We start from the raw sequence: 144,179 nt of genomic DNA, 5'->3' as shown, positions 1-144,179 counted from the left end.
TTCAAGTTCTGCGACTTCTGTCACCTCCGATACGTCGCTTCCCTCAGGAAGTGACGACACCTTATTTTCGGATCAAACTGTCTTGGGTACCACCAGGTACAACCTTCGACGAAGAAAATAGAACTACAGCACGGGTCTTTCCGTGCATTTGGAAAAGAGAAGTGATTGAAAGTTTTCTTTTGTATAAGAAAGTTTCTGTTGAACAAAAGGAGAAAAAAAAAGAGGGATTCTGCTGGCTAGGGTTGGGAAGGACTAAGAAGTCGCGTGACTGTAGTGTCGCCAGCAACGAACATTGGGGTCATCTATTGAGAAACTGCAATGCCTGCCACCTCCACCGCTGCTCCCCGCACTGGACTTGTGAATAGGGGGGTGACCAACTCGGACAACGAACAATGTGCCTGGGCCCCGAAAACGTATTGCTGTGTTTTGATAATGATAATTGGTATTTGTGCAATTACTACTGTAGGACTTTGGTACTTTGAAGAAATTTACCCTCTAAAACCTCTACTGCCAATTGAGATTGTACCTACTGCTTTGACCCCCTCTGTACACCTTCACACTCTGTCCCCTAGAGACTCCCAGCATAGACGAAAATATCATAACAACACTTTAATGATAGTAATGAATGCAACGCATGCCATTTTTAATAAGAGTAATTGTTGGATTTGCACTCATTTACCGCAACATGGGAACAAGGGGCTAGGATGGTATATTCACCCTTTACCTTTAATGACTGTTTGCTATGCCTCTCTTAGAGCACTATTCTTTGGCCGTTGGAATGATAGCATCTCAGGGAACTTTGATGGAACTAATTTGAATGATTTTGAGAAACATGAATTAACTCCCCTGGGATGCTCGCTTTTTGCAAATAGAAGTAAACCTTATGTTGCTTCTATTAGGCCGTCTGATAAACTATCTCTTCCCTTTCAAACTCTAATTTCCTTTAAAATGGCTCCGATAGGCAATAAGGACGCCATGCCTTCTTCCTACTCTATAAATCATAGCCCCGATTCAGTCCCCTTTTGTGTACAAAGAAATGGTACTCGGCCAATGGGAGATTTTGAAGGTTGTATGAACATTGTAAATTTGACTGGAGAAAACAGGCCTCTGTATGTAGGGGGGCCTGTTTATTTTGTTTGTGGTAGTTTAGCATTTCCCTGGTTGCCCAAGGATTGGCAGGGAACCTGTTATTTAGGAATCCTGTTACCTGGGGTATTTGTAGCTAGTACATTGGAGGTTTCTAAGGCTCGCCCACGGCGGGACGAGAACGGAGATACCCCTGGGCAAGTATTGGGAGATATAGCAAAATCAGTTGTGCCTTTTTGGGGACAGATAACAAACTCTGAGAACATTAGGGGATTAGCAAGGGTACTGGAGAGAACGATCAACCGGACCACGGACATAATCTACAATATGACACTAGAACAAAAAGCAATAAGATTGGTAGCACTCCAAAATCGGATGGCATTAGATGTCATTCTGGCAGAACGAGGTGGAGTATGCAAATTGGTGGTGTCCGCTTGCTGTGTTTTCGTACCAGATTCCTTGCCGACAATTTTTAAAGCAATACAGAACTTGCATATCCTTAGTTCTGAAGTGCATATCCCTGTAGGAGATTGGAATCTTAGCACCTGGTTCTGGGATTCTTTACGATCTTGGTGCTGGAAGGTGCTTTCTGTCATTCTGGTTATTTTGGGGATCCTACTATTCCTTTGTTGCTGTTTTCAATGTCTACCGAGTATATGTGTAATGCTAGGGGGATGTTGTGCTCAAGCAGTGAGCACAGTAGGGCACAGAATATATGCCCCAGATACAGCATCTAAAGAGTTTGTGTTACAAGAGGTTCTGATGAACGACCTAATGGCTATAGACATTACAGACAATAATTTGGGATGCATGGATAACAATGCATGGAGTTATTTGCAAAAGTATTAGAAATTATATTAGCACTTGGCATAGGCCAAAAGGATTGGCATAGGTCTTTTGGAATTGAAATAATATTATGCCTCCTATCGCAGTAATTGAATGTGTATTGGCCTACGCCAAGTTGTCTAAAATATCATGTGAATAGACTCCGCGGCAAGGTCTTGACCTTAACAAAAGTAATGTAAGTAGCCATCTTGGATTTAGCCGCCATTTTAGGTTCTCTTGTAATGTGGAAGTCACCCTGAACATCAAAATGGAGGCTGAATGTCATTCTGAGTGAGATTCTGGCCGTTGTGACCTCCGCACACACAAATAATTAATATGCCTGCAGGCCACTTGTCGGGGTCGCGAACTGAGACCTTGTCCTATTGCTGACCTATGTGTAAATGTACAACTATATCAGCGAAACTGATCAAAATGCATAAATTATAGGATTGACCTGGCAAGGAACCCTAGGCCTGATCCCAAGAATGGTTAACCCGCGAGAGGGTTGGCCAAGGGCTGGACAAACCATATAAAAGACCCAAGTATTCCAATGTACGGTCTCTCTACTAATGCATCGAACCCTTGTTGAAGTTTGTTACGTTACTCTGAGAGCCGAATAGCTATCCGTTTGTCAATTGACTTTGGTAACTGTTGTAGCTTTTAAATAAAGCACTTGTATGTCCTTTGTAACCTGTGTCGGTGTGTTTCTTTTGGACTTCCCAGCCTCATATCAATTTTTATGTTTTCACAGGATGGGAACATTTGGAAACAAATATTAATTCTGCCTCAAAGTTTAGCCATTTATTCTCTGAGGTATGAGTTAGGTTTGCAATTTGTCTCCTTTTATAGGTGAATTATATGTCTCAGATTAAATCATTAAATGAGGATATAAAGTGGGTGCTGCACAACACTGATGATGTTTTACTGACTAAAGTAAGGTGTGATGTTGTGAAGATCGTGAAAACATCTGAATGCTCTGAAAATGATTTGATTATAAATCAAGGTAAAAGAAATGTGGAAAAGACAGGATTGGATCCACACAATACACACTATGTGTAGGTTACAAACTGCAAAATCATTATCAGTGAGGGATAAACCCAAAGGCTATCTTCCAATATATCTTAGACGCTTTCCAAATGAATTTCTAAGATTTTGCTTAAATATTTTTACCAACCAGAGAGATAAAATTCATATGACATAGTGAATCGGAACGCAATGATTTTTGAACTCTCTGTGCCAAGCCTGAACAACAAACATTAAGGCATATAATGCTTGAATGTGAAGGCACTTTGGTGCTAAGAACAAGATACCTTTCTCCCTTCTTGGACAACATATGGTGGTTGCCAACTGATATATTCTGGGAGAGACTGGTATCAGGCCGTGAAGTTCCTTCAACTATGGAAGTTTTAAGGATTTTGAAAGAAGTTGGTTTAATATTTTGTAATATGTAAATGTTGCTTTAATTGTTCATTTGGCAATGTGATTTATTTATGTTAAATTGATTGTGGAATTACGAGTATTGTTGTTGGAGTGACCGTTTGGTAGAACAGGGCTCTTCAGCTCATCTGTCACTCTAGCTGCTGTGAGGCCCACTCAGGGAAACTCAAGACTAGGGTGGTCATGTACAAGGTGTGCCCGCCCAGCTTTAGGAAATTCTGGTGCAGAGTGGTAGATCCACAGCAAAGGTTCACCCCTAATGTGACCTGGGAGTGGATAAGGAGCAGAGATTGTGTCTTACTTCTACCTTGCAAAAGCGGAAAGATGCAGGAAAACTCTATCCTCTGGACCAGTGTATTATCGTAAAACGAGAAACTGAAGAGATATCCAGAGAGCAAAACACTATTACTTACAAAAGTATCAAATTATTTTATTTATCATGATACAAAAATTTGAACAAGTCAATTAATGGCATTCTACTTTGTAGAGCATCAATAAATCACGTAACACACCAGCATAGATGAACAAATAACTGTGACTAAAATACATCCATCTCAACAAACATTCATAGTGCAGCATCCAAACCATACATCATACATAGTGACATTCAACCAACCAACAATGGCTAAAAAGATAACTAAATTAATTAACATTATTTGCCAATTGGGAGTGGGACAAACATTCATCACATCCCATTTGATTATTTTAATGTTTACAAATATATTAAACAAACAGCAATAGAATTCATTAAAAACAATCTATCACAAGGGCGGATCTGTGAGGAGAAGTGTTATGTAGATCACATCCCTAAAAGAATGAACTCAACCGGTTTCGCCGTAGAGTGTGTAGTAAACAACGTCTTCATCAGGAGATTTACTTCTACCTTGGACAGCGCCTTCTTCACTTCAGGCTGAGGGCTAAGGAAAACATTCCTGGTACAACATTTCCAAAGGAAATCCAGTGAGTTCTTCTCGGTTACTTCAGAGCAAAACCTCCATGTATTGAGAGGATCTGAAGAAAGTGTGAAAGACTCCTTCTTTTAAAGGCACAAGTCCTCAGGTGATTGAACTAAAGCTAGCCTGCCGTAGTGGTTTTAACACTGATCTTGAATGGAGTGGACTTTGCCCTTCTGATGTCACACTCAAAGTGATTTACTCCAGAGGAAGTGGAGGGGACAGGAAAGAGAGAGAGTGACAGTGACAATCAAGATGGGGGAATCCTCCTTCCGTTGACCAGAGCCCTCCTTTCTATCATAATTCCACCCCCACTTTACCCTCTCACTGAGAACAAAGGCACTTAGAGATGCACTACCATGGTGTAAGGCTACTCCTTTTGTATATGTGAGGCCCAGGACAGCAGCCTGCTCTTTGGATGTCTCAGCTGGAGGCTGTTACGACCCCTCACAAAGCTATCATAGTGGAGGCTCAGCCTTCCAGGTTGCTGACCTGCTATTTGGCTGGCTTCACCCTGCTGACCAGAATACAAATCACATTCCACAGAAGAGCTGACTCATGGGTGCTGACACATGTGCAAAATCAATTGGAGTGTTGAGATTGTGATCATAAGTAGTACCATGCACTATACCTAAACTCAGGCATAGCTTTTATTTAGAATGTATCCTGCCACAAGCATGGGTTACTTACGATCCTAGTAGTTTTGGGTATATAGGGGCATATCTCAAATACCGTTGGAGCGCCACAGGGACTTGGCTGTCTTAGAGGCTGTCAAGTGAGCATCATGTGACCTTTAAACCTACTCTGTGCCATGACTAGAACAGGCGCTGTGATGCGGCAGGCCATGAGTGCACTATTCTTTTAGCATGGAGTTGACAGAAAAGGGGAATCTGTTTGGCAGATTACCCCTTTTGGAGATGGAATTACCCTCATCATTCTATTTGTTAATAAAAATCAAAAAAGCCAAGGCTTTGCACCCTTGCCAGATAACAATTCCTTACAAAATAGAAGAAATGTAATCTTGATCCTTGATAAGCGATGCTTGATGAAATGCATACACGCCATCATGTCCTATTTCAGCCATGACATGATCATCCAGTGTATTATCCTGCCTTGTATATCTGCGTTCCGAAACTTGTGGTCTTCCATTTCATAACAGGGATGCAAAACAACAAAGGAGTACTGGATGATCATCTCCCTGTGACGACATAGTGAATCTTTCGAGTTCTATTGATTAAAGAGTCTGTGACCCAAACATTTTATCAAGATAAAGATTTGCTTCTTTGACACACATGGGCCTCATTACAAAGCAGATACTCCCGTAATGAAGGGTGCTGGTACAGGACCGGCACCATTCATTACGGGATGCCTAATTACGAGGTCCCCTAGCAGGGCGCGGAACAGATGTCTGGTAAAACCAGACGTCCTTTCCGACACCTGCGAGTGGACCAAGGAGCTAATAACGGGCTCGTTGTTAACGGGCTCGTTATTAGCTCCATCCCCATTCCGATTGAGCCCTATGGGGGCTCAAATGGGAATGGGGAATGGTTCTGTGCATGAGGAATTACAAGGTCGGAATGACCCGGTAATTACTCATTCACAGAACCTGGTACTGGAACCCGGTAGGAGGCAGCCAAGCCCTTATTAAGGGCATGGCTACCTCCATACTCGTAATGAGGCCCATAGTATCCAGGAAAGAAAAACACATCAGACCTACACGCTTCCCTTACAAAACTTCCTCACAAGTGAACAACAACGTGCAGAAACAGGCAGGTTGCTTAAATCGGTTTATAATCAATGAAAAAACGGAGCTATTATGGCTTTATAATTATGACAGAAATAGGAAAAAGTCTATGCAAAGTCTATGCAAACGTTATTTGCCATTTCTATTTGACCATTTTTGTAATTTCTTTTTTAATAACAGGAATGGCTCAGGTTCTCTACGTACCCTATTCCTCAGGTAAAAAAGCCTTTAGCATTGCGGATGTTATGGAGCAATATTAATGTCTATAATCAGCTCTACAGCACACCATAAAGAGTGGTAATAAGCTTTAGCCCTGATAAAAGGCCCTCACTTCACTCACGCTTGTTGAAATAGGCTGCATGCCGTTACTCCCTAGTTTTGCCCATTGCAGAGCTGATTATTGCACAAAATAAACTGTTCATCTTTATTCAGTTTTAACAGGCAGTGGCACACAATGGTTTACTCTGCTATAAGGGAGTTTGGCACTCTCCCTCTACTCTCCCTCTACTTACTTACAGTGTTTGCATTCATTGCAATGGAAATTTGCTGGGAGATGTGTTATATCAAATACTAAATGCATTCCGAGGACCACCAACATTAGCACTTACTTGCTGCCAGGTGCCCTGTTTGCAATTTTCAACTTTTGTAAAACATTTCAAATCCCCTTTACTTTTTCCTTTAATGCTGTGTCACCTGCAAATTACACTTTGCAGACAGCATTTACTAATGGAGTCCTATGGAATCTGCCTCCTTTTATTTGGTGCTAAATGGAGGCAGATTACATAGGAATCCATTCATGTTAGCCAATGTAACAATATACTTTCAAGATAGAGGATGTTAACGCAACTGTGTGCTCCCTTTCCAGCTTGAAAGCATTTGAAATTGGGGTTGAGTGGTAAATTAAGCAGTAAAAACATTATCTTGTGTTTTTACTCCTTCATTTACCACTTTACCTCATATAAAATGCCGCCTCTGTATGTTAATGCGGGCCTGACTCGTTGACTCGAAAAATTGTACACTTGGTGCCATTTCCAGAGCAAGTAACTAAAATGTACTTATACAATTTCTGCATTATATTACCTTGGCCCCTAGCTTCCACTACCGTTAATGCAAGCTTCACTACAATAGTCTTTACATATTCCACATGATGACACAGCCATTTCAAGCTTGTTTGAAATTTGCCTCCCGGGATTTTCAAGATTCCATCCTGTAAAACATACTTTTGGAGTCTAAAAGATTTGGGGTCTCCAGCATATTCTGACGTGGCACCTTCTCTGAAACACAATGCAGCTCAAAGCGATACCATATTCCAGCTGCTGTTCTTGGACTGTGGTCCTAGCTACTGGAAGGTCATCTGCTATCCCCAATCAGAGTTTTAGGTAGGACATCCTCTGTTAGGACAGCATATCAGAAATGTTTTCAAGGTTATTCAAATATTTTTGGGATTCGTTTCTATTGCTGCCTGTTCCAGAAGGCAAGCGGTCTCTGTCCAGGACAAGGAACAAAACAATGGTTATCTGCTAGTTACTAAGCCTCCCCCGAAGGCTCCATGAGTTTGGCGTTCCAGGAATACCTGAAAACCATGGCTGGGAACGTATGTAAAGGAAACACAAAGAGGCAAGGCTCTTACAAAAACGAACGCTGTGATTACACTGCACAACAATTATACATCTAGCTGAAACCAACAAACAATACTCGGGGTATGTGTATACGTCACGTGCTTCAGTTATCACATAAATGAAAACACAACACCAAACAATACGATCGGATAACTAAATGACTCTCAAGTTCAGTGTATCCCCCCAGAGAGACAATCAAGCAGTCTTCAAGTATGGATTCTCAATTGACATGGCTGGGAAAATGGACGAGAGGTGTATGGCAACACTCATATTCTTTCCATCAATCCAACAAGAAAGAGAGGGAGGCATTTAACACTGTAGGGGCTGATATGCCACAAAATATCTCACCCTCCAACCTTCAGTGCACACCCTTCATGGAGGGATTGTACCCTCAGGGGTTGTGGAGTAAGGTATTGGTCATGGAACAGTCCAGTCACCTGATATCTTGAGTGCTCGTCTGAGCTTCAGGGGGCGTCTCAATATTGACCATCCATATAACTCCTCAGATGAGGCCTTTGTGGCCTGGCATCCAGTTTGGCAAATCACGACACTGCTGGAGTGCAAGAGGTTGTACTGCTAACATCATGGCCATCAAATAGAGAATAATTAACAGATAACCTGCCCATTTGTGAGGCTTTTGGATGGATAGGGGCAACTAGATATTTTCAAATTAGTTGCCTAAACGTAACACTTTTCATTAAACAAGGTGCATTTAGAGTGTCTTTGTGTTTAAGTACCATGTAAAATACTGTTCAAGTATCATGTAAAATACTGTTCAACACAACAAGAACAAGTGTTTTATTTAAAAATGAAATTAGCAAACTGCTGTTATGTAACCAATGAAAATGAAGAACATTTATACTTATACACATAGTATTTCAGTATTCTGCAAGGGGATGATAGAAACAATATATTGTAAGTTATCTGATAGAGTTACATTTGTTAATATGTCTGCACTTGATTACATTGTCAAAATTACAAAATAGTAAGAATTACACAACGAGACGATTTTTCCATTTGCATGCAATCTCGAAATAATCAACAAAGTTTGAAATACATTCAATTTTCAGGATTCCAAGGTCCTGTTATTTTATGTTTAGCTGGATGGTCACACTTTAATGTCATTGATAAATGCATGGCCAGCCATTTACGGAAACTTCAAGTAGCAGAGCCCTCGAAAATACCCTGAGCCCTGACCTGGTAGAATAACACAGATCCATTATGTGTCTGTGTCATGAAATCAGCCTGAACAAATGATTGTATAGTTTCAAGGGATCTCTGTCACCGCAGATGATTTCTGTTGATAGAACGACTACAACGAAGCATGAAATTATGTGCCGCCAGTCAAAAAAATTACTGGCTCTAATTTTTAAGCCATTTGTCAAATTTAAAAATGGAGATTAGATTTGAATTGACCAGAGTGGCCCCAGTCACATGCTTATAAAACAGACATATTAAAATGTATGAATTATTAATATTTATTTTATTTTAATTGTATTTATTGTACCGTTGTATGGTGCCTATGCAGCAGAAAATGTTTCCAGGAACCACAAAAGGAAGGGGGAATAGAGGACAATAACCAACAATGAATGGTCCTACTATGCCTTGTGACATTCGGATCGTGCAAGTGCAGCAAACAGGAAGTGCAGGGACAGATCAGCGCAAAGGGGAGGTAAGGGGAGGGAGATGCAAGAGGGAAGGGGCTACAGGGGCTGGGTAAGTGCTAGGGGGAGCCTGGAGGGCAAGTGCACAGGGGCACAGGATAAGGGTAAACTAATGTGAGGAGGGGTTGGAGCAGACTCAGTAGTCTACTCAGGGAAGGGTGCCAGAGGCAAGTGCTGTTAGGGGGGTGCTGAAACAGAATGGTCGAGGGAGGGCCTGGCCCCTGTATGACTAAAAAAGGGACCAGGCAGCCAGTCACAGCAGCAGGGGAGCATTAGCAATGGAGGGGAGGAGGAGGAGAAAAGATAGGTCTTGAGAAGCTTCCAGAACTTAAAAAGATCTGACTCAAGACTGAGAGGGGTGGGGAGGTCATTCCACTAGGAGGCTCCTGCAAAGAAAGAGATCAATCCCCCGGTCCCCCACTCTCTGCTTGGAGAAACGTCTGACCTGCAGAGAGTTAGAGCAAGAGGACCGAACGACTCTAGTAGGGTGGTATTTAGGGAAAGAAATTTGACTGGAGCGTGGTCCCAGGCCCCAGAAATCCTTGTGTGTAATGCAGAGGGTCTTGAACTTGACCCTTGCAGCCACTGGGAGCAAGTGGAGAGATTTTTGGCCAGGAGAGATGCGGTCCCTGGGCTTGAGACCAAGGATATGTCTTCCAGATCTATTATGGATTAGTTGAAGAGGGCAGAGGGAGAGAAGAGGCAGTCTGAGGAAGAGGCTGTTGCAGTAGTCCAGCCTGGAGAGAATCAGAGATCTAGACACATGTTTCTGGGGGACGGTGAGGAAAGGGAGAATGCCTCTGAGGAGGTAAAGCTGAAAGTGAGCCTTCTTGACAAGGTCAGTGATATGAGGTGTGAAGGAGAAAGAGGAGTCGAAGATGACACTCAGGTATTTTGCCTCACAAGAGGTTGAGGGGAGGGGACTCAAGAAGGGCAGCCAGAGAGTAGGGGGAAAAATGGCGGGAGTTGCATTGAGATGGATCTCAGTCTTCCTGGCATTAAGAAAAAAAGAACATTAGCAGCACATCATGCCTGAATAGCAGTCAGACAATCAGGAATGAGAGAGGCAGGAGAAGAGGTAGAGTAGGGAAGCTGAATACATTCACACATTGTAAACACTCTGTTAGGCATACAACTACATAAACATTATGGATGTCTCTGTATTCAGACATAGACATTGTGAGGACAAAACATATTTATGTCCAATTAGATCATAATTCCTGAGAGGAGGGCTATCTCAAAGCTAAACAGATACACATATGACATGTTCAAATACATGGGGCCAATCAAAGCAAAGAGAATAATCCTTGTGGGTGTAAGTGAAGGGAAACTATCACTGGCTCTGTCCAACCCAAAGTTGCCACATCAAATGATACTGCAGGATGGGAGTTTGTGGGGTATTTAGCATCAAACACACAGGAAGAGAGGCAGGGATTTTCAGGAAAGCAGCAATGGAGGAGACCCTGAGCATCAGATCATCAGAGAACAAAACTGATTGGGGCACTACTTGGATTTAGCTGATAGAAACCTCCCTAACAACACCTTTTCCATAGCAAACTAAATACAGAGGCCTTTTCCAAGACAAAACTATAATACCAGAGAAGGGGGTGGGAACAGACATACAGACTGATAGGGAGAGCCTGCCGTGTGGTCTTCCTTCAGCTGATGACCTCTCTGTCTGTCATAGGGCATTGAAAGACAAAAAGGGAGTACAATAATCCACGAACATTTAGGTAAATATCACATTAATTAATAAAATCCCAGATTGAAAATGGACGTATTTTGGAAGACCCCTGTCTGCAAGCTTTGTCACTAAAAGAAAGTCTATCTCAAATAGATCATCCTGAAGTCCAAAATTGTGCAGGGCGTATTAGTATGTGTCAGTTACCAATGTTTTCATTGATTTCCTGGATTTTCACCAGAACCAGTTAAATCTGGGTTTGCGAGTTAGCTGTATAGGGTGTCTCAATAAGAGAAGGAGTTGGTTTTGCTTCTTCATTCTCAAGAATAATGTCAATTTAAATAAGCAACATCATTTTCTCAAGCGGCATTTGGAGGAAATAGAAGGAATATGCCACAAGTAGACTCCTAATGTCAATTAAAACTAAATTGTTGATTCCTTTTCCATGTAAATGTTATAATCTCATGCTTGAGAGGACCGTAAATACTTTAAGACATTTTGTTTTGCAAAATTAAAGCTTCGGCCCTGAACTTAAGCCTTGAGAATATGTGTCAGCATGTCAACTCTATCAGACACTTTTTAATCTATGTCCTGAGTGAGAAATCAATAGTGTCCAACATTTAAGAGTTGAATCAGTCCTATCTTAAGCCAATATTCTTCTCTGGTACAAACACTAGTTGGTGGTTTTAGAGAAAACTAATTTAATTATTTTGTTTTAAAGTGCATTCTAAGAATGCTTTTGTCTTTTTGAATCCAATAACCAATGTCAATGTATATGTGTGTATTGGAGAGGCTTTTACTTGTTTGTCCAGAGTAGTCATTCAGATATTTATATGTATGGATGTTTGTGAGTATAGTGAATGTAAACATTAGCAAGATACTAGCTGGCTGATTGTGTTTCTTTTCTGTAGACAGTCTCCCTTTGTTTATGGGTTATATTGTGTCTGTATCACCTATTGCAGGCATTGTCCAGTGTTCAAATCCAAACTTTTACAAGGATTGAAGGGGGGAGGGTGGCCAACAAATATACAGTAACACATTTATTATCTCAGGCAATACAAATCTATTTCTGCCAGGGCCATTAACTTTTAGAAAATAAGATGTGTTAAGTCACACAATGAATACTAACACTATTAATTGATTAGGCACAGTAGGAATTATGATGTCCAAAGCAATGTGCATATCAGGATGGTCAGTGCCCACTGTGAGGAATTCAACCATCCACATGGTGGGGGTGCGCTTGCCTGGGTTTTTTGAAACTTTAAATGAAAATGAATGATGGTAGATCATCCACCGACAAATGTGTGGGGGTAACCCGCACACATTTTCTTATGCTCCCTGCATGACATGCACATAACCCTGTGTACTCTGGGTGGACACAGCCTACAGGCGACGTCCCTCCTGTCATATTTAGTTGGGATATGACAGCTAGGAGTACACCATGTCATCTCAGAAGGGGGAGGGTCAAATCTTCCCCCTACCATAGCCATACTAATTAACTAACAAAGGCTTCATGGATCCATCCTGTCCTTTTGTTGGGCCCTGCAGCTGGTGGAAGTGATTAAATTAATTAACATACTAATAGAGTGCACCTCAAACAGGGCCAGATGGGGTCTGACTGCAGAAGTTATAAAAGAAGACAGGAAACCCCAACCACCTTTCATATGCACTGTGTCAACCTGAGGCCAGCTCCCACTCTTAGTTTCAAATGACAGTGAAATGTCATGTCTAGGACTGCATGTATTACAGTAGTCATCCCCCGCAGTGGGACCCCATTCAGAAGGTACAAGTATGTGGATTGACGGTGCCAGAAATGCTGGTCTCGCCGCAGCTTTAAGGGAGATCTGCCGCTTTAATCAGGAACCACAAAGAGCTCCATTGACCAGAGGACCCTTTGATCCACAACAGACAGGAAGATGGGTGGGACATGGTATCACATGTTTTCACCCCTTTACCGTTGATGTTGCATAGCATTGTGGTTATGACCTCATGCATACAGGAGATTGTTGGTGGGGACCTAGTATTGGTTCATTAATGTAGGCTTAACCTACACCAATCCCCATGGCCCATTTGGTTTTAAAAGAGTGTTGAGTCCCTCTTTTGAGCAGATCATCTGAAGACTTTGCAAGGAGTAGCAAGTAGAACTCAGAAATCAACGCTAGCTGAATGTACTGTCTGCCTTATATCTTACACCAGTTAAGGAATGTCAGGACCTTCATGAGGGAAGCATGATCCCTCCCCTACACATCTCCCAGGGAACAGAGGGAGACACTGAATCCAGAGGACCCTCCAAGCAGCTCAAGCACCAGACCCAGCAAGCACACAGTTTGCCCTGCTTTGAATATGAATAAAGCTTCCTAGGTGGGAAATGCCAGAGAGCCACCAAGGAAAAGACTGCTAGCTGCAACACTCTCCTCAGCTTTGGACTGTCTGCCTTAAAGGACGACACAAGCCCAGTGAAGAAACTAGGAGAAGTGCATCAACAAGCTTCTACCTATGTCTGCCTTAAAGGATAGTTTTGAGCCAGTTGAGCCCCTCGAGCTGCAACCGATTGCACTGCTGACTGTTATGCCACAGTCGCTAATGCTATCCGATACACCTCGACCATTTCTTCACAACCTCCGACCAGAACTCAGACAATGATTCCTGACCCCAAGCTGCCATCTAGGCCAGCCTTCAGCCGTCCGTCCAGCCTTGCTCACTAAACTGCCTGCCACCTGATACCTGCAGCTGTCTTCCATCTTGAACTCTGTCGCAGAACCTGCAAAGCGTTGTTAAACCGACTCGAACCTGTTGAGCACCAAGAATCCCTACAGCACAAGGTACATTGTGGTTCTGTCCCCCTGGCACTTCTCTGAAGGCCCTTAGTGATATTTATTGACCCATTGCTCCCTTTGCATTGAAACCAAGTATCCTTGGACTATTCTGATGAATTACTATACTGGCTACTCTCCTGTCAGTATGCAGAGTGCCTCCCTTTTCCTGCTTTTAAACTGTCTGTCCTTTGCATTCCTTTAGGGGGTGGGTTGTAATTTGTAGTGTGCTAGAACTGTCTGTTGTGATAATAATAAAGTAAATATTTGTATACAACCTTCACTGGACAGTCCCTTTTATCATTGGGTAATATTTGTATTTTTGCTGTGCTGCAACTAACCAACGATCCACGACCTTTCAGAGATAAGCCTGCCGTTCCATCCATGTTACCAAAATTGGACAAGGAGGTTTATAATTTGCTTCTGTTTCGAATCTGTTTGGATCCCTTCTGTTGTACTAGAGGTGTGGGGCTGATTGATGGTTTAGAAATGGATATTCATCCCTGGACCACTGGTGCCCCAGTGGTTGATTTGTTACACCCACTCAGTTGAAGTTCTCTATGCTGCCATAACTATCAGAGCAACAGGCCGGTTTACGATAACGTATGACCTGTGGTATGTGGTGGACAGGCCAACAGGTCATTACATTCAAAGGACGTTGTTAAGGGCAACAAGCTGCTATTCTGATCACTACTGATGGCCGTTCATGGCCCATGGAACCAGATGCATGTGTTGGGACCCGAATGAGCATTAGATCCTGCCAATCAATGTCTTCAGGCATGGTGGCTGTTGCATGTGATGTCAGTTTCAGGGCTTCAGAATTGAATACTTGGCACAGGGGAGAAGGGACAGCACCGCCTGGTTGTCCATCCATTGCTCAGCCTTACCTTATGGATAATGTTCCTTGTCTCAGCTCTGACTGAAGCTTCTACCTGAAGGTGGGATCTTGTTTCTTAGACTGTCAAGTCACATCTGCAGAATTGGTTTTTAAAGTATGTGTCTATAAATGCATATCAAGGAGTAGATGCGTGTCATGCCAGTTACCTCATTATGCTTCTAGTTCTGGAAAATATCCTCAAGTTCCTTCAGAAACTTTCCTTCAGAGTCTCCTCTAACTACATTTGAAAAATATTTTGTAATGCTTTGCCTCATCAACAGCTCAATTACAGGCCTTCTTCTGCATTGTTTCAGCCCAAGACTTCTCCAATAAATGGGTGGAAATCCCCTACTATATTTGGTAAATCTAGGTAGAGATGGGGTTTGCAGTCCCCAATCTGAGGGGTACATTCATTTAAACTCCCGTGAGGTGGACACGCATTGCCAGGTGTTATCGTTCATACTATGCATGGTTTTTTGCTTAGTGATATCCATACACTCATGGATGTGGGGTCCAGATAAATATTCAGACAATAAAACCATTCACCATATCAGGTCATGACAAGTTCTGCAACTGACATGACTGCACAATGGCCATGAATGGCAACTCCGATATCTACCTCCCACACCAAGATGATTTCAATAGTAGTAGCATTACTGGAGCTGGAGGACATGCTTGCATTGCCACAACAGCAGCAACAACAACAACAGCCGGCACCACAGTGGAGATGCAGGAGAAGGAGGGTGAGACAGGCCCAGCATGCCCCACCAGTGCAGCCACCGTTACCACGCCGCCAGCCCCCAATTCCTCACATCAGAGCCAGTCCTTTCAACATAACCCCTGAGCAGATCCACACCATGTACAGTCTGGACTGGGACACCATCATCACCATTGTGGACCTGATACACGACGGCATTGTCAGCCTCATAGAAATACGCACAGCCATCCCCCCTCTACTGAAGGTGTCTGTTCTCCACTTCATTGACACAGGCACCTACCAGCACACAGTGGGACACATGCATGGCATATCACAACCCTTATTTTATCAGATACTGAACCAAGTGCTGGATGCCCTCCTCAAGCACACAAGGGACTACATATCCCAACAACGGACTCCCCAGGAGATATTTGATACAAAAGTTGGCTTCCATGCACTGGCAGGCATGCCAAATTGTGTAGGTGCCCTTGACTGCACCCACGTGGAGTTGGTGGTCCCGCATGCCATGGAGGTGGTGCACCGCAAACGCAAGCAATACCACTCCATCAATGTGCAGATGGTATGCAACGCCAGCAAGATCATCACACATTGTGGTACCTGATATCCCGGATCAACTTATGACTCTATGGTCCTGCGGAACTCCACGCTACCACGCTTCATGGAGCGACATGCTGGATGCCGTGTCTGGCTGCTTGGTAAGTTGCATGACTGGCACATGGCATTGAAATGGGGGGAGAGATCCACACACCACCATGCTGCCAAAGTTGATGTGACTGCACGATGTGCACATCACCTAACACTGTACCCCAAAGCATCACAAATGTTACATGACACCCAAATCCCATAGGAATGAAGTAAGGTTGACACTTATCACTACATGACCAACAGGAAACCACCCCACACCCCACAACATGTGCACCACTCATCAGCGGCCCTCACCCTCCGTAACGCCATCCTGCACCATGCAGTGCATATGCACTATGTTGCATATGTTGCTGTCTCCAGCATATCACCACAAAGGACAAGCATCCCTGGGAGTGCATTAAACTGAGCCAACTAGGGAATCCACAATCTGTCACAGGGCCACCACATCCACAGGAGTGCTGCATGTCACCATGGGAAGGATCAGCGCTGATTGCACAATAATGCACAGACTACTGCCAATGCTCCCTCTAAGTAAATCTCACAGAACACAACACATCACAAGTCTGACACGAGCACAGCTGTATGCGTACACGATGCATGTGCAACAAGACGTCAGTGCACACCATGTATCATCTTGAAGATGCAAACCACACCATTAGTCCATGGCACAGGACCCATTGAGGGGCTGGAGATGGCCTAAATACATCCATGAACATGTGCATGTGTACAACTATAAACTGCAGGCATGTGTGACTAGTGCAGCTGTCCATCATGAATTGACTAACATTTAGCTTTTATTGCCTCTCATGCAGGTGATAGTGGCTATCCCTTGAAGCAATGGCTCCTCACCCCTGTCCGAAACCCACAGAACAGGCACGAGGAGGACTACAATCGTTCCCATACCCGTACCCGTGTGGTCATCGCACAGACCTTTGGCCTGTTGAAGGCACGATTTTGCTGCCTCAGCCGGTCGGGTGGGGCACTCCTCTACAGTCGTGAGAAAGTGGCCAAGATCATCATAGAATGTGTCATGCTGCACAATATGTGCTTCCGCCGGAACGTGCCCCTGCCCCCTGACGTTGAACTTCTACCACCTGGTGATGATGAAGGGGAAGAAGAAGATGTGGCTGGACATCATTGCGGGGCCGATGCACAGGAGGGACGTGCTGTGCGCCAGTCAGTGATTGCACAATATTTCTGACACACATGGCAGCAGAGGGTGACGTGATGGTTGGACAGAGGGCAGAGGGTGTGGGGGTACATGTACACTATGCACTGTAAATGAATAAATGACACATGTGCAATGATGAATGTCCACTCAGGTCTTGTTTTCCACACAACAGGTGTATTAAATATAACAATGTAAATGTAAGTGCAAAAACCCTCCACCACCATCACCCACCGCCCCTTCCCCTACAACTCCCCGACCCACCTTCACCCCCTCCAGCTCCCCCCACAACTCCCCCACACACCCTCCCCCCACAACTCCCCCACACACCCTCACCCCTCTCCAAGTCCCCCCACAACTCCCCCACACGCCCTCACCCCCTCCCCATCCCCTCACAACACCCCCACACACCCTCACCCCCTCCTACACCCCCACAACTCCCCCACACATGTCCCATCGAGTCTCCAATGCCTACATGAAGCTGCCCTGACGATCAAATGGCACTCCCTGGTCCAGGTGGCAGCATGTCTTGCCGGCACACGGTACGTGCCGACCTGTGGAGCGGGCTTGTCTGGGTCGAACTGGATGAAGACGGTGTGGCCGCCTGCTGGGATTGTGAAGTGGGATGCCCTGCCTCCATGGCATCCGCTATGTGGCCTAAGACCTGGCGGAGGGCTGAGACCTCCTCGCAGAGGCGGCTGGTGTTGTCTGCAAAGGATTTGGCCATGGAGGCAGTGTTGTCTGTGATGGACCTGCCGAGAGAGGCAAAGCTTTCACGCCACTCCTGTCTGGCCAGTCTGTTGTCCTCAACAAACTCCTGCACAAGGGCAGTAAGCAGGTCAGACGGCTGTGGCCCTGCGGGTGTACCTGTGGAGGTTGTTGGTCCCTGCCTGTCCTGCCCAGCCTGCTCAGCCTCCTTAATTGTGAAAATGGGACTGAAGTGCCCTTCCGACTGCTCCTGACCAGACCGCTCCGGGGTGGTGGCGTGCTCTGTATCGAGTGACAATATTTGTGGGGATGCCGGTGGACTTGGCGTATGGGCCGCTTCCGATACATCGTCCTCAATGGGCACCCATATGTTGTCCTGTGGGTCCTCCACAGCCAGGGGTGCTGTGGCTGCCACCTCCCCAGCCAAACTGGACTCCTCTGACTGTGGTGCCTCGACTGATTTGTCAGGATGGCCGATGGATGGTGGTGGTAGTGGTGTTTCGCCCATTACGGGCCTTGGTGGTACCAGTGTAATGGCTACCTGGGGTCTCTTGCCAGTTGGTGCAGGGCAGCCCCTGGGTTGTCCCCTCGAGGTCAAAGGGCGGTTGGGATGTAAACAAATAATTGTACCCTTACTAACAATATTTCAAACAAACTAAATTAATGAGCGGGACAGATACAGGATTTTAGGTCTGGCCACAGGTTCAAAAAATGGCCTCCTGAATTCGAGATCCAAGAAGTGAATCTAGAGGTAATAACCACTCAGTGTATCCATGTGTTAAATGTCAGAAAACAGCAACATTTTTATTTTCTTGAACACGTAATATTGACTGAACAAAATATGACATAATAAATATCTGAATCAAACAAATGTAGATAACAATTTATAGTGACATCAATAAAAGAAAGAAAAGCATTTTTCAGTAAAAAACATTACATTGTGTGCAAGGACTGTGGCATAACAGTCAGCAGTGCAATCGGTTGCAGCTCGAGGGGCTCAACTGGCTCAAAATTATCCTTTAAGGCAGACATAGGTAGAAGCTTGTGGATGCACTTCTCCTAGTTTCTTCACTGGGCTTGTGTCGTCCTTTAAGGCAGACTGTCCAAAGCTGAGGAGAGTGTTGCAGCTAGCAGCCTTTTCCTTGGGTGGCTCTCTGGCATTTCCCACCTAGGAAGCTTTATTCATATTCAAAGCAGGGCAAACTGTGTGCTTGCTGGGTCTGGTGCTTGAGCTGCTTGGAGGGTCCTCTGGATTCAGTGTCTCCCTCTGTTCCCTGGGAGATGTGTAGGGGAGGGATCATGCTTCCCTCATGAAGGTCCTGACATTCCTTAACTGGTGTAAGATATAAGGCAGACAGTACATTCAGCTAGCGTTGAATTCTGAGTTCTACTTGCTACTCCTTGCAAAGTCTTCAGATGATCTGCTCAAAAGAGGGACTCGTGTATATTTGTGTGTACGTACCGATTATTACTTCATCGACACATATACTAAAATACAAAAGTTCTTTGCATTAAATGGGAGAAAAAGACAAGAATGCCAGTGAATTCACACTATAAATTTGGCAGTTCTAGCTATGGTGCAGGCCAGAGATTTACTAAGACTCCTGCATCAGTACATCAAATGGGTTGCAAAGGCTCCCTTTTACTGGTTTAGTTTACAATTGAACACTGAATGTTCCAGGGTCATAGGGTGAAAGATATCTTTGCCGACAGGACAGAGGCTGACTGAAGAGAAACTGTAAACCAGGAACAGACTTGATCCGGTGCTCTCGGTTTGCTTCACGTTTCGGCGGTATTGGAATTTGTCAAAGCCGCCTTCATCAGGGCTGCAATTGGGGGACCCTGCCGGTGCTGAGTATCCCAAGTACTTGGAACTTGATCACAGAGAGACTTGGTGACGGGCAACAAGGGTCATCATCTGGGTTCCATATGGCTTAGGGGATCCCAGAGGGTTGAATAAGGCACAGGTGATTCTGCTGGTTGGAGAGTTAAGCCTGTTGTGCCATAGAAGTTGTTCAATCCATTTGGTGTTGCCCAAGGAGATTGATTTTGAATCCAGGATGTAGATTCCTGAAAGCGTGTATAAGGAGGCACTCTGGCGCTGGGTAGCAGTGTCGGCGTTTATGTCTCGATTGAGACTGAAGGGCAGTTGGCATCATCCCGGTATGTCTTCCGGGGTTGGGTCTGTGCAGAGGTTGCATCCTGCCCATTGCTGTCATGGTCAGAGCCTGTGGGGGTCGAAGAGAGGGATGGCATGAGTGATGTTTTGATAGGCATCATACATACATTTGGACAATTGATCATCCACAACATTGGGGGTAATAGGCATTTGTGTTTGGATGAGCCCGTTGTTTGATACATGGGTGGGTTATGCAGGCATATGTCGGCGTCACTCATGTTGGCCAAGAGCAATGCTATCTGACATGCATGGTATTTTGGGCCTGCACGATGTGTGACTCATGGCATTTACAACTTTGTGTGGTATGTGTGAGGTACGGCATTGCCTTGCAGCAGGCATCTGCATGTGTCTGTGATGCGTCCGCCTACTTTGCTGGGAGTGTGTGAGTTGGACCATGGCTTGACTCTTTGGACTGACATATTGCTTGATTTTCATCAGACTTGGCATTACAATGTTTTCTTAGGACACTCACCTCCATCGCTCGATGTTGTGGTGCCACACTTCATCTCGCAAACACCTTTGATTCCCTCCATCCCTATCATGCTGGCGCAGATGTCCTCCCATTGGGTGAGCTTGATTGGAGAGCAGGGACCTCCTCCTGTTCCCATTGCCTGGCTCTGGTTCACTGAGAGAATGTTTCACTCTCAGTCGCAGGTCGTCCCAGGGCTTGCAACAGTCTTTGATGGTGCGTGGGGTATTCCCAACAGCACTGACCTTCTGAGCAACAAGTGCTCAGGTCTCCTTCTTCTTCTTTAGTATTGTTTCCCTCTTCATGTTATTGGAGAATACTATGCCAGCATGCTCCTGTAGTGTGTCAACCAGCATCTGCAGCTCATCCTCATTAAATCTTTCTTTCCGCTGACGGGCAGCTCCCTTCTTCAGGGCGTTGGGCATAGTGGTGAAATAGGTGGATCTATTCACGACAACAGCAGTGTCCAAAGGGTCCTGTGTGGTGAGGATGGCAATGGATTGTGTTTTTAAAGATGGCTGCCATGCTCCTTCCCGTTCCTGTGCGATGGCGCTGCTTCCGGTTCCGCTTATTAGCGGTGACTGCTGCCGCATTGGACCTTGTCAGTAGTGGTATCTGCGCTATGCTTGATGCCGCTAAGGGCTTTTAAGGTGCCTTTAATGGCATGGCTGTAATGACCTTACCGCATGGCGTAAAGCTTGCGCCCGCGAAGTCGTAATAGTCCTCTATTAGCGGATTTATGACTGCCCGGAAACGCTATTTACACCATGCCGGTAAGGACCGTTACTTACCTCCAAACTCAGAATCAGGGCCTGTGTCCTTAAGAGCTGTGTGAAGTGACCCAGACAACACAGAAACACAGTCCAAAATAAAGTAAATGTCCAAACATTCTATAAATAACTATATCTACTTTAATTATACACATCCTCTGCAAGGAAGTTAAATGGAAAACACTGTACAAAACCCACCCCTGTAGAAAAGAGAGGGAAGATGGCACAGATACAAGAATGTAGTACTATGAGTATTAGTACAGGGATGATAGGCAAATTAGTAACCACAAAAAGGATATATCTTTGGAAGAAAAAGGTGCACAAGTGACCTAACCAGTGTCTAGGGCCCAAAATGGACCAACAGGGCAGTCATTGCTCAATAGAGCCTTTTTTCAGGTTTTTGACGTGTCGACATCGTCAAACCCAGCTTCGTGCAATGATGAGAGTGGATCGAACTTAATTTGGGTACGTTGGATTGTGTGTGCCCAAGCGGGCATCAAGCAGGTTTGAGTGTGGTAGCTCTGTGCTGTTCGAAGGAGTCTTTTGGGCAAAACAGTTTGGGGCACTGATCAGGATCTGTTTATGATCGAGTTGGGTTGTAAATGCCGGCAAGGGTCAACGAGTGATGCTCCAGTGATCTGAGCCAGGTGGGCCAAGTGCCAAAACAGTGATTCTGTTGCTCCAATGAGCGGTTTGGAAAAGCAGCAGTCTGAGGTCAAGTCAGGTCGAGTTGTGGTTTAACCCCAGGTTTGAGTCGGCAAGTAACTCTCCAGTGTTTCGAGTCGGGTCCTGGTGTTGAGCGGTTCTTTCAAGCCTAGCAGATGATGGGCTCAGCAAGGGCATGTTGAAGTTATGAGAGGGCTCGAGATGCAGGCACTGTAGTTCGAAGATTTGGAGGAGTGCCAGAAAGTAGCACGAGCATGATACTGCAGTGTCAATGGCATCAAACACAGCTTCGCCGGCAGATTGACCAGCTTTAATGCAGAACAGGAAGCCTTGACTGTTCTAGTCCACAAGATGCCCAACTGGGTTGAAAGAGTATGCCAGGCTTCTACACCTTTACCTCACATTCACCAACCTGTTTAATATGAGGATCAACTTGGTGCACGCGATTTTACATGAAGCTATCTGATAAGGAGCTTGTATCAGGGAATGCCTTGTAGCCCAAAGGACCATGCTGCAGTCACTGGTGTACAAATGTAAGTGCGTTGTATGCTTGGATAATAGTTACAGGAAATTAAAATGACAGGTAAGTAGGATGAAGCTCCCACTGTATGCACACTGCCAAACCGCACTAGCACTCAACAGCCCCAATCAGAGCACTCAAACTGTACTCTCAGCCACCATCCATGTCACGTACTAATATCAGTCACAAGCTCACATTGAATATCCCAGGCAGGTCATAGCAGATCTTTAGTGATAGGGGAATCCCTTGATTAACAAAGAACCCTGATTTGAAAAAGTAATGGAAATTACGAAGGTCTTTAGATGCGTGTGGGCTTTCACTTTTTTGTGGCTTTCGATATGTGTCCCTGAAGCAAGTGGGGTAAAAAACAACATTTGAGACTTCAATTTGTTATATTTTGCATAATGTTTTGACTTGGGAAATGTGATGATCCTATTTCTATTGAAAGTGTAAGTGAATCTTGTCAAGCCACAATAGAAGCACATGGGCCTTGTGAATGGAGTTCGAAACTTGATGCAAGAATATGCTGCTCTCCCCACTGGAGTGAATCAGCCTCTGTTATGTAACTGCATTCTTCTAACCAACCGCAAAAACACCTTGCTGGCTGGTGGCTCTGCTGCTGAGAAGGAGATGTAAAGAAAGTCAACAAAGATAATTGAAACTTCAATGCAAACGATTTGCAGGAGCGGTCTGACCTGATGCTCTGGGTTTGACAGCCTCACTTTTTTTCAAACCAGGCACAACACATATGGTGCTCTTTATGCCCTGTGTGATGGAAATAAATATGCACTTCTGTGCACAGTCCTGGAGTAGGACAATACATTAGCAGGGGTGTCAGGTTTAAAGTGTGGGCACAACTCTAAACTAGGATACGAGGTACATGAAAAGGAAGGGCTTGGATGAAATTTGGAGTTCCAGGAGTTAGTTACACGTGTACTCACAAATTATCCTACTAGGGGACCTCAATCTTAGCTTCCAAGACCCAAACAACGATAAAGCTAGGGACCTTGCTGGCACACTAACGGATCTGGGATTTTCCCACTGCCTCCAAGAACCCACACATATTAAAGGTAGAACCCTTGATTGGTTGGCTGATCTGAACTGTAGCATCAACATTGTGTCCAACACACCATGCGCATTGTCAGATCATCGTAAGATAACATTCACTATCAAAGCAAATAACCAATGTTTTAAACAGAACATTGCACCTTCCATCAGCACTAGAAATAAAAGGGATATGACAAGAGAGAAACTGCTCCCCTTAATCCTGCCTTTACTAAACAATGCTTCAGTGTCATGCTCAGACCCTAGAGTCTTAATCGACACTTACAACCAAACCATATTGAAAGCCATGAATACCATTCCCCAACACCTTAACTCGTGGTTCACGCCACACTAGAGATCATTACGAAAGGAAAAGAGAAACACAGAGGCCCACTGGAAAAGTCTCCCCTCAATCACAAATAAGAACAGCCTAATCTTAGCTCCCATCAACTATAAAGAAGCAATATTCCAAGCAAAAAAAGACACCTATAACAAGCGTATTCTACAAGCAGAATCTAACACCAAGAAGCTCTTTAAGATACTTAAAGAACTAGAATCTCCAGTAGCCCCCCACCCCCGACACATGTAGTAGGGACGGCACGTGGTGCTCCAATATACAAAATGCGTTTCTTGATAAAATCTCCAACCTACAAAATGACAAAAAATGCAGTCTAACTACTGCTTCGCTGTACTGCATTCCATCAGATAAAACTGTCCATCCCACACACACCATTAAACCATTTAGCTTCTCACCCCTTTGCATTAAGGAAGTAGAAAACATCATCAGTAGACTTAAACCCTCAAATTGCCAAGGTGACACATGCCCTGCCCCATCATTAAGGAGGCTGTCCATGAATTTGCGCCATTCATCACCACTCTCATAAACTCATCTTTCAACACTGGTATCATCCTGGATAACCCTAAGGATGCCTAGGTCATCCCCCTTATCAAAAAACCATCCTTATACCCAAGCAACCCATCCAACTATAGGCCCATCACCACCGTTCCCTTTTTACTTCAAATCCTGGACCGAGCTGCCTATATACAAATCCAGGAATATCTAGACGCTAATAAACTCCTTGGCCTGAGACAATATGGTTTCTTGCCTAGGCACCGAACAGAAACTGCCCTCATAGATCTAAAAACTCAAATTGATGACCTGAAAGATAATGGCAAACTGGCCCTCTTACTGCTGCTAGACCTATCGTCAACATTTGATTTGGTCAACCATCAAATTCTCTGCCTGCACCTCAAATCTGCAGCCCATTTCTCTGAGGAAGCCACCACATGGATTAGTTCCTTTCTGGCTAACAGATCCATGAGGGTCTTCTCCCCGTCAGCCTCCGTTGAACCATCTCCGGTCTTGTGCGCTCTCATGGTTGCTGTGTTTCTCCGACACTTTATAATTTCTTCACAAAGTCACTCTTTGATATTCTTGACTATCTGGGTGTCTCCTACATTAACTACGCAGATGACACCCAGATACTAATCCACATCACAGGTGACCACTATATTGACTCTAAAGCCTTAAACAATGTCTACCTGGTCATACATGCCTGGATGGCGCAACACAGGCTCTGTCTTAATGATGAGAAGACAAAGCTACTCATCCTAGTCTCCCAGTACAGCCTCAATAGATTGGTTCCAGCATTCAAATCCTTCATCATTGATGGTAATACCATCAACGTAACAGAATGACACGCAAACTCTAGGCATTTATCTTGATTCTACCTTATCTCTCACTAGACAAACACATGCTGTTATTTTGGCTTCACCTTACACATGCAAACTTATTACAGCTTGTCGACCATTCCTCATTATCTCCAACTGCACTATCCTTGCGAGAACCCTCATCATATCAAAACCTGACTATTGCAATGCCCTATATGTAGGTACTAGTGAAAGAAACCTCAACAAGCTACAGGTAACCCAAAACAATGCCATCAGGGCAGTACTAAACATTCCTAGGAACCAGCATATCTCTGACACCAGACGGATTCTACACTGGCTCTCGGTCCCCCAAAGAATCTCCCTCAAAACTCACTCATAAATGTCTGGCTAACAAGGCCCCAGAATACCTGGCGAACTGCTCCACACCACACACTTCCACCCGCCCCCTGAGATCAGCCCAAGCTCACATTCTCACACTTCCAAGATTCAAGCTTCAGAAAGCTGGGGGTTCAGTTTTCCGGTTCTTGCTTCAAAATTGTAGAACTCACTTCCCAACCCACTCAGATCTGAACCATCTTACCACTCATTCAAGAGCAAAGCTAAAATGTGGCTCTTAACACAGGATTCTCAAAGTCCCCCTCTTGCCCATTAATTGCTATATCAAACACTGCTTACCGGCTGCCTGACCTGACGGGTCGGCCTTCTGTTGACTAGATTCTCTGTCTGTTATTACTGTGTAAATATCTTGCAATCTAAATTACAATATGTACCGTTTATGTCACTACTTTCACCTTGTAATGATTTTGTTTTTACCCTGTATATTATTGTAATTTGTAATTTTGTGTGTATATCTTGTATAGTTTACTGTAATCTGTACGGTATTTATCTGCATACCATGTAACCTGTAAGCCCTACGAAATGCCCCCAGATGTCTTTGGGCCAGGCCCGCTATATAAATAAAGAAAATACAAATACAAATACTGCCTGTGATTTTCCTAGCATCACTATAGTCTCCTAAAACGTATATCTCAAAGATAAGGCGTCACTTGACTCTCTAGAACACACAAGAAGGAAATTTGCTGTACTGAGGAATTTACTGGCAAAGAAAATGATCAGGAATCAACATAACCACTCCCATTTTCGTTGGTTTGAGGTGCCACAAACCTCTATAAACGTTGCCAGACAGTCACCTCGAAAATAGGGGCTAGGAATGTCAGGGTGCCACCACCCGCCAAAGATGCCTATAGCACGCCCCACCACCCTACTGGTGGTGGCTCAGTGGACTAATCCATCCGCCACAGGGATCTGTGCTTGTCCTCATGTTTGAGTGCCTGTAGGTCGGCTCAGCCCTTCATCCTTCTGAGATTGATAAAAGGAGTACTGGTGGTTAACAATAAACACCAGTTATAAGTGCAAAGATGCCCCACTGGAGTGAATGAGCACTGTATAACTACATTGGTTATTTCACTGGTGCCCGCCAGCCTCATGAGGGGCATCTTAACATGTTTTGATATGCCCAGCGCTCCTCCACTGGCAATAGAAAAAAGTAGACTATAGCTGGGTTGCAGCTGTGGAGGGAGGCCGTGGGGAGCAGTGAGCGTTGTAGACGGAGAGGGCTGGTTTGTACCCAAAAGGTGACCCACAAATATGAATGTTCAGCAAACCTTCCGAGTAGTGAAATATGCACAGCCAGTGCTGGCTGTTGTGCCGGATTTTCCTGGTAAACTTCAAATATCTACAGGCAGTGCTGGTTATTTGCCCGGATTCGGGAACCCATTTTCCCACCTTTTTTCTTGTGGTCAGGCCGCTTTTAAAGGTGCCACTTCCACCAAAGCCAGGATTCGAAGGGATTTCGGCAGAATCAGGCAATCACTATACCACCTCAGCGGCTGTGGAAGACCTCTGAACTCGCTTGTTAAGACTGCAATCTGCAGAAAAGTTTTGAACCCACTGCACTTGTTATTAGCTCTAGTGCAGGTTCAATGGGCTTGACGAGAATGAATGCACTTATTAGCTCAAGTCGTTTTTCCGCATTGCCCAGATGCGGTTCTATCTTTGCAAGCACCTTTGACGAAATTAACATCTTTGCGCAGTGATATTAATCGAAGGATTTATGTGAGGCATAGGCTAAGGGTTAACATATAACTCTGCCGAAATTAACACCTTTACGCAATGATATTAATCGAATGACTTATGTGAGGCATAGGGTAATGGTTAACATATAACTCTGCCAAAATGAAACACATTTACGCAGTGATATTAATCGAATGACTTATGTGAGGCATAGGGTGAGGGTTAACATATAACTGTGTGGTCAGGCAACCAACAGGCTCAAGGAGAAAATATGGAATTGACTTCCATGACCCATGACTGACATTGGAGTGAGCGGATTCTAACTGGAGTGGTTTATTTTGAGTAGGGAGGCACAGGAGGCGCTTTCTGCTCAGTTAAGGCATTATTTAACATCTAGACTCGACCCGCCCTTGGGTGAAATGTAACAAACGGTGGTAGCCTTGTAGTTGATTGCCGCAGTGGCCAATAGCACAAAGGACGTTTTGGGGTTTGATAACACTAATTCACGAGCACGACCAAACCCACCCTACACTGGATGATCAAAAACAGTTGAAATCTTGCAATGCTCACGCAGTGCTCACGCAATTGTTCAACTGATCAAATTCAAACTGGGAAGGAGAGGTATCAAGCATGTGCTGCACACGTCATTGCGTAGTGCTATGCATATTCCAAGGCAGGTCTCCCCTAAGTGAATTACATGCTATTAGGCATCTTAATATTGGACCCAGCAGGATAACGTGGCACCTTGAATAGGAATATTTGAACGGAAGGACTACAGGGTGAAGAAGTAGATTAAGAAAACAAAACAAAGGGGGTCTGGGAGTCTCTACCAGCACGAACACAGCCCATGGACCTGTTCTTGGGTGGATGGTCCCTGGGAGAGTCTCAACCAAGTTTTTAGCTCACTGTCCCTTTCACAGAGAAGAAATATCCCTGCATATCAGTCTTTGTCCTGTCCAGGGGCAGTCCAGCACCAAAATGCTAGGCAATTCTCTTCTGAACAAGAGTACCAACAGCAACCCCATACACGTGTTTCAGCCTTGTTGGGCATCATCAGGTGGAGCTGTGCCTCTCTGAGAACGGTGAGCAAGGAGTCCACGTCTGGATTCCTCTGGTAACTTAGGGTGAGACCCAAAGTTACTTAATATGCAAAACAAAGGAGGTTCTGGGAGTCTCTCTACCAGCATGAACACAGCCCATTGATCTGTTTTTTCCAGCACCGAAATGCTAGGCAATTCTCCTCTGAACCAGAGTACCAACAGCAACATCATACACGTGTTTCAGTCTTGTTGGGGGTCATCAGTGCGGTGGAGCTGTGTCTCTCTGAGAACAGTGAGCAAGGGGTCCACATCTGGATTCCCCTGGTAACTTAGGGTGACACCCAAAGTTACTTAATATGCAAAACAAAGTGGGTTCTGGGAGTCTTTCTACCAGCACAAACACAGCCCATTGACCTGTTCTTGGGTGGATGGCCCGAGGAGAGTCTCAAACAAGTCTTTAGCTCACTGTCCCTTTCACAGAGAATAAATATCCCTGCATATCAGTCTTTGCCCTGCCCAGGGGCATCCAGCACCAACATACTAGGCAATTCTCCTCTGAACAAGAGTACCAACAGCAACCCCATACACATGTTTCAGCATTGTTGGGCATCATCAGTGAGGTGGAGCTGTGCCTCTCTGAGAACAGTGAGCAAGGGGTCCACGTCCGGATTCCCCTGGTAACTTCGGGTGAGACCCAAAGTTACTAAATATGCAAAACAAAGGGGGTTCAGGGAGTCTCTCTACCAGCACAAACACAGCCCATTGACTTTTTCTTGGGTGGATGGCCCCTGGGAGAGTCTCAACCAAGTCTTTAGTTCACTGGCCCTTTCACAGAGAAGAAATATCCCTGCATATTAGTCTTTGTCCTGCCATGGGGCAGTCCAGCACCGAAATGCTTAGCAATTCTCCTCTGAATAAGAGTACCAACAGTACCTCATCCATGTGTTTCAGCCTTGTTTGGAATAATCAGTGAGGTGGAGCTGTGCCTCTCTGAGAACAGTGAGCAAGGGGTCCATGTCTGGATTCCCCTAGTAACTTAGGGTGAGACCCAAAGTTACTTAATATGCAACAAAAAGGGGGTTGTGGGAGTCTCTCTACCAGCACGAACACAGCCCATTGAACTGTTCTGGGGTGGATGGCCGCTGGGAGAGTCTCAACCAAGATTTTAGCTCACTGTCCTTTTCACACAGAAGAAATATCCCTGCATATCAGTCTTTGTCCTGCCCAGGGGCAGTCCAGCACCCAAATGCTAGGCAATTCTTCTCTGAACAAGAGTACAAACAGCAACCCCATACACATGTTTAAGCCTTTTTGGGCATCAACACTGAGGTGGAGCTGTGCCTCTCTTAGAACAGTGAAAAAGGGTTCCATGTCTGGATTCCCCTGGTAGCTCAGGGTGAGACCCAAAGTTACTTAATATGCAAGTCAAAGGGGGTTCAGGGAGTCTCTCTACCAGCACAAACACAGCCCATTGACCTTTTCTTGGGTGGATGGCCTTTGTTTTGCATATTTAGTAACTTTGGGTCTCACCCTCAGTCACCAGCAGAATCCAGACGTGGACCCCTTGCTCACTGTTCTCAGAGAGGCACAGCTCAACCTCACTGATGGTGCCCAACAAGGCTGAAACACGTGTATGGGGTTGCTGTTGGTAATGTTGTTCAGAGGAGAATTGCCAAGCATTTTGGTGCTGGACTGCCCCTGAGCAGGACAATGACTGATATGCAGAGATATTTCTTCTCTGTGAAAGGAACATTGAGCTAAAGACTTGGTTGAGACTCTCCCAGGGGCCAGCCACCCAAGAACAGGTCATTGGGCCGTGTTTTTTCTGGTAGAGACTCCCAGAACCCCCTTTGTTTTGCATATTTCGTAATTTTGGGTCTCACCCTAAATTACCAGGGGAATCTAGACTTAGATCCCTTGCTCACTGTTCTCAGAGAGGCACAGCTCCACCTCACTGATGATGCCCAACAAGGCTGAAACATGTGTATGGGGTTTCTGTTGGTAATGTTGTTCAGAGGATAATTTTGCCAAGCATTTCAGTGCTGGACTGCCCCTGGGCAGGACAAAGACTGATATGCAGTGATATTTCTTCTCTGTGAAAGGGACAGTGAGCTGAAGACTTGGTTGAGACTCTCCCAGGGGCCATCCTCCCCAGAACAGGTAATTGGGCCATATTTGTGCTGGTAGAGAGACTCCCAGACGCCCCTTTGTTTTTCATATTTAGTAACTTTGGGTCTCATTCTAAGTTACCAGGGGAATCCAGACGTGGACCCCTTACTCACTGTTTTCAGAGAGACACAGCGCCACCTCACTGATGATGCCCAACAAGGCTGAAACACATGCATGGGGTTGCTGTTGGTACTCTTGTTCAGAGGAGAATTGCCAAGCATTTCGGTGCTGGACTGCCCCTGGGCAGGACAAAAACTGATATGCAGGGAAACATCTTCTCTGTGAAAGGGACAGTGAGCTAAAGACCTGGTTGAGACTCTCCCAGGGGCCATCCTCCCCAGAACAGGTAATTGGGACATATTTGTGCTGGTAGAGAGACTCCCAGACCCCCCTTTGTTTTACATATTTAGTAACTTTGGGTCTCACCTTAAGTTACCAGGGGAATCCAGACGTAAACCCCTTGCTCACTGTTCTCAGAGAGGCACAGCTCCACCTCACTGATGATGCCCAACAAGGCTGAAACACATGTATGGGGATGCTGTTGGTACTCTTGTTCAGAGGAGAATTGCCAAGCATTCCGGTGCTGGACTGCCCCTGGGCAGGATAAAGACAAATATGCAGGGATGTTTCTTCTCTGTGAAAGGGACAGTGAACTAAAGACTTGGTTGAGACTCTCCCAGGGGCAATCCACCCAAGAAAAGGCCATTGGGCCGTGTTCATGTTGGTAGAAAGACTCACAGACCCCTCCTTTGTTTTGCATATTCAGTAACTTTGGGTCTCACCCTAAGTCACCAGGAGAATCCAGACGTGGACCCCTTGCGCACTGTTCTCAGAGAGGCACAGCTCCACCTCACTGATGGTGCCCAAAAAGGCTGAAACACGTGTATGGGGTTGCTGTTGGTAATGTTGCTCAGAGGAGAATTGCCAAGCATTTCAGTGCTGGACTGCCACTGAGCAGGACAATGACTGATATGCAGGGATATTTCTTCTCTGTGAAAGGGACAGTGAGCTAAGGACTTGGTTGAGACTCTCCCAGGGGCCATCCACCCAAGAACAGGTCATTGGGCCATGTTCATGCTGTTAGAGAGACTCCCAGACCCTCCTTTGTTTTGCATATTTAGTAACTTTGGGTCTGACCCTAAGTTACCAGGGGAATCCAGACGTGGACCCCTTGCTCACTGTTCTCAGAGAGGCACAGCTCCACCTCACTGGTGATGCCCAACAAGGTTGAAACTCGTGTATTGTGTTGCTGTTGGTACTGTTGTTCAGAGGAGAATTGCCAAGCATTTCGGTGCTGGACTGCACCTGGGCAGGACAAAGACTGGTATGCAGGGATATTTCTTCTCTGTGAAAGGGACAGTGAACTAAAAACTTGGTTGGGACTCTCCCAGGGGCCATCCACCCAAGAACAGACCATTGGCTTGTGTGCGTGCTGGTAGAGAGACTCACAGACCCCCCTTTGTTTTGCATATTTAGTAACTTTGGGTCTCACCCTAAGTCACCAGGAGAATCCAGACGTGGACCCCTTGCTAACTGTTCTCAGAGAGGCACAGCTCCACCTCACTGATGGTGCGCAACAAGGCTGAAACACGTGTATTGGGTTACTGATGGTAATGTTGTTCAAAGGAGAATTTCCAAGCATTTCGGTACTAGACTGCCCCAGGGCAGAGCAAAGACTGCTATGCGGGGATATTTCTACTCTCTGAAAGGGAAAAGGAGTTAAAGACTTGATTGAGACTCTCCCATGGGCCATCCACCCAAGAAAAGGTCATTGGGCCGTGTTCATGCTGGTAGAGAGACTCCCAGACCCTCCTTTGTTTTGCATATTTAGTTACTTTGGGTCTCACCATAAGTTACCAGGGGAATACAGATGTGGGCCCCTTGCTCACTGTTCTCAGAGAGGCACAGCTCCACCTCACTGATGATGTCCAACAAGGTTGAAACACGTGTGTGGGGTTGCTGTTGGTACTGTTGTTCAGAAGGGAATTGCCAAGCATTTTGGTGCTGGACTGCCCCTGGGCAGGACAAAGACTTATATGCAGGGATATTTCTACTCTGTGAAAGGGACAGTGAGCTAAGGACTTGGTTGAGACTCTCCCAGGGGCCATCCACCCAAGAAAGTGTAATTGGGCCGTGTTCGTGCTGGTAGAGAGACTCCCAAACCCCCCCTTTGTTTTGCATAGTTTAAAAATATAGTTGACTCTGAATATGTAAGGTGTTGAAATTTGTTGGAGCTTAGAGCTAGTAGAGGTGAACAAGACATGTGTATTTAAGAGCTGGACGGTGTAGAAATGAGACTTTCAAACTGACAGAGATAAGCCAGAGAGAACATTAAAGGTTGATAGAAAATGTGGAAACAAGGCAGTGTACCCCAGCCGTTACCTAAAGAACAAGGTATGGTGTCTGACAATTTGAGGCAAGATTCAAAGAACACTGTAGAGTTTGTCTCCATATGGAGTTGAACCTAAATTATATAATAAGCCCTGCTGTTTTGTGATAGTATTTAATAGGCACGTGTTTACCTCAAACGAGGGGTCATATCCTAAATGATCAAGAGTTGCTAGGATGTTATGATCTTGGCTATGGTAAATGACATGGCTTTTTTGGACTGCAATTTAATGTGATTTGCAAAAATAAGGTATTTGGAAAGGAGGAAACTGAGTTCTATTGGCAAACAGAACAGCTGTGAGCTGCATTGGGGTTTGGTTTGGCAATATCAAGCTGGTGTGTGCATTCTTGTGTTTGTTTGTAAGTTGTGCGTCTGTCTTTTTGTCTGGGTTGTAGGTGTTGAAATTTGTTCAAGCTTAGAGCTAGTAGAGCTGAACAAGACATGTGTATTTAAGAGCTGGACAGTGTGGAAATGAGACTTTGGAACTGACAGAAATCAGCCAGAGAGAACATTAAAGGTTGATAGAAAATGTGGGAACAAGGCAGTGTATCCCAGCTGTTACCTAAAGAACAAGTTATGGTGTCTTACAATAGTTTAGTTTGTATAGTTTTACATAGTGAACAACCATTTCGCACCCACCTCTTCCACAACAATCCATCCTCCATCCATTGTACCCCACTACGGTACTTGATGGGCGGGAACAGCCAAGGTGCCAAACACCATGTACAATGCAAAGGGATCCTCCAGACTCCCCTCTTGAAGTTTGTGTCCCTTCAGCAGTGTTCCGGGCCTTTTGCGCTCACCTCATGCCCATCCATGCCCCACTCCAGTATCAATGGCAGTTCGCACCTGTGGCCCTGCACTCGCAAGGCGGCTGGGAGGATGTGAATGACCACAGTGCCAAAAACCATGTACACTTCAAAAGGGATCTCCTGCACTTTGACCACTGTTCTCTTGGCCTCCCCAGACCCATTGTGTCCCGACGCGCCTCTTCAAGACCCCACAACAAACGCATCACACATTCACATACACACCCACATTTATAATCCTTTATAAACACCTTGCCATTTAACAGGAGAACATCTCTGAGATATACAAGCTATGTTGTCATTGTGCTACCTGTTCCCCGGCTACTTGATCCCCTGCTTGCTGAATCGGCTCATTTGTTCATACAGGTAAGGGTAGGTCAGCTATTTACTTCTCTATATTCATCGATCGCTGATCTCAAAATTTCTTTCTATTTCCACCTAATGTATGAAGTATTGTAATTTTCATTTATCTCAAATACTTCACCATTGTCTAATGTTTCAAGTATTTTGATCTCAGTAAATAGCACATTGAATCACTGTGCATTGTAATATCATGGAACCTTTTGTGGTCCATGTTTGTAAGCATGTTTCCTGTTGATGCTTGAAAGTTCATTCAATGGACGAGTAACACACTACAATTTGCAGTATACCAATCAATTTTGTAAGAAATTTACTGCTGTGATCATTCGACTAGGTTACACAGGTTTTCGTTCTTTGAGTAAAACAAATACTGCAGACAAAGCTGTGTTATAATTCCATCACTCACATGCATACAGTATTTTTCTTTATTATTTATATTTTTTAATATAGATCTTACAGACTTATAAAGAATGCCTGCATGTATCATTTTCGGTGGCCCTTCTGTGAGCCATGCCAAAAGGCTGGGCACAGTCCTGCAACTTTCCTGAAGGATTTGATTTAATGAGAAGATGGATTAAAAATTGTGGTTTTCCAGTGGATGACATTGAAAGTAGAGCACATGCTGTCTTCAAACGACTTGAGGGCCAATCGATTCTGCATCTGCAGCCTGCACTTTACTGATGATATTTATGAACAATCGAAGTAAACAAAACAGTGTGGACCCAGAATTCTTGGTAAATTGCTTCCAAATGCAATTCCAACTCAATTAATGCACACGCTGCCTCAGGTGAGTCCTGGATGATGAATTAGTTATGTTTGTTGGTATGTAGGATGATGGTCTGCATAAATAAGTATTCTCTATGATCTCTCAATTTAATTAAGGTAGTGTATTAATAAGGTAACTTCATGAATGTATTAGTGTTGTCAGTGTATATTTACTTAAAATGTGTCTTACTAAAGTTTACATAGTTAACAGATTCTATTGAATGTTAAAATGTTTTACTTTACTATACTACATCTGTCCCTGCTTTCTGGAGACTCTGAAACATCAGTGAATTGTGACCATTAGTAAACAATGCCATAGTGCCCTTTCAAAGTCGCATAATGTTTTCGTAATCTGTTGCTTGACATATCCCATTTTTTTTTGTAGAGCACACTGATGGAAGCACAGACCCTCACAAGTGATGAAACCACTGACACGTCCAGTATCCCAATGGTGAGCCCTACCAACATGCACAAAGTGATATTTTCGAGCGTTGGATCTGCCCACATATCTAATACAATTTTAACTTTTTCCTTTTACTACTTCATGACAATGTACTGAAAATGAAGGAGCAAGATTCTGAGTCAATTAATTTTCTAGAGTCAACATCAAGCTCACACGCCTATCAAGCAATTGTATTGTACTTGTCCTTTACGAGAATGTGTTATGCTTGGAATAAAAAAAATAATTAAAATCTTTATGTATAGTATTGTTTATTTACACTAAGTGGCATGTATGGGTGTCTCTCTATATGTACCATTGGTTGCATCTCATTGTCTCAGTTCCATTTGGCTGTTTTCATCCGTACTAAAACAAGTATGGTGTTAGAGGGGGATGCTGGAACTTCGACTACAATCATTTCCTCCTTTGTAACAGGTCCAGAGTATGAGGTAGGCGTACTTACAGTTCCCTTGCAAGAATGGAAGTAAATACTACAAAGGATATTAGTTGACACTGAAATGCATGTAACCTTGCACTGTTTCAGACTTTTCTGATTTTGGTTCTAATGTTACACTTCCTCCCTAATGCTGAATAGATAAAACATCTTTTGAGGGCAGCATTACAATCAGTATGTTTTGCACGATGATCTCAGATCAAGTGCATGTGTCATCTCAGAAGGTTATCAGGTGAAATCTGAATTTATAATATGACTAAATCACGTACAGTGTTTTAGACGGTATGTTCATACGAATATGTTTGTTTGCATGGAAATACAATTTGCTTGATGTAAACCATATAAAAACACTGTTTTTCTTCAGCTTGATGGTGTGGTGGGTAAAGAGAAGCCTACTGTTTCGAAGCACATAAAGAAAACAAGGGTAAAGAACAAACAAGTTTGTTTTGGAGATGTTTTTAGGCAGATGTTTTATTCATATAGGTTTCTAGTTTTAAAATGGTATCTGCTGTGTGTGTGCTATACATTGAGCATGTTTATCTACACATCTTTCAGAGGCCCAGAGAGAACGGAAGTATAAAGTCTCAGACAACAAATGAAACCAAAGATGTCACTTGCCAAACAGATTTCACAATGGAGCAACTACTATTTGGGGCGCAGCGTGGTCCAGTCAATAAGCATACTCATGATGTTTATGTCCAGTGGCCGGAAAAACCGAATGGAATCTCACCGGCGAACCGTACAAAGTGTCCATGGACCATTGCTACCATGTGCCAACTCGACAAGATGACATAGAATACAATGAAGATCATTGCAATTCCTCGCAGACCTCTTGACACAATCTACACCCTCTAAAATTGTTCCACCCAAGAAACATTCAATGTTACCTGTTTCTCCAATTCATGTGCAAATATCTTTTGGAATTAGCTAAAGATCTGGAATTCAGTTTGCCTAGTTTGGGTGATTTGTCCACCACAGTCGAGCCACAAAACACATTCATGCCGGACGATTGGCTATTAAAGGAGCACAAATACATTGTATTTGAAAGCTGCCTGCTAGAGATTGTACATATGCTGAAATGTTACCATACATTGAGGGGGAACATATGCAGGGAGCCATTGGTGAATGTGTCTTGTGCATTACAAAGCACTTACCTGAAAATCCATGCCAGCTGTGTCCACCTTTATAATACATTTTCATGGCCCGCTCAACCGATGCTGGACAAAGTGCCTGCTGGAAATCTACTATGTTCCACAGGTCTACTTTTCAGCTGGTCGCCCTTTGGTAAGATATCCAGTTTTTGTCAATTTGTGGGTATTAAGTTCCTTGCTAAAACTCAGTACTACAAATATCGAAGGGACTTCTTATTCTCTGCTATTAGCCAAGCCTAGAAAATCGAACAGATGTCAATGGAAAGTACATTCTCTCGTTAACATTCCAGGCTATCACGCTACATACAGCGTGACAGTCCGGATTTTCAGCAAAGTACTGCACATACCATGAAGAATAACCTGGCTACTTTGCAAGCTATATGTTTATGTAAAACGTGATTTCCACGCTAATTGTGGTTGACACAGCAAAGGCTTTATTTGAGTGTGGACTCATATTCCTAGTGGTGGTCAGCCGACAGGTGTTTTGACCTTGTGGGTCTTTATCAAGGCTGATTTTAAAATGACACACATATCCAGCGGTTTACCGATATGGGTGACATTTGTGAGTAAGTGACATATATAGGTAAGTGACAGTGTGTGCAAGTGAGTGAGTCAGTGCATTATTTGCAATTTAGTACATCCATTATGCATCCATTGTTTCATTTACAGTATTTAAACATTAATTGTTATTTATAGTACATGGTAAGTACATGGTGATGTATATTAACATCAAACATTGTTGTGGGAGAAAAATAAGGGCCGAAGGTGAAACAGCGCACGATTATAATGGTGTATTATTCTGGTAGGTCTGATAGTATCTGATGTGTATGTGTTTTGTCTTACCTAGGTTACAATGGTCTGGTGCCCCAGTCGGGTTCCCTTGTGGTTAACAGATTTCTGTATGGTCTGCTCGGTTCCTTGTATGGCCTGTGGTTGGGAGTGTGACCATTGCTTAGTATTTTAGCCCATTGTCGCTATTGGTATTTTTCAGTTGGTGCACACAACGGTGTGGGCCTTAATTTAGAGGCTAGGTCTATGGTCAGTTGGTTTGCATTCGATCATTTGGTTGGTGGTCGCCCTGTGATACCTGTCATGTTACGTGAGGGTGGAGTGTTTGGAGTGGACCAGTGTTGTGGTTGATAGTCTTGTATGTGCCATGTGTGTGCTGGAGGAGCAGTTGCCAATGGGTAGCGTTTGTCCTAGTTTTAGTTTTACTTAACCGAGATGAACGTGGCGTATTGCCTGTGATTATCATGATTGGAGGTCTTGGTGGCCTTGTTTCACTTGCTGAGTCTTATCCATGTGTTGGCTTGTGCTCTGTGACAATTGTTGCATGTATAGCAGTCTTAGATATGGGGTGTGGAGCCTGTATTTTTAACTGTGCTGTTGCACAGTTTCTTGTGTACCTAACAAAGCAGCAGTGTGGGTCGTTGTGAGGAGTTGGTGCTGGTGGTGTCCGATTGTGATGTACACCGCGGGTTGCGTGTCCACTTGTATTTGTACCAACGTACCGAACCATATGGTATTATTACTACAATCCCTCAATGGTGGGAGCGGGGTGCGGTTGTGCATCTCGGGGAGGTCAGCGTGAGGCAGTGACCGTGCAGGTCCTGGCCTGCTGTTAACGATTGGCAGTCTCGGTGAGCGAGTGTCGATTTTATATTATTTGAAGTGATTATTGCAGGGGTGGCTGCTTCTGGTTTGTTGGTGGAATTGGCCCGAGTGCGGTCGCCTGTAGTTAACAGGCTGAGCCGTGTCTATATGTTGGTGATTAACCCTAGTGCGAGACAGAGCTCAACCAGGATGCTATATGACAGTTCTCTAATGTTCCTATTGGGTTTTCTTACCTGTGTGTTACAGTCCCGGCAGCGGATGCTGATTCAATGTGTTCCAAGCGGGGCAAAGTGATTATGCCCTGTATAGATACTACCTAGTGTGAACGATGCATGTGCATTGCTATTGGGGTGTGGTCAATGTAATGGGCATACATGCTCGTGACGATCCCTTTGACTTGGATTAACGTATTGCCCATGTGCTGTCATCAGCCATATTCCCTGTTGTGTTCATTCTAGATTTATTTAATTCTTATGTTTGAATACGCGTGCTGTTGGTGACTTCTTTACCTGGGTCGGCAATATTGTGCCTGTGCTGTGGTCAGCCAGTGTTCTCTATTGTGTTCCTTCTGGATTTCTTACGTTCGATTTGTTTGATTAGACCTGGTTGGGGGTATGTTCCAGGTTTCTTAAGAGTCGGAAGTCCAGATTGGGTGGCGCCCATGTGTGGTGGGGGTCTTTTGCCAGGTCATTAATCATAGCTTGTTTGGTGAGGCGTGATACGCGTGTGCTTTGATGACCACATTATGCCTCTAGATAGTTGGGTTCCCCTATGTCATGGGTTTGGGTGTGCCGTATCTAGCAGGTCTGGGGCTGGAGCTGCACCAGAAATAGGGGCATGTTGCTTCTCCAGTCGAGTGTCCAGTGGGTGGGGTTTAACTGGTGACAGTTAGGGCTGCTCTAGTTAAGTGACCCATTGCCTGAGAAAACATTGTAGGAGAAGTGTATGTGGGTTAAAGCAGAGGTAGTCTGCTGGAGTTGTCATCATAAGTCTGGAGTAGCCCTAGCTTGTCTATGCCGTGGTTAAAGTATATTTTGCCAGTACGTCATTGAGAAGTGCATAACGTACATTATTCACAGAATCATTAGGCTAGTTCTTATTGTCTTACATTTCATGGCTTCTCTTGCCATGGTTGGCATGTGTTAATCTAATTGGCCATCAAGGATACATAGCATACAGTATTCATAGAAAAACATGAACATCATAATCCAAATTTAATCAATTTTTTACACATCTAAAATGGCAAATCAGTCTTGATTCTTCTTAGTGCAGCTTGTGCTCCCTGTTTCAACCTCTTGGTCTGCATTTTACTGTTTGCAGGCCAATGAAGCAAATCTGTCTTTTGTCTTCTAGCTGATGGTATTGCTGACAGTGGTTGGCCAACGGTAGCTAATGGTCTTGAGAATGGATATTGTTCGAGTGTTATCTAATTCTTATGCGCACTTCCCTAATCATGCTGCCAATGTAGATCTTCTCACAAACGCATACAATTGCATTTATTACAAATTTAGTTTTGCAATGTATGTGTTCCATAATTTTAAAATCTTGAAAGTTTTTGAATGTTGCAATTTGAGTCTTTTGTGCATATATGCACATTGTAGAAGAACCACACTTAGTAAACCTAATGGGGGTACTTGATCTGAGCGAATCTGTGGTGACTATGTTTTTATGTAACATAAAGGATGGGCTTAGGATGTTGCGCAATGTTGGTGCTCTGCTGAAAGAGAGACTAGTATAGGATGTCATGTTTGGTCTGATGTGTTCCTCCATCAGAAGGAGATCCCAATGTTTTTTCAGAATTTGTTGCACTTTTTGGCTATCTGAGTTGTATCTGGTCAAAAATCATTTTGATCTTGGGTGTGGGTAATGTCTCTCTTGACATTGAGAGAGTTTTGGTTTTGGCCAGCTCAAGATTGCGTGCCATATACCCTCTGTTGGAGAATCTTTGGTCTAGCAGGAATCATTCTTTTTAAAAAAAAATCCCTCGTTGTTACAGTTCCATTTTGCCCTGATATATTCCCCTTGTGGGATGTTGGGGATCACAGATTTCCGGTGGCAGCTACTGGCATGTAATACTGAATTCACCTCTGTTGGTTTGCGATACGTCTTGGTGGTTAGTTTGTTGTCGCTTATCATGATTGTGAGATCCAGGAAATCAATCTCGGTGGCACTTACATGGCTGCTTAACTCGATTCCGAACATGTTGCTGTTTAAGTATTTGACGTATTCCTCCCTGGAATTCATGTACCAATGCATATTAGGATGATTTTGTCTACATAGTGAAACCATAGGACAATATGCTCAATACGATTTGTTTAGTCATAGCGTGTTTCTTCTCATAGGTGGGCATGAAGCAATTTTCCAGTGCCGGTGCATAACTGGCACCCATTGCAATTCCTTTTGTTTGTCTGTAGTATTCGCCATTGATAAGGAATACATTGTTTCCTAGCGAGAATTTCTAGAAAGTATTTTGTCGTTTCAATCTGCTCATAGTAAGAGGCTGATTAGCCTGCAAGTAGGTATTTGAAGCTCTGTATTCTGGGCTAAAATACTAAGCAATGGTCACTCTCCCAACCCAATGACCATACAAGGAACTGTGCAGACTGTACAGAAATCGGTTAACCACAAGGGAACCCAGACCAGGGCACCAGACCTTTGTAACCTAGGTAAGACAAAACATATATGCAACAGATGCTATCAGACCAACCGGAATAATACACCATTCTAATCCTGCACTGTTTCACCATCCTCCAATTCTTTTTCTCCCATGACAATGACTGATGTTAATATACATCACCATGTACTTACCATGTAGTATATATAACAATTAATGTTTAAATACTGTAAATGAAACAATGTATGCATAATGGATGTACTAAATTTCAAATGATGTACTGACTCACACACTTGCACACACTGGCCCTCATTACGACCCTGGCGGAAAGTAACAGACCCGACCGCCATAGCGTAAATAGCGTTTCCGCCATTGCACGATGGAGTAAAGTGCGGCCAATTATGACCCATCGGGCACGAGCATTACGCCATGGCGGAAGTGCAAAGTCCGCGATGGCGGAAATGTCCCCAAAACGCCCCTCTCCGCCGTCGTACGGCGCCCTAGGTGCAATTCCGCCACCCATCATAGCGGTCACCGTAATGAGCGCCAATCGCAAAATACGGTGACCGTAAATATACGGAAACGGAAGTAAAAACATGGGGCCGGAACGGGAAACAGCACGCCGCACACCTATAAAATCAGAATCCCAACACAACCATTAAAAATCCGACCCTGAGACACATCCCAACCCGACAGCCACCCTAGTTAAAACAAACAAAATGAGAAAAGTAGCAAAAAAAGCGTGCGACCGCAAGCGGCAGGTCCACTTCTCCCATGAGGAACTCACCGTGCTCACAGAGACCCTCCAGGAGAATGCTGCCGTCGTCTTCTCGACGCAAATGACCAGGACGGCACTTGCGAACAAGAAGGCCACATGGGCCCTGGTGGCACAGCGGGTAAGTGCGGTGGGGACCGCACCCCGCAACCCACAGCAATGCAGAAAGCGATGGGATGACTTGCGGATACGCGTACGGAGCATACTATCAGCCAACCGTAACATTGCCACAGCTACCGGGGGAGGATCGGAATCACCCATCAAGTTGACCCCCTGGGAAGAAATCTGTGCCTCCACCATTGGAATGGAGAGTATAGAGGGAGTCGGAGGGATGGAGAAAGGAGTGCAGACATCAGAAGAATCAGGTAGGTGGGCCAAATAAAACAATGCTAAATCCACAATGTCCAATCATGTGAAGTACCATGTGGCCACATAGTGCAACAGAAACACATGTCCAGGAGAACGGCCACATACATTGGCCTGATAGCGCACTTTAAAAGTCACATTAAATACATAAATAATTAAAAATCCTAAAAACACCCTCTACACGTGCAGCATGCACACCCTAACTGCAGGCTGCAAAACAACTGCATCCTCAATCCACACAGAAATGAAACCACCTCCAAGGCCCTGACCCAAATCACCCTCAGGTACCACCCCAATGCATGTGATACATTGCCATTCCAATTTCCACAGACCCATAAATAACGCTCGCCCTCCTTTACTCCACCACAGGGTCCGAGTCAAACGACGAGCTGCAGGACACCCCTACCAGCACACCTGCAAAGAGGGCCAAGACCAACGGCCAAAGACCCTCCACCTCAGCTGCACGGATCAAGACACGGCAGCAGCCCAAATCAAGTGGCAGCACACAGGAGGGGACTTCAACAGGCACCCCAGCAGCCAGCATGCCCACACAAGCAGCACCACAGGTCCCCCCAATGGATGTCACAGAAGGCACTGCTTCTGATGGCAGCAGCACCATAGGTGACACTGCATTGATGCCAGCATGCTCCGACACAGACAACGGTGCTGTCGATGTAGGACCCATCCATGACCTGTCTCAATCCCCCTGTTTGTTTCATCCCCTACACCATGAGGATACCACGCAGGGGCACCCACAAGACGACGACTGGCCATCCCCCACAAGCCCTGTGGCAAGGCAACATGAGGTGATCAGCCCCTCTGTGACACCACCGCAAATGGCCATGGCACAGCAGAGGCAACAGTCCCTCGACCAGGTGATCGTGCAACAGCAGCAACTGGCCACGCTCCTCAAGGACCATGCTGATGAATGTGGGGGTACTAAGGCAGCCATAGAAACATCTACTGAGACACTTAGGGCACAAATGGAGAGAAGCACCGAGAGCCTGAGGGTACAAATGGAGAGAAGCACTGAGAGCCTGAGGGGGGAACTGCATGCGACGTCCAAAGACGTATGTGCTGAACTTGCCGCTGTGCGCCGTGTGCTCACTGAGCTCTCACAAACCCTTAGGGACATGCATGGACGTGAGCAGGCAGAGACATCATCCGTTGCAAGTTCCGTCCAGGGCAGCCCCCAACGTAGATCTGGGAGGAACCTGCGCTCCACAGGCAGGGGTGCCCCTGATACCCGGAGAGGGGGCTTGCAATAGCGTCTGCCCACTGACAATGAGCATCTTTGGACACTGGTGTTCGGGGGGGAGGTAGGAGGGTGGAGGGGGGGTGTTGGGCTTTCTTGGGTGGCGGGTCGATGGGGTGTGTAATATAATTTCACATATGCTATAAACATTTCATAATCATCCAATGAGACGTGTGGACATTGATCATTGTGTACGAGGCCTTTATAGGCGTACAGTTCACATTGTGCATGTTCCAGACACACACAGTGCCACAAGTCCCGTGTCCATGTATCAGCCACCAGGCGTGAGTGCTAGAAGCATGAATCTATGATACTCTGACGAATTTCACGGGCCTCCTGTGCCTCGCGGACTCCCTGAGGTGCTGCCACATCCCCAGCCTCATCATGACCATCTTCAGGTGCGTGCAGTTCTGCGTCAGGGGGCATGGGCACATTTGTACGTACGCACATGTTGTGTAGCATGACACATGCCATGACTATCTTTGCAACCTTCTCATGGCGGTACAGGAGTGCCCCGCCAGACCTGCTGAGGCAGCGGAAACGAGCCTTCAGTAGGCCGAATGCCTGTTCAATGACTACACGGGTACGTGAGTGGGCATGGTTGTAGTCCTCCTCCTGCTGGTCCTGTGGGTTCCGGAGTGGTGTAAGGAGCCATCTCTTCAGTGGATACCCGGCATCACCTGTATGTGGACAAGAAAGGATGTTTGTGGAATGACATTGCTACGTACGCATCCCCCCCCCTTCCTGCCAGGTCATTGCCGCATCACATACCCCACATTATCATGCATGGAATGAGACTCACCGAGTAGCCAGGATCTGTTCCCTGCGTGTCGCTCCATGTAGCGTGGTATTGTAGAGTTCCTCAAGACCATAGAATCATGGGTTGATCCAGGAAATCGGGCACAACAATGTGTAAAGATCCTGTTGGAGTCACACACCATCTGTACATTAAGAGAATGATATTACTTCCGGTTGCGGTACTGGGCCTCCATGGCATGTGGGACAACCAATTCCACATGGGTGCAGTCAATGGCACCAATGCAACCCGGTATGCCGGCCAGTGCATGGAATCCAACTTTTGTGTTTGTAATCTCCTGCTCCGAGCATGGTAAAGAGATGTAGTCGTCTGCGTGCTTCAGGAGGGCATCGAGCACTTGCAATAGTGTCCGTGAGAACAGTGGCTGTGAAATGCCATGCAACTGTCCGACTGTGTGCTGGTAGGTGCCTGTGGCCAGGAAGTGGAGTACAGACACCACCTTCAGTAGGGGTGGGATGGCGGTTGGGCTATCTATCATGCTGACAAGGTCAGCCTGTGTCATGTCCACAATGGCGGTTATGGTGTCCCGGTCCAAACGGTAGAGGGTGTGGATCTGCTCAGCAGTGAGGTTGAACGGATGAGCTCGGAGGCGTGGGATTGCGGGCTGCCTGCGTGGTGGTAGTGGCTGTGCTGGTGGGCCTTGCTGGCCCTGCCTTGCCCTCCTCCTCCTCCTGCGTCTCCTCTGTGCGGCCGGTTGTTGTAGTAGTTGGTGTTCGTCTTCTTCTTGAAGTTGGAGTACTTGCAGTGCTATCAGGTCCCCCAGGCCCAACATCGCTAGTCCTGCCGGTAGCATTTTGGAGTGGGTGTGGTTGTGGGAGGGGGTTGGGTGTGCAATTTATGTGTTTTCAGGCTGTATAGCCTCCACCTGTGGTGATTCATTCCACCTGTGCCAGCTGCAATCCCCTTTGGGCGAGCACTGTACCGAGGTTCACCGACGGGCGGGGCGTCCCATTTGTGAGTGAAGCCAGTTGCCATTTTCACACACTGCCGCACTACATGGATGATTTTGTGATTTCGAGCGCCCACGGATGCCTTTTCGACGTGATGTTGCAAATGAGGAATTCGAAGGACAGCGCTTTCGGTTTTCAGCTAGCGGCGAGGAGACGCCCACAGGTCTGACTGCAAATATAACGTTCTATTGTTTAATGTCCTTGGGACAGGTGCCATGGCGAGAATGCAATGATTGATATGAATAGTATGGGATGCGCAATAGCGTAGTGGACGATAAGGCAGGACGTTCCCAAATACATGTTACTTCACATCACTAGAATTCCGGGCTGGAGCACAGTGGATTTTGCAGGCTGCATTACGCACAGACTCAATGGAGATTTCAAATGTAATGTGAGTTAATAATCATGCGTTTTTATACCGGGATGAGGGAATGATGTATGGATGCATGGACAGATGATTTAATAGAGAGTTTGCCATGTACATGGCTTTTTGGTATCTATCCCCTTCCCCTGCGCTATGTGATGCAGAGCTGCCATAGTGGGACCATCGTCTATCTGCCCTTGTTGAACCCTCCCTGTCTCGACGCGCCTTCCAACACTTGTGTCTATGCACGTTACTAATCCCATCTCATGGATTCTGTTTTAACAGACGCATGCACACAAACACTCGTTTGTAATAGTGTTTTCACCTCGATTTATATTGTTATGATTGGCAAGTGATTCATGGGTGGAAATAATCCTTTTGAGTGGGCTAGCATGCATATGGCTGTAGATTTGGTGTGATCATTGAAGTGAGTGATTCAAATGAAGTTCTGATGGCCATACTATTGTTTTTCATTTCATTTGGGTGACAGGTATCTCCTCCCCTTTTGCCGCTGCCATCTGTATGCCACTTCTGCAGATGGCTTTTACTCCCGACACCTGCTGCTTCGAGTTCATCAGTGGAGCACCATTACGATCTTATGGGACGATCGCCAATGGGCCACATGCCCTTACGCAGTACTAGTGGCTAGGAGCAGCATATCTACCTTTCAGCTGGACTAGTGCCTACCTAATGGGACGGGCCTGCGGTTCTAGGCGCTTCCATGTTGCCTTTTTGGACGTGAATGTAGCCCCTGTGTACCATGAAGGAACAGGGCATCACACAAGGAGTAGCTGGTCATTTATTGCGGATGCAGCCCACAGTAATGTAGATGTTTTGGGGTTCATGACCTAATAGCTGTATGGGCTTGGTGAATTTGATGTGCATTAAAATTTTAGTCTGATGTTTACCGTGTAGCGTTATTGTTTGGAAGTAATGTAGCATATTCCTATTTGTGGAGCGATGTATTGTGAGTAGATCTGCATTGGGTTCCGGCTTCTGAGTATAGTTGCGTGGTACTGTACTGGCCGCGTTTGCCTAGGAAGCCCAGTGAGGTCAGGGATAGGGGCTGCCATCATGACTGTTTTAATGATGTCATGCTTAGGGGCGGGGGTTTAGCTTTTGTGTAACAGATGCCGGTCAGCCAGGTGGATTGGTGGAATGATGTGATTATCAGATAATGGCTGGTCACAGGTGCCTGTGTTTGCGTGCGTTTCTTGGAGGGAGACTGAGGTCATGTCCATTGGAATAGCTTCTGTATTCGTGCCATCTGTGCCCTGCAGCTCCCATTGGCCCCTCTTGAGATGAGCCTGGCTGCTCAGTCACTCTGCCAACTTGTGTGGTACATGCTTATGCTGATGGTTGGTTTGTTTACTGGCATGTGTACAGGGCTGGTGCAGTCTCCCTAAGGATGCTGCTTTGAATGTTGCCTTACACTGGTGTCAGGCGATGGGGGCCTGTTGTTGTTTTGTCTCATCTTTCAGTTCATTTTGCTGTACTTGAACCTTCGCATGCCTGTGCTGCATCAGTACGGCAATGGTGACATGCCAAATATGGATGGCCACTCACAAGGCACTTGGAGCCCCTACATTCATTTGTTCGTTGGCATGCGTGGGTGACTTGTGCATTTCACTGGTTGCATTTTACTTCATTGCACCTACGAGGTGTTGTGCAATGTGGCCAGGGAGTGGTGTACAGGCACTCAGTTGGGCCATTTACGGTTGGTTCACGATGCCGTATTTCTCGCCATGGCGGATTGGTACTTTCCGCCATGCTTGATGGCGTAATGTAAATGTCCGCTAGGGTCAGCATTCGCGTACCGTTGCGCCATGGGGGTAATTACGGTTTTGCATGGCGCGCGTGCGCGTATTTGGTGCAGTTAGCGTTGGCGTTCACTACGGTGTCGCTAATGGCATCGTACTTTACGGTGACGGGTCATAGTCGCAACGAGCGGTATTCGATGGCGGTATTGCATTTCCGCCATCGTTTTTCGATTTCCGCCAGGGTCGGGTGTCACTTACCTATATATGTCACTTACCTCACAAATGTCACCCATATCGGTAAACCGCTGGATATATGTGTAATTTTAAAATCAGCCTTGATAAAGACCCACGAGGTTGAAACACGTGTCGGCTAACCACCACTAGGACTATGAGTCCAAACTCAAATAAAGCCTTTGCTGTATCAACTGCAATTAGCCTGGAAATCACTTTTTCTATAAACACATAGCTTGCAAGGTAGCCAGGACTTTTCTTCTTGACATACCAGAGGTGTGGGCATCACCTCAATCACCTGTGACCTCGCATACAAAACTAAAACAATGCAAATTACCAGATCTTAGCACAGGAGTGTTCACCAACTAGGGACCACTGTCTATCCACTGGACATATCACTTTGAAGACATGGAAAGTAAAAACATGGTGAGTTCAATGATCTTGCAGGTGTCCGAATGTACATCTTCTGTGGCCATGGAGAAACATGGTTTCATCAAATCCGTCAAACATCTTGAATCCAGGGAAATGCAAATAGACCTGACAGCCACTGACAGGCATGTTTCACTAGCCAAGGCCATGTGAGAGCAGTTTCCAAACATTCAGCATCAATTTGATGTATGACACATTGCCAAATCAGTTAATAAATTATTTTACAGCTGCTGGTTAAAAAAAAAGGATTCAGCAAATATTTTAAAGTGGTCTATCAGCAACCATCTTTGGTGGAGCTCCAAAACTTGTGATGGAGCTGTAGAAATTCTACTTGAGAAATGGAGTTAATTGATGCACCATTGTTCCAATGCACACTCATGGACAGAAAACCAACATTTCCAGGAATGTGCCCATGACCTTTATCGAAGGAGCAGGAATGCAAGAAGAAGTGGTTTGTGCCATGTTCCCTTCCACAAAAAACACTTTAGAAGATTGTGAATGATAAAATGCTTTCAAGAGACCTAAAGAGACTCACAGAATTCTGTCATACAGGTGATTTGAACGTGTTTCATAATATGTGCCTAAAGAACAGGCCCAAAGGTTGCATTTCGGTATAGACAGTATGGAGGCCAGAACAAGACTAACTATACTTGTGCACAATGAGAACGTTGGGCGGGAACACGCGAAAACTGCAGGAACTTTCAGGATACTTTGTTACCTCATGGCCTTTAGAAAACAATGCAAACAATGGGTGGCCAAGCCAATATAACAGTTAATGGACTTCAAATTTGTGAAAGATTTGACATTTAATGTGATGGCCTTGCATATTCATGGAATCTATCCTGATTTTGTTCCTAGGACACATACAATACCACAAAACATTGCAAACGAGCCCTGTCCTAAAACGGAACTTGTTGAAAGGTTGGCTTCCAGATTAAAATAATTTGTACCTGTCTTCATAATCTGCTCACCATAACATTTTTGATATGTTCCCCAATGTTTGGACATTGTACATAAACAATCAAATGCTATTACACTGAATTTCAATGCTATAAAATGTATTAACAAGTATTTAGTTATGCAGATTTAATCAGGGGTATGATTCATTAATGTATACCTTTTACCTTCCCTACATTTATATTACTGGTCCTGAATCAATAAGACACATGTGGTTGCTATTGGTACTATATTTCAGAAGAGAATTGCCCTAGAACATCAGTGCTGCACTGCCCATTCGGGTGGCAGAAAGCCTGATAAGCCAATGGATATTTGCCATCAGTCAAAGGTACACTGAGGCTTGGTGTCTGTCAAATCCTCTGTTAGACCCAAACCACAGCCACACATGCACTGGGGTTGATGGCCTATGGTGGGTAAGATTTTCATAGCAATGATAAATCGCCTGACCTGCGTTAGTCCCATAACTTCCAGAACATTTTGCTTTACTGGTGTATTATTTTTTCTTGCACCTCGATGAGTGTGTACCTTTGCACACACTCACAGAGTATTTTAGTCTTTTGATGGGTGTGATTTTTTGGGGTCTCCATAGATCTAAATAGCTCTTCATATTGTCCATATTGTCTTTTCAAATGTATCCTTTTTGGCAACTTTTGGGCAATAAGTTCCTGTTGTTGCTAGGTTGCTCTAGGTGCACCACTTTTAAATTGTGATGGCTAACCTTAACATAACTACAGGTCGTGAAGGGTAGAAAGTAGCCTTTGATCCCTTTTTGTGATAGTTAGTATCCCCTTCCTCATTCTAAATAAACATAACATTTAAGTTACACAGATAAACTTACCATTAATGGCAGGTGGGAGTAATGTGTTGTACAATTCAAATGATGTGAAAGGTCCACCAAGACTTCAATAGAGTATTCAAACTGTCCTAACATCACAAGAAATCATGCTCCCACCTTTCTGCTAAGTATACACAAGTTTAGTTTAGCTACCTTTGAAATGTTATGCTATTCTCGAAAGTATATATAAGTTTATTTTGCTTGCTGTGAATTGGTTGTGCCTCTTCCAAAAAAGTAATGTTGTTGGTTTGAGTTTATTATTCCTATTAGAATAATTATATAACTGGGCTTTGCTTGCCCTGGCATGCTGTTAACCTGTGCAGATAAAGCCTGCCATAGGTTTTGTTGACATAACTTTGGGTCATTCATACAATGTAACACTGAGTTTTGCTTTGCATGGTCTGTTTTAGACAGACACAAAAAGAGTCTTAGGTTACACCTGCCTTTCAGTAGCTTGTAGTATCGGTTTTACTTACCTTGAGTGTAACTGTTATCCAAAACTAATTTGAAGTAATTGCTTACCCTACTCTGTGAACTGAAACGCAACTGTAATTGAATATTACACCCCAAGGACCAACTCCCCTAGAATGACTGTTATCCAGATTACATGTTTTAGGTTTATACCATGCCTATTATATTAGTATCACAAGATTAGAAAAATGTATTGTCCAGTTCATTACACTATGTGATTTCTTGCTGAGCATCAAAGTACAATGGATAGGGTCTACGATCCATGGTATTACTGAAATGATATGGCAGAGACAGGGGGGCTGTTCTAGAAGGAGGCCCCAGCTGTAGAAAGATCAACCAACAACTTGCTGCTTGGAAAAGGGACTGACCCTGAGGGAGTTGTGGGTGAATGAGCGAAGAGCTTGAGTAAGATGATAGAAAAACTGTCTAACATCCTCCCCGTAGCAGACGCAATAAGTCATTACAATAATATATCTGTTTTATAAATGTAAAAGGTGGCAGTGCGCCACATCGACAATAAGTGTGATGAAAGGGTAATTGAAAGGGGTAAAAAGCATGTCCTTGCAAACATAAAATCTATCCCATGGCTTCATTTGGCTATATGCATCAAGACCTTGCATCACTTGATGGTTTCCAACCGGCACGACCGATACCTTTGACGCACGGATATCCCATGAAGGAATTCGATGTTGGCTGGGTCAGCCTGCGCTCCCCAGCTATTCTCACCTTTTTAAAATTGATGTGCACATCCTACTCGATTAGTGGGAACCAATTCTTCATCACCTCAGGCCCCTTTGAATTGCTATGGCCGCCCAAGAAGAACCACTGTGCGCTTTCATGCACTACTGCATTGTTGAGCACAAGGCTACCCACTTCTCAGGGCCTCACAAGAAATTTAGGGAATGACTTAGAAAAATTGTCTAATGCTCATCCTTGCTTACCCTATGCACTCGTACGGCCAATTGGCACAAGGCCTAGTTGGAGCATGAATGCAACTTACTTGTTATGGGCACGCAATGTCATCTGTCTCGCATGAACGTAGACAGGGATGCTTCAGGTGTGATAGATAGTCTGAACGGACATGCATGAATTATAGTAGGCGGCGGGCAATGAAGGCTGTCCTCTGTTAAAAAAAATTTCAGCAAAGGTGTCTGCTGTTCAAGAACGTTGAGACTCCAGAATGAATGGTTTTACTTCCTTTTGAGAGGCCAAAGCATCAGTAATCACATCCCATATAGGGTCATAACCCGCAGTAGTGATCGGTAAGACAGTATTCACGATTGTGCTGCATTGGCAGATGCCAGTTTACAATTTGTTTATTTTTCAGGTGTATTTCGAATTCCACGTGGGTCAGTTGGCAATCTGTCCATGGAGTGAAGGTCAGGTCGTGGGCTGATGCTTGTGGGAATGAAAGAAATTAATCAAGTCACAATGAAGCGTCTTGTCCGGTCTGTTTTATTATTGTGGCATTCTTTCACAAAATCAAAATCTACCCGTCTCTGGCTTCAATCGCTGAAAACAAGCTTCTATTGTTATTTGGCCTTAAGCGAAAGTCAGCAACAGCTAGGCTAGAAGGACACAAGGTGGCGAATACCTGCAAAAATGTTAGCAATTACTATTTTGAAAATGGACATTGAAACATTTAGTTTCAATTTCTGAAATCTGTTGTTTGGAGCGGACAGAACTACCTAACATTTTATAAGTTCAACTATACATAGGGGGTCATTACGAGGTTGGAGGTAAGAAACTGTCCTTACCGGCATGGAGCAAATACTGTGTCTGTGTAGGAAAGAGCCCGCTAACAGTGGGCTATTACGAGATCACGTGCACGAGCGTAGCGGCATGCCGGTATCGATAGTACCAGCATGCTGCTAAAGACCAAAAAATGCCCCTTAGCGGCATCACGGAAAGCGCAGGCAGCACTACCGCCGCCGTCCCCCCTAAATAACGTAACCGGCATCAATGGATACGGCATTAGCGGGCTGCGCTATTAATAAGCGGAACCGGAAGTTGCGTCATTGCGCAGGAACTGGAAAAAGCACGGTGGCCATCTTGGAAAACACAATCCATTGCAATCCTCACTACACAGGACCTGGAGCCTATTTCTGACTGCAGAAATAAAACCTCACCACCAGCATCATGCCTAAGGCTGTCAAAAAAGGCACATCCCGGCAGCGCAAAGAGCGCTTCACAGAGGACAAGCTGACAATGCTCGCAGAGACACTTGGAGATAATCCTGAGGTTGTCTTTGCCAACAACCTCAAGAGAGAGACACAGATTAAGAAAAAGGAGATCTGGCAACTTGTTGCCCAAAAAGTCAGTGCAGTAGGGAACACCCCCCGCATAATCAAGGATGTGCGCAAGCGATGGGACGACCTGCGCCTGAGAGTCAGGAACATAATGTAGGCATACCGGAGCCAGGCCTAACTCACCCATAAAGCTAAGCCGTGGGAGGACATCTGCACCAGCACTATTGGCATCGAGGCAATAGAGGTGTGGGCGAGATGGAACGTGGCGCCACCTCATCGGCAGATGGAGGTGAGTGTCCTAAGAAAACACTGTAATGAAAAATATGATGATAGTCCACCAATTTGTCCATCCAAAGAGGCAATGCATGGCCCATTACATACATATTGGCACATCCCTGCCTTGATGCCGTCCTCAGCACAGACACATCCACATGCATGCAGCATGGCAATGCCATACCTGACACACACCACACAAATATGAAAACAGCATAAGTCACACTACACGCAGTCCACAACAGAAATGCATGTCACACAGCATACGCCAGCTCCAACATGAGTGACCCTGACAGATGCCTGCATGCTCCACCCATATAGCAAGCAACGTGATTGTCAAAACTTAAATACCTAATCCCCTCTAATGTGTAGAACAGAAATAATACCAATGTATGCATGAGGCTTGTCGAACCATCACTGATGCTGTCCCTCTCTCGGTCCCCCACAGGCTCGGATCCTGACAGCGAGGCCCAGGACTCAGCCCCACAGGCAACAACTCCCCAGAAGAGGGCCAGGGAAGAAGGCAACAGGCCTTCAACATTGAAAGGGCCAGCCAAGCCACAACAGGCACAGAAGGGGCAAACACCACAGGATGCCACGGCACTGGTGCCGCTAAGGGCCACTGCTACAGTCCCCACAACACCTGTGTCCACTGCAGACAGTGGCCGATGGGGCTCTTTCAGCTGTGAAAAGCTCTGTTGGGGAGGCGGCAGCTACGGCACCCCAGACAGACGAGGGAGCACAGAGCCAGGGCCAGGTGTATGTCCCTGTGGAGGATGACTCTTCGGACTTACCTGCCACACCCAATCCTGCACCATCACCCCAGGTCACGCCTTTGTACTCCTACCATGACACCACACCAGAGCAGTCTGGAGGGGGGACAGGTCAAGGGAGCATGAGCCCCACAGAGGAGCCACACAGATTTGGGGATGTGACACATGCACCATCCACCTCCACTGGTGTCCGGGCAGGGGTGCAGCAGATAGAAAATACAGTGCAGTGCCAGGAGGAGCTGACAGCCCTAGTCAGGCAGTTTGTTTAAGACGGTGCCTAGGCAAGGCAGGAGGGGCGCGACAACACTGCGTCCCTGAGGCAAGCCATTGAGGCCAGCACTACGCGTATATGCGAGGAGGTGTCTGCTCTGAGGCAGCTCCTCTCCCGCATAGCGAATTCCTTGGAGGCTGAGCGTCCGGCCCCCAGACTGGAGCAAGCGGGCACCCCATCATCATCCAGCTCCACTCAAACCAGCCCCTTCGCAAGTCAGCGTGCACCTTGCGGTGATCGGACATGCCGCCACCAGGTGCGTGAAGTGGATGAATGTAGATGGGGCAGCCTGATTAAGACAATAGACGCAGACACCTGCAGCATTTGCTTTGACACCATGTGTGGGGGAGTTGTGGGGGGAGGGGGAGGGGGTGTATGGTGGAGTTGTGGGGGGAGAGGGAGGGCAGAGAGGGTGTGTGGGGGAGTTGTGGGGGGAGGGGAGGGGAGAGAGGGTATGTGGGGGAGGGTGTGTGGGGGAGAGAGTGTGTGAGGTGGAGGGTTTGAGCACTTTGTACTATTGAACAGTTAAATACATACGTTGTGTAGCAGAATAAATACTTGAGTGGACATTCCTTATTGCATATGTGTCATTTATTCCTATACAGTGCATAGTGCACATGTACACCCACACCCAGTGCCCTCTGTCCCACTTTCATGTCACCCTCTGCACTTGTGTGTTAGAAATATTGTGCAAACACTGACTGACGCACAGCACATCCCTCCTGTGCATCGGCACCACGATAATGTGCGCCCACATCTTCTTCATCCCCTTCATCATCACCTGGTGGTTGCAGTTCAATGTCAGGGGGCATGAGCACGTTCCGTCGGATACACATGTTGTGCAGCATGACACATGCCATGATGATCTTGGCCACCTTCTCATGCCTGTAGAGGAGTGCCCCACCCGACCGGCTAAGGCAGCAAAAACGTGCCTTTAACAGGCCAAAGGTCTGCTCGATGACCACATCGGTACGGATATGGGAACGATTGTAGTCCTCCTCGAGACTGTTCTGCTGGTTTCGGACAGGGGTGAGGAGCCAAGGCTACAAGGGATAGCCACTATCACCTGCATGTGAGCAAAAAAAAGGTTTGATTTTTTGGGCCGGTATTGCTTACTGACATGGAATGGTATGATATGGGTTGTTAAATGGAGCATATTGTGATGATTGCTCATCGACGACACGAAGCCACAAACTATATGCAGACTAGTGATATCTACTTTGCATTATTGTGCACCATAAAGTAGGTGTGGGGTGGATTTGCCAGGGACTGAACATTTTCCGAGGGAACTTGGTTCGCTTTTCGATCAATAATATTCCCAGTTCTGTTATATTGCCATGTGTCTGTGGTTCCCAATATCCGTCAGTTTCTCCATCCGATTGGGAGCTATGCCTACTTCTCAACGCTAACCTTTCATGCACATCGTGGTCTCAAATACTCCCAGATATTGTCATGTGTGTGTTCATTATGTGTGGTTTGTGTTCATGATTACAGGATAAATGGATACATTTGAATAAAGAACAGCTACTAAAATATATTTTTATTCTGTTATCTACATAGATATATTGTAGTGTTCTGCAAATGCCATAGTTTCCAGCTACCGTCGGATGGATTCTTCAATCAACAATGGCTGATACGCCTAAACAGAGCTTTTTGCATTACCATCATGTTGGACGACAGCCAGGGACCGATCTGCCCTTTGGCGGTACTAGCGACTAGAAGCAACCTGTGATCATTTCCGGTGTAACAACATGCTGAAGCGAAAGAGTTGTGAATGAAAGTGCAAAGAAATGCATATATTCTCAGGAAAGGAACGCCATGTGCATCATTAGAAAGTTTTGCTGGTGTAACATAAGGACTCATAACAATTGGTCGTTGATTGCAATCAGCGAATCATGAGATCGGTACAAACTACAATCGAAGCATGCAATGTTCGCTAGCTATAACTTTTATTGCAAAAACATATCGTTCATTTCTTGGACTTAATGTGGTTTTGGGAGTGTTCCTTGATAAATAAAATCACGTGGTACTTTACAGACTAATGATGTTTTCTTTAAAAATATTGCTTTCCTATCCGATTTGGGAGGCGCTTTGAGAGGACGTGTGTGTTTATCGTCCTAGTTCTGCGTTAACTGACGTTATGGCGTGGAGATGACAGGGCGCGTTTGGCTACACTGGCCACTAACGTCATGAAAATAGGTAGAGCATATCGTTTGGAATATTGATGTCAGCTTTGGGGGCGGGCAATCTGTATTCTTGCCGCGAGCGCCTTAGAAGTGAATGCGATGGCTCAACGGATAAGATTAGCACAAGATGGCCATGCCCAACCCTTGTTTTTCTCATGTGTAAAAGTGAGGAACACTAAGGTAAGATGCATAGGACATTTTTCTAAGATCGATTAGAGTATGCTTAAAAATACATGCCCGAACGATCGGGACAATAACATTTTTGAGCGCACTTCCCCTTTAAGTATTATCCCACTAATGTCTAAGAAGAAGGAAATGAAGAAAATCGACAGCATGTTCCAGTCTTTTCTGTGGGATGGAAAACAACCCTGATTGAAGTTGTGGAAGCTACAGCTCCCATGTGAGAAAGGGGGTCTGGGATTCTCAGACTTTGCAAGATACCATCTGGCCTTCACTGTGAGACAATTGATTCCATTTATTGAGGCTGCAACAGATGTATGGAATCTACCTGAGATGAATAGGTGTACGCCTTTATTACCCAGAGTGCTCCTAACAGCAGAGGATGTAAGACAAAGTAAATCCTACCCACCAACTAAGTTTTTGAGGCAATTCTTGCGGAATCTTGGGCACTTAACAAAGGAAGAAGTCTTTTGCTCATTAGAATCATCGGTGTGGCTGAATCCTGAAATCATGCTGGACGGGAAGACGCTGTTCTGGGCAAATTGGTTCCTGTGTGGAATCCGGTGGTTCGGCAACCTGTTTGTGTATGGGAAATGAATCACTTATAAAAAATTGACAGTGGTTTGGGGTATGCAAGATTGCACATATACGGAATATAGACAATTGAGGAGGGCGGTGGGTGAGAGGATTGCAAGTCAGAATAAAGAGCTTGCAGATTCGTTGATGAGATTCACAGTGGATTGCCATATAGCCTCAACAATGTACAAACGCAAATTGGGTCATGAAAATATATTTAATAAGTGGTCCGAAATTATTCGATCTGAAATGGACAATTGCAGGTTTGAAAAGATATGCAGAAATGTGCAACTGACATCACTAAAACTAGGAGAAAGGGTTTGACAAATCAAAATATTGAAGAGAGCGCACTGGATGCCACAGACACTGTACAAAAGGGGAATGCTTGAATTCAATACTTGTTGGAGATGCCAATACAGGGTTAGTTTTTTTAGAATATGCTCTAGGATTGTAGCAGTTTAAGGGTATTCTGGAACTAAATAACACAGACAATGAACAAGGTTTTAATGATGGATGTTGATTATGATTTTTCAACCATCATCTTGGGGGGGGATAATCTGATAGAAGATCAACGGTACTTGCAAAGGTGTTGGTTTTACAGGGCTTCATTGTCAGCAAAGTAAATTGTTTTGCAGGAATGGAAGGTTGAGAAATTGCCTACTGCTTCAGCATGATTGGAGGGGAATAAGAAATGCAACCTTCATCAAGAGATTTACAGGAAGGTTTTTGGAGTTGTAAATATTGTTCTGTTCACCGAGTTGTATAAGGGGGACGTGGGGGTCTTATTTTATATTGTAATGCCTTTGATTGTCAAATATGAATTAATGTTCAATAAAAATGTGAATACAAAAAATCAAGGAGTGCCCACTCGCACTGGTGACAGGAAAGCCAAACCGGCTGCTCACACTGCACAAGAAATCTTTTTTTATTTTTTTATTTCTTGCGTGGGTCCACTTGCTCTAGAAATAGGAAGAGGTGTTGTTATCTCTATCTATTTGGCTGGTCCTAATCTTTTTTTTTTTTATTTCTAGCTTGAGTTCCTGCTTGTGCTGAAAACAGAAACACACAGGGGTTTGAGGCGTTTTGTCAGACTGCTCTCCTACACTGGGTCCTTGTCTATTTCAACCTGCAAACATTTAAGTAAATCATTCAAAAAGCTGAGAGGGTTCAGGGACCTCAAATTATTAAGTGCTTGGGCGCTCCAAACTTCTCTTATACTGGTTCCAGTATGAACATTGCTTTCCCCACTGTAAGCTAACTTCTATATTTGCAAATGTGTCACAACAGACATAGGTTGGAAACTTATCAGTAATCATAAAACGGGGCCTCAGCCTCTCAGCCCCTCTGGTCGGGCTAGTTTCCCTATTGAACAACCTCCCGTATGCCTTTAGAGTCCAGCTTTGCCTGGGTGTAGTCTCACACCTACCCCATTGCATGTGGGGGGGCTTTGAAAATTCGGTTTCTTCTTGCCCCTCTCTTCTTCATACATGGCTCGAACACTCCCTACCGTCCTCTGCAGTGTGAGGAATCATTTTGAGTGGGTAGTTTTTTGTGGCAGGCATTCGTCTGAGATCAAGAACACGCCAAAATATAAATAGGCTCCCTCAGTTGAACCCTCGCAGGATTCCTGCTGCATGCTGTGCCAGCCTGTAGATGTGATGGTCGACGGTTGCCCCTCTTTCCACACAAATGGATGACCAGCCACATCCCTGACCACCAGGGCGTTGCCAGGATTGTCTAACAAGTGGGGCCTGAAGCTAAAGTAGTAGAGCCCACCGCAGTGACAATAACATTTGCCACTCAAGCCCTTCTATGTCTATGAATCTTCTGACCACTCCAGTTCCCAGGATACAATAATGTATATGACAATAAGGACATTAACCCAGCTCCATGAAGTCATGCCCTGCACTTCAGCAGAAGGCATGGGAGGGTCATAAATATTTCATGAAAAGTCTTTTTTATGACCTCTAATGGCACCAATTCTTCCAGAAGAACACACCTCGACCATCTGAACGTGTATATGGCTTTGCAAAGTATAGGAATCTTGTCAAGCCTTACCTCAAAGATTAATTGCCATCGATTCCCCAAATTGCCACCACGTCCACTAAAACAAATGGAGGCATGTAGCCAAATCTATACCAGGGGCAGTCTGTGTAGGAGCCAGAACCAACCAAGAATGGTTCGGAAGGATGCCCCAGAGAATGTTTACATGGGTTAAAAGTGTACATTATACAGTAAAAATTCTGTGAAAAATTGGGTGACAAGCCAGTTTGCAATTGGTTTCGTAGGGTAACTTCAATCCAGAAATGAAATGGCTGAAAGTCACCAACTGTGCACCTGAGCATTTACCAACACATTTTCAGGTTAACTTCGCCCACAATACATGCAGTATAAAAGCATGTTCACAGTGACTGTGCCCAAAAATGTCCATACTGGCAGCACCATTATATGCCAGAATTCCCACATAAGAACATAATGACAATAATGATTCTATAAGAAAGCATGTTCTACCAGTAACCCCACAAAAAAACATCTCCTGTTGGGTTTGGGCTCTATCATGAGTTGGGTGGTATCCTGGCGCTAATTGCGCCAGGATACCGCCAAATGCAATTTGTGTCACCAGAACTCCGTCCAGCACAATTTGCACCAGATCCTGAGTTGTGGGGGGACCACTGGTGGTAATAGAGTCGGCATTAATAGCACCGAAAATGGCCTTAAAGTCGTCACATTCACTTCCAGCTCAGAGCTGGAGGTGAATGCCCCGGAACACGGGATTGGGCGGAGCGGTAACTTCAGCTGGAACAGCATTACCAATGCATTTTCCTGCTCCGCCCAACTCGCGATGTCCCCCTTTGCCTTTAAAAATGGCATGACATACTCAGAAAACCAGTCCTAATAAGCTGCACAATGTAGTTCAGTCTAGCCGAGTAATAACATGTAACAATTCTTTACCATTGCTATCCAGTAAAAAATGTAATGCTACCCTCAGACATGGCTAAACTGGCTGGCCCAAAATGACAGTCTGGCCACATAATAACACATCATCCTTTCATCAACCGCTAGATGATGAAAGAAAAGATGATAATTTATTTACTGATGCCAAGTAAAAATTGCATTGTTTTGAGCCCCCATTCCCGCCCTCATCCCCACCCGCCCTCTAACCCAGCACAAACACATATAAACACAACACATTCACACACAGCATTTGCTGACTCATTCACACGAATGTGCATACACCATACACTCACTAATTTATTCACGCACACATTTCAATACATTGTTTTAAAAACAAATCTTAACCTGCATGCAGCTCTGGTCCAGATTGAGCTCTGCAATGGCCTGTATAGAAAGTTTCCGGCTCCCTCACAGCATGAACAAGCAGAGCACTTCCCTGTTCCTGCTCATCGGTGCAGGAGCCAGAACACTGATTATGCAATACCCTGCTCAGTTTGTATGTGCGAGGAAGAGCAGGGACGCCCTCTTGCATATACAAATATGATGTTTCTGCACGGCTGGGGAACAGAACTGTCAAAGTGAAACCACATTTCCCTTTAACATTTCAAGTCAGGCCAGGAGCACGTCCTCAGCTGCAGCAAGCAGCTGAGGGAGTGCTCGTGGGTTGGTGAGGCTCCTCCATAATGGGCGAGGCTTTTGGTGGGTCGGCGGCCCCTCCCCCATTATGGAAGAGCCACCCCTGTCCAAACGCAAAAACGTAGACAGAAAAAAGCTCAGCAACCACACATCAGAAATTCAGTGAGCATCCTGCATTCAAATAACATTAGATCATATATTAAGGGTAAGCCCAGCCTCACCACGCCTACACAACCATCTAGATAAGTTTCAATGTCAACATTATTTGCCGGACACCAGGATCGGGCTGCAGAAAAAGTAACTCTAGAGGCCAAAGGAATCAGCCAACATTCACGAATTGCAAATCATGACTTTGCACGATATACTGATTGAGTAGTTCCTGGGGTCATTTTAGGGAACAGTTGTGGGAAATGGTTTAATGCACAATACGACGGTAACGTCGACCACGACTTTTGCCTGCACTGTTGTTAAAGTGGCCGACAATGGCCCAGAAAACCTGCCTGCACAGATCTGTGCCAATTGCCCTTTAGGCATTGGCCTATTTCAGCACCCTGTCTGATGCCAACTTGGTGATTTTTGTAAGAGAAACCAGAAACCAATCCCCTTCAGTGAATCATCTTTGGGAAGACACCAAAGCGTATGTGCACAAATTGACATGCAGAAAATATGCCCTAGGGCCTAGCAGATCGCCTTAAGTGTTCTTACAGTGAGAACATTCAATCTGAAAGCTTAAAAGAGATGATGGGAGATTATGATTCCTTAGAGGAGCTAGGAATAGGAAAACATGGTTGAGCAAGAGCAGACCATCAAGAGAATTCAAAACTGGTAGGCGGAAAGATGCCATTTCAAAAGCTCACAAGCAATGTTTTATAAAAAGGCTCTCAAAGCCAGGTATTAGAAATCCCCCTGTGGGCTACAAAAGACCTGTAATGGCTCCTCACATTGGTCATCTACCCCCAATTCCTCTGTTTTAATTTTGCTTGATCACCCCAAAATTGGCATTAAATTACTGCACGCCCCTGCAAGGGTCTCGAAGTCCGATCTCAGAAAGCCCTAGCCACAACCGGATATCAGAATAACCACTGCATTCAGATTCACTGCATTCTAATGCTTTTTGTTGGATTATCTAACAACATGGAGTGGATTTAGCTATTGAGCACCTGACTTGGAGACCTCTATACATGTGCCTTTTTAACTCAATCCAATTTTAAGAGCAGTGCAAAATGACAATGTTTAATTAGCTGTGAAATTTGGACGCAGCGCTTTCTCCTCAGTTTTCCAGTTTTGTCTTCCATGCAGCAAGGTCTGTGCCCACCTCACACGATCCCTATTACGGCAACTACTCTTTTCCCCATTCCACTTCTTTTCTGGTTGATGCTGTTATTTTGGGCTTCATATTCCAGCCAGCTGCCACTCCCCACATGTCCCTCTTGTTCCTTTGCTCTCCATCAGTTTTTACTTGCCATATTGCCTTCATCTTGGGGCTCCTCCTCAGTATTTCTGCCTCTCTGATACCCAGGGGTGGACTGGGAACCAAACAAGGCCCTGGAAATAATTTTCAAAATGGACCGGTTTTACATATTTTTAGCAAGCCCAGCCCTTTTCCTATGAGACCATATGAAAATAAAATAGGTTACCAGAGAAAAGAGGCTCAGGGTGCAGAGGCCTACTGGGAAATCTCCAGAGTTCCCCATTGGCAAGTCCACCCCTGCTATTACTTTGTGTGTTCTCTGTTCAATCCATCTTTGCCCCACCTCTTTCAATGGAGAAGAAAATCCGACTTGCAGCTATGAGGCTTATATATCCTGTAGTCTGTAGAAAGGAGGGATTGGTTAGGGGAACATATATACCTTTGCCTTATTTATGTGTTAGTAACATAATTGGCTGCCCCTTATCTGGTAGGCATGCCTTGAACTACTTCTAAATACGACTAATTCAGATTAATAGCAGAATAACAGCTCCAACACTGTATTGTAAACTGCCACATAGGCCCTCATGATTCGTTGACATTCTCTCCCAACATTGGACATTTGGTTCATTTAGCAGCACGTGAGCAAAACGAAACCCAGGTGCAGCGAATAACATCAGATCACTGCCCACTTGGCCAATTAGCCCACCATCTCTCATCAGTTAGGCCCTAAGTCAAGGCTTCTTCTCTGTAGTTGACCTTGCTGACTGTTCTCTTCCTTGGGACTTTTAAGGGAGTGTAGGTATATCACTGTCTTCAGTTGGAGCTTAATGAATAGGCTTTGTTTTCCAGTCCAGAAACACCTGTGAGGAAACCATGATTTTGTCCATTCTAACTTTTATTTAATGCTATTTAACTTGATTGTACTGGGTGCTATTGCTCTTCTTGGACTCTGGAGACTTGGTTGCTCTGTCTTGCATATGCTTTCTGCATCTTTGATTGTTCAATCCTCGGCACCTGCAAATGTTCACTCCTTTACTTAATCTAAGAGAAATACGTTGGGCGTATGTGGCATATCCTCTTTGACTCCCCTTGTGCCTTGCATTTACCTTACAGTTACCCCTTGATGTGGCATCCTTGATCCCAAGCCAAACAGTTATTCTTTGTGCTTTGCACAAAGCTGTTTTCCAGCGCCTGTCAGCTCTCCAGCCATGGTCTCTCTCTTCAATGTTCGACATCCATTTTTTCATCACGGCCGCTTTTCTCGTGTTATATTGTCTCCTGCAGCAAGCTTCTATATGTCTAATCTACCTTGCATGTCTGCGTATATACATTTACTGATTCTCTTCTTACTAAGCTGTACATGATTTCTTCGTATTTGGAAAAATGATCACATTGTTACTTCAGTTACATCGTCATTCATTAAGTATTTGCATATTGTTTCACTGTGTCCTCATGTCTTCTCTTTATGATGTCACTTTACTCAGGTCTGATTTCACTTGCAGCTCTTTTACGTCCAGTGGTGTATGCAGACATCCTTCCACACCACGTCAGTGTGAGGGTACATTCGATATGGTTGTCTGAGTGCATAACACCTCTCATATCTTCGATGCGGTATTGGGACGATACCGGTGTCATGCACAGTGTCTTCCTGTTATTCTTCCAGTATGACAGAGATAAGGGGGTGGGAACTAGAGATGACATGTACATCTGCCTCTCTACATCTCTCTCATGTCCATATACTGTGCACACAGATGGCTGCCTTTCCAATTCGTCCTCCTCTTTTCTTGCTATTGAGTACCACAAAAGGCATAGGTAAGTAGGGCATGTTGTGATCTTTACGCTAAATGCTTTCCATGTGCCTGGTTGGTTGCATATGAGCACAAGCCTTATGATACTGTACTCAAGCCGCGTTCTCGGACCGTAAAGGATGCACGCAGTATCTTGTGCCCCTCCTCTCCTCTTAGTCATGCCTGGATGAGGTCTTCCCCATTCTGTGCGGTGGTCAGTTGGACTTCTGCAATTGGCACTCTACAATGCGCAAAGCCCGGGAACAAGCATATTAAATGTGCAGGAGAATCGGGGAAAAGGTATTTCATAAATAAATGCAGCGTTCTTGCTTCGGCTCTATAAACACTTGCTGCTGCATTCTGGCAGCAATGTGCAGCCCTTTCAGACATGTGAAGAAGAAGATTCCTCTGTGGGGGATTATTTTGATATTGCCGAAGAGCGTAAGCAGCAAACCCATAATTGTGGGGATTTGGCAGCATTGAGAGGCCACTCAATATTTGATGCTCTGAATAGATCTCTATCTGATTTTATTCCAAGAAGCTTTCTTCCCAATTGGGGAAATCTATTGTTAATGTGGTAGCAGAAACTCAGACACCTCTACTTCCCTACTCAGTCAAGGAAAAGAGGGGTATTAATCCAGTCCCACAAATAAATGAAAATACCAAAAAGGCACAGTGGATGAGTGTTGTGTTGTTCCACCTAGCTCCTCCCACTCCAGAACAGTGGCGTTGACAGATAGACCTGCTTTGGGTGTTATTCACGGAAGACGCTCTGACCGGAAGGAGATGTTATAACCGGCCAAAAGAGAAATGGTCTTTGCATCCTCTGGATGCATTGCCTTTGCATATGGGGGCAACTAATGCGCCTCTCATGGAGATACCATTCGTTGATATCTACCTACAACTGAATAGGGAGGTACCAAGTCCCAGTAGGATTCAGGATGTAGCTGGTAACTTTATCTTTGAATCCAATTAATGATTACAACTTAATTTAAAAGTATGGGTTCCTTTAATACATGTGGATGGCTATGTATGCACCCACATTAATGCTAGTCTGGATAATGTATCCAAGAATAGGATTAAGTCAGAATGTCCCAGGCCCACTATCGCAGACAGGTTTTCTTCCACACCCACGGTTGATCTAAAGATCTGCATGTTTCTTGCCAAATATGGGGAGGATCCGCCCAAGGCCTGGAGTTTATGACAGGAGTCTGTTTACGGATACTTTGGGGCCCTTCTGAATTTCTTTCATTTGGCTGCAGATGCCAAACATGGTGGTGCTTCTATTGATCCAGAATTCATGAGTAATTCGGCTCAGAGGGTGATTCGTTTTTTAGGTAATGCTAACATGTCCTTGGGTTCAGAGCACAGGAAAAGAATTGTCCTTAAAATAATTTCGAAACTGGGGGCAATAGCAGACTCATATCCACAAAATGTAAAGGGCCTTTGTTTTGGGGGAAATACATCGAAGAGGTGGGAGACTATGTCACCCCATTTCCCTCACTGGATAAAGCAGAGAATACTCTCAAAAAGATATTTTATCCTGGAGTTTTTTTTTTCCTGAGCGGGTCAAAGCAAAAGCCACTCCTCCTGCCAACCTTCCCATACACCTGGCTCTATAGGTATTCCCAGAGCAAGAGGGTTTGTCCCACAATCTCAGGAGTGACATCAAATCTTCCCTCATGGGGGTCAGCTTGTTAGAGTTGGTTTCTCCAGATGATGAGGTTACTCAGGAAGGGTCAGTAATAAGTTAGCATCCCGTTCTCTTCTACTAATTTTTGGAAGATTTAGTCAACAAGTCATTGCCACATGCTAACTTATATTAAAGGATGCTTGGGTTCTTCAAACAGTGCAGGGTTTTTCTTTGAATTTTGAACCTCTTCCTTTACAGTCCAGGCTTCCCAGAAGAATTATTTTTTCCAGATTGTGGAGTGGGCTACTTCCCTGCAGAAACAGGCTCTTTAAGAGTAAGCCCAAGTCACACATGCAGGTGTTGTAAGAAATGTGTTCATTGTGAGAAAAAAAAGGTTAGCATAGTCATAAATGTAATGGAACTAAGGTATCTGGTGAACAGACATTTTAAGATGAAAGCGATCCATATTCTAGCAACATTTCTGAGGCCAGCATACTGGATGGCTCATTTGGAGCTCAAGGCTGCTTATTTAATGGTGCCCACCATTCCACTTTTCCCTCCAGTTTCAGTGCGAGATACTTCCATTTCACTCCCCTCTGTTCGCCCTTTCGTCCGCCCCTCAGTGCTTCTCCAAGTTGTTAGAGGCGGTGCTCAGCAACATTGTGGAGCCAGGGAATCAAGCTTATGATTTACCTGGATAATAATCTCATTTTGACAGCATCCCGAAATCTCCTAAAGGAACTGTAGTTTATTGTAAATCTGGAAAGATCTGTGCTATGCTCTCCCTAGCGGATGAAATTCCTGGGGTTTCACATGAATGTTATAGCATTTTCCTTTATCTTCCTAGAGCCAAGACATCCGCAATAAACAAGAAATTGCAAAAAACCCTCAGATGCTGGGTCTGTTAATTGACTTTCTGGCAAGGATAATAGGCCTTCTGTTATCTTTCGTCCAAATAATATTTCCTGGTCCTCTTTATTACAGAGCCCTACAGAGTCAGAAGATAAACAGAATCTGACAGGGATGAGTCTTATGCATTGGATTTTTCTGTCTCAGAAGGCCCAATCGGACTTCGGTTTTGGCTCACATGGAACAGAAGAGCAACATTTGATTTATGTTCCATTCTACTGTTGGAATCAGGTACCAGCCTGGAGGGCTGCTGTGAGGAACCTGTGAAGAAACCTTGACTGGTGGACATCAGTGGAGAACTCCAGTAACATGTTGGGGGGACATGACATCTAAATGAAAGGGAACACTGCCAAATGAGTGGGACAAAATGATGTGACACAGAGGTTGGGGGGGACAAACACCCTTGCTACCCCCATACATTACATCCATGTGGGTCATGGTCATGATGGAAGTGCTCAACATACAGAATCCATCAGAAACTATTTAGAACTGCTTGCAGTTTCCTTTGTGATAAATTTGGTTGGTGATGAAAGATTCCAGAGATGTGAGTGGGTCCTGCTTCTCAAATCTTGATCTCCTTCAAACGTCCTCAAAACTAGTGTCACCGGGGTCGGTGATATCTTCGTCCGAAAGTGTAGTTTCTGAAATCTCCCCCTCCCCCGACTCCTCACCTTCTTCTTCCTTCCAAGAACCCTTCTTTTCTTTTCTTCGAGTAGACACCTTTTTTTTATGAAGATAGGGACGACCCCGGAAGGAAGCCACCGTGCTCCCCAAGAAGGGAGACCAGGGGGCCCACCCCCGGGATCGACCAAGAGGGGAAAAAGCCTTAGGCACAAAAAACCCCTGTAGTATCGTTGGGTGTCTTGTAGACGTGGAACCAGGAGTACTTATAAGGTAAGATCTGGTAGAAGTGGCTGGAGACAACACGTGGAGCGAAGACTCAGAAACACAGGCAGTCCATTAAGAGGTCCGAGGAACTGGTACACAGGCTAAGTGAGGAAGTACTAATGCAGCAAGCAAAGGCAGTCCAGGGGAACAGGCCGGAGTCTGGTACACGGGAGGACACAGAAGCAATACTGAAGGTAGGCGAAGGAAGAGCGGAGAGAGTAACAGACAGGAAAAGGAAAAAAGCGGTAAGTGAAGATGGGAAGGTGGGAGGGGAAGCAAGATGGAAGGAGGGCAAGGGAGAATTACTGCGAACCAAAAGAGAAAGGGAAAAGGCAGACAGGTCCAGCGGAAAGAATAACAGAAAGGTTCAGACAGGGTACGAGGACCCGACCAGCAGCAAGCGAGAGAGCAGCACGAAAGCTACAGGTAGCAAGCAACTCAGCCTACGGACGAAACCGGAAGCGTTGCAACGCGTCCGTGACCCGGAAGTGGCTGGTTAAAACACCGGGCTGCGGAGCGTCTAGCCAATCAGAATCAGAAAAAAGGGAACCAGGAAACAGGGGGCGTGGCCGAAGCGAACGAAGCTAGGTTCCGCGTCGCCAGCGGCTCCATAGACGCCAGGAACTCGGCGGTATGACAGTATGCCCCCTCCTATACGCTCCTCCTCCGGGTTTCCCTGGATGGAAAAAGTGGTATTTGCGAAGTAGGACAGGAGCATTAATGTGTGTGATGGGTTCCCAAGAGTTTTCCGAAGAAGGGTAGCCCTTCCACTTAACCAAATATTCCAGCCTGCCCTTATGATACCTGGAGTCACAGAGTTGGGCGACCTCATATTCAGCTCAAGTGGAACCCTGGGGAATAGGAGTCTGTCCAACCTGTCGTGCCCATGTATCAGCATGAAATGACTTAAGTTGGGAAGCATGGAAAACAGGGTGTACCCTTTTTAGGTTATTGGGTAGTCTTAGGCGAAAAGCCACAGGATTGATTTTCTGTATGATCTCATATGGCCCTAGATATTTTGGAGATAACTTGGAGGGATGTACCCAACGAGGTAAATATCTGGTGGAGAGCATAACTTGGGTACCCACATCCCATCCTGGTACAGGTCTACGATATTTATTGGCTTGAATGCGATATCGGGCTTGGGCTGACTTAAGGCCTTCTTCTACCTTCTTGTGTGTCTCTCTAAGGAGGGAGAGTGAAGAATCTACTGAAGGTACGTTAGTAGAAAGGCCCGAGACAGGAAGAATGGAGCGAGGGTGAAAACCATAAGTACCAAAAAAAGGGCTGAACCCCAGAGCTGCATGTGTGGAGTTATTATAAGAGAATTCAGCTAGAGGGAGTAGTGTGCACCAGTTGTCTTGTTGGTTGTTGATAAAGCATCTTAAGTACTGCTCCAGGGTTCCGTTCAAGCGTTCAGTTTGCCCATTGGATTGTGGATGGAATCCAGAGGTGAGAGCTCTTTCAATACCTAGTCTGCTACACAGGGCCTTCCAGAACTGGGAGGTGTACTGACTACCCCGGTCTGAAATAATCTTGTTAGGTAGACCGTGTAACCGGAATATGTCTTGGAGAAACACTTCCGCCATCTTGGCTGCCGTAGGGACGCCAGGTAATGGGGAGAAGTGAGCTAATTTGGTAAATGAATCCACTACTACCATGACACAGGTGCATCCTTCAGACGGAGGTAAATCCACTATGAAATCAGTTGAAATTGTGCTCCAGGGACCCTTGGGTACAGCATTAGGTTCCAGTAGACCAATTGGTCTTTTTCGGGATGATTTACTCCTCAGACAGATGATGCATGACTGAACGTACTGCTCTACATCCTTTCTCATTGTAGGCCAATAGAAATGTCTTTGAAGATAGTCATGAGTACCAGCCACACCCCTGTGTCCTCCTAGTTTAGAGTCATGACACCAGACAAGTGCGGTTTTACGAAAAGCCGGAGTGGGTAGATAAAGTTTTCCTCCTACTAGGTAAAGACCGTTCCTGATTTCATAGGCCAGATCTTTAGAGTGTTTTTCAATTTCAAAACGACCTCCAGAATCCTCCTGTACCTGTTGAAGGAATTTAGAAATTATTCCGATAGTCCTGGACTGAGGAAACATCCGTTCAAGATTTGTCTCTGACTCTGACAGGTAATCACACCGGCGGGAAAGAGAGTCGGCTACAACATTATCTTTTCCCGGGATGTAAGTTATGCTGAATTCGAATTGGGCGAAGAAGTGAGCCCATCGGGCCTGTCGAGTATTGTAACACTCGAACTGTTTGAGAACCTGTAAGTTCTTATGATCAGTCCTTATGGTGAACGGGAACCTTCCTCCTTGAAGTAGATGACGCCATTCTACACAGGCCGCTTTCATGGCTAGAGGTTCTCGCTCAATAACCGAGTAGTTCCTTTGGCTGGAGTTTAGGGTCTTCGAGAAATAAGCCACCGGATGTTCTGTACCCTGGATTTCTTGAAGAAGCACAGCCCCTATTGCGGCTGAAGAAGCGTCCGTCTCTAGAATGAAGGGTAGATGTTGGTTTGGTTGTTGTAAAATGGGTGCTGAACAGAAGGCTTCTTTAAGAGTACCAAAGCTGTCTTCTGCCTCCGTTGTCCATTTAAATGGAGTTGCAGATTTCTTTAAGAGCGAGGTGATGGGTAATATCTTTTGAGAGAAATTTGGGATGAATCTCCGGTAGAAGTTTGCTAACCCCAGGAATTTTTGTATCTCTTTGACTGAGGTGGGTGAGGGCCATTCAAGGATGGAAGACACCTTATTTGGATCCATGGAGATTCCGTGGTCTGACAGAATGTATCCTAAATAAGGAATGGAGGAGGCTGAAAACACACATTTGGTGAGTTTAACCGACAACTGGTTTCTCTGTAGTCTTCTGAATATTTCCCTAACATGTTCCACATGGTCTTCAGGTGTACGAGAGTATATCAGTATGTCATCTAAATAAACCAAGGTGGTTTGGCACAGGAGATCTGAGAATAGTCTGTCCATAAATCGTTGGAATACCGACGGGGCGTTTACCAATCCGAACGGCATGACCTGGTATTCAAAAAGTCCGAAAGGAGTCCGGAATGCTGTCTTCCATTCATCTCCTTTCTGCACCCGGAGTAAGTGATACGCATTCCTCAGGTCGAGTTTGGTAAAGATGGTAGCACCCTGTACAGCTTGTAGGATATCGGTTATCAATGGCATAGGATACCGGTCCTTTATGGTAACCTTGTTTAGGCCGCGATAGTCTATACACGGCCTCAACTCCTTAGAATCCTTCTTTGAGATGAAGAACAGTGATGCCCCTGCAGGGGACTTGGAAGGTCTAATTAGCCCGTTCTCCATGTTGCTGTCCAGGTACTTTCGGAGGTATTGTTTTTCTTCTAATGATAGTGGAAACATCCTACCGAAGGGTACCAATGCACCTGGGGTGAGATCGATGCAACAGTCTTCAGGCCGGTGAGGAGGGAGCTCTACGGGTATCTTTTCAGTTGCCACTTCATTGAACTCCTTCAGGTAGTGGGGAAGACAGTGCACCGTTTTGACTTTGCAGCTATTAGTGGTCTTGACGGTCTCGAATCTTGGTTCTGGCAAACATTCCGATTTGCATAGTGAGGACTGAAAGCTAAGTAGGTTTCTAGACCAGTCAATACAGGGGTTGTGTCTGCGTAACCAACAGATACCCAGGATAAGAGGGAAGTGAGCAGCTCTGATGATATCGAATGCGATACTTTCGGTGTGTTGTTGGATGGATAAAGTAAGTGCTTTAGTGGTATGAGTGATCAAACCCGAGCTCAAAGGTTCGCCATCAACTCCTTCCACCTTTTGATCTTCGTTTTTGGCTATCCTCTTGACTCCATGTCGTTCTGCCCAATGGGTATCCATAAAGTTTCCTGCTGCTCCACAGTCGAGTAGTGCTAAAGCGGTTACTTCTTTGGGGCCTACTTTGAGAGAAACTGTGAGCACCATCAACCGGGAGTCCTCTGATGTTTCTGTAGAGGATACAGAAAGTGGTGCGTAGGGACTAAAAGCAGCCCCTCGGTAATGCGTCCCCATGTTTACCGAGGGCGAGCGTTTCCCGATCTTCTGGGTGGTACTTCCGGACAATCTCTTAATAAATGTAATGAAGATCCACAGTACATGCACAAGGAACCCTCCCTGCGCCGTTTCCTTTCTTCCGGTGTCAGTGGGGCTCTGGTGGTTCCAATATGCATGGGTTCTTCTTTAGTTGTCCGTTGGAAGGGTATAGATGCTGGTGAAGGAGTCTCCACGGGAGGGGGTACGCTTAGCCTGATCTTCCTCTTTTCTTGACGTCTTTCCGTCATCCTGAAGTCAATTCGGAGGGTAGCTGTCAGAAGTTCGGCGAAAGACACCGGTCTTTCTATTCGGGCAAGTTCGTCCTTCAATTCCTCCCTTAAACCTCGCCGAAATATGGCATACTGAGCCTGTTCCTGCCAACCTGCCTCTGCAGCCACCTGTTTGAAAGTGGTGATGTATGTCAGTAAATCAGAATTCCCTTGACGGATGTCAAGGAGGTCCTCCGAGGCCAAGTATGTACTCTCTGTTCGCAAAAAGGTTTGTTGAATCAGGGCCTTAAAGGCATCGTAGTCCTGTAAAACCGGGTCTGACTGGTTTACTAGAGGGGTAGCCCAAGCCAGGGCATTTCCGATCATGTGGGTGATCATAAACCCCACCTTGGCGTGATCTGAGGCGAAGGTCTGAGGGCGAAAGGTAAAATGAAGATTGCATGCGTCCAGAAATTCTTTAACCTTCTTTGGGGATCCATCGAACTTCCCTGATACTAGGGGAAGTGGAGGTAGATCGGCTAAAGGTCTTTCTCTGTCCGTCATACGCTGTTGAAGGGTGGCGTTAGCAGTCTTAAGGTTCTGCATCTCTAGACTTAGACTTTGTACAGCGGCTACGAGTTCTTGTACCTGCTGTGGGGTGGCCATCTCTTTTAGGCGTTGCAAACTGTCACCGGGGTCGGTGATATCTTCGTCCGAAAGTGTAGTTTCTGAAATCTCCCCCTCCCCCGACTCCTCACCTTCTTCTTCCTTCCAAGAACCCTTCTTTTCTTTTCTTCGAGTAGACACCTTTTTTTTATGAAGATAGGGACGACCCCGGAAGGAAGCCACCGTGCTCCCCAAGAAGGGAGACCAGGGGGCCCACCCCCGGGATCGACCAAGAGGGGAAAAAGCCTTAGGCACAAAAAACCCCTGTAGTATCGTTGGGTGTCTTGTAGACGTGGAACCAGGAGTACTTATAAGGTAAGATCTGGTAGAAGTGGCTGGAGACAACACGTGGAGCGAAGACTCAGAAACACAGGCAGTCCATTAAGAGGTCCGAGGAACTGGTACACAGGCTAAGTGAGGAAGTACTAATGCAGCAAGCAAAGGCAGTCCAGGGGAACAGGCCGGAGTCTGGTACGCGGGAGGACACAGAAGCAATACTGAAGGTAGGCGAAGGAAGAGCGGAGAGAGTAACAGACAGGAAAAGGAAAAAAGCGGTAAGTGAAGATGGGAAGGTGGGAGGGGAAGCAAGATGGAAGGAGGGCAAGGGAGAATTACTGCGAACCAAAAGAGAAAGGGAAAAGGCAGACAGGTCCAGCGGAAAGAATAACAGAAAGGTTCAGACAGGGTACGAGGACCCGACCAGCAGCAAGCGAGAGAGCAGCACGAAAGCTACAGGTAGCAAGCAACTCAGCCTACGGACGAAACCGGAAGCGTTGCAACGCGTCCGTGACCCGGAAGTGGCTGGTTAAAACACCGTGCCGCGGAGCGTCTAGCCAATCAGAATCAGAAAAAAGGGAACCAGGAAACAGGGGGCGTGGCCGAAGCGAACGAAGCTAGGTTCCGCGTCGCCAGCGGCTCCATAGACGCCAGGAACTCGGCGGTATGACAACTAGTGTCTTCTCCCACAATAGCGACATAGCTCAATGGGTCTCAGACAGACATTTATTTATATTCCTTTGGGGCACAATCCAGCCATTGGGCCATGACAACCAATTCCTTTTGCGCAAGGGCATGAAGGAGTGATAAACCTGCAGCAGCTGTGTAGAGGAGGTACCAAGCACATTTCGCACTCTTACCGCCCATTTTGAAGTACCAGGAACATTCATGCCAAAATATGTGACATATGATGAGCAAATAAACAAGCAGAGAGCCGCAGTGGGGCTCTGTCCAGTACCTATCAGAAGAACAGCACCTGTTGAGGTACCGACATCTAAGAAAACCTGGACAGTGTGGGATATTTTGACCCATGCTGATGTGCTCCACTGCAACACTTTACAAATGGGGAAAGAAACAGTGAAAAATGGATGCACTAACCCCTGCGCACGCAAAAATCTGCAAAACTGCATGTGGGTCATAACCACAAAAGGCTGCACACCCCTGCCACACACAATCAAAGTGGGGGTGAAAACAGAATTCTCACTGCAGGAGCATGCCAGTGGGTGCTGTTACATTTAACATGAAGCAAAGCCGCAGAATTGGGCTAAAAACCGAAAATGCCTTTTAAAATGCAGCTTTGCAACCTTCAAAGTGCTGTTTTGGCACTAGTTCCATTCATTTTCCAGTGAATCATTGAAATTAAAAGGGTACTGAAATTACAGATCATCCAGGTGGCTCAGAGGAGCCAGCCCTCATTGACTGACAGCAGCTAAGAATTGTATCTCATGAAAAACTAGCCCAGCAACATTTGTTTTCAGTTCCACAATGCAGCTAAAAATTGCAACATGTAACAATTTCAGCTGTGTAGAGAGAATTCCAACAAAGGCTAGGCTGGATACATACCTACAGACTGCAAACAAATTCCAGCACTTAAGGGAAGAACTGGTGCTGAATAAAATGTATGTACTGCAGAGGAACATTTGATGTAAAGGACTCAGTTTTATGTGCTTTTTCAGGAAGGAAGTGCAAAATCGCCTGTTTAAAAGCATGTTTTTGTTGAAAGGCCTAATTCTTTAAATGTCAAAATCCACCCATAAACTTGCACATTATATGTTTTAATGAAATATATAGGTAACTTAAAGTCAAAACCCAGTCTTGAGTTAATTAAATATTTAATTCTGAGCTGACAGCCTCAGCCTGGGAATGGTTGACACCTTACTACTGGCAGGAAAGTACACATTTCTGCTGGGAGGTTTTTGCATACTCATGACAAAAAACTCATCAGACTTTTGTATGGGGACTCAGCCAAAGACAATGGCAGGCTTGAACAATCATCCCTACAGGGGAGGGGCAGGAGACATCCCTCTCAAGGAGGAGGATCCCCACCCTGATCAAAGGAATTTGACAGCTGTTGCCAGTTAAAGAAAAGTTAAAAAAAAACTGCTAAGGGTTTTTGGTGGTTAAATGCCTATTTGTAATTAAGCTTTAAAAACCTGTAACTTTGCCACATGAAGGAGGACAAATCTAAAAGTTGTAAATCTAATGTTATGCTCTTTCCTTGAAGAAATTATTGAACCCTATACTACATAAGGAACAACAGTTATACATAAACACTATTTGTACCAAGACTATTGATGCTGCAAATCTAATATTGCATGCCCGTGTTCTAGGGGTGATTGCACAAATATGTGCTGAATTAGGAATTGTTAGGCCAAATCTTTATGATTAAAATTGATAAAATTCCACAGAACGACTAAGCCAGGTCTCACTGACGTGGAAGTTAGATGTAAAGGTAACCCACAAAATATGTAATGTATGTGTCTGATTTTATTAGAGGGCAAGATTATAGAAATGTGTATTTGTGGGAAAGTTCAATTTTGGTCCAAATAAATGTGGGAGTTCCCAAGTTACATCATCAAATATGACAGCTCTTTCTGGCTTCCAAGCAGAAAAAGGCAAGTGCCTTTGACCAATAGCAGCCGTGTGGGTGTGGATTGTAATTCTGCCCCTAGCATAAACTGCGTTATGTCACTTGGCAGGATAAATAAGGGAACTTCACCACACAGGCACAGTGATTCTTGACTCTATCCTGATATCTGCGTGACGTCCTGTTCCAGAATTCTTAATTTTGTCCTGTTCCAGACTTCTTTGCAGAACCAAGGCCTCAGCTAGTGTTACGCTCACCTGGCTCCCACAGGGGCGTCGATCTGAACTGGACAGCTGCGGCCTCCACAAATGTAATGCTTAGTGCCGAGATGACGGACTGGACTGGCCTACCTAGCTTCGTTTGCTTGGCCCATAGGAATATTCTTCTGCAAATGGAGAAAGGGAATTAACCACCCGTGGAGTTGAGCATTAACCCTCCCCCACTCCCGCTGTTCTCCCCACTGATCACCTTTGATGTCCCCTCTTATAGTCTCACCTGATGGTTTGGAAAGATGAGCTCTCCATCCTGCATTGAGCGCAGGGGCGCGTTGATGACCAGTTGCTTCACTGGCTCGAAGGAATTGGTGAGTTCCAGAACAATATTGACTCTGAGATTCCCGCCAAGACGCCGTAAGTATGTAGTTCATAAGAGTTCAAATGTCTGACTTTCACTCTTGTCCGATTCCTTGCAGGTTGCAGCTTGACCCTAGTGAAGAGTTCCTCGTGGCAACCGGTAATATTCAGGTAAGGATTTGTATTATCACAGTTAGATAAAATAATGTCAATATGTAACCTGTTGCTTTCTCCCTTATTCAGGCGCTGAGAGAAAATATGAAGTCTCGGGGAATAATGCCTCCGGCGGTAAGATCACATAAGTCTTTTGTGGTGAGGAGGTTTCCCCTTGTTTGTCCCTTTGTTTCACCTTGCTGTCCTTTTGTTTCCCCTTAGGGGCCGGGGTTCGGCGAGGATGCAGTGGAAGCTGCGCCGACCCGTGAAGAGGAGTAGTAAATAGGTGGTAAAATCAGGTAAGTCTATGGGGGGTAACTAATATTGCCTCTGTGTATTCCCTTGGCTCACCTTGCTGTTCTTGTCTTCCCCTTAGGTGCCGGAGTGCGGCGGGAGCATGCAGAAGGATGCAGTGGAATGTGAAGATGCTGCGAAGGCCGGTGAGTTCAGCGTGGCGCTGCTGCAGGCGAGGCGACGCGCATAAAATAACTTCTTTCTTCCAGCTCGAAGGCACGATGGATCGGGAATTCAGGTAAGGATCAAAGGTATTGCTCTTGTTCTAACCTTTTCTCCTTCTCTCCCCTTTTTCTAGGAGCTCTGGACTCGAGGTGGGCGTGGCAGAAGACTGGATGCAGACTTGCAGGCACAGTGAGCGTTACACTGCTGGATGCAGAATAATGCGAAGCGTGTGCTGCTCTTCGGGCGTGGTTTGAATAGCCTCCAAAGTAGTGCCAGGTAAGTATTCCTCCCCAGCCCCACCCGAGTAGAAAATAGTCCCTTAGGTTAAGAAGTCCCTTCCAAGCCTCCTTGGGCTTGGAGCTCTTGCAGCATGGTCTGCATCAGGTGAGTTTGCAGCATGGTCTGCATCAGGTAAGTTTAAATCTATGAGCCTGGCACCTATGGCGCCAGGACTGACTCTCCATATGAGCCTGGCGCCATAGGCGCCATCACTGCACCCAAATAGCCCCTAGCAAGGGTTGTTGGGTTTGCATAGTATAACTTGATGCCTGCTTCCGGGGTTGCTGGACTTGGTCTGGGTCCCCAGGGGTAGGCATCATGACCGTTAGGCCCAAATCCTGAAACCATCCCAAAAACTTCAGGGAAATAATTCTGATTCAGTTTGGCTTGCTACCATTTATGCTTGCCTGCTAAAACTCGGCATCACGCTAATCTACAGTGTTCAGTGACCAGAAGGGCCAATCCAATCCAATCTTAGGTGCAGTCCAATTGACCAGAACCGCCCAGTTGACCATCCCGCCGGACGTGCCTTGCTGCCTGTAGAGCTGATCCATGATGACCAGAACCTGACGGTCCAATCTGAAATTACAGTGGACTGTAAGTATAAACAGGAATCATAGTAACCCATAGTATATTTGCCTTGTCCTACCCCAATCTCAACCCATCCTCTCTTTAATTTAAGAACTTGTAATAGTGTCACACCAGTCTTGAAACCTTGCTTTGATTTCTTATGCTAGTGATAACTTCTTATAAATCCTTTTGCCTTGTGAAATCCTAAACTGTCAAAATCATCCCCCGGGTAATCCGACTGAGTCCTCCAAGGCAGACACAGAGGTGTTGAGGTTGGTTTCCATGGACCACTCTGGAGCTTACCGTGTTTCAAACTAGTAACCAGCCTGAATACCCTAGTTTAAAGCATAATTGTCATTGGAAAAACTGATTTCTGTTTTCATTTTCGCGCCTTTATTTTCAAAAACGCCTCTCATTCAAACTTGCATAACGCCTTCATTTTTATAGCTTGAGACTTAATTTGAACTCTGAGTTAAACCTAAGACCTGTAGCTAACTCCACAACCAGAAACCGCATCATGAAACAGTGTATTTGACCTGTTTTTATAAAAAATTGCATAATTGAAATTTAGGCAGGAATTCGCAATTTTGCAAAGGTTTTACATGTGTGTGTTCCCATTCAAGTATTTTCAAACTCCCGTTCAGATTTAAAGTGTGTTATGTTGTTCCTATTGTAGCATATGTTTGGTAGGACCCTTTCCATGTTGCACCTATATAAATTTATATCAATTTAAGGTTTTTTGCACACTTTTCATTGTTTCACAAAGCCATTTTCAACTGTCATTTAAAAGTGTAAATTTCCAAAAGCGTTTTTCTCTCTTGTTTGGGGCGGGAAGATTATATTCACTGTTCTACATTCCTGAATACCTGCTGCTTACTTACATCTGTGTAGAATTGCTGATGTGTGAATTAAGAACTTTGCAAGGGGAAACCTTAACCTAAGCGCTACCTTTTCACAAGCCATAACTGTTCTTTTTACTGTGTTTTTTATTCTGTATTGCTATAAGTGAATCCAATTGCCTTACTTTCTGAATTGTTTTGTCACCACATTGGTGATTGCTGCCCCATATATTAATTTGTGTTGATTTGAATTTTAAATAAATAAATAAATATTTACTTTTGCCAAACAGACTGATTCCTGGTCCAGTGTGACCTGGGGAGTATTTTGAAGAGGGTGTGATATGAGTGGTGTATCACTCAGAATATTGAACCTATAGACACAATAAATAAGTTTTTCATTTGTGCATTACATGCTAGGCGAGACCCGGGTTTATTGCCTGATGGAAATCCTTAACAGATTTGGGGCTCATGCTGTGATTTTGAGTTCGAGTTACCACCTGTAACAGTCTAACACAGCATACTAGCCTAGAGGCTACAGACACATTGCTGGGTTGGAGTACTGTGCTACACTGTACAAGCACCTCTCAAAATTAATATTCTAAAATCAGGCCTGTTTGTAAAAGTAAGAGCAAATTAACCCGAAAATAACTCATAAAGATATTGATATTTCCAAAATGGCGATCCCAGTAGAAATCATTATGGCTAGGGAACACCTCATGCACAAACTGTTTGTCAGGGGTGAGTGGCCAGAACAGAATGAACAGATAGATCTGGCTGCAGAAAATCAAAGAACAGGTCACTGCCATGGACCTGGATACATGGCAGGACAAGGGCCCATTACACCAACCTCTTGGTGAACTGTACATGGCCCCAAAAGCTAAAGAGGAGAAGAGTCAAATTGGCAAAATAGCGGCCTACCTGTACCTCCACATACGAGTAATGCAGGAAAAGCATGCAGAAAACATAGTTCTGGCAAAGAATCAAGTGGAAACACTAGAAAAAATCCAAACTGATCTAGACTCTGCAGAGCAAAGGCTACTGAAGAGCCAAGAATCAGAGACAGAAGCTAGGCAGTATCTTACAAAACTAAAAGAAGATCTGACTCTTCTACAGCAAGAGAATGCAGAGCAAGAAACCCAATTACAGGCCCCGAAAGAAGAGTAAGTAACTACAAATGGAGTTGAAAGGCGATTGCCTCCCGTGTATACCTCAGTATTATAACACACCAATAACAGAAGGCTAAATCATTATAAAGTTATTCCTAACGCTGAATCCCTAGCACAAAGTTAAATGACCCTAGCTGTAAAAAATCTCGTGTCGATTGATTGAAGGCCCTAGTGAGTGCTGCTGAGCCGACTACAAGGGATGTCGAGATCCTGACCCTAAACTCTCTAAAACACTTTCCTAGTGTCTACAAGTGCACACAACATGGAGGTCGGTATTTTGTATTTTAATCTTTCCGCCCCCACAGCGTGTGTCTTATCGTTAAAACAACAAAGTGACTCTATGACCTAACGGTCAATAGAAGTATTCTTAAAAACAACCTATTTTCTCACCACTGTGGTGTAATGGAGAGAAAATGTGTGATGATAACTAAAACAATTTCTTCTAACAAGCCCTTTTCTTTATTTATAAGGGTGTTGGGGTCTGGGTTATCAACCAGTCCTCTTAACAACAGTCAATCGGTTTCAGCGGGATTCTTGAGTGGCCGCTTTCTTCAGGACGAATACACTACTTGATTCTTGTATTCTCAAGGTATCTTCAAACCTATCAAGAGTTATAGGATGTTTTCCGTGGTCCAGAGTGGATGTAGTGAATAATCCCTGATCCTATATGGACAAAGACAAGAAAGACAGGTTGGACTGTCGTCAGTCTCAAGTACTATGAAAACCCTTTAAAAGACATATATTGGAAGGTGCTGCAACTTTGAAATAGAGTTCTCCTTACCTCTATATGTTAAAGTGCTAGGTCATGTAGTCCGTTATATGCTGCGGGTCTCTTGGCCTCAGCTGCATAAATGGTTATGCCTTTGACGTTCAATTCTGTGCGAGGAAGATGTGTGGCTCTCTCTTCTCTCCCGAATTGTTCTCACTGTAATGGGGAGGAGTATCAGATTGTAGTGTAAATACTTTCATGGGCATTCTCAAGTATCTGCCCTCAGATATTTTACATGGATAGTGCCTCTCATTCACTATAATTTAACACGCTTGGTGAACTATATCTAGTGTTTCGCAACTCTATTACAGCTTATGATGTTTAAGGGACATCCATCTGCTAATCAGGATGTTCGTTTAACTCGCAGTCGTTGGGCATACTTTTAGGTGATGCGGCCGCGATTTTTAGTGCTTGCGGCCACGATTAATGGTGCTTCCCTCTATCTAAATACCTCGCTGTCATTAAGTTCATTTCATCCTTGCTAGTTCAGAAAGAATTGCGTGTTATGAGTAAGAGGAGAAATTGCGGGCTAAGGCTCTACATAACAGTTGGAGCATATAGATGTAGAAAGTGCTATCTCCTTATCTCACCGCCTCTCGTTATGCGATCCAATTCGGCGCCATCTTGGGCATGTTTACATATATCACCGTGTCACATGCACGTGATCGCGTATCGACTACAGATATGGCTCAGGTTTACATGGGAGTTGTAGTTTGTAATTCCAATGCCATATTTACATAAAACGTTCTGTAACCCGTAATGGCGCCATCCTGGACTATGTTTGCGTCTATTGCCGCGTCATGTTCACTACAAATCTAGCTCGAAATTACCCGGGAATTGTCATAAGTGATGCTATGCCATGTTTGTATAAATGGCCGCATTGTGTTCACTCAAACGTATAAATACTATAACAGATGCCCGGGGATACCTGGGGGTTGTCTTCTATTTGACCATTAACTTTATAGAACCGCCAGGGTTTGCCAACAGATCTCCTCATTTAAGCCTACCAAGTGGCTGCGGGTCCTGTATATCCATTGTTGTTCTCTATTCAATAAGAGGGCTGTCATGTTTCCACCTCTTTTGGGTAATCTGACTTTCTCTAATATGGTCCATGTTAAGTCATTTTCAGTATGTTGTATGTTGCACATGACACGGTGATATATGTAAACATGGCCCAAGATGGTGCCGAATCGGATCGCATAACGAGAGGCGGCGAGATAAGGAGACAGAGGTAAGTGTGTCTGGCAGTGACCCCACTTTCTACATCTACACGCTCCAACTGTTATGTAGAGCCTTAGCCCGCAATTTCACCTCTTTCTCATAACACGCAATATGTTCTGACCGAGCAAGGAGGAAATGAACTTAATGACAGCGAGGCATTTAGATAGAGGGAAGCACCATTAATCACAGCCGCAAGCACTGAAAATCGCGGCCGCTTCACTTATAACTATGCCCCACGGCTGTGAGATAAACGAACATCCTGATTAGCAGATGGATGTCCCTTAAACATCATAAACTGTAATAGAGTTGTGAAACACTAGATATAGTTCACCAAGCGTGTTAAAATATAGTAAATGAGAGGCACTATACATGTAAAATATCTGAGGGCAGATACTTGAGAATGCCCATAAAAGTATTTACACTACTATCTGATACTCCTCCCCATTACAGTGAGAACAATTCAGGAGAGAAGAGAGAGCCACAAATCTTCCTCGCACAGAATTGAACGTCAAAGGCGTAACCATTGATGCAGCTGAGGCCAAGAGACCCACAGCATATAACGGACTACATGACCTGGCACTTTGACATATAGAGGTAAGGAGAATTCTATTTCAAAGTTGCAGCACCTTCCAATATACGTCTTTTGAAGGGTTTTAATAGTACTTTAGACTGACGACAGTCCCACCTGACTTTCTTCTCTTTGTCCTTATAGGATCAGGGATTATTCCACTATATCCACTCTGGACCATGGAAAACATCCTATAACTATTCATAGGTTTGAAGATACCTTGAGAATACCAGAATCAAGTAGTGTATTCGTCCTGAAGAAAGCGGCCACTCAAGAATCCCGCTGAAACCGGTTGACTGTTGTTAAGAGGACTGGTTGATAACCTAGACCCCAACACCCTTATAAATAAAAAAGGGCTTGTTAAAAGAAAATGTTTTAGTTATCATCACACTTTCTCTCTCCATTACACCACAGTGGTGAGAAAATAGGTTGTTTTTAAGAATACTTCTATTGACCTGATAGAAGAGTGCCAGGAAAGGGTGGAGTCTTTACAACAGATTCAACAGAAACTGGCGCATGAATTGGATTATAATAGAGTCTGCGCAGAACAGATAGTCACCTGACAAACCAACTTAGAATCCTTGAAAGAGGAAAATAATAAATTAATTATTAAAGACATCCACTATCAAGAGGAATTTGATGAGGAGCGCCAGAAATCCAGTCCATTTAAAAAACAAAGGGATGACCAGCGGAACAGAGGGGCACTCTAAGTCAGGAGAGCGACGCCTTAGGCCAGAAAGTGAGCCAATTAAAAACCAAGCTAGAGGAAATAAAGCTGGCCCTCCAGGAGCTCCACGAAGCAAAAACAGAATATGAGAAGCTACTAGAGCACACCAGGCGGGTGGAGGATGCTCTGGAAAAGAACATCCAGAACAATAACGATAAAATTCAGGAGGTGAGTCTCCTGCAGCAGAAATTGGCACAGTATTTCCAAATCAGGCAGGAAGCACAGAGAGACAGTGAGGCTCTCTGTGAAAAGAAAGATGTGCTCTACAAACAGATAGCAATGCAAGAGTGAATTATTGAGACCAGTAAGGCCCTGATAGAGGACCAAAAGATTCAGATTTTGGCATATCACCAGGGAATAGGGGCTGAAAGAGAAGAGGTAGGGAGGGAGAGAGAAACCCCTGAGCATAACATCAGGACCCCTATAATCAGGGTCTCTAACCCCTTCAGTACCATGGACTGTGCCAGCTTCATGCACACTGGCTCATATGAACCAAGGACCATGGGGATTGTAGACTTCAGCAGAATTGGTAACATGTGACTGACAGATCAGCGCCTCCCAGAAATTGATGGACAGTGTCTCTGTACAGATCCGCAAATGTTATGGCTAACCTCTCTGATCAGGAAGACTCCTGTGAGGGGAGAGTCAGGGAATTGGATCCTCAAAAATACCACCTACCAAAAGATCAATTTGTAAAATTTGGTGGAGATTTCTAGGAAATCAAGCCCAAAAAGAGTATCCTAAAAACCTCTTCCCAGGTTGTGCAGTGGGGGGAGGGGTGTACTCTGCCAATCCTGGGAGCAGGGGAGAGTTAGAAGACTCTTCTGAGTCCCACAGGAATAGGGAAACTAGGCCCCCACATTCTGCAAGTCCTTCTCAAGCTCATAGAATCAGGGAGAGCCTAGAGGATCAGATAGCCACCTCCAGTAGTAGTGCCTCTGAGTCAGAGGATGAGTGGACTCGGGTGACTAAGACCAAAAAGGCCAACAAAATTAAGAGGGCTCTTCTAAAAAATCCCCTGAAGCAGATCAAGGCCATCAGGAGTTTTATAACTCACTATCACAAAAATGCCAAGTATTCAGTCTGGGAACACCTTGAATTATACGAACAGATGATGGATACTTTTCATTTGAAAGATAGTCATGGTTGCATCCAATGTGTAAAATGGACATTTTCCCCTGAGTACTCCAGCTTCTTTGCGGGGCTGGACGATCAGAATCACTCAAGATGGTCTACCTACAGGGCGGCCATCTGAAAACACTTCTCAGTCCATAGAAATCCCCAAGAGACCCGCAAGGCGGCCTACAATCAGCAGTGTGGGGAAGATCAGGCCCCACAAGAATATGTGTAAGAACTTAAATGTGCCTTTGCGCAGACCACCAGGAGGGTGCGCACAAACAGTAGGGAGTTCATTAACACCTTTTTCCATGCACTCCCCAAATACATCATGACTCAGCTGGTGAGAGACTTTCACGAGAAGTGATCACTGGACTGGGTCATTGAACAGGCGACCCGTATTTATGAAGTGCAGAAACCTGTAGAGAACAAAAACACCAATAAAAACCCCAAACCAGCCAACACCCCTGCTGCTGCTAAGGTGGCAGAGGTCAAGGTTGCCCCCATTTTAGATCTGGATATGGGGGGGCTAAAAATATTCCTGTACAGAATCCTTCCAGCCAAATAACTAGAAGGGCCTCGTGCCAATCCCAAACAGGTAGTCAGGGAGGTGATCCCACAAATGGGACCCCTAACTCCACTGATTACATTAGCCCCCGATACAAGGGCAACAAACCCATACTGGGCTATTTGTGGACTCCCCCAGCCCAAGAGGGGGATCCAAGCAGGTAGATACTGCCCCAGGAAACTTCCCTCCTAACTTTCCCCAGGAGGGCAGTAATCCCCCAAATGCCGGGTTGAGCTTCTTCCCCGGTACCCTCAAAACTTTAACCCCCAAAATAACCCTCCTTTCTTTCCCCACTTTCCTGAGCCCAGACAGCCCAATCTGGGAGAGGGGAGGCCAAGGGTGAAGGGGTACCCAAACTATCCCAACCCAGGGTGTTATGGTAGAAGGGACAGTTAACCTCCCCGTGATCCACCTAGGATGGACCAGAGACCCCCGTACCAGCCAGAGTGGGTGTCCCAACTGGAGCACCAGGTCCAGAACTTGTCCCAGGATCTGGGACACATGTTGAGGGCTCAGCAGAACCCTCAGATGAACATGGTGGCTCAGAACTCCACAAACCAAGGGTCTGGTACTCTAGAACAATGACGGGGAGAGAACCCCGACAACTCACCAGTTCCAAAGGAGGAGGCATAGGGAGAAGGAGGGTTTAAAGCCTTAGAGGAAGCTTCCTTCCCCACTTGTGAAAAGCCCCTGGAAACCCAGAAACCGGCACCAAAATCTCCTGCCCGCGAAAGTCTGCAACCTATGGAACAGATGACGGGTCGGAGAAATAAAGGAACTTAAAAAACCCATTTTGTGGAGGAGGTTAGTGTCCTCCAGTTTGAAGGAGAGGGGTCCTCAGAGGACTCTGGGAAAAAGATCTTCTCCTTCAGGGACGGGGGAACTCCTTCCAAAGAAAAATGGGTCCTGAGAGATCCTAATCAAGACTGGGTAAAAGTGGGGACTGAGTTAGAGCCGCCCATCATTGAACCCCAGAATGATAAGCCAGAAAACCACCTTGCCCAAACATATTCTGGGGACTGCCTCCAGAAAGGGGGGGACCCAGAATCAGAACCAGGGGAGCCCAAAACTCCCCCAATATCCAACTGCCACATTTTTCTTACAGATCCCCAAGCTCCCACACAGAATCCTGCCCACACTACCCCTTTGTCGGAATCAAGAATAGAGAAACTAACCCACCAACTGGCCCAAAATGCACATTATCTTTGCCCCCTTGAGGAGAAAAAGAGAAGATTTTATGCCCCGGTCCAAGTACAAGAGCAATGTACATTTTTGCCACTGGTGGACACTGGATCCCAAGCCACTCCTCTGTCAAAGAGAACCTTTGATCAGCTGAATTCAGGAAGGGGGGAGAGATACCAGATCCCTCTCACCCTTCTTCCTGGACAAATTCAGAACTTCGATGGGAATGAAATTCCCGACGAGGGTACTGCCGATTTGGAAATTAAAATTGGGCGACACAAGGTGAAACACCCGGTCATAGTCGTGATTTCGGAGGGCACACCATGTTTACTGGGGAATGACATCCTCCGTAGGTTGTCTCCCCTAATAGACTGTGTAAACAAGGTCCTCTGGATCCAGACAAACCGACCAATAAAAGTAAAACATAGTGTCAACCATGTTAGTTTAAATTGCACATGCCACATGGTTGAACAAAATCAGGATCCCATTGAGTTCCATTTTCAAAACAACCAAATCCCTAACGTGACAGTAATTGCAGTACGACAACAAACTGGTGATGGGAATTCCTCTCTATTTATGAAAATCAACCTTCCTTCCAGTTTGAAGTGGCATTCCACACTGGAAGGAAATACCCTGAAATTCTATTGAAATACACAATCAGAAATTCCCACTTCCATAGTCCAAAATGATGAGAACCCAGCGCAAAGCTAAGCTGACATTCAGAAAGTTAGAGAACAGTTATACATCCCTGTTCAGTTAAATGAGGAGAAGGAATCTGTTCTCGCCCGAGTGTGCGTGAACAACGGTAAGAGCTTAAAAGCAAAGCCATGTTCCGAAAACTCCCTAAAGATCCAGCCATTCCCACATTTAAATGTATAGACAAATGGGAAATGAACCTGGAAACTCCCAATTCCAAACATCTCCTGCCTAGCAGGTGTATGCTCAAAATTTCGATGAGCAACAAAAGCATTACTTAACTGTTGGTTTGTGTGAGATGTCACTGCTGCATTTTATTTAGGCAGTGACATTCTCAATCGCTTTGCCATTAGTTTGGACCTGATAAACTTCAAACCCTGTTCCCGGTTAGGGGGTAATCCCATGGACTTTGATGATTCACAAAAAAACATTTTGGTCAGCCCAATTGCTGCCATATGCAGTTAAAGTTCAAATTGGAGAAGAAGTCACCATCCCAGAATGGACCCGACTATTCCCACTTAAAGTAAAAATTAAAAGAGGACAGAAACTGAAAAATCCTGATGCATATGTTCACCTCATGCCCATCTCCAACAGCAAGGGTTGGGGTTAAACCCAACCCCATTAGTCAATACAGAACACTATACCATTCCAATATTGGTGGATAACAGCGACCTTAGGAGTCTCACTCCGGTCACAGGCACCATTATTGGAATGGCGGTTGATGACTGACATTTTTCCATAGATTTAGGTAAGGAACTGATAGGACCAATCCCCAATGACTGTTTTGACAGCGATAGCGATAGCGATGATGACAACACCAGACAGGATCTTCACCCGGCATGGGGGGAATTTCCTGGTGTACTCTTCCTGACCTTATGGTAAGGAAGAGGTGACCTGTGACTTTAGGAGGGATGAGGTGATCTTCCAAGTCCACAAGGACTGCCGTCCCTGCCTGGAACCCTCAGTCCAGGTCAATATTTTAACCAGGGACTTCACCCAGCTGGAGGCCGCTGAGATAGCCTAACCGGAGGTCTTTCCGGGCTTCAGGCAAATGGTTCACGAGAGAGTCAACCTAGATGTCTGTGAGACTCTGGAGCAAAAGCAAAAGTTGAAATTAAGTTTTCTTAAATTTTCAGGATCTCTTTGCGGTGGACTCATAGGACTGTGGTTGCACCGAAATCCATACAACAGCAATTCCCTAGTGTTTGTTAAGCAATACCGCTTGCCTCTCGCATCCATGGAGTCCCTCACAGAAATAATTAAAAACCTTGAGTCCCGTAGGATAATTCATCCAGTCCACAGCACGTTTAATAATATGGTGCTGGGGATTGTAAAACCGAATGGCCAGTGGAGACTCTGTGCTGACCTAAGGGAGCTAAACAAATGGGTCCACACGTCCCGGTGGCCTCTTCCCTACATTTACCAAGGGCTGGCCCAGATCCAGGGGTCAAAGGTATACACTGCCATTGAACTGACCAATGGGTACTGGACCGTACCTGTCAGTAGGGAGGACCATTACAAGCTGGTCTTTGTCTTCGGGGGACAGCAGTACACATGGACCCGGACTACCTTCGAATACATCAACTCCGGCAATTAATTTAATATCACCTTACACAAGGACATGCCTGACTTTGGTGAAAGGGGTAACCTGGCCTATGTAAATGATGTTCTGATAAAAAGCTCAACTGTGGAAGAACACATAGTGGATATCCGTTATGTCCTGACACAGTGGAGGGCTGCCGGAGAAAAACTATCTTTCAAAAAGGCACAGTGGTGCTGGACCTGTGTCAATTTCTTGGGGCATGAGATAACTCCTGAGGGTCTCTGGCTCCAGGAAAAGAAAGTGGAAGCACTCCTGAAACTAAAAGACCCCACAACTCTGCGTGACCTAGCGAGCCTGCTTGGACTGGCTAATTACAGTAGAAAGTTCATTGAGGATTACGCAGAGATCACAAGATCCCTGATCCATCTGTTGAATGGGGGTCAAATGGGAGTGGGGTCCAGAACAAGCAGAGGCAGTAAAGCAGCTCAAAAGAAGCCTTTCACAAGTGCCTTGTCTAGCTGAGAAGGCACTCCTGGCAACGGTGTGGGCATTGATGAATTACTGCCCGTTCATCCAGGGGGAACACATCATAGTGGAGACTGCACACCAGCCTCTGCAATATCTTGAAACTGACAGAATCTGGGCCAGAAATGTAATTCCTGAATTACTTCCTGGATTCTGTCAATGCAAGGCTTTCCTGTGGAAGTCAGATATAGCCAAAAAAAGAAGAGTCCCCTCGCACAAGGTCTGGTTGACTTGCATGATTGTGCCAGAGAAAACTGTCTCGAGGACGAAAGTCTTAAAATTCAGGACCACATGGAGGCGTACCTCAATTCCCCAAACAAAGTCTATGAAGAAGACAAGTGTGAGGGAATGCCCACTGTCTATGTGGATGGGTGCTCCTACAATGTTGACAACGGGGAAAAGGAACTAGTGGCCGGCATGGGGAATGCTTGGGTGACTGATGCACCCGAGCCCTCCGCTGGGTACAAAATCGGTCTCTGTAGTAGTCAGGTGGCAAAGCTGATGGCAGTTCATCAAGCCATCCTCACTCCTGTCCAACACCAACTCCATGAACTGGTCATAATCACTATTTCAGATTATGCCCAGAACGGGTTTGTGGAGCACCTTGTTAATTGGAAAACCAGAGGCATGCTATGTGCTAACAACAAACCACTAAAACATGGAAAACTAATACAAAATATTGATGATCTGGTCACCTCTAGTGGGATGACCATCTATTGGAAAAATATCAAGGGTCATTCCAAAGTAGAGGGACCAGACAAAACTGGAAATGACTTAGATGATCAGCTGGCCAAAACTGGAGCCATCCAAGGGGATCTCCTTGAGATTGAGTCCCTGTTGGGGGAAATCCAGGTCACTGCTATCACTAGGTCCCAGACAAATGCTCACAATAAACTCTCAACTGCCCAGTGGAGTAGGGAGACCCCAGATGCTGATTGAATCACAGCTCAAAAAGGAGATCCAATCATTATTAAGTTTTATCAACACATTGAGGACTCTGAGAACTTTCCCCTGATTGATACCGATTGCAATGGGAAAGAGGACCTCAGAGTGTTGATGAAATGTCCAAAAATGTTCCGAATCCAAGACGGTTTGTTGGTGAGGAGATTCATATCTGGCTGTGACCAGTGGGTGGTCCCTACCTCATTCCAAAGCCTGATGCTAAGTCACACCCATTATGTGGCCACAGCCGGTCATCGAGGGTTTCATACTACATTAGAAATCTTGTGAGAGGTTACATACTGGCCACACATGACGCAGGACCTCGACCAATACTTGAAAGGGTTCTTGTGTGTGCACAATTTCAGCCAACATCACTCACACACTTGCTAGCCTCCAAAAGAGGGGGATGACACTGGCCTGGTCAGTAGATTTGATACTCTAGGGAGAACAAGTACATGTTAACTGTAACATGCTTGTTTACTAAGTGGGTAGAATGTCTCCCGGCCCCAAATTGCAAGGCTGAAACAGCAGCTTTCCTGATGATCAATCACATCTTCTTGTGTTTTGGACTATCCCAAAGGATTGAGTCAGACCGAGGTAGTAACTTCACCAGCGAGCTGATGAAAAAGATGTGGGAGATACTTGGGGTAAAAAGGAAACTACACATTACACACTGCTTGTTCTCTAGTGGTGGAGTTGAGAGGTACAATAAAACCATTGTGAGCATATTAAAAACGTTTGTGGCAGAATCTGGGCCAAGTTGGGATATTTGATTAGCTCTTGTCCTGATGGCCATCAGATCTACCCCTTCTTCTGCAAATAAAATGTCTCCATTTGAGCTGATGACTGGTCGAAGTATGGTGCTACCCCAGCATCTGCTCTATAGAACCCGAGAGCAGACATTGTTAAATGCCTCCATAACTCATGAGTATGTTGAGAATCTGAGAAAACACCTTCAACATGCTTTTGCGTATGCTCAGTGGAATCTAGAAAGATCTGCAGACAGTATGAAGACCCACTGTGACCTTAAGACAACCAAAAAGGAAAAAGAATATCAAGTAGGAGACAGGGTCTGCTTGTCCAATTTCCAAAGGAACCAAGCCAAGGAGCAGACATTTTTGCCTAGCTGGTGGGGACCTTTTGAAATTGTGGACAAAATCTCACCAGACGCCTACAGAATCTGCATCCCCAAGGGAAATTTGACAGAAGGGGAAGACAAGTGGGTTCACATAAAGCAGCTACAGAGTTGCCATCCTAGGCATACTTTGCAGCAAATAGAAGAGCCTACAGAAAACCCAGAGGGTGAGAATCCAGAAACCTAGGAAATATTTGAAATTGTCATTAAATACATGCAGGGAATGTTGTAGGGGATAGTGTCATTTTTCACTGAATGCATGCGTCTATCCCACTGCTGAAATCCCCATAGGACCAGTAGTGGGAACATTTTCATAACTGGGTTATGTTCTGTTTTCTAGTATTGGTACTAAGTATACCTAATCATCAAGGAGGTCCTCCTTGGTGATCCGGGAGGAAAAACCAAAGAGATATGGTGTGTCGTTCCACACTGGAAAAGAAAGTACAAGAAAAGACGAGGGTATCCTTCCTATTCTAACCAGAGCCAGCGAGGAGAGCGTGTCACATCAATCGCTGATGGGAGAAGAACCGACACCTGAAGAAACCTGTGTTCTTTACATGGACAGAAAGAAAAATCACACATGCCTGGCTACCCCATGACCGGAAGTCAAGCCAAAGTCGGGGGGGGGCTTCTGTGGGATATTTTGACCCATGCCGATGTGCCCCACTGCACCACTTTACAAAGGGGCAAATAAACAGCCAAAAATGGTTGTGCTAACCCCTGTGCATGGAAGAATCTGCAAAACTGCATGTGGTTCACAATCACAAAAGGCTGCACACCCCTGCCGCACACAGTCAAAATGGGGGTGAAAACACAATTCGCACTGCAGGAGCATGCCAGTGGGTCCTGTTACATTTAACATGAAGCAAGGCAGCAGAATTGGGCTAAAAACCGAAAATGCCTTTTAAAATGCAGCTTTGCAACCTCAAAAGTGCTGTTTTCACACCAGATCCATTCATTTCCCAGTGAATCATTGAAATTAAATGGGTACTGAAATTACAGATCATCCAGGTGGCTCAGAGGAGCCGGGCCTCATTGATTGACAGCAGCTAACAAATGTATCCCATGAAAAACTAGCCCAGCAACATTTGTTTTCAGTTTGATGGGAATAATGCGGGTAAAAATTGCAACATGTAACAATTTCAGCTATGCAGAGAGAACTCCAAGCAAAGGCTGGACACATACCTACAGACTGGGAACAAATTCCAGCATTTAAGGGAAGAACTGGTGCTGAATAAAATGTATGTGTTGCAGAGGAAAATCTCATGTAAAGGACTCAGTTGTATGTGCTTTTTCAGGAACTACGTGCAAAATCGCCTGTTTAAAAGCATGTTATTGTTGAAAGGCCTAGTTCTTTAAATGTCAAAATCCACCTATAAACTGGGGGTCATTACGAGTATGGTGGTAGGAGGTTAACAGCACCGGTAAGGATGCCGGTGCCATTAACCCCCTACTGCCGCATTCCGAGGTCCCTTAGCGGGTCTCACTAGGGCTGGCTGGTTTTACCAGCCGCCCTTAGCGGGACCTGTTAAGGGACCAGGGAGCTAATAACGTGCCCACAATTTGCGGGTCCGTTATTAGCTCCTTCCCCATTCCCATTGAGCCCTACGGGGGCTCAATAGGAATGGGGAATGGTTTTCAAAATGGGGATTTACCGGGTCCGCAAGGGTCAGAGTGTCCCGGTAAGTCTGCATTTCGACACCATGGACCCGGACATGGGTTTGTAGGCAGCCATGGCTATTAAATTTAATGTTATGCTCTTTCTTTGAAGACGTGATTGAACTCTGTGCTACATAAGGAACAAAAGTTCTACAGAAACACTAATTGGGCCATGACTGTTGATGCTGCAAATCAAATATTGTATACCCATGTTTTAGAGGTGATTGCACAGATATGTACCATTTTAGGAATTGTTAGGCCAAACCTTTATGATTAAAATTGACAAAATTCCACAGAATGACAAAGCCAGGTCTCACTGACTGTCATATTGCGGCAGGGATGGCGGGTGTGGAATCGCTGGTGCGGAATCGCTGGCGTTACAGTCCGCCATTGCGTTTCCCGGCACGGCTTCTCTCTGCACCGTTCTAGATGTTGCACGCGTACGTAGCCGGAAGTATAAATTCCATCACTTCCTGGTTACATACGCTTTGCAACGTTTCCGGGTTTCCTCCTGTGTTGCTGCCGCTCCCACTGTGTTCTCACTTCCTCTCCGTGTTTGCTCGTTTGCTACCCCTTTTTCTTGGGTGTACTGTATTTCTTTCTCTTGCTAGCTCCTAGCATTTGCTGCCTTTCCCTCTCCTCCCGTTTCCCTGCTTTCACTCATCCTCTCTCTCTTCTCCTTTCTCCCTCTTTCTTCTCGTTCGGTCCCTCCTTTTCTCTTCTCGTCTTCTTCCCCTTATCCTTCTTTGATTTTCTTCTTGCCTGTTTACATTTGGATCCGCTGTGTACCCGACCTTGGCCTGCTGTTTGGACTGCCTTCGTCTTGCCTCCTTACCTGTTGGATCTGCTGTGTACCCCGACCCTTGCCTGTTTCCTGGACTGCCTTTGCCTTGTCCTCTAATCTCCTGGACTTTGTTGTTACCCTCTACTGCCTAACTCCTGGAGTGACTTTCGTCAGCCCTTGTGCCTTCTTGACCAGCCACGCGTCAGAATCCTTTCCGCTGTAGCAGTTTGTTGTTTGCTCCTTACAGTCCTATCCACTCAGTCTTTTTGGGAGCTTTTTGGACTACTCTTCGATTACTTACCAATTTCCAACGTAACCAGCCAACCTCGCCTCAACTATCTGAAGGAAGTCTCTTAGGGGTTTTTTGTGCCACCGGCTTTTTCCCCTTGTTGGCGCTCCCAGAGGGGTTACCCCCGTTGCCCCTATTTTAGTGGCACGGTGGCATCCTATCGAGGGCGTCCTTACCTTCATAAAAAAAAGAGAGACCTTGAAGACGCAAGGAAGGAAAACCTAAGAAGAAAGTGGAAGGTGAGGAGTTGGGGGAAAGGTGAGAGTCTACTGTATCGTCTGAAGAAGAGGACATTACCGACGTTTGTGACAGTTTGTAACGCCAACAAGAAAAAGATATGGCAACTCCCCAGCAAGTGCAGGAACTTGTAGCTGCCGTTCAAAGCCTTAACCTGGAGGTCCAGAACCTCAAGGCTGCCACCACACCACTACAACAGCGAATGACGGAAAGAGAACGACCCTCTGCAGACCTACCCTCACTCCCTTTGGTATCAGGCAAATTTGATGGCTCGCCTAAGCGAGTGAAGGAGTTCCTAGATGCTTGCAATCTCCACTTTTCCTGCCGCCCACAGACCTTCGCTTCAGATCACGCCAAAGTAGGCTTTATGATTACCCACATGACGGGTAATGCTCTGGCTTGGGCCACCCCTCTGGTCAATCAACCCGATCCTGTTTTACAAGATTATGATGCTTTCAAGACTCTATTACAGCAGACTTTTCTGCGCACGGAAAGTACTTTCCTTGCATCCGAGGATCTCTTGGACATCCGACAGGGAAATTCTGACTTACTGAACTACATCACCACCTTCAAACAGATAGCCGCAGAAGATGGCTGGCAGGAACAGGCTCAATATGCCATTTTTCGTCGATGGTTGAGAGGGGATTCCAAGGACGAGTTGGCATGTATAGCCCGTCCAACATCTTTTTCGGATCTCATCACTGCCACTCTTAGGATTGATTTCCGACTATCTGAACGACGGTCCAAAAGAAAGAAGACGAAGTTCTACAGTATTCCTCCCCCAGAAACTCAGCTACCTTCCTCTTTACCGTCCTCACATCAAGGCAAAGACGAACCAATGCAGATTGGTACGGCTCGAGCCCCGCTCACCCCGGAGGAACGTAAGAGACGATGGGATGGCAGTTTGTGTATGTACTGTGGAGCCTCTACCCATTTGCTACGTGACTGTCCAGATGTCCCTCCTAGACGTTCGGCAAATGAGCGCCCTCGGTAAGTGTTTGGACGCACTCCCGAGAGGTCATCTCAAGTCCTACGCAACTCTTTCGGTGTCTTCCTCTGAGACACCAGACGATTCCAGGCTGATGGTTCTTGCTGTTACCCTAACGCTGGTCAACACAGAAATCATAACTCAGGCTTTGCTCGACTGTGGTGCTGCCGGCAACTTCATTGACACCTTGTGGGCAGAACAGAAGGGTATAAACCGAGTGGCTAAACAAGAGGACCAGAAGGTAGAAGGAGTTGACGGAGAGCCTTTGAGTTCTGGCGTGATCAGCCACACCACTGAAGAACTGAACCTACGCACACAGCAGCATTCTGAAAGGATCTTATTTGATATCATTCGAGCAGCTCACTTCCCCATCATACTGGGGATAGGGTGGCTGAGAAGACATAACCCTCACATAGACTGGGCTAAGAACATACTAAGCTTTCAATCCGCTTTTTGTAAGGCAGAATGTCTTCCGGAGCCAAGGTTCGAGACAGTCCAGACCACCTGTATCTACGAGTCCAGACTCATTCACTATCTTCCTCATCACCTCCAGGAATACGCTGAGGTGGTGGCAGAGAAATCTCCTAGTGATCTGCCTCCCCACAGACCGGAAGATTGCTGCATAGACCTTGTTCCAGGAGCATTAGTACCTTTTTGTAGGATGTTTCCTCTATCGCTCAAGGAGAGACACTTCCTCCGGGAATACCTGGATAACAAGTTGGCCAATGGGCTAATCAGACCTTCGAAATCTCCGTCTGGTGCTTCCCTGTTTTTCATCGCCAAGAAGGAGTCACAGGAGTTGAGACCCTGTATTGATTACAGGGCATTGAACAAGGTGACCATTAAGGATCGATACCCAATGCCACTTATTGCAGAAATCATTCAAGCCGTCCAGGGTGCCATGGTTTTTACCAAATTGGATCTTCGGAATGCTTATCACCTCCTCCAGATTCAAAAGGGGGATGAGTGGAAGACAGCTTTCATGACTCCATATGGGTTATACGAATACCAGGTGATGTCCTTTGGGTTAGTTAATGCCCCTTCAATATTTCAGCGCTTTATGGACAGGCTGTTTTCCGATTTGCTGTGTCAGACCACCATAGTATATCTCGACGACATCCTGGTGTACTCAAAAACTACGGAACAACATGAAGGGCACATCAAAGAAGTTTTCCAGAGATTAAGGGACAATCATCTCTCGGTCAAACTTGACAAATGTGTGTTTTCTGCAACCTCCATTCCCTATCTGGGATTCATTCTATCAAATCAGGGTATCGCCATGGACCCTCGCAAGGTATCTGCCATCCTGGAGTGGCCTTCTTCAAAATCCATCAAGGATGTACAAAGGTTCCTAGGATTGGCAAACTTCTATCAGAAATTCATCTCAAACTTCTCCCACAGGATAGTACCCCTTACCACCTTGCTAAAGAAATCATCCAACCCGTTTTCATGGTCCAACGAAGCAGAACACAGCTTTCGCAATCTCAAAGAAGCCTTTTGTACCGCTCTCATTCTCCAACAGCCGAATCAAAGCCGACCCTTCATTGTCGAGACAGACGGCTCCTCATCTGCCATTGGGGCGGTCTTACTGCAAGAACACTAAGGAATGGAACACCCGATTTCCTATTTTTCTAAAACCCTCAATGCCAGCCAAAAGAAATATTCCGTCATTGAGCGCGAACTGTTAGCTATGAAGTCAGCCTGTTTGGAGTGGCGACATTTGCTACAGGGAGGTAAACACCCTTTTACTATCAGAACAGACCATAAGAACCTACAAGTACTACGACAATTTGAGTGTTATAATACACGTCAAGCACGCTGGGCCCACTTCTTTACCAAGTTTGAATTCGATATCACCTACATTCCTGGGCATCAAAACCTAGTCGCAGACTCTCTATCTCGCCGAGGAGATTATATGTCAGGATCGGATTGTGCTCATGACCTGATGTTTCCTCTTCACAAGCAGATCGGAGTACTATCCACATTTTTGAGACAGGTGAGAGAAGCTTCTGTAGGCAAATTTGAGTTGGAGAAATATCCCAGGAACATCTTATACGACATCAAGGAAGGTCTCTACCCTGTGGAAGGTAAATTATATTTACCTACACCCGCTTTTCGGAAGTTGGCTTTAAATTGGTGTCACTATTCCAAGATGGCTGGTCATAGAGGCACCAAGGGCACTTTGGACTATTTGCAAAGACATTTTTACTGGCCAGATATGAAAAAAGATGTGGTTTGTTACGTCCAATCCTGTATGACATGTCTTCGCAGCAAGGGTACCCACCAAAGACCTGTGGGACTTTTGGAACCCAATGCCATTCCTGAGGGGCCTTGGAACTTCATTTCAACCGATTTCATTGTTGACTTGCCTCCATCTCAGGGGTGTACTTGTATTATGGTGGTGATCGATTTCTTCACTAAGATGGCACACTTCTCCCCATTACCAGGAGTCCCGACAGTGGCTGGAATGGTCGAAACATTTATCAAAGATATCTTCCGTCTCCATGGGATACCTAAGAAGATCATCTCCGATCGGGGAAGCCAATATACATCCCGATTCTGGAAGGACCTATGCGACCGATTAGGAATTGAGAGAGCCTTGACGTCCGGATTCCATCCTCAATCCAATGGGCAGACGGAACGTCTCAATGGCACCTTGGAACAATACCTACGATGCTATGTTAACCTCCAATAGGACAATTGGGTCTCTCTACTACCTCTAGCAGAGTTCTCCTACAATAATTCTTTCCACTCTACTCTCGGTCTAAGCCCTTTTTTCTGAAACTATGGTTATCACCCACGGTTCGTATTGCCCGTCTCTGACATACCTACCAGCTTACCCACTGTGGATTCCACTCTCGCCATTCTGCGGAACATCCACCTGCAGGCTAAACGGAATCTTAGTGAAGCCCAAGAACGATACAAGAAGCAGGCCGACAAACATCGTAACCCGGTTCCTGGATGGGGGGTGGGTTCTCATGTCATGTTGTCCACTAGATACTTACCACGATGGGCACACCCCTCCAAGCTTTCCCCTAGATACCAAGGTCCTTACGAGATCACACAGGTTATCAACCCGGTGGCTTTCAGATTAAAAATCCCCAAAGACCTACATAGGGTTCACCCAGTGTTTCATGCTTCTCAACTGAAACTTTTTCACGAAGATACTTGGGCTCGTCACCCCAAAAGAGCCCCATTGCCCACTGATTCTGCCCTGGAGCAATTTGAGGTTGCCCAGATCTGTGATTCCCGATACCGCAGGGGTAGATTGGAGTATCTGGTACGATGGAAATGTTATCACTGGTCGGAAAACTCATGGGAACCAGCCTCTCACGTCCATGCCCCACTTCTAGTCTGCAGATTCCCTTTCCTGCATCCTGGCAAACCTGGGGGTGGCCTCCTTAGGAGGGGGCATACTGTCATATCACGGCAGGGATGGCGGGTGTGGAATTGCTGGTGTGGAATCGCTGGCGTTACAGTCCGCCATTGCGTTTCCCGGCACGGCTTCTCTCTGCACCGTTCTAGATGCTGCACGCGTACGTAGCCGGAAGTATAAATTCCATCACTTTCTGGTTACATGCACATTGCAACGTTTCCGGGTTTCCTCCTGTGTTGCTGCCGCTCCCACTGTGTTCTTGCTTCCTCTCCGTGTTTGCTCGTTTGCTACCCCGTTTTCTTGGGTGTACTGTATTTCTTTCTCTCGCTAGCTCCTAGCATTTGCTGCCTTTCCCTCTCTTCCTGTTTCCCTGCTTTCACTCATCCCCTCTCTCTTCTCCTTCTTTCTCCCTCTTTCTTCTCGTTTGGTCCCTCCTTTTCTCTTCTCGTCCTCTTCCCCTTATCCTTCTTTGATTTTCTTCTTGCCTGTTTACATTTGGATCCGCTGTGTACCCAACCTTGGCCTGCTGTTTGGACTGCCTTCATCTTGCCTCCTTACCTGTTGGATCTGCTGTGTACCCCGACTTTTGCCTGTTTCCTGGACTGTCTTTGCCTTGTCCTATAACCTCCTGGACTTTGTTGTTACCCTCTACTGCCTAACTCCTGGAGTGACTTTCGTCAGCCCTTGTGCCTTCTTGACCAGCCACGTGTCAGAATCCTTTCCGCTGTAGCAGTTTTTTGTTTGCTCCTTACAGTCTTATCCACCCAATCTTCTTGGGAGCTTTTTGGATTACTCTTCGATTACTTACCAATTTCCAATGTAACCAGCCAACCTCGCCTCAACTATCTGAAGGAAGTCTCTCAGGGTTTTTTTGTGCCACCGGCTTTTTCCCCTTGTTGGTGCTCCCGGAGGGGTTACCCCTGTTGCCCCTATTTTAGTGGTACGGTGGCATCCTATCGAGGGTGTCCTTACCTTCATTAAAAAAAAGAGAGACCTTCAAGACGCAAGGAAGGAAAACCTAAGAAGAAAGGGGAAGGTGAGGAGTTGGGGGAAGGGGGAGAGTCTACTTTATCGTCTGAAGAAGAGGACATTACCGACGTTTGTGACACTGACGTGGGAGTTAGAGGTAAAGGTAACCCACAAAATATGTAATGTATGTGTCCAATTTTATTAGAGGGCATAATTATAGAAATGTGTATTTGTGGGAAAGTTACATTTTGGTCCAAATAACTGTGGGAGTTCCCAAGTCACATCATAAAATATAACAGCTCTTTCTGGCTTCCAACCAGAAAAAGGAAGTGCCTTTGACCAATCACAGCCACGTGGGTGTGGATTGTAATTCTGCCCCTACCATAAACTGAGTGATGTCACTTGGCAGGATAAATAAGGGAACTTCACCACACAGACACACTGATTCCTGACTCCATCCTGATTTCCGCGTGACACCCTGTTCCAGAATTCTTCATTTTGTCCTTTTCCAGACTACTTTGCAGAACCAAGGCCTCAGCATTTGCTGAACTCTTTTCAGATAGGCCCAAATCCTGAGACCATCCCAAAAACTTCAGGGAAATAATTCTGATCCAGTTTGCTTGCTAGCATTCATGCTTGCCTGCTGAAACTCGCCATCCCTGTAATCTACAGAGTCCAGTGACCAGAAGGGCCAATCCAATTCAATCTGAGGTGCAGTCCAATTGACCAGAATCGCCCAGCTGATGATCTCGCCAGAAGTACCCTGCTGCATGTAGACCCGATCTGTGATGACCAGAACCTGACGGTCCAATCTGAAATTACAGTTGACTCATAGTAACCCATAGTATATTTGCATTGTCCTACCCCAATCTCAACCCATCCTCTCTTTAACTTAAGAACGTGTAATAGTGTCACACCAGTCTTGAAACTTTTTTTTGATTTCTTGTGCTAGCGATAATTCTTTCAAATTCTTTTGTCTTGTGAAATCCTAAACCCTTAAAATCATCCCATGGGTAATCCGACTGAGTCCTCCAAGGCGGACACGGAGGTGCTGGGGTTGGTTTCCGGGGAACACTCTGGAGCTTACTTTGTTTCAAACTGGTAACTAGCCTGAGTACCCTAGTTTAGAGCATAATTGTCATTGGAAAAACCGATTTCTGTTTTCATTTTCGTGCCTTTAATTTAAAAAACGCCTCTCATTCAAACTTGCATAACTTCTTCAATTGTATAGCTAGAGACTTAATTTCAACTCTGAGTTAAACCTAAGACCTCCAGCTACCTCCACAAGTTAAACCGGATCACAAAGCAGTGTATTTGACCCATTCTCTATTAAAAATCATAGAGTGAAATTTAGGCGGGAATTCACAATTTTGCAAAAGTTTACATGTGTGCTTTCCCATTCAAGTATTTCCAAACTCCCGTTCTGATTTAAAGTGTGTTCTGTTGTTTATTGTAGCTTATGTTTGTTAGGACCTTTTCTATGATGCTCACATAGGAATTTATTTCAATTTAAGGATTTTTGCACACTTTTCATTGTTTCACAAAGCCATTTTTAACTGTAATTTATAAGTGTAAATTTCCAAAAGCATTTTTCTTTCTTGTTTGGGGGGGGATTATATTCAAACCCTATACACTGTTCTACATTCCTGAATACCTGCTGCTTACTTACATCTGTGTAGAATTGCTGATGTGTGAATTAAGAACTTTGCAGGGGGAAACCTTAACCTAAGCGCTATCTTTTCAGAAGCAAAAACTGTGTTTTTTATTCTGTATTGCTATAAGTGAATCCAACTGCCTTAGTTACTTTCTGAATTGTTTTGTCACCACAATGGTGATTGCTGCCCCATATATTAATTTGTGTTGATTTTAATTTAAAAATAAATAAATAAATATTTACTTTTACCAACCAGACTGATTACTTGTCCATTGTGACCTGGGGGGTATTTCGAGAAGGGTGTGATATGAGTGGTATATCACTCAGAATATTGAACCTATAGACACAATAAATAAATATTTCATGTGTGTATTACATACTAGGCGAGACCCGGGTGTATTGCCTGATTGAAATCCTTAACAACAGTAAGGTACCCATTGAAGAAACCATATCGACACATAAGACAGAATGACGATTGTCAGAATGCAATAGCCAACAAAGCTAAAAAGATACTAAAGGAAGACGAATGGTGACGTTACAAGAACCCGGACTGGCTCACATATAGAAGATATGATGACCTTTCAAAAATGAAAATAGACGAAACACCATGGATAAGTGACATCCTGAACCTAAAGTGAAATAATTGATGTCAAGCTGAAATGATGCCACATGTGTGATGAAGAAATTCAGTTAATTTAAACGTGTACATATGCAAGAAGCAAGAAATCATGAGGCTTGCTTATGCTTAGTAGTAAAATATATTGCGGCAAGTGCCACCTATACATATCTACTTCAAAAGGAGCAGCTTATGTAAGTATACATCCACTTTCACAAGAGCAGAATCAACTAAAGGTTACTAAAGGTCTAAAGAGGAGAGCTTCGCAGCAAACAAATCGAGAATTAAAGTTGGAGAGAAACTCAGACGAAGATAAATGTTGCCAAGAAGCCAAGGTCGTATCAGCTGAAATAGACTAACAGTGGATACAATTAATGAGAAGAAGAACAGAGTATCCTTTTCAGAAAGGTCAAGATAAGCCACAGATGGCAGACGAATGGCAGAATTAAATCAAATACACAAAATTGCATAAAGAATATGACGATTTCACAGTGTCGGAATCACGTAACTGAGCAAGCAGAAGGGATGAGACCTTCACACCTATGCATGGACTCTTGCCATGCCCAGATGTCTTAAACTTTTCCAGACCAAGAAGCAGACGCGAGGCAAACCACAAAGAAATAATTGACACATGACCGAGGCTGAGGTGATGATTGATTGTAGCAATAATTGGAGGGAAGCTGGGGGTAGCAGACGAACTCCCTGCACCTGGCAGGCTATTCTGCACGCTGCTAAGCAAGTGGAAAAGTATGAGTGGGGTTGAGGCCAACCCAATCATAGTGGACCAAGTAATCTAGGGTCCTATCGTTAGTAGAACCAATGAGACGTTGTACTTTTAATGATGTCTACAGTAGCCATTTTGAAGGAAGGGCTTAGATACCCCACCTGACAGTGTTTATTCCATCCCCATTACCCATTACCATATACAGATATAGTTCCTATATTAATGTTACCTTCCTAGAACCAATAGAGTTGCATGCTAAAGTTTTAAGAGTTACACGTCAGTGATGATGAGTTTTTGGTATAAATTATGTGTTTTTTCTGAAATTAATTGGAGTTGAAGCAAGAAGGAAGATCGAGCGATTTTCTGATATTCATAAACTCCCCGTTTTTTGTACTTGTCATGAAACTGACTCCCTTTGCCAAACTATCGAGTTGTCATTATTGAATTGATGCGAGAGTATTAATCTGCATCCCCATCCATCGCAAGGTTGCTGCTGCTCATCTTTAAGTGCTGTTTAGGAAACCCCCAGTCCTATGGATCGGTGGGGGCCCTACTGCACAACTGATTGGTCGAATGAGTCAGTATTTAGCAGGTTTTTCTGTGAGCCACTTGACCATGTTTCTTTTGTCGTTTCATAATCGCTTTATAATAATAATAATTGGTTATTTATAATGCACTTAATAACCAAAGGTTACTAAGCGTGGACACAGGGTTTATACTTGTGTTCCTCTGCATCTTCTTGCTTCCAAAGCAAGCGTGTTGCCCCTGAGCTATCCTACCGAGCTTTCAACTTGCATAACAACAGCCTCCGTGCCCTGCCATAATATACAGTGATTTTGTTAGGTCTTAACGGAATTACACATGTTATTACGAGCACAAAGGTATTATGCCACCAGTTGGGATATCTATTTTCTTGCCCCGCCTCCTTTCATGGTTCTTGTATGTATTTTTCGGTCTCGACTTCAGGTTGTCCCGCGCTGTGCATCGTGTATGTGGTGGATGAATCTTTTGTTGGATGGTGAATCAACGCTGGACTCAAGGAAAGAAGAGGATGGATTGGGATGGGGGCCATGTATGTGCATAGACGATGCACAGGGCAGAGACTCTGGTTAATTAGGATCATGGAATATGTAGATCATTATCCTGTTATAGAAATCATTCCTTTTTCATTGTCAATATTTCTTGCTGCTTTCAGAATAATAAAAGTTGCGTCGAGTCCTAGCAAAATCGCCATTTCCGGCCCTAATGCTGGTGAACTCTTCTTCCTGAAGCACATATTATGCAGGCAGAGTTTTCTTGATGAACACTACCAAGCACAGTATTCCATAGACCCCATATTCAGTGCATAGACGGTTCCCTCCCCTGCATCATTTAATAATGGCAATGATCTTTTATTTCTAAATGAATACATAATTATATACAAGGTGTCACCTTTATAAAAGTCTCCCGACCTGGTTTGCACGTTATTCTCCTCATGTAGGGTTGGAACGCTAACATGCCAAATTATGGCTGTGTTTGTTTGTTTCAAGCTGTTCTGCACGATGCACTGTGGAGTTAACTGTGCACTGGGAGAATTCTGTTTTCTCCTACTGTTCACTGGGAATGCAAACCTCCTCTGCAGTGGTGACTGTGACTGCTTCCGCTTCCTGCCGTCTCCCAGACACTGCGGCCCCATTGAGCGTACATCTTTCAGGGTGAGATGCAGCATCTCCAATGTTTTCAATGCCTCCGGAGGTCCCTCAGTGCTTTCTGCCCTTTAGTCACTTAGACATACCCTCATCATACGTTTCCTGAGGTCTAAGTGGGAGGGGAACCCTTTATTGACAGGAGCATTAGGTTGCCTAGCAACAGGGCTGAGGGTGGTCTGGAAGAAGAGGGCATACTACCAACAACTATAAGAGATACAGGGCATAAAGAATGCCTCTTGATGGTTGTGGCTTCGAAAAAAAAGAGTTGAATTCAAGCAGCATGGGCTTCTTCGGTTTCCAGGTGTGAGCCTGGATGCAATTTTGAGAAGAAAAATAGCTTCACAGGAGGAGAAGAGCACTTTTGGATATTAAAATTCAAGACGTAAGGCCTCATTTAGAGTTTGGCAGTGTGGTAAAGAAACTGGTGGAGGACACATCCCTGCCACAGTCGGGAGTCGGACGTCCAGCAGGGGTGGCCACATCATTGACTGCACCCCAGCCGGAGGAGGATGTGCAGGCAGCAGGAGCACGGGCACGGGCACAGGCACAGCAGCAGCAGTAACGAGGTGGGAGCCATAATGGCTTGGGGCCTTCGACATTGGAGGGGCAGGCATCGGCCGGAGGGCAGGAGGACCCAGGACGGGAAGCGTCTTCCGTGTGGCAGTGGTTGGGCCATGCCATAGATGCGGAGCGGCAGCGGGCGGAAGAGGCACGGCTCACGATGGTCAGGGCGGAGAACTCCATGCGGAGGGCCCTGAGGCGGGCCGAGTGCCTCAAGGCAATCCGCAGGGAGTTGGAGTAGAACATGTCGTCGTCCCAGCGGACCCTTGGGGCCATGGAACAGGACCGCCTCCGGGACATTGAGCAGGAGTTTGATGATGCCCTGGCCCGGAACATCCAGAAGTGAGTCGTCGGACTAGCCCGCTGCCCTTGTAAATAGTTCTTTACGGTTAAGTTTCCTTTTGTTTGTTTTTTTTTTGGGGTGGTTGGACAATGCCCAAACTTCTTGTATATAGTTCTTCATTAGGTAGGGTTTTATTTGATAGGTTTCATTTTAAGGATTGGGCACATGGACCTTGGATGTTCACTTTGTAAATGGTTTGACAATGGATTTGGATTATTAATTTGTTTTTTCCATGGATCAATGGTTTTTTATTATTTTTGCACCTTGGATTTATTTTCTCAGACTGACACTTTGGAGACTTGCTTTTGGATTGCTTTTCATTTGGATTTCATGCATCTTTTTCATTTATTGGACATGCAGAATTTCATTTCTTATTTCCATTTTCTTCTGTTCCATTTCATTCCCTTGTTTTTTCTGTTTAATACATTATCATTTGGTACTTCAATGTGTGATATTCTCTCTTTGGTTTCATGCATGTCACAATGTGTATTTTATCATTCACATGCTCTCATTGTGTGGGTTTGACGGATATATGTGGATGTGCAGACTAGCCATTTGGGATGCATCATGTGGTGGTGATTTCTTGGTGGGGTGGATGTCATACCTGGTGGTGTGTTCGGACTGGGGTGGCGTGGGGGGTGTATTGAGGGGGCATGGGGACCATGATTGTGGATCGTCATGAGGTGTTGGGGGGACATGTGTGGGGGCCTGCTGGCAGGTGCCCTGCACTGCTGGGGGGTGGAGGTGCAGGGGGACATGAGTGGGGGTCTGCTGGCAGGAGCCCTGCACTGCTGGGGGTGGGGATGCAAGGGGACATGTGTGGGACATGAGTGGGGGCCTGATGGCAGGTGCCCTGCACTGCTGGGGGGTGGGCGTGCAGGGGGACATGTGTGGGACATGAGTGGGGGCCTGCTGGCAGGTGCCCTGCACTGCTGGGGGTGGGGGTGCAGGGGGACATGTGTGGGACATGAGTGGGGGCCTGCTGGCAGGTGTCCCTGATTGCTGGGGGGTTGGGGTGCTGGGAGACATGAGTGGGGGCCTGGTGGAGGGTGCCCCTGGATGCTGGGGGGTGGGGGTGCAGGGGGACATGTGTGGGACATGAGTGGGGGCCTGGTGGAGGGTGCCCCTGACTGCTGGGGGGTGGGGGTGCAGGGGGACATGAGTGGGGGCCTGCTGGCAGGAGCCCTGCACTGCTGGCGGGTGGGGGTGCAAGGGGACATGTGTGGGACATGAGTGGGGGCCTGCTGGCAGGTGCCCTGCACTGCTGGGGGGTGGGGGTGCAGGGGGACATGTGTGGGACATGAGTGGGGGCCTGCTGGCAGGTGCCCTGCACTGCTGGGGGGTGGGGGTGCTGGGAGACATGTGTGGGACATGAGTGGGGGCCTGGTGGAGGGTGTCCTGTACTGCTGGGGGGTGGGGGTGCAGGAGGACACGTGTGGGACATGAGTGGTGGCCTGGTGGAGGGTGCCCCTGGATGCTGGGGGTAGGGGTGCTGGGAGACATGCGTTGGTGATCAGTAGTGCAAGGTGACATGTGGGTTGGCTGGGGGGCATGGCCATGGTGGATTTGATGCCTGTGGGACATGACCAGGGGTGCAGGGTAGTCCCCTGTGGTGTGGGATGTCTGCAGGGGCCGTGGAGGGTGTAGAGGAAACACCTGGGAGGACCCACACGGCCAATTCACGTGTGGTACTCCCCGGCACCCCCGAAATACACGTACCCTGCTGAAATTACGTGTGGAACTTCCTGCGCACCCCGTAATACACATAGCCTGCTGTATTTGCGTGTGGAACTTTCCGCGCACCCCGGAATACACGTACCCTGCTGTATTTGCGTGTGGAACTTCCTGCGCACCCCGGAATGCACGTACCCTGCTGAAATCGCATGTGGAACTTCCCACGCACCACGAAATACATGTACCCTGCTGAATGCGCATATGGAACTTCCCGCGCACCCCGAAGTACACGTACCCTGCTGTGATCGCGTGTGGAACTTCATGCGCACCACGAAATACACGTACCCTGCTGAATTTGTGTGTGGAACTTCCCGCGCACCTTGAAATACACGTACCCTGCTACATTCGCGTGTGACACTTCACGCGCTCCTTGAGATACACGTACCCTGCTGCATTCGCGTGTGACACTTCACGCGCACCCCAAAATACACATACCCAGGCCAATCGCGTGTGGTACTTCCCGAGCACCCCGAAATGCACGCCCACACGATTTTTCACGCAGCGGGTTTCCGTGTTTGTCGCGTACCCCTTTGCACGTCATTTGTCCTAGAGGCCCACTGTATGGGACATTCATCATAGCTGTATAAAGGTGCTTTTTGTTAGCGCACATTTTGGTGCACATTTATTTCAAACGCAGGGACGCTACCGCCTGCATTCTTGTGGTGGACGTGTTTGGGCCTGTGCGCATCTTTGCCCATGCGCTGGTTTGCCCTATTCGATTCCATGAATACGTGTTGTAGGTGAGCGTGTGGGCGTTCCACGCACTTGCCTCCTGTACTTCCCCCGTGACGCTTATATTTTCACGCGTTGTTCCCCATTCCGAGTGTTACGCCCCGTGTTCCGCCTACTTTTGTTATGTGCGCCGCGCTATGTGTGATTTCGCTGTGGCCGTGGCGCACGCCGTTAGATGACCTGTGCGCCGATGTGCACCGCGCACTTTTTCAACGCACATCCAATATTTTTCTCGCGCACGGACTTCCATGAATCGATGTGCGCTGGTTTCCCTGCGATTTTCGCACTTGCACTGCGATTTTCGCTCTTTCACTGCGAATCGCACGTTTTCGCCGAAATTTTCAGCGCACATTAATTACATGAATCGGCCTGATAGTTCCTATATTAAAGTTACCTTCCTAGAACCAATAGAGTTGCATGCTAAAGTTTTAAGAGTTACATGTCAGTGATGATGAGTTTTTGGTATAAATGATGTTTTTTCTGAAATTAATTGGAGTTGAAGCGAGAAGGAAGATCGAACGATTGCTGATATTCATAAACTCTCCGTGTCCCTTTGCCAAACTATCGAGTTGTCATTATTGAATTAATGCGAGAGTATTAATCTGCATCCCCATCCATCGCAAGGTTGCTGCTGCTCATCTTTAAGTGCTGTTTAGGAAACCCCCAGTCCTATGGGCCGGCGGGGGCCCTACTGCACAGCTGATTGGTCGAATGTGTTAGTGTTTAGCAGGTTTTTCTGTAAGCCACTTGACCATGTTTCTTTTGTCGTTTCATAATCGCTTTATAATAATAATAATTGGTTATTTATGACGCACTTAATACCCAAAGGTTACTAAGCGTGGACACGGGGTTCATACCTGTGTTCCTCTGCATCTTCTTGCTTCCAAGGCAAGCGTGTTGCCCCTGAGCTATCCTACTGAGCTTTCAACTTGCATAACAACAGCCTCCGTGCCCTGCCATAATATACAGTGATTTTGTTAGGTCTTAACGGAATTACACATGTTATTACGAGCACAAAGGTATTATGCCACCAGTTGGGATATCTATTTTCTTGCCCCGCCTCCTTTCATGGTTCTTGTATGTATTTTTCGGTCTCGACTTCAGGTTGTCCCGCGCTGTGCATCGTGTATGTGGTGGATGAATCTTTTGTTGGATGGTGAATCAACGCTGGACTCAAGGAAAGAAGAGGATGGATTGGGATGGGGGCCATGTATGTGCATAGACGATGCACAGGGCAGAGACTCTGGTTAATTAGGATCATGGAATATGTAGATCATTATCCTGTTATAGAAATCATTCCTTTTTCATTGTCAATATTTCTTGCTGCTTTCAGAATAATAAAAGTTGCGTCGAGTCCTAGCAAAATCGCCATTTCCGGCCCTAATGCTGGTGAACTCTTCTTCCTGAAGCACATATTATGCAGGCAGAGTTTTCTTGATGAACACTACCAAGCACAGTATTCCATAGACCCCATATTCAGTGCATAGACGGTTCCCTCTCCTGCATCATTGAATAATGGCAATGATCTTTTATTTCTAAATGAATACATAATTATATACAAACGTGTCACCTTTATAAAAGTCTCCCGACCTGGTTCGCACGTTATTCTCCTCCTGTAGAGTTGGAACACTAAAACGGCAAATTATGGCTGCGTTTGTTTGTTTCAAGCTGTTCTGCACGATGCACTGTGGAGTTAACTGTGCATTGGGAGAATTCTGTTTTCTCCTGCTGTTCACTGGGAATGCAAACCTCCTCTGCAGTGGTGACTGTGACTGCTTCCGCTTCCTGCCGTCTCCCAGACACTGCGGCCCCATTGAGCGTACATCTTTCAGGGTGAGCTGCAGCATCTCCAATGTTTGCAATGCCTCCGGAGGTCCCTCAGTGCTTTCTGCCCTTTAGTCACTTAGACATACCCTCATCATACGTTTCCTGAGGTCTAAGTGGGAGGGGAACCCTTTATTGACAGGAGCATTAGGTTGCCTAGCAACAGGGCTGAGGGTGGTCTGGAAGAAGAGGGCATACTACCAACAACTATAAGAGATACAGGGCATAAAGAATGCCTCTTGATGGTTGTGGCTTTGAAAAAAAGAGAAATTTCCGCCACACAAAACCATTACTTCATGCGGTAATTGCCGTTGCGGTAATATGGAATCGCCATAGAGTCCAATGGGACACCAAATGGGGAATAACAGAAAGGTCTGCATTACTCTAAACAGACCCTTCCTGTTACCACATGCTGCCTGCATGTAGCAACAATATGGGGCCCTATGGATTTGCACTAAAATTAGGGGCAACTAGCAGACGAAAATAAACGTATTCTTATGGGTGGGGACAGCTCAAAACATCTTGGTCCAAATAGAAAGGCTGCTCTCTAGGGATCACAATTGTAGTGTAGTGGCTGTTTTGGCTGCTTTGGCCAATTGGGTGGAAGAGTCTTTACCAGAAGACTTTGCTCGTAGATCATATGCCCTCTCAGTTAACCCAAGAGGGGCGGGTAAAATAGCAAAAACGAGGAATTGTTCTAAGAATAGTCTGCTTCTTCACCATATTCAATGACCTAAAGGGTATTGCAAATATGTGGATTACACATTTCACACAGCTACTGTCTTCCTTTAATGAGAACTACATTGATTGTAGCATTGTAAGTAACATACAAAAATGCCAACGAAGTTGATGATAATGCTTCCTTTGTCAATATGCCAAATGTGGAGGATTTATCGCAACACTTGTAACAATATAATACTTTTTTTTGAAAAAAAAGCTTTGTTAAATTTCGCAGTTCAACGTTGTCTCTTTTCTCCCTCGTGTTATTTTTGTAGCATCTCGTGTTCTACTCACCTGCACTCATAAGCTAATCGAGACCTATTGGGCTCCAAGCACTTGCTTCTCTAGGGCCCACCGTGGTGTGCAGCCGCCTATTGGTTTCTATGATCTGTAGAATAGAATCAAGGGTTCACTACAACCAGTGCTTTCACTGGAATGGGATATCGAGGTGGGGGCTCCCAGTAATGGGCAGCCTAAGTAGTAAGCAAGATTTGAAGAGGTGGTTGCACTTTTTTAAGCTTTCAATGGGAGAGGCAGGTGCATTGCTAGCATTCATACGGATGAACCCCACTCTCCTTTTGTTTTTCATTCGGTTTCACCAAGTGCTGCAAGTTTCTCCCTCTCAGCTCCTCCCAACCCAGCAGAGATGGTCGCTGCCGTGTAGTAAAAGGTCTGCCTGCGGGGGTTGGCGCCTCAGATTAAGAAACACATGGAGAGGCGGGTGTAGCAAAAGGAATTATGACAAAGTGCGTGCCTCACCTTGTAAGCGGAGAAACTTCCCACACAGTCTTGAGGGCTAGTGGGGGGAGTCCGGCAGAGCCCAGGTCAGGAACACTTGTTGGTTGCTGCAGAGTCTCACCCTAGGCTAAACCCAGCTCACTTAAAGCCCTAGCTACAATACGAGGCAATCTCAACAAAGTTACCACCCTCCCATCATTTGGAGTGATCACCCTTCCTCCAACCTTGCAGTGCCCGCAGTGCCATATCCCTTGCCCCTTTATCCAGTTGTGGCCCTCAAAGTCATCATCATTTCATGTAAAAACTCCTTTAGGTCGAAGCCAGTGCCAGATAAATTAACTGCACTACTTCCCTATCTGCCTTCCTTCTGAGTGCAAAGTCTGGTAGGTCCTGATGAAAAACACACAGGCTAGTGCGGCCTGCTCTCTTTCTAATAGTGACAGGCTAGTCACTCCAAAATGTGTGCCATGGTACATGTTCCCGTGGCAGATGTGTATACATATTGCTCTGTCTTCTGTGGACTTGTCACACTTTTCCGATATCAATATGTTCATGAAACAAAAATGACGCAAACAAGAGCTTAACTGAAAATGCATACACTGCCAGACCCTAGGCGTGCAAAATAGCTTGTTGCTAATGTCCTCGCTTACAGAATTCCTGCAGCAAAAGACTCTTTCCCCATTCAGAGCTGTTCAATTCCTTTTCAGAACATTTAATGGCACGCACGGAAAGCGTAACGGTACTTTTTCGTACTCTCAGATGCTGAAAAAGTTTCAATTGAAGACAGGGGATCGAGAAGCTTCTTCCAGGTATCGCAGATGATTATAATTAATATACATGCTATAGAGCATACAAGGACCGGTGTACTAGGTGCCATTTTAGAACTATATGCGGATCAGGGCCGTTGCATCATAGAGCAATTGCCCTGTTTCGAGGGGGTCTTGTCATTCATCTCACTCCTCCCAGCAATTGCCGTGAACACTCTTCTTTTCAAGGCTGCTGCTGATTAAGTGTCCCTTAGACAGCAGGACACACCATGAAAATAAATGTCTCATTGAACGCTCAGCAGGCAGAAGTCCTTAAAAAGAGAAGCAAACATATTACGAGAGCCAGCGATAAAAGGTTTGCCATTAAACCAAGAACAGTCTCATGAAACCAAGGCAAACAAGAAGTTTAGGGCTGGAAGTTTTTAAATTAATAATAACCTCTGGCATTGCTCTGGGCAATCCACCAGACCGTTGATTTTTTAGCCTGTCACATCATTATAGCAGGTAAAAGACCATACGCAAATCAAGCCTCATCAATCACCGTCTATGAGGCTTAGCTTGGATGAAAAACAATGGTCTTGGGGTTCTGCAAATGTCAACCTGAGTAGGGTGGGTATGCCTAGACATGGGTCACGAACTTGCTGTGCCTCAACACCCAAGCTACACCTCACTGAAAATGCCCAATGAGGAGGACACACATCTGGGGTTGTTTGCTATCTTGTGCACAAGTGATCTGTTCTAGCAATTAAGGCTGGAATGCACATTTTGGTGTGGGACCAGTTACGATTTGCATATGGTCTTTCCCCTCCTGTAATTTGGTATTTGTATTTGTACGTATTTATTTAATACATGCTTTTGCCAACGCGCCAAACATAATCATTGGATAAAAAAAAAATGCAGACAATATATAATGTATTAAAATATTGGCAGAAGGCAAGAGAACAGATTAGAACGAACAAGTGTATGAGTATGTGAGGATCTAATACTGAGGGGTAGTGTTTGGGTGCTAAGGAGCAATGAAGGGGAAACAAGAGGGTCGGGAGAATTGCTCAGGGCCAATGCAGAGCAACACAGGAACGAATCCTGGCCCCGCGCTTAGAGACTGATCTCCGGTATTAGGCATGTTATAAGAGGGAGCACACAGGTTTAGAAACAGCAAATAAGAAATCACATTGGGAACAAAGAGAACTAGAAGGCACATAGTGAGTAAGAGGAGTGGTAAGGGAGGGTGGCCCATACATGCATTTGAAGACAATACACATAAAGTGGAAAAGTATGCAAGATAAAAGCCGAGAAAGGGACTAAAGCATTGTGAGAAAGACAGCACAAAGTGTGAATGAAAGAGTTAAAAATAGCATGAAGCTGGGCAAAGCGATAGGTAGGCAGGCTGTGCCAAATCAGTAGTCTAAGCGAGATGGAAAATGTGGAGATAAGTAGTTCAGTTGCATGAAAAGGTTAAAAAGTACATGCCTTCCACATATTATAGAGGAGATGATGGAAAGAATGAGCAGTCTTAGGAACATGTGTAGTGAAAGAGACAAGGTGAATCAGATATAGTGAGAACATGGGAGAAAAATAGGCGAGGGTTGTAGTGGTTCTTGGTTTTGAGGTATTTAGATAAAATAAGTGGGTGTGCATGTAAGAGTGGATTGAGAAATGACAGTTAGAGATGGTAGCCTGAAGGGAATCAGGGAAAGAAGAAAAGCAAACAAAAGTCTGTGACTCAGCAGCATAGAGTCCCAATGAAGGGACAAAACCTGGGAGAGGAGAAGTGTAGAGATCGAAGAGACAAGGACCCAGAACTGAGCCCGGATGGACAATGTGTAGTAAGGAAAAGGTGGAAGAGTGTTGCCCAGGAATTAGAGAAACAGTGATCAATTAGATACCATTGAAACCATTGTAAAAAAGAACCAGAGAAGCCGAGAGAGGAAAGGTACTGAAGAAAGGTGGAACGGTCAACCCAACAGCTGAGAAGTCATGGAGAATGAGCATTGAAGAAATTGTGGAAGGATGAGCAGTTAGTAAATTAGAAACACTATATTGAGTGGTTTCAGTGGAGTGAAGAGGGGAAAGGCCTTATTGGGGCTAAGGGAGAATGGGGTGAAGATGAAGATCAAGATAAAATGCAGCTTGAGAACAAATGACGCATTCTAGAATTTTGGAGAAAAAAGGAAGAAGAGAGATGGGGTGGAAATTAGCTGGAAGTCAAGGATTAAGAGAGGGGTTTTTCAGGATGAAAACAGCATAGGAAAGAGACACAAAGAAGTCAGAGATGGAAGTAGAAGAGGAATAACATTTTAAATGTGGGGAAATGGCATGCGGTCGACTGGTGAAGCAAGAGGATGGGTGCGAGATAGATAGGAGGAAGCATCAAATTCAGTAAAAGGACCGAAAAGTGGATACGAACGGAGAGATAGATTGAAATAATAGGGACCTCGAAAGAATTTGTTACAGATGGTAGAGGAGAATGCAGTTGAGGAACTTTGTTTGAAACATTGTATTCAAAGAAAGAGAAGAGGACAGAGAAGGATTTAGTGCCGGAGGTGACAGCATATGATTAACAAGCAATGGGGGTGAGGAGAGTGAGAGAGAATGTGATTGGTAAATTAGTATTTTTTGCATTTACTAAAGAAGAGTCATGGGATGTGTGCAAAGCAGAAAGTAAGGCAAGATCAGCAAAAGTGAGACTTTTAGCAGTGAGGTTCAGCATGTCATAGTGAAGTGCCAAGGCAAAGAAGGTCAGGAGTGCGTCAGAATTCAAGGGGGTCTCGAGAGGGATGAAAAGAGCAAGCAGGGTGGAGAAAATCCTCATTGGAGAAAAGAGCTGAGCTGAGTGCAGAGAGAGCAGAGGCAGCTGAGAGAAGAGTGAAATCTGGGAGAGAAGGGAAGAAGAAAAAAGAGAACAAGTAAAAGTAGCAGCATCAAAGGATCTGAAATTACTGCTGGTGAAAATATTAGAAGAGACGGCAGTGTCAGTATGCATAAGGACTGAGGAGAAAAGGGATAATAAGGTATGATTGGAGAAAATGAAAGGAGCGATATATACATCAGAAGAGGCCAAGAGATGGGAAAAAGATAAGGTGCAGGGAAGAACTGGATGTGCACAGGGAGGGGAAACGTACTGGAGAGGATGATAGGAATCAAGCAATGAAAGGAAGGGAGCGGTAAGAAGATGCAGAATGTTATTTATTTATTTGCATTTGTAGAGTGCCCAAGCCTGAGGGCATCAGGGCGCTGTTTCCAACCGATTACATTTATCTTGACAAAAACGCATAACAATACATAAGGAGTCAGGACCAACACATCAGGAATAAGGGGTGGGGGCTTAGCAAAAGCATAAACAATACATCTGGATTCAGGAAAAACATCAGGAGTAAGGGGGGGGGGTCTTCCAAGTTGGCATGGGAGTGAGAGGAGAGGCCTTGAGGCAGGGCAGGCCATATTATAGTTCCAAAGTAGTGTGGGTACCAGGCAGCCCCTATACAAAAAGCCAGGTTTTAGGGCCTTAAAAAAGGTACAGTAGGCAAATTCTGCTCTCAGGTCATGAGGGAAGGCATTCCATTGGGTACCAGCTACTGTGGGGAAGCTGGCCCCTCCTGCGCTCACCCTTTTCACCTTTGGTAGGACTAGCTCTCGGACGGGGAGCCAATGGGCTTTTCTTCTGGCGGTGAAGAGATGGTCTCTTTTGGAGGGAGATGTTCAGGCTGCTTATAAGGCATTGTTTTGAATAACCTGTAGTTTGGACAGGTTCTGATAGGAGGTTTCTGCATATTGGATGTTGCAGTATTCCAATCTTGCTCCAATGATAGTTCTGGCTCTGGTTAGGCAGTTGGTCGCAGAGAGGAAATGTCTAGCTGTGTTGATTAGCTTTGTTGTATAGGCAAATGAGGATGCAATTGCTTTCACTTGTTTGGTGAGGGAGAGATTGTCATCTCAGTGGACGCCTGGAATTTTTACATTAGAGGAGACAGGGATTTGGAAACCATCTATGCAGATGAAGGAGAAGTTTGAGCAGAGTTTCTTAAGCATGGTGGCTGAGCCGACTAGATCTCTGTTTTATCGTCGTTCAGACATAGGTGGTTTGAGGCCATCCATGACTGAATGGTGACATACATTTTGTTGATGGAGATGGAGTCTTCTTGAAATGAGCCAGTCAGTAGGAGGAGGATTTGTGTGTCGTCAGCGTAGTTGGAGTAGGATATGTTGAGGGAATCCAAGCGGTCAAAAAAAAGATTTGATGAATATATTGTAGAGTGAGGGGGAGACACAGGAACCTTGGGGTACACCACAGGAAATGGGGATGGGCGGGGCATGTGCAGTGTCAGAGAAGACTCTCATGGTTCTATTTTCTCAGAAGGAGGCTATCCAGGCAGCTGCTATTTGGGAGAAGTTGGCTGATCCTGTGAGATGATTGCAAAGTGTGTCTTGATCTATCAGAACAAAGGCAGCAGATAGATCGAGGAGGAGAAGCAGGGCCGGTTTGCCTTCATCTTTGAAGAAGTCAAATTGGATTTTAAGGTCTAAGAGTGCTGATTCTGTGTTGTGACCTGGGTGAAAGCCTGATTTGTGCATGCCTAGGATGTGGTAGGTTTCTAGGTATGCTTGTATTTGAAGAAATGCAGCTCTGTCTAATACCTCTATGAGGAAGGGAACTGTCTGTAATGGTTGGGTGTTGAAGGGTCTAAGGAGGTTTATATTAACAGTGGGAGAACCCATGATTCTTTTAGACTGGTGGAGACCTTGCTGGATGAGAAGGAGGCGTTAATAAATCTCATAATAAAATTATGCAATGACTGTTTCCGAGCATTCTTTAATGACAGAATCTGGGCAGATGTCACCTTTGCATTTGGACGGTTTTACATTTTTGAGGATGTCAGATACTTCTCCTTCGGAGACGTCTTTGAAGTGAAACACAGGCGTGGAATGGTTTATTGGATTGGCTTGCAGGTTAGTAGGGGTAATATCTTCTCTTTTCTTTGCAATTTTGTCATTGTAGGGTGATGATTTTCTTGTGCATGGCATTTTGAATGCTTATGCACCAGGCCTCATCCTTGGTGATAGTATTAGGTGGCTGGGAGGGGTCTCTCGTTCTCTGACGAATTTGAAGAGCTCATGCGAGTTATAGCTGGCTTTGGCTATCCTAGAGTTGTAGGCTGCGGTTTCAGCACTGATAATGCCCTCTTTATTCTCCTTAGGTAGGGCTTTGAAAGAGGTTTTGTTAACATTGGAGAGGTCTTTTTTCCACATGTTTTCTGCATGAAGTCACCATGACGAAATTAAGTGGAAGCTGAAGGCAGAAGAGAAGAGAATCGAGTCATAACAAAAGGAAGAGAAAGGGCCAGGACAATGATGCACAATTAGAAAAGAAAAGGGATAACGTTTAGAAAAAAAGTTGAGCTTAAATTCAAAGGATGACAATGAAGGAAGGAAAATTGGATGTAGAACTAAAGTATTGCACATTTCATTTCATGTAATTGAAACGTGTTTATTAAAGAAAATGTATTGTGCATGTATGTATCATCTCTATAATGTACATCTCACAGAAATCGGCCTGCACTAAACATTTATTTTTGTGCAGATATGTTACACAAACTACCAAAATAAAATTGGAATATGCACTGTGCAGTTTACATGTTGAATTAATTTGTGTTGATGAAGCCCTATATTACTAACTGATGAATAAAGAATAAATACACCATTGTCTGCTTTCTATTTGCATGTGATGGACATAATGTTGAAACTGGGCCTGCATTCCCTGAAGCTCAATTCCCAAGACCAGATGTTAGTTCTCTCGTGGAACAAAAAGCCATGAACAGATACAGATGGGGGATTCAGAGTATATGTGTATTTTAAAAAAATACAGAGCAATAGGCCTGTTTACACTCCAAAAATCACATAACCACATAAGTAAGGAATACTGTAACTCTTGTCTCATAGCAAAAAAAAAATCCTTTATGGTTCTTTACAAATTTCGTTTATAAACATTAAGGTAAATATGTTTCCCCTTAGCCATCTTGTGCTGTTAAAAAAGCAACGAGTTCACGTACAACATATAAGTAATCAATTCTTGTGACCAATATGTGAACACGGCGCATCAGAAAAGATAAGAAAAATGGAAACATCTACTGCAATACCCCAAAGCGGCAAGACTGAAACAGTGTAACACGTGTTTACAAATATAAAAATAGCTGCCTGTGGTTTTTAGTACACTTATGGACATGTATACACAATTCACATGTCATACATTCAACAATGGTCTGTCATCATACGAAATATGCTGACATTCTTCATGGATTGGCATAAAGCAGCAATTGTAGAGATGGCATATGCCCACTATAAAAATGTAATGTTCAAAGTGACATCTATACGAATTTCATATCTACAAGACAAAAATAAAATACAGGTATTGTTAACTATTGCCTACATCATATGGCTAAAAGTAATATACAAGTATTACACAAGCCACAACAAGTATTACACAAGCCATAAAAGGAAGAAGGAATTACGTCCAGTATTCCTTCACATATGTCAAAAGAATTATGTTTCATTGATGATGACACGTCATGAACTGTCTTGATCCCTGATTGGCCTGCTAAGTGTTCATATTCAAAGAACATAGAGTGCAGAATTCTTAGAAATCTCTTTAAAAGATCTCACTTCAAAATTGCCAATGAAAACTGATACTTGAAGCACTGATTGGCAGTGCATTCAAACTAAGGAGACAACTTTATATTAGTTTAAACAGAATAAAACCACTAACTAAATTAATTAAATAACTGCAAAAAACATCTTTGACATGCCCAATGTGAACATAGATACAGTTTCTACCTTCTGTGCAGGTGAATGGTTTCACACCAGTAACACAGAACCCTATTTCAGTGAAGACGCATACAGGCAATGACAAAAAACACAACTAATGGAAGAGGCTATGAAATATTAGGAGACACCATTATGGTAAAAGAAACCTTAATTGTAAAACATTCCCCAGCAAACTTTCGACCAAAAATTCACTAATGGCCTCACAGGTCTTCCAGTGTACAAATGGAAATGCCGCTCGATATGCAATGTGCACCAATAGTCGTTCAAATGTTTACAACAATTCCACAATCAAAATGTTAAAATAAAAGACAAAAGTACAATCTAAGTTTGACAAAACATGGACTCCTGTCCAGGGCGCATCCACGCTGGACTACAAGGACATTCATTAACATGCCTTTTAGAAGCCACTTGTAAAATCAGCTTTTTATCATATAAACAGTTTAGCAATACACCATTCTAAGATGTGAACCTTTTTCCATAGATTGTAAAATGCTAAAGTTCCCACTGTGGAACGTCAATGACAATATCCTAGATGGAACACCCCAAGAAGTGCTAAGACAAATTGAACACATGCAAAGTAAATCATTTGGAACAACTTTCAAACACTAACTTTCTTAGAAACACATACAAAAAAGAAATAGCAAAGATTGAAAACACGTCTGCTGAAATTCCAAAGTATGTGTTGTGGGATGTTTTTATCCACGCATCCGAGCCCTACCTCAAAACTGTGCAGTACTGACATGGAAAACATCATGATGGCCAAAGCTTCCCAGAAAATGCACAGGGAAATGCATGAAGAATAGGCTGCCACTCATTTTTGCCGATGTTATGGGCACAGAAGGACACTGCCTAAAACCACCATTGGACTACCCACACAGTAGTCTGAAACCATTGGGAATGGCAATGCTGATTGCCAAAAGCAAACCCATAACTGTTGGGAATTCATTTTCTTAAATCCCAAAAAGGGGTGCAGTACCAGTACTCACCACTATCCAAAAGCCGGCGTTTTAAAACAACACCAGATTTTACTTTTTGTATAAAACTGAATAAATGAACCCAAAGCAGGCCAAAGAAAGACTTACTGAGAGGTGGATACAATGTAAAGTTATATTCTGAAGTGACTTGAAGGTTTATAACAAGACTGGCTGAGCTGTGGATTTCAGCAGTTTAAGTAAATGTGGACTGAAAGACACTAAAAATCTAAATGTTTAAAAGAAATGAGTGACCTATTTCTGAGTGTCACATAGGTTGCAATTGTTTAAATGTCATGGTTTTAAACTTAGAATCAGCATTCTAGCTGCATATGTAAAATTGTTAGTTGTATTTGAATGCAGAAAACTGGGGAACAGAAATGACAAGTAGCTAAAAACTGGCTTAAAGAGATTCCAATTTTGCCTGGCAACTACCCCCCATCAGGAGTGAAACTTGAGTCACAGCTGTATTCCCAGGCCTATCTGCCTTTTGCTGGCCACACTAAGGATATGCCATCTCTCTGATAATTGAATTAAGGGGAGCCCCCACAGAATACAGGAGCTCTGAACAAAGCCCTGTCCTGACTCAGGCAAATGTTTTATTGGCGGGAGTCGTAAATGGAGCTTCCTCCTGGAAGGACAGGGGAGGGGCACTGCCTGTGAGAGCAAGCTGGCTTGGCAGAACTGGAAAAACCAGAAATTCAACCTTGTGCTGGGGGGAAACCACACCCCTTTGGGGCCAGAACATAACTCTAACAAGATGAATAACTCATAGTACGGACTTGTGAAAATTATTTAAATGATACCATAATTCTTGTGATTTTTCTGCCCACATTTTAAGACGTGTTAGGACCCGGTGGTATGTTCAGGGGGGTTTTAGCGGAAAAGAGGATATTACTCAAAATGTATGCATGTGAAAAATCTGACACTTCATCAATTAATGTCCATACTCCTTGCGCACACGTGTGTAAATTTGGGTTAATGTCCGACATTGCAAAATCAGTTAAAAAGTGAAATATGTGCAAGCCCCCAGGAAGAGCAGAGTTTGAACAGGGGATACCTCCTGTGATATGTGAGGGGTGCATGTAATTTTAAACAAATGTGTACCTGTACAAATATGTCTTTTTTTATCAAATATAGATTGTGTGTAATTTGACAGGGGTGGGTTCTCTGTACCATAAACAGACCTCATCATGATGACACTTCATTTCATTCCCCAATCAAGGGGAAGAGCATGAAGTGGCCAATGGGCAGTTGAGAGAGGGGCTGGCTAGTGATGCTGCACACAAACCCATTTTAAAAACAGATAAAAGCAGACAGACAGGACAGATAGGGACCTTCAAATCCATTTGCAGCGGGACGCTCTGCCGGGAAAATCCATACTTTACCTCCATCAATCTCTAGAGAAAACTGTACAGAAAGATCCAGACTTTAAATCCATCAATCTCCAGAATCCAGAAAGAGAGCAGAGCCCAGACCAGAGTCCAGTCTAAAAACCTGACCAGATCCGTGGTGAGGCCCATTTAATTCAAGAATATAGTGTGAGTACCTAGCAGAACTGTGCAGAACCAATCTCTTAGTTAAAATAATCTAATCCAAGCTATTTTAATCTAAGTAGAACTCCCTCCTAACTGTCACCTGTCATTTGTAAAGCTGTCACCTGTCATTTTCTAGTTGCAAGCTGCACTTGTCTTTTTGAACTTTAAAATTTCAAATCTGAAAAACGACCTTTATTTAATCGCTCATATCTCCGTAACCGTTTGTGCTAGAGACTTGCAGTAACTTTCATCTGGAAGCTGAGATCCTAGGCTGTCATATGACCCCAAAACGATATTGATAGTCCTTGTAGTTCCTCTGTAATCGCGCCCGGCGCACTCACGAATTTGCCGCGATTTGCAAATTTCTCAACGTGTGAAAACAGCAGTTTTCTTGCTTTCAGTTGCCAAAAATTCGTTTAACCTGCTAGTTACTCCTAGATCCTTGCTAAAGTGAGCCTGAACTCATCCCAAGTATATTTCACTCACCCTGAACCTCCTAGAGGGAATTAAAAGCATTTTAGTATATTTTTCACTTCATTGCCAGCACATGTAAAAGCATTTTGGGGCCTGTGTTTAAAACTCTGATCTGTAATCTAAGCTTGCTGGGGTGAACTGAATTACATTTGATTGCATTTCTGAGAACTGTGTGCTTTCCTTCCATTTCCTTGCATTGCATAAAGGGGGGAGGGGATTGCCAGAGAAAAGTGATTACATTGTTTTGTTGAACGCATATTGAGTATTTTCTGTACTGCATTTTCATTCCACCTTGCATCCATTTGAAACCATAAAGTATTGTTGCTATCTGATCCATCCTATAACCACTCATCATTGATTATAAAGAAGTGTGCTAGTGCCAGACTATCCATTATTGATTACTGCTCAGATTAAGTGTGATATTCAATCATTAATTTATTATAAAGCGTGATATATAGATATATTGTTTAAATTATCAAATAAACCTTTAAACTTGCAAAACAGAACTACTTCTTGGCTCAGTGGGGTCAGGGGGATTCCAAGAGAGGGGTGTTATATAGGGGTAGTCATCCAGAACGCATGAACTGGACATAAAGATATATCAATAAGGGTTTCCATTCAGTATCCCAGACTAGGCATTGACTTAGCTGTAGTGTTGAATTGAATCCTCTTACAGTGTCTGTTGTTGCAGAACTTTCTATAAGAAAATACACAAATGTTAGATATGTCCTACAAGAAAGAAGACAATGAGGAATCACACTGATTCCAATTGGACTTGTCTCTAACAACAGAAAATAAATACAACATAACTGATCCCTTAATAGTTTGCAGATACTGTAATATTAACCTTGATAATACCCAAATGCAACCTCCAGCTAGCAATAATAAATATCAATAAGTCCACTTCCAAATGCTCTCCAACAAATTCATCCATTTGATAGCATCATAATTTACACAGTATACCCATCCCATTCTAAGCTATAATACATCAAGACTGCCAAAATACCTCCAGAATTACTCAAAGGATTTCATGGCAAGCTAGTATATTTACCATTGGACACATATCCGGTCGGATCACCACGCTGTGTTACGCTGTAAAGCACTCCTCAAAGGAACGCTCTAAGAAAAAGGTCTGTTTTGCAAAAATAAAATACTAATTTCTGTAAGTCAGGACAGAGACCAATCTCTAGAATGACGACCTTAGTAGACATGAAAATAGCCAGAGAGCACTTCTTACATAAGTTATTTGTGAGAGGTGAGTGGACTCACCAGGACCGCACGGTCTGGCTGCAGACCATCACGCAACAGGTCACGGAAACAGGGTCAGATATATGGAGAGATCAGGGTCCCCTACATGTGGCCCTGAGTGAACTGTACATGGCTCCTAAAGCTAAGGATGAACAAGACAAGATGGTTAGGATAGCCGCATACCTGTACCTATATATGGGAGACATGCAGGATAAATGTACTGAAAGCCAAGATCTGGCGAATAAGCGACAGATGGCGTTAGAGAAGGTCCAATCTGACCTGGTCTCTTCTGAGCAGAGGCTGCAGGGGAGCCAGGAGTCAGAAAATGAGAGTAGACAGCACATCATTAAAATAAAGAGGGATATGGACATCCTGCAACAGGAAAAGGCTGACCAGGATACCAGATTTCTGGCCTTGCAGAAGGAGTACCAAGAAGGTTTGGACTCCCTACTGCAGAGCCAGAAAAAGCTGGATCAACAATTAGACTTTAACAGGGCATGCACGGAGCAGGTAGCCACCCTGCAAAGTCATCTAGATAGAGTGAAGGCAGAGAGCAACAAGCTGATTTTGAAAGACCTGGATACCCAGGCAGAGTTTGATGAAGAACGCCAGAAAGCTGGTGCCTTTCAAAGGCAGAGGGACGACCTGGCGGCACAAATGCAGGCTCTTAGCCAGGAAAGAGACACCTTAGGCCAGGAAGTCTGCCATTTAAAAAGAAAAACAGAAGAAAATCACCTGGCCCACCAGGGACTGGGTGACCTCCAAAAAGAACACCAGGACTTGCTAGAGCACACCAGGAGGGTGGAGGAGGCTCTGGCAAGACAGGAGCAGGCCAATAGGGACACAGCTCAGGAGGTAACCCTCCTGCAGCAAAGACTGGCCCAGTGCTCCAGGACCAATCAGGAAACACAGAGAGAGAATGAGGCTCTCTGCCAGCACAATGATAGGCTCCAACAACAGGTAGCGATGCAGGAGATACTGATAGAGTCTAGTAAGGCCTTAACTGAGGAACTGAAGGCGCAGGCTCTTGCATTGCAACAGGGAGCAGGTGCGGATCGAGATGAGGTTTGCTGGGAAAGAGAAACTCCTGAGCATAACCTCAGGAGCCCTAGTACCAGAGGCCTTTATCTCTCTCAGTCCCTGGACTCTGCCACCCCCATGTCCCCTGGCGCACATGAGCACAGGGCCACAGGGATGGCAGATTACTATCCAGCCAGAAGCATGGGGCTCATAGGCCAGTACCACCCAGGAATGGAGGGGCGGGCATCCGGGTATGGGCACCCAAGCACAGTGCAATTTGATGGGGAAACCCAGGAGAGTAGACCCATTAAGGGCATCCTGAAAACCTCTGCCCAGTTAGGTCAGTGGGGGGGGTACCCATCAAATCCTGGCAGCAAGGAGGGATCTGAAGACTCCTCTGAGCGGTACAGGACACAGGAGACCAGGTCCCCACATTCTGCCAGCCATTCCCAGGCTCGCAGAATCCGGGAAAACCTGGAAGAACAGACGGGAACCTCTGGGAGCAGTGCCTCTGAGTCAGAAGATGAATGGACCAGGGTTACCCGGACCAAAAGGGCCAATAAGACAAAAAGGGCCTTGCTTAAGGACCCCTTAAAGCAGATTAAGGCAATCAGGAGCGTCATTACGCCTTATCATAAGAACGCCAAGTATTCTGTTTGGGAGCACTTAGAGTTGTTTGAGCAAATGATGGAGACTTTCCATTTGAAGGACAGCCAAAGCTGTATTCAATATGTAAAGTGGACCTTCTCCCCGGAATACTCCAGTTTCTTTGCGGGGCTGGAGGACCAAAATCATTTAAGATGGTCCACCTATAAGGCGGCCATCTTGAAACATTTTTCTACTCATAGAAACCCTCAAGAGGCTCGCAAGGCAGCCTACAATTTTTAATGTGGGGAGGATCAGGCCCCACAAGAATTTGTGCAGGAGTTAAAGCGTGCTTTTGCACAGACCACAAGAAGGGTGCGCACGGATAGCAGAGAATTTATTAATACGTTTTTCCATGCCTTGCCCAAATACATAATGACCCAGCTCGTGAGGGATTTTCATGAGAAAAGATCTTTAGACTGGGTCATTGAACAGGCGACCCGGATCTATGAGGTGCAGAAGCCCATAGAGAATAAAAGCAATACCCAGAAAAATCCCAAAACCAACAGCACCCCTGCTGCTGCCAAGGTGGCAGAGGTAAAGGTCACCCCCGTTTTGGAACTTCCCACCGGAGGGCAGAAATTCTCCAAATCCTGGGCAGAACTTTTTTCCCAGGTATCCACCCAATTTCCAGCCCCAAAATCATCCATCCTTCTTTCCCCAATTCCCTGAGCCCAGACAACCTAATCCGGGAGAGGGGAGGCCAAGGGTGGAGGGGTACCCAAATCTTCCTAACCAGGGGTACTACCAAAGAAGGGATAGCTACCCTTCCCGGGATCAGCCCAGGGGAGAAAACAGGGCCCCGTATCAGCCTGAGCGGGTTTCCCAGTTAGAGCGCCAGGTTCAAAACATGGCGCGGGATCTGGGTCACATACTGAGGGCTCAACAAAACCCTCAGATCGGCATGCCAGCGCAGAACGCACCCAACTCTGGACCTGGTGCTCCAGAACAATGACGGGGGCAGCACCCCGATAACTCACCGGTTCCCAGGGAGGAGGCACAAAGGGAAGGGGGGTGTAAAGCCTTGGAGGAAGCTTCCTTCCTCACTTGTAAACAGCCCCTGGAAACCCAGGAACCGGAAACAACATCTCTTGCCCCTGAAAGTCTGCCTCCTAAGGAGCAGAGGGGGGGGTAGGAGAAACAAAAGACCCAAACAGACTCAGTTTGAGGAGGAGGTACAAATCTTCCAATTTGAGGGAGAGGGATCCTCAGAAGATCCTGGGAAAAGGATCTTCTCCTTCAGAGAGGGGGGAACTCCTCCCAAAGGAAAATGGGTCCCTAGGGATGCAAATCCAGACTGGGGAGATGTGGAGACTGAGCTACCGCCGCCCACCATCTCATCCCAGAACCAACAGCAAGAAAATCCCCTGGTTTAAACCCAGCCTGGTGACTGCCTCCAAAAAGGGGGGGGGCGGCCCAGAACCGGAGCCAGGGGAATCCACAATAGCTCTGATCTCCATTTGCCAACTTTTTCTTTCAGATTCCCAAGGCTCTCCACAGAATTCTGCCCAATTCTCTTCTCTTGAAATGTCCAAAACCAGAAAGTTAGCCCACCAGTTGTCCAAAAATGTGCATTATCTGTGCCCCCTTGAGGAGAAGGAGGGAAGATATTATGCCCCGGTACAAGTACAGGGGCAGGGTACAATTTTGGCACTGGTGGACACTGGATCTCAAGCTACCCTTCTATCCAGAAGGGCCTTTGACGAACTGAATGCAGGAAGGGGAGAGAATTACCAAATTCCTCTCACCTCCCTTCCTGGACAACTGCAGAACTTTGACGGGAAGGAAATTCCCGTTGAGGGGACTGCAGACTTGGACATTAAGATCGGGCGACACAAGGTGATACACCCGGTCATAGTAGTGACTCCAGAGGGCACCCCTTGTTTACTGGGGAATGACCTCCTGAGGAGGTTGTCACCCTTAATAGATTGCGTAAACAAGGTCCTCTGGACCCAGACTAGCCGACCCATAAAATTAAAACAGAGTGTCAACCATGTTAGTTTAAACGGCACCTGCCACATGGTTGAACAAAAACCTGACCAAGTAGAATTTCACTTCCAGAATAGCCAAATTGCAGACGTGACAGTAATAGCAGTAGGACAACAGACTGATGATGGGGGGTCCTCTCTATTTCTGAAAATCAACCTTCCTTCCAGTTTAAAGTGGTACTCCACACTGGAAGGAAACACTCTGAGATTCTATACTAATCCACAATCAGAAACTCCCACTCCTATAGTGCAGAAAGATGTGAAATCAGCTCAGAGCCTGGCTGATATTCAGCAAATTGGAGAGCAGTTGTTCATCCCTGTTCAGTTAAATGAGGGGAAGGACTCTGTTCTCGCTCGAGTGTGCGTGAACAATGGTAAGAGCTTCATCAGCGAAGCCATGTTTCGCCAACTCCCAAAAGATCCAGCCATTCCCACATTCAAACTGATAGACAAATGGGAAATGGACCTGGAAGCACCTAATTCCAAACATCTCCTGCCAAGCAGGTGTATGCTCAAAATCTCCATTGGCAACAAGAGCATAGTCCACAATTGTTGGGTCGTGCGAGACGTCCCTGCCACCTTTTACTTAGGCAGTGACATTCTCCATCGCTTTGCCATTAGTTTGGACCTAATAAACTTCAAAGCTTGGTCCCGGTTAGCGGATAATCCCATGGGCTTTGATGATCCAGAAAAAGCATTTAGGTCAGCTCAATTGCTACCTTATGCAGTTGAAATTCAGATCAAAGAGGAAGTCACCATCCCAGAAAGGACCCGACAATTCTCCCTGGAAGTGAAAGTTAAAAGAGGACAACATTTGAAAAACCCTGATGCTTACATACATCTAAATGCTTCTCTCCAACTGCAAGGGTTAGGGGTAAACCCAACTCCATTAGTCAACATAGAACATGACACCATTCCAATAGAGGTGGATAACAGCGACTTAAAGAGTATTACTCTAGCCGCAGGCACCATTATTGGAATGGCAGTTGATGACCGACATTTTTCCATAGATTTAGGTAATGAACTGTTAGGGCCAATCCCCAAGGACTGTTTTGACAGTGACAGGGATGACAACGCAACACCAGACAGGATCTTTACCCGGCATGGGGGGAACTTCCTGGTGTACACTTCCTGCCCCTATGGTAAGGAAGATGTGACTTGTGACTTCAGGAGGGATGAGGTGATTTTCCAGGTCCATGAGGGCTGCCTTTCCCACCTGAAGCCTCCGGTCCAAATCAGCACTCTGACCAGGGACTTCTCCACCCAGCTGGAGGAGGCCGCGGAGATAGCCAAACCAGAAGTCTTTCCAGGCTTCAGGCAGATGGTGGAAGAGAGAGTCAACCTAGCTGATGCCTGTGTGACTCTGGAACAAAAGCAAAAGTTGAAACAAGTTTTCTTGGATTTCCAAGATCTCTTTGCGGTAGACTCATATGACTGTGGCCGCACCGACATCCACACAACAACAATCCCCATGGACCCTGGCATGACTCCTGTGTTTGTGAAGCAATATCACTTGCCTCTCGCATCAATGGAGTCTCTTACTGAAATAATTAAGAACCTTGAGTCCAGGGGAATAATCCGTCCAGTCCACAGCACCTTCAATAATCCGGTGCTGGGAATATTGAAGCCAAACGGCCAGTGGAGGCTCTGCGCTGACCTTAGGGAGCTCAACAAACGGGTCCATACATCCCGATGGCCTCTGCCCTACATTGATCAAGGGCTGGCCCAGATCCAGGGGTCACAGGTATTCACTGCAATAGACCTGACCAATGGATACTGGACCGTGCCGGTCAGTAGGGAGGACCAATACAAACTGGCTTTTACCTTTGGGGGCCAGCAATACACATGGACCCGGACTCCCTTCGGATACCTCAACTCCGGCAATGAATTCAACATTTTCCTACATAAGGCCATGCCCGACCTGGGTGCGAGGGGTAACCTGGCTTATGTAGATGATGTCCTCATCAAAAGTTCATCTGTGGAGGAACACATAGCGGAGATCCGTTATGTTCTGACGCAGTTGAGGGCCGCCGGAGCAAAACTTTCCTTTCAGAAAGCACAGTGGTGTAGAACCCGTGTTAATTTCTTGGGGCATGAGATTACTCCTCAGGGTCTCTGTCCCCAGGAAAAGAAAGTGGAAGCACTTCAGAAACTGAAAGACCCCACAACTCTGCGGGAACTAAGGAGCCTCCTTGGACTGACTAATTACAGCAGAAAGTTCATTGAGGGCTACGCAGAGATCACCAGACCCCTGATTCATCTCCTGAAGGGGGGGTCAAGTGGGAATGGGGTCCAGAACAAGCCGAGGCAGTAAAACAACTCAAAAGAAGCCTCTCACAAGCGCCTTGCCTAGCTTACCCTGTCAGAAACAAGGAGTTCTTCCTGGAGACGGGGTTCTCTAATACGTGCTTGACGGCAGTATTATACCAAAAGCATGACAAGGTCAATAAAGTAATCTCCTATGCGAGCAAAACTTTATCCTCTGTGGAGGAAAAATTCAACGATTGTGAGAAGACACTCCTGGCAACGGTGTGGGCATTGAAGAATTACCGCCCGTTTATCCAGGGGGAACACATCATAGTGGAGACTCCACACCAGCCTCTGCAATATCTCCAAAGTGATAGAATCCGCGCCGGAAATGTGAGTAATTCCCGAATTACTTCCTGGATTCTGTCAATGCAAGGCTTTCCTGTGGAGGTCAGATATGGCCAAAACAAGAAGAGTCCCCTCGCGCAAGGTCTGGCTGACTTGCATGATTGTGCCAGAGAAAACTGTCTCGAGGACGAAAGTCTAAAAATCAAGGACAACACGGAGGCATACCTTAATTCCCCACACAAAGTCTTTGAAGAGGACAAGTGTGAGGGAATGCCCACTGTCTATGTGGATGGATGCTCTTACCATGTTGACAACAACGGGGAGAAAGAACTGGTGGCCGGCGTAGGAAATGCATGGGTGAATGAGTCCCCAGAACCCTCCGCTGGATACAAAATTGGTCCCCGAAGTAGTCAGGTGGCAGAATTGATGGCTGTGCATCAGGCCATCCTCACTGCTGTCCAGCATCAACTCCACGAACTGGTCATAATCACAGATTCGGATTATGTACGGAACGGGTTCGTGGAGCACCTGGTTAATTGGAAAACCAGAGGCATGTTATGTGCTAACAACAAACCCTTGAAACATGGGAAGTTGATCCAAAACATTGATGATCGTGACACCTCGAATGAGATGACCATCTATTGGAAAAAGATCAAGGGTCATTCCAAAGTAGAGGGACCAGACAAAACTGGAAATGACTTAGCTGATCAGCTGGCCAAAACCAGGGCCATCCAAGGGGATCTAATTGAGATTGAGTCCCTGTTGGGGGAAATCCAGGTCACTGCTATCACTAGGTCCCAGACAAATGCTCACAACGACCTTTCAATTGCACAATGGAGTAAGGAGACCCCTGATGCTGATTTGATTACCGCTCAGAAGGGGGATCCAATAATTGGTAAATTTTACCAACACCTTGAGGACCCTGAGAACTTTCCCCTGACGGATACCGATTACACTGGGAAAGAGGACCTAAGAGTGTTGATGAAATGTCCAAAAATGTTCCGGATCCAAGACGGTTTGCTGGTAAGGAAATCCAAAGCTGGCCACGATCAGTGGGTGGTTCCTACCTCATTCCGAAGCCTGATGTTAAGTCACGCCCATGATGCGGCCACCGCCGGTCATAGGGGGTTTCACACAACATTGGAAATCTTAAGAGAGGTTGCATACTGGCCACACATGGGGCAGAACCTTGACCAATACTTGAAGGGGTGTCTTGTGTGTGCACAATTTCAGCCATCATCCCTCACGCACCGTGCGCCTCTCCAAAAGAGGGGGATGACACTGCCATGGTCAGATTTACAAATCGACTTTGTAGGCCCCGTGATTCGCTCTGCTAGGGGGAATAAGTACATGTTGACTGTGACATGCTTGTTTACCAAGTGGGTGGAATGTCTCCCAGCCCCAAACTGCAAGGCAGAGACCGCAGCTGCCCTGATGATTAACCACATCTTTTCCCGTTTTGGTCTACCTCAAAGGATTGAGTCAGACAGGGGTAGCCACTTCACCAGTGAAGTAATGACAAAGATGTGGGAGATACTGGGGGTCAAAAGGAAGTTGCATATTGCTTACCGGCCAGCTTCTTCTGGGGCAGTGGAGAGATATAACCAAACCATTGTGAGCATATTAAAAAAATTTGTGGCAGATTCTGGGCCAAGTTGGGATATCCGATTACCTCTGGTCCTAATGGCTATGAGATCTACCCCTTCATCTGCAACCAAAATGTCACCATTTGAGTTGAGGACTGGACGCAAGATGGTGCTTCCTCAGCATTTGCTCTACAGGACCCAAGAGCAGACACTGATAAATGCCTCCACAACTCATGAGTATGTGGAGAATTTAAGGAAACACCTTCAACATGCTTTTGCTTATGCTCAGCGGAATCTAGACAGATCAGCTGATAGCATGAAGACCCACTATGACCTGAAGACTTCCAGGAAGGAATATCAGGTGGGGGACCGGGTCTATCTATACAACTTCCAAAGAAACCAGGCAAAACAGCGGAAATTCTTGCCTACATGGAAGGGACCCTTTGAGATCATCGACAAGATCTCCCCTGTGGCCTACAAGATCCGCATCCCCAAAGGCGGTTTGGCAGAGGGGGAAGACAAGTGGGTCCACATAAACCAGTTGAAATGTTGCCATCCCAGGCACACTCTGCAACAACTGGAGGAATCCTCTGGAATCCTAGCGGGTACTGTCTCAGACTAATTTAGTTCCAACCATAAAACATACCACATCTAGTCTCTAAAATATTGTGATTTGCATGAAACTGTCTCTTAGTTATACTGTTTTTTTTTCAAAATAAGAATGTAATGTTTCGTTATGATGAAATTTATATGCCACCCCACTATATCAATGGTGGGGAAGAAATGTCCATGAATAGGTATTGCCGCTCTTCCTTTGTCGTCCTAGGAGAAAGAAAACCTGGTGACGGGCCAAGGAGGACGATCCGGAGACCGGGAGCAGAGACGCAACGGGCCCGGTGTACCGCCCAATATTCCCATCAGGACCGGCGAGGAGAACCGATCGATCAGTACCGGATGGAGGAAAAGATGCTGAACTGTGCCATCTATTGGAAGACGATGAGGAAACATCCCAGGTCTTGCGAGTCCCATCAGTGAAACAGAATGGCCATCGCAAGAGGGGGGCTTGTGGGATGTTTTTATCTACGCATCCGAGCCCTACCTCAAAACTGTGCAGTACTGACATGGAAAACATCATGATGGCCAAAGCTTCCCAGAAAATGCACAGGGAAATGCATGAAGAATAGGCTGCCACTCATTTTTGCCGATGTTATGGGCACAGAAGGACACTGCCTAAAACCACCATTGGACTACCCACATAGTAGTCTGAAACCATTGGGAATGGCAATGCTGATTGCCAAAAGCAAACCCATAACTGTTGGGAATTCATTTTCTTAAATCCCAAAAAGGGGTGCAGTACCAGTACTCACCACTATCCAAAAGCCGGCGTTTTAAAACAATACCAGATTTTACTTTTTGTATAAAACTGAATAAATGAACCCAAAGCAGGCCAAAGAAAGACTTACTGAGAGGTGGATACAATGTAAAGTTATATTCTGAAGTGACTTGAAGGTTTATAACAAGACTGGCTGAGCTGTGGATTTCAGCAGTTTAAGTAAATGTGGACTGAAAGACACTAAAAATCTAAATGTTTAAAAGAAATGAGTGACCTATTTCTGAGTGTCACATAGGTTGCAATTGTTTAAATGTCATAGTTTTAAACTTAGAATCAGCATTCTAGCTGCATATGTAAAATTGTTAGTTGTATTTGAATGCAGAAAACTGGGGAACAGAAATGACATGTAGCTAAAAACTGGCTTAAAGAGATTCCAATTTTGCCTGGCAACTACCCCCCATCAGGAGTGAAACTTGAGTCACAGCTGTATTCCCAGGCCTATCTGCCTTTTGCTGGCCACACTAAGGATATGCCATCTCTCTGATAATTGAATTAAGGGGAGCCCCCACAGAATACAGGAGCTCTGAACAAAGCCCTGTCCTGACTCAGGCAAATGTTTTATTGGCGGGAGTCGTAAATGGAGCTTCCTCCTGGAAGGACAGGGGAGGGGCACTGCCTGTGAGAGCAAGCTGGCTTGGCAGAACTGGAAAAAACAGAAATTCAACCTTGTGCTGGGGGGAAACCACACCCCTTTGGGGCCAGAACATAACTCTAACAAGATGAATAACTCATAGTACGGACTTGTGAAAATTATTTAAATGATACCATAATTCTTGTGATTTTTCTGCCCACATTTTAAGACGTGTTAGGACCCGGTGGTATGTTCAGGGGGGTTTTAGCGGAAAAGAGGATATTACTCAAAATGTATGCATGTGAAAAATCTGACACTTCATCAATTAATGTCCATACTCCTTGCGCACACGTGTGTAAATTTGGGTTAATGTCCGACATTGCAAAATCAGTTAAAAAGTGAAATATGTGCCATTTCTGAATGCAAGCCCCCGGGAAGAGCAGAGTTTGAACAGGGGATACCTCCTGTGATATGTGAGGGGTGCATGTAATTTTAAACAAATGTGTACCTGTACAAATATGTCTTTTTTTATCAAATATAGATTGTGTGTAATTTGACAGGGGTGGGTTCTCTGTACCATAAACAGACCTCATCATGATGACACTTCATTTCATTCCCCAATCAAGGGGAAGAGCATGAAGTGGCCAATGGGCAGTTGAGAGAGGGGCTGGCTAGTGATGCTGCACACACACCCATTTTAAAAACAGATAAAAGCAGACAGACAGGACAGATAGGGACCTTCAAATCCATTTGCAGCGGGACGCTCTGCCGGGAAAATCCATACTTTACCTCCATCAATCTCTAGAGAAAGCTGTGCAGAAAGATCCAGACTTTAAATCCATCAATCTCCAGAATCCAGAGAGAGAGCAGAGCCCAGACCAGAGTCCAGTCTAAAAACCTGACCAGATCCGTGGCGAGGCCCATTTAATTCAAGAATATAGTGTGAGTACCTAGCAGAACTGTGCAGAACCAATCTCTTAGTTAAAATAATCTAATCCAAGCTATTTTAATCTAAGTCGAACTGCCTCCTAACTGTCACCTGTCATTTGTAAAGCTGTCACCTGTCATTTTCTAGTTGCAAGCTGCACTTGTCTTTTTGAACTTTAAAATTTCAAATCTGAAAAACAACCTTTATTTAATCGCTCATATCTCCGTAACCATTTGTGCTAGAGACTTGCAGTAACTTTCATCTGGAATCTGAGATCCTAGGCTGTCCTAGGACCCCAAAAAATATTAATAGTCCTTGTAGTTCCTCTGTAATCGCGCCCGGCGCACTCGCGAATTTGCCGCGATTTGCAAATTTCTCAACGTGTGAAAACAGCAGTTTTCTTGCTTTCAGTTGCCAAAAATTCGTTTAACCTGCTAGTTACTCCTAGATCCTTGCTAAAGTGAGCCTGAACTCATCCCAAGTATATTTCACTCACCCTGAACCTCCTAGAGGGAATTAAAAGCATTTTAGTATATTTTTCACTTCATTGCCAGCACATGTAAAAGCATTTTGGGGCCTGTGTTTAAAACTCTGATCTGTAATCTAAGCTTGCTGGGGTGAACTGAATTACATTTGATTGCATTTCTGAGAACTGTGTGCTTTCCTTCCATTTCCTTGCATTGCATAAAGGGGGGAGGGGATTGCCAGAGAAAAGTGATTACATTGTTTTGTTGAACGCATATTGAGTATTTTCTGTACTGCATTTTCATTCCACCTTGCATCCATTTGAAACCATAAAGTATTGTTGCTATCTGATCCATCCTATAACCACTCATCATTGATTATAAAGAAGTGTGCTAGTGCCAGACTATCCATTATTGATTACTGCTCAGATTAAGTGTGATATTCAATCATTAATTTATTATAAAGCGTGATATATAGATATATTGTTTAAATTATCAAATAAACCTTTAAACTTGCAAAACAGAACTACTTCTTGGCTCAGTGGGGTCAGGGGGATTCCAAGAGAGGGGTGTTATATAGGGGTAGTCATCCAGAACGCATGAACTGGACATAAAGATATATCAATAAGGGTTTCCATTCAGTATCCCAGACTAGGCATTGACTTAGCTGTAGTGTTGAATTGAATCCTCTTACAGTGTCTGTTGTTGCAGAACTTTCTATGAGAAAATACACAAATGTTAGATATGTCCTACAAGAAAGAAGACAATGAGGAATCACACTGATTCCAATTGGACTTGTCTCTAACAACAGAAAATAAATACAACATAACTGATCCCTTAATAGTTTGCAGATACTGTAATATTAACCTTGATAATACCCAAATGCAACCTCCAGCTAGCAATAATAAATATCAATAAGTCCACTTCCAAATGCTCTCCAACAAATTCATCCATTTGATAGCATCATAATTTACACAGTATACCCATTCTAAGCTATAATACATCTGCAGCCCAAGACTGCCAAAATACCTCCAGAATTACTCAAAGGATTTCATGGCAAGCTAGTATATTTACCATTGGACCTTAATGGAAATGTGGAAACACTAGACGCAGACCAGTACAGCAATCATTGATTGTACTAGTTAATGGTGTGCCAACAAAAGACAAATACATTTGGCAACAACTATTTGACTAGAACAATGTAAAAGAAGCCCTAGAGTGTCTTAAAGTAAACAACAAATACTACAAAGATATAAGCACAGAAGAAACCGTAAAAGAGTCAGCACAAATATATGAAGATACACCACAAACTGGTCCATTTGAATGTGTTGATCCATTGGCCAGTATACAATTCACCTACCACATTCCAGAGATAAAATCGAGGAAGCATTTGCAACATATGAAATGTGTCAAGCCAAAGGGTCTCCAATGAGTACATTGGAAATATGTTTAGAAACACATTGGGCCTCATTATGAGTTTGCAGGTCCGGATACAACGGTGCCCGTAAGCTTGCCGGTACCATTGTATCCGTACCGGCAAACTCAGAGTTGTGCTCGCGGGTGCCTTTCATTAAAGGCGCCCGCGAGCACAGCATGCCTGTAACACAGGCACCGCAATGATTGGTTCCGGTTCTACAGGCATCCCCATTCCCATTGAGCCCTATGGGGCTAAAATGGGAATGGGGATCACACGATTCCGGCACCCATAAAAGGGTAATTACCGGGTCAGACAGGGCCAAAATATCCCAGTAATTGTCCATTCGCGGGTGGCGGATTTGTTCGCAAGTTTGGAGATACCCTGCCTGTATTACATGCATGGCTACCTCCAAACTTGTAATGAGGCCCATTGTTTTCCACTACTCATCACTACAGGAAAAGGAGGAAGATATGTTGAAAGACCCATTAAAATCAGTGCATCAAAATAATATTGTTCTGGAACATGTATTTTGAAAGTCCAGTTCACCTGATTAAAATTATGGAGGTCTTAGGGTCCGTGCCCCGCTCCCACATATTCAAGTGTCCTCCATAAACTTCTTCGCTCAGGGTGCAGGGCATAGACCCTAAGAACTCCATAATTTTAATCAGCTGAACAAACATTGAACAAACATGTTTAACTGTCTGAGATGCTTAAACTAAGGGAAGTAGCATATTGCCAAAAATGCAGTATGTGGGGGTGGGGTATGGAACATAAGAACCCTGTTATTGTGACCACTGAAATTGATAAACACACACAGGAGAGGGGAACCTAATGTTAATTGACATGATTCTTCCAATAATAAAGGATAATCTCAGATAAACACTATTATCATGTGAAAGGAGAATTATGTTTAATATCAATCAATTCTATTATAGAAACAGGGAACTAACCCAGGAACGGTCTAGAACCTAAAAAACAATCAACTACTACTCAAGCTTAGCAAGATTAGTGAGTATGAGGCATGAATAATAACATATGGAGTGTACTGACTTTATAAACCACTATGAGTAAAGGAGATATTTCTCCCTGTTTATATCTGAAAGCTTAATAGGAAAATTATATTTGTTCAAGTGAAGAAGAACGATAAATCTAAACTGGATATTATAAAGATGAAATTGTTAAAGCACAATTAATGTAATGGGTTTTCTGTTTTTGCTCTTTTCCCCTCGAATCCTACCTTTCACCAACCCTTTAATTTCTGTCTATTATTGAAATGTGTCTGTTGTGTATTAATGTATAGCTATAATTGTAAATTACCGTTCAAGGATAGAGTCCTGTTTTGAGAAAGGCTCATAGGATGAAACATGATAAGATAAAAGCAATACAATCTGTATGCATATTTAAAAACGTTTGACAAATTAAATCTTGAGAAAAAGATGTGGATCTGTGTAGCCTGGCGCAACTGAAGAATACTTTGGATTTCACTATTGTACATGGAGGAAGGGGCAGTACTTATGTGTATTCACAAGTGTGACAGGTACCATTGATGTACTCAGAGTGTCCAAGTCGCAAGGTGATAGTCTGAAACCCCAATATGTAAGTTGAGTACAAAACCAAATGAGTATCTTAAAAGTTGTCAGCAGAAGCGGCAAATGAAGTATGCAGAATTCTACGACAATCTACTGCAACAGCCTCTTTCTAAATCTGCCTGCCTCTACTCTCCACCCTTTGCAACGCATTCAGAACCGGACTGCAAGACTTGTCCTTGGCCTCAAGCCCAGGGATCATATCTCCCGAGGACTGAAATCTCTGCACTGGCTCCCATTGGCTGTGAGGATTAAATTCAAAACCCTCTGCATTGTCCACAAGGCCTTCTGGAAAATGGGGTCTCAATACCTTCAGCTCTCTCTTCTTAAATATCTTCCTTCTCGAGCTCTTTGCTCTTCCGCCTCCAACTCCCTCAGGGTCAGTCACTTCTCCAAGCAACGAGTTGGTGATAATTCTCTTTCTTCGGCTGGGGCCTCCCTCTGGAACAGCCTCCCTGCCTCCCTTAAACTTGAGGAGAACCATCTCCGGTTCCGGAAGCACCTCAAAACCTTTCTCTTTGCATTCTGCTTTTTCTGTTCCTCTCCCCTGCTGACCTCTTGGCTTTAACCGGAACTGCACTAGTTACCTGGACACCCTCTGATCTCGGGCCCAGGTCCCTCCGCACCAGCGTCACACACCTGCACTGTCCGCCTGGCAACCCCCACACTTGGGGACTGTTTCTGTATCCCTACAGTCCCCCTACCAGTCCTTGACACCTGTTGTCTGCACTTACCCATGCACTTGCCACATGCTGGCCGTTACTTTTACTTATTGTTATTATATATTCCCATGTACTGCACTGTCCCTGCCCCCTTCCCACGCACTTGTGTGATCTAAATGACATCTGACCTAATAGGATTATTGTCTATCCTCCGTTGTTCCCCCTCCCTTGCCTCATCGCGCCTTGAAACACTTGTGTATAGGCGCGTTATAAATACCATATCATATCATATCAATCGAAAGTCCTAATCATTGCTTTAATTCATCTAAGAATGCAGGAAGTCTTAAAAACGGAATAAAAAGAACTGTTTGGAGGAAAACATCTCATTGTCTTTGAAGACATCCTACAGTTAACACTATTGAAAGGGCAACACATATTTGAACATTAGGCTACAAAGAATGTCGTAATACACTCTGCAGCAAAGGCAATGTCAATCCGTGGTGTCATATTCGCTACAGAGAACTTGCACAAAACATGCATCTGAAGTGGGAGAATGGAAGACCAGACTCCCGTCCTTCACCTCTCGCGCTTGGCCTAAAGGGTCACGACCCAGACACCCGCCACGAGAAGAGTTTGTCCATCTACCAGACGACCAGATACCCTGGTACAGGAACATACGGATGTGTCCACCTGCCTGCCCAGCAGCCCGCACTGGCCATGCCGACACCTGCGGCACGGACCAACTAGACTAAAATCTACACGTCGTTAGAGATGCCATGACGACCTAGCCAACGGTTAAGCACACCTGTGCAAATATACACACTGGACACTCCCGCACCAATCTACACGAAGAATATACCCAGTGCTATGACGTAGGCGACAGGCATACTCACGGACGTGCATCTTTATTATTTTCTACATAGGCTTTCAAAATGCAGAAACGCAAGACGCTTCATGAACTCATCTAAAAAGCTTGCTCACGCTTCTCTTAAAACCAGTTGCCACCATGAGAAATATAATGAAGACACGATACTGGTCATGAAACTATATGGTACTGTAACCTAAAGCACCTGTGCACCAGACGGACCCACTTATACACCAGGCCTAAGTAGGCCGCAAGCAAGAGCTCTCGTGGACATTAACAAAACAAGAGTCAGGTTGCTGATCCTGCAGAATGAGCCCGGCGAAGCAACCAGCCAAGGTCGCAATGTTGCAAACCCACATTCCAAGAGCAAATCTTCAAGGGCACGATGTTGCAACCTCGCACGCCGCGCACCAACGTTAAAGTCACACCTGCAAATTAAACCAGACACACAGTGGAAAAACAATATTAATTGTGCAGAATTCTGCCTCAAACACGGTCCCACCTCACGTGACCAAGCCGAACCTGACGAGATGCCAAGCCCAGGAGGAAAGAGGCGTCTGGATCCCTCGTTACGAGACACAGGCAGATACACTTGAAAGGCTCAATGGACATCTGCGACAGTGGGAGCGGTCAGCCTTCCAGCTATGAATAAATCCTCACATTGTCTGCACATACCCATAGTGAAACATTGTTGCAAATTGCAGGTACACCGAGAGCTGGGAACAGCGGTGGTCCCAGGCTGGGAAGCTCACGGGCGCACCAATCAGAACATGGGGCTCTTATCACTGACGCCAGTAATATTAACCAATCATTAGGAGTCTTCATGTAACAATTCTCATGTATCTAATTGTAGGGACAACCCAGATATATCACCTGACTAACCTTCGTCCACTCATATTATTCTCTATACGTGTGCTATACTAACCCTACCACTCGAGCAACCAATTAAGAGTGGCAATAGGTTTTTTGTTAACTTTCTAAAGTGACGCAAGTAGCGCGTCATAATACAGTAAAAAGGGCCTGCGAGCCCTACGATTGTGTGTGTGTCAGGACGGACGTGTACGCTCCTTGACCCATCCCTGCCGTTTTTGTCTAATAAACAGCAGAGTCACCTTGCTTCTTGCGTGTGTCTCATACTCTATCTCATCTGGGATATACGGGAGGAGTTGGGGCCTCCCTGCCCAGAGGTCTGCGGACGGCCCGGCCGACCCCGGCAGAATTTCCCCCCGACAAGTTGGAGGCACTGCTGAGATCTGTTTAAGATCGACTTTTTATTTTTTACTTTTTCCAGGCACTCCCGTTGCGAGGAGGCCCGGCGGCGCGGCCCCCTCTGCCGTTGCCCCCTTCTGAGGACTACAGGACCATCGCGGAGCTGCGAGAAGACCGGACAGCGCAATCCGGATATTGGCCCTCAGGAGCCGGTTGAGAAGTATCCCGCCCGCGGTCGGCGAGTGTCCAGACGTGGTCCAGACGAGGGGAGGTGGCGAGCCGCTTGGAGGGGTGCACGCAGTCGAGCGGCCCTGCATCGAGAGAACTTGGTGAGCATGACACGCACAACAAGCAATGCGAAATTGTGAGGGAGGGGGGAGGAAGTAAATAAGGGAGGAGGGAGGTGTTGTACAGGTGCGCGGCGAAGGTTTAACAACTTAGTGTTGGCAATGGAATGAATGGTAGTGAAACGAGTTAGAGAGCAGTCGGCTACGTCACGCGAAAGAGGGGGGCGGAGCACGAAAACATCACGTGCGGCCGCTCGTAGTCACTGATTGGCCTAGGTTGCGACTACGTGTAAGGGTGGGTGTGTGTGGTTTCCTACGATTTGGCATTTATTGACCAATGAGTAGATGAGGATCCCTATTGTTCGAGCAAGAAACTCGATAGGTAGATGACGTTTCCCTGTAGGCGGTAGCTAAGCTAGTTGCCCAATACGGAAGATAATTGGCTTGTTAGGCCTCCTGTTGAGGGGCGTATCACACGCGAGGCGACGCAGCGTGCGCAGTCCGATTATATTATTGATTTGATTACCTTGTTCCAGGAGTGACAGGAAGACAGCTGTAGGGTTAGCGGGGGTAGATTGCAAGTGTATTTTGAACTTAAAGAACATATGAAGAACTTACGAGTAGCTCGAAGAGATCGGTGACGTCACCAGTAGGGCTTTAATAGGATATCACGAGCACAAGGCACATTGGTTTTGAGAGTGGTGGGGAAGAGAAATATGGTAAGGGAGCGGACACGGAGATAAATGGTAAACGAGTTGATCGGGGAAAGGAGAAGGGAGGAGGGGCGTGGCTGCGCATGGAGAACACCGGCCACGGCGAGTGTAAAAGGGGGAGGAGAACGTGGAAACAGGACGACTGTATAAAAGCGTCATAAGGGGTACGCAGCCGCAGGGGGCTGCGTGCGCTTCGGCCGCAGGGGGCCGTAAGGGTATTGTATAAAGAAAGAAAGATAGAAGGGAATATACAAATGTAAAACCTCATATATTTTTTTTTATTTTATAATTTTGTCAAAGGATTGTCGTAAGTCCCCAAACTTACGGGGCCAGGTAAACAATATAAGGTTGTATATTGTAAACTGCTAGTGAGATAAACTGCTACCAGATAGGGGAAGGGTAACAAGTGGAGCGCTACTATGTCATACGGGACAGGGTCGGGAGGGTGGGGGAACACCCTCACTACCCCACTACAACACACATGCACCACACTGCCACCCCATAGGGAGAAACTAATTAAGTACAGCATAGAATGGACCCAGGGGACGGATAACAAAATGCTAACACCATGGCCGCCTAATGGTAGCTTCGATCCATATGCCCAACATTCACTGCTAAACCATCTGCACAATACATACAAGGGGAAGAAGTTGGCAAACCATGTGGAGGTGTTTAACTTATGGAGGATGTTCCAGGGGTCCCGACCAGGACCAAATGGAATGTTCACCATGGGGGAAACACCGGAAGAAAAAGAGATTAAGAAAGAAGGAGAGGATGGGAAAAAGGGGAGTGAAAGCACAAAGAATACGGGGAACGGAGGAGAGGGAGGAGAAAAGATTGATAAATCAGATGACATAAAAAAGGAACCAAGCAACGAGATACCCATAACACAGGGAGTGAAAACAGAGGGAGGGGGGTTGTACCCTTTAAGAGAATTAGGCGAAATAGAAGGAGGACAGTTAAGGGCGGCTGAAGGATACTCGAACCCAGCATACAGGCCTCCACCATATGTGGCTCATAGGAAGATGCCAGTGGGGGAGGGGAGGATTGGAGAAGAACAGACTGTAGAGATAGGAAATGATGAGTGGGTAGCTGCACAGATATTATTAAAATTACGAGGTTCACTAACTGGAGAAGAGAGGGAGGTAGTAAAGAGAACAGACGAGGATAGTGCCAGAGAGAGTGAAATGAGGGGGGAGGAGCTATTACGGCAAAAGGAAGAGATTTTGGAGGAACGATTAGCAAAGCTAAGGGATGAGCAGAATGAATTGATCAAACAGCTCGAGAGGGAGGAAAGAGAGAGAGCGAGGAAAAGGAAAGAAGGTAAGAACGAATTGGAAAAATTAAGGGAACGAAATGAGGAGCAAAGGAGAGAAGCTGAAAGGGTAAAAGCAGCAGCAGACAGGGTATCAAGAGTAGTGCTGCGAAAGAAGAAGAGGGAAGAAGAAGAAAAAGAAAAAGAAATGGCAATATGGAAGAGGAGGCTACTATCAGAGACAACTAAGAAATATGAAGAAGGGAAGGTAATAGAGAGTATAGTAGAAAGAGAAAGGGTGAAATGGGAAAGGAAGAAAGAGGATGAAAGAATATTGGAACAGATGAGCAATGAAGTGATGGAGGAATTGAAAAGGAAAAGGGAGGAAAATAGTAGGGAGATGGAGGAGAGAAGTGAAGGAGGAAGAGAAGAGAGGAGTAGGGAGAGTGAAAGATGGGGGGATGTATATAGAAGCAGAGAAGTAGCGACAACATCAGCACTAGGGGGAGCAGTTGGTAACGGAGAAAAAGGAGAAATAGACCTAATAGACTTACAAAACAGTAACAATAAAAGGGAAAAAGACAGAGTGGGGGATGCCATTTATGAATGATTTTTGTAGTGAGGAGGAAGAAGGAGTGGAGAGGGAAGGAAGAAAAAGTGAAAGGGAAAGCTTAGATAAGCTATACCTCACTCGAACCAACATAGACTCGCCATGGATCAGTAGGAGAAAGGAGGAGCTGGAGAGAAGTGAGGAGGGAGAGCAAGGACTAGTGGAAAGACAAACCCATGAAACCACACCATCCCCATCCCCATCACGCCCTCCCCCATCGCACCCTACATGCTCAACCACCTCACGCTCGCTGCGCAGAATAAAGCTCGCGCCCTTCATAGACGAACTGACACCCTATGCATGTCGGCTTAGAGACCTCCCTAGTCGCAGGCAGGACAGACGAACAAACATGCCCACATTAAATACAGGAAATGATGAAAGGAGGGGAAAGGATGGAGAAGAAGGAGTTAAGAGCAGGGGTAATAAGGACGAAATTGAAGATGTAAAAGAAACAGAAGAGGAGGACGGTGTGAGGACTCGATATTATGGAACGTAAAGGGTGAAACGAGACACAACTTAATGCCACTGTTGGAGAGAGGAGGGGTTAGACCACAGTATGTCCCTTGGAAGCATACAGATAAAGAAAATATAAAATGTAGGCTTCCATCATTAAGTGGAGGTGCGGGTAAGTGGATATATGAAATGGAAAAACACACCGCAGAAACTAGCAGTAGGAGATGTAAAGGGCCTGTTAATATCAATATTAGGGGATAGAGCGGATGACATTTGGAAGAGAGCGGGATTTCATGGGGTAACAATAACAAACACATCGCATGATGGGGCACCCTTTGCAAACTGCAGACATGCACTATGGCAGGCACTGAGAGTACAGTACCCAGACACATCAGACATAGGAGCAATTACTTCCCGTAAGATGAGTGAGAATGAGGATCCTGTTGATTATATCCAGGATATCCAAGAGAAGTGGCGCATGGAAACTAGAGAGCAATGGGATAAAACACCAGCAATATTCTATCATATACTAGTACAAGGGCTCCCAGAAGGAGTTCAGAAACAACTAAAGAAAGTAGTGGGAATGGAAGCAAAACCATGGCCAGAAATACAACTGACTATAGTACATCACTGCAGGACATGGCAAGGAAAAATGAAACAAAAGGAAGAGGACAGGAAAACAGAAGAGGCTAAACTAGTACAGAAAAAACTTACTAAATACACAATGTAAGGGGCACTAATAACCACGCCCACAACAATGGCCCAAAGCCCCACACAAGTAGTGGCTGCACAAGATCCCGCCCAAATACCACCTTCACTGACTATAACACAACAAGCGCCGCCACTGCAATTACACACACCAAACATGGGAGGAGGGTACCCAATGCAAGGAGCTGGGTATTATAATTATAACAGGGGGAGAGGAGGATTTATGAGAGGGAGAGGATACGGATATAACACCCAACAGCAGGTGGGAGGACTTAGAAATTCCTACCCCACAGGACAACCAGTATACCAGGACAACACAGGGAGCTTCCCATGGCAAAACAGGGAACCACCCGTGTGTTGGAGTTGTGGATTATTAGGACACATGTCACGCACGTGTAGGGTTAGGCCAGGAACACCAGCATGGAATGACCAGGGACAACCTAGGACCTCACAAGAACAGCAGGGCATACAACAACAGCAGACGTTGCAACAGGGAAGTGAACAACAACAACAAATAACACAACAACAGCCGCAGACATATTCACTGCCACAACAACAGGTAGTGGTACCACAACAACAGCCACAGACATATTCACTGCCACAACAACAGGTAGCGATAACACAACAACCCCAAACGCAACAAACACAATTGGGTAGGGTGACGGTCTTGGGACACAACCCTTACACAGGAAATGGCCAATCATTGTACCCTCAATAGGACAGCCCACAGACGGCCTTGGTGTGTCCCATCCTGTCAGTAACACCTAATAGTGCGGAGGAGCCACGCATAGAGGTAACGATAGGTGACAAAAAATTATCATTCCTTGTTGACACCGGGGCAACCCGGTCTTGCATAAGGGAAGGTAAATTTAAGATGTCAGGCGAAGCCATGAACACCCAAGGATTCTCTGGGGCTAAAGGGTTGGTTCCCTTTACTGATAACATTCCCTTATCTATTGGAGATTATGATCTGTCAGTTCCACTGTTATATTATAGTGCCTCACCAGTAAATATACTGGGGAGAGACATAATGAACAGGTTGAATATGACGATCTCCTTTACAGAGGACGGCATAATTTGCTCTACTCCAGGGATTAACATGCTCGCAGCACGACAGATTATGCAAGCATACTGCGGACAGACAGCGATTAGGGCGGAGCCAGTAGATGGCGAGCTATTCCAGTATGGAACAGATATGGCATTTGCATGGATGCCAGGGATAGAAGGGAAAATATGGAGGAGGCCAGCAGCCTATCTGTTCGGACCAGAAACACCTGTTAATGAACCAGAAGGAAAGGTGGTTCTAATGGACATTGAGAGCATTATTGCAACAGCTGATTATATTGCTGTGCACGCCCAAGATAAAGAAGGAAGAGCATGGAGGGCAGTGATAGCACTAGCAGAAGGATGTAGGCTGACCCAGGTGTCAGATGAGGAGCTGTTCTCAGAAGAAAAGGAGGAAGGTGAAATGGTGTTCATGATGAGTGTAGAAATATGGCTAAGAGTGGCTCACAAACAAGTAGCACAGAAAATTGCGATGGCACTTGAGGCACCCGCATGCACCCCAGTACCCTTCTTTAAGGAGGATATGTCAAAGGTACCCAAATCATTGTGGACTATTAGCCCTTATGACGTGGGGTGCATAAAAAGCATAGGGGGAGTAAGGATAAAATTGAAAAAAGGTGCCATACTACCCAGAGTGAAACAGTACCCACTGTCAAAAGAGGCAGATGAGGGCATATATGAAACCATAACGGCCCTTATAAACAATGGCATATTGGTCCCCTCAGAATCACCATGCAACACGGCTGTGTACCCAGTGCGCAAGGCTAAACGGGGGTCTTGGCGCTTCATACAGGACC

This window comes from Ambystoma mexicanum, chromosome 2p (genome assembly GCF_040938575.1).
Source record: "Ambystoma mexicanum isolate Mex_15411 chromosome 2p, UKY_AmexF1_1, whole genome shotgun sequence".
Classification (NCBI taxonomy): domain Eukaryota; kingdom Metazoa; phylum Chordata; class Amphibia; order Caudata; family Ambystomatidae; genus Ambystoma; species Ambystoma mexicanum.
This window is presented reverse-complemented; position numbering follows the sequence as displayed.